General features: G+C 40.2%; 2 protein-coding genes and 1 long non-coding RNA gene across 5 annotated transcripts; 1 reads left to right on the top strand and 2 right to left on the bottom strand.

Annotated features, from left to right (window-relative positions):
• Positions 1-8,140: 8,140 nt before the first annotated feature.
• On the bottom strand, positions 8,141-15,578 carry FAM124B (family with sequence similarity 124 member B). The gene is made up of 2 exons (XM_037139119.2): positions 14,679-15,578; positions 8,141-9,271 (listed from the first exon to the last, which is right to left on the bottom strand). Exons 1-2 carry the CDS (start codon positions 15,408-15,410, stop codon positions 8,654-8,656), a joined length of 1,350 nt encoding a protein of 449 aa, XP_036995014.2. The 5' UTR covers positions 15,411-15,578; the 3' UTR covers positions 8,141-8,653.
• A 36,507-nt stretch (positions 15,579-52,085) lies between these two features.
• On the bottom strand, positions 52,086-138,224 carry CUL3 (cullin 3). Of its 3 annotated transcripts, XM_037139229.2 has the most exons (16): positions 137,680-138,224; positions 115,888-116,085; positions 98,312-98,425; positions 82,625-82,785; positions 81,522-81,636; positions 80,079-80,307; positions 75,665-75,810; positions 74,768-74,944; positions 73,381-73,551; positions 72,698-72,805; positions 69,025-69,149; positions 68,303-68,399; positions 65,825-65,959; positions 59,426-59,612; positions 54,953-55,098; positions 52,086-52,557 (listed from the first exon to the last, which is right to left on the bottom strand). In XM_037139229.2, exons 1-16 carry the CDS (start codon positions 137,743-137,745, stop codon positions 52,426-52,428), a joined length of 2,307 nt encoding a protein of 768 aa, XP_036995124.1. In that variant the 5' UTR covers positions 137,746-138,224; the 3' UTR covers positions 52,086-52,425. The 3 variants fall into 3 exon arrangements, with proteins under 3 accessions (XP_036995124.1, XP_036995125.1, XP_053522299.1); XM_037139230.2 differs by lacking the exon at positions 115,888-116,085; XM_053666324.1 differs by lacking the exons at positions 115,888-116,085; positions 137,680-138,224 and adding an exon at positions 114,639-114,735.
• A 431-nt stretch (positions 138,225-138,655) lies between these two features.
• On the top strand, positions 138,656-142,630 carry LOC128627588 (uncharacterized). Its single transcript, XR_008391840.1, has 4 exons — positions 138,656-138,785; positions 139,211-139,267; positions 139,517-139,626; positions 140,614-142,630. It is a non-coding gene; the product is annotated as an uncharacterized LOC128627588 (long non-coding RNA).
• Positions 142,631-144,179: the final 1,549 nt, after the last annotated feature.

The following is a 144,179-nucleotide window of genomic DNA, read 5'->3' as shown; positions in this document are numbered from 1 at the left end:
ATCACTTGTATTACTGAATCACGTGCTTACGACATGTGTCTATTATGCCTTTCCATCACCAAATGCACGCACACGCACAGACACGCACGATTTAACTTGGTGGGAGCTGAGGGCCCCGCAATGTGCGTGTGCGTGCGGACGCTGGTTCCCCTGGGGCACCATCTCTGTGTGTGTGAGCAAAGTTGAGAACCAGGGCGTATTAGTTACCTATGACTGCTACAACAAATCACCACCAACACGGTGACTTGAAACCACACACATTTATTGCCTTATAGTCCTGGAGGCAGAAGTCCAACATGGGTCTCTGACACGGGGCTGAGATCGAGGTGTCCCAGGGTCAGGGCTGCTGACTCCTCCCTCGAATCAGGTCACCTTTCTTCTCCCTGTTTCCATCCTCACATCGTCTTCTGCCTCTTCTGTGGTCAGATCCCCCTCCACCACCAGATGGTCCAGGACAGTCTCCCCACCTCCCACTTTCAGTCACCTTTGTAGCATCCCCCTCCCCGCATTGGGAAACACTCAGATTGCAGAGGTCGGGCCCAGAGATGTTTGGGGGCCGCTGTTCAGCCGACCACACAGTCAAGGTCAGGAAGAGCCAGGAATTCAGACTGGACAGCCTGCGTTCCGCTTCCTTGTCATACAAGTTACTTCCACTCTGTCTGCCTCTGTGTCCTCATTTGTTAAATGAAGATAATAACAGCACCTCCCTTGGACAGGTATCATGAGGATTAAATGGGTTACCCTACGTAAAAATCTTAGAACTTGAATGTACAAAAAAAAAATCTGAGTGCCTCAGGCATGCTGAGTTCTGAGGATTATTGTTGTCCTACTAAAGACCCATGTGTCCCCTAAACACACACACACACACACACACACACACACACACACACACACTCACGTTCTCTTTTCTTCAAGGGCCTCACCTCTGGGCTCTGGCTCCCCGCCTGTGTTGGCTCAAGCACTGTATCTGAGCTCCCCTCCCATGGCAACCTGTCCTCAGAGAGGCAGGCACTTGGTGTAGCCCTTGTCACACTAAACAAAAGGTCCTGTTGCTGTGGCCATAGGCAACTGAGAGTGAGACCTTGGGCCTGTTCCTGCCCCCACGTCTGCCCCTGTGATTGGCTTTGGCCCTGCAGGCTCACTTCTGCCCTTCCCTGTCTGCATTATCACATCACCCAGAGAGACACAGCTCTCCTCTCTGCATCCAGTCCCTGTCACGGGATGGAACCTGACCGATGGTCACCCAGCTCCCCAAGGGCTCGCTGCACCTGTGGCAGTGACCTGGCTGGCTCTCTGGGCAACTGTGACCTGGGGTTAATTAAGCACACACCCCAGAGTTACTGACTTACAGAGGCAAAACTTTTGCCTTTGTGTGAAAACTGAGGCTCTGGCACCGATTTCCTAATAAATATTTATTACAATGTCTCTACTCATTGCCCTTGCTCTTCACTCCATTTGGAGGGAGGGAACTGGTCACAGCCACCAGTGACAGGCAAGAGGACATTAGTTTCTTTCCTATGTACCTTCCTATTTTCATCCAGTTCTGTAGGCTTTCCAGTTCATCCAGTTCTGTAGCAAAGCGACATAGAAGTAACCTTATAAAACCTAACATAGGCACAGAAATTTATCTTCTTAATTTTAGTCCTATGTAGGACAGAACTATGCCAGTTCGTAGTATAACTCAAATGTGTCCAGCATATTAAATTCAAGAGATGGTAGAAAGTAGAAAACCAATTCTCAGACTTAATAAAGACCTCCCAGGATACAATTACATTTTGATCTCTTTTCTAAACTATGCTCACAACACAAGGGAAAAAGAATTCCTTAAGAAGTGGACTTCAATTGCCTCCTTGGGATACCTCCCTTTTGCATGCAAACTGCAACTATCCCCAAAGTGAAGTCACACGTGAACTTGCTCAGCCTCCCCGAGACTTCCATGGGTGTGACTGAGAGCAAACCCTGACCCCCACCATGTGGCGAGAGCTGGGGAGTAACCGCCCACGGAGGTGCCTCCCTCTCTAATTATATATCTCGCGATCTGTGCCCAGTCTGGTTTTCCTTCCCTAGCAGTCCTGGGCTAGGTTTTATGGGGCAACATCGACAGCAAGGAGGTTTATGCTTTTGCACTTGGGGGACATTTCTGTGGTGTCTGGGGGACCCTTTGGAAGCCTGCTCAAGTAGCAAAGCGATATGCACAGTCATGGAAACCCAAGTCTCTGGCGTGCGAACTGACGACTTTCTGCAACAGTGCGAGAAGGCGGCCCTCATGGGAAAGCTGTGAGAACCGACTTAAACCCCGCTGGTTCCGAGCCAGGCACACAGCTCCTCGGCATCTAGCCCTGTACTCAGGGTGGTCAGGGCTCGAGCAAGACTTCCAGAGGGGCCGTTGGAAACCCTCCGGGCACCCGCGGCTGGCCACACACAGACCCTCAGAGCTGTGGGCGTCACCGTTGTCATTTAATTATCTCCATAGCTGTGAAGTGTCTCAGTGGAAACTGCTCCATTAATACTTCTTCCCAGCAGGTGTTGCAGACTGATGAGGTGGCCGCTCGGGTGGTGGAGCATGTTAATTATGCTTTTTTAAATTAGATCGAAGGCGGTCCACAACAAGCTTTAGCCTGCTACTTATCCACCTGTTGGAACCAGTTTAGTCGGTGGCCCTCTGACGCCTCAGTTATTCGGGGCCGCGTCAAGGAAATAAAAATTGAAGAAGGTGACTGGCCTGAAAAAGGAGAGTTAGACCAAAAAAAAACACCCAACAAACCTTAAAGGCTCTGAACACAGATGGTACAAGGATCGCTAACTGAATCTGTAATTTGAGATGAGAAAAATACTGGGGGGGGCTAAAAGTATTTACAGCTGGACAGGCAATTAAAATAAAACTAAACCTATGCAATATGTATTTATATGTGTCTTTATGTACCATGAATTCCTAGGGCAGCAGCATGTAGCAAGATATTGTGCCACATACATTTTGTTGCTCTGAATTAAAGGATGGAGACAATCTCCCAGGATTATGAAAACCAGGCCTCAGAGGGAGTGTGCATTAAAATGAGGGCCAGGGATACATACAGACCCAGCACTAATACAGTGGGTTAGGGACACTACCAAACGTACGGATAAAATGCTAATGAGATTCGGTCTAAGGAGATCGACTCTTTCATTCTGTTATTCAACAACCAACACTCACCGAGCATCTACCCTGTTTCCGGTTACTGTTTTAGGATGTGTGGATACCGTTATGAAGATGATACGTAGGTACTAGCTCTGATGGGATTTGTATTTGTGCGTGAGTGTGTATGTGGTGGGAAGAGGGTGAATGGAAGATGGTAGGCGATACAAATAAATAACTAAACTAACCAAGAAAAGATTACATAGTTAGAAGAGCTCTGTAGTGGGTTGAATGGTAGCCCCCCAAAAGCTATGTCTAGATACTAACCCCTAGAATCTATGAATAAGACATGATCTGGAAAAGGGGTCTTTGCAGATGTAATTAAGGATCTTGAAACGACATCATCTTGGATTATCCAAGTGACCCCTAAATGCAATGGCAAGTGTCCCTGTGAAACAGAGACCGACATTCAGACGTGAAGACGAGGCAGAGCCTGGAATCTTGCAGCCACAGCCCCGGAAGCTGAAAGAGGAGGGAACGACTCTCTGCCTGGGTCTCCAAAAGGAGTGTGACCCCACCGACGCCTAGATTGTGGACATGTGGCCTCCAGAACTGTCAGAGCACATTCGGTTGTTTCAGGCCGCGACGTTTGTGGACATTTGCTACCAAGGCTCGAGGAAACTAATACAAGCTCTAAACAAAGCAGGCTGAGGGAGGCCACATGCCAAAGGTCTTCCGTTTTCCACAAGCATATTCTCCGCAGGGAAGAAGTGACTGGAGCGAAAGGGCCCCCTTACGGGACCACACAGAGGGGGCTCATCCTCAGTTACCAGCTAGAGTTTGGGCCAGGAGAGGATGCGGGTTCTTGTTGTCTGCCAAGCATCTCACTTCCGATTACTAAAAAAGCCTCTTTCCTGTGCAGGATGCACATGTTATTCAAGTGGGGCTGACTGCCTGCCAGTGATCTCCCGCCCCCTTCTGGTCCCTCAGCTCTCATTCATACAAATGGACACAGCCACAGCTTCACCAGCCAGAGAACGCAGTCATCCGGACACAATGATTGGTCTACGTCACTCAGTGCAAGCCAATCAGCAACTACCTGGGAATTTTCTTCGAGAGCCCTGACAAAAGGCTCCCTCTGTCCACTAGGGGGCCCTGCGGGTGGGATGTGACGCTGGGACTATGGTTCCCTGAAATAGTCTCTTAATTAAAATGACTCAGTTCCTTTCCTTCTTTCCCCTTTTTGTATACATTGGTTCTCAGTCTCTCTTGCTGATAAATGAAAGGGCTCTAACTAATTTGAGGCCCTGTTCCGCTGACCTAGGCCAGACCATGTGTAGCTCACAGGATTCTTTTTGCCTAGCCTGGTCTGAAGTCTAGAGGGGACCTGCTTTTCAAAAACAAACCTCCCCTCCCTGGACGGGTCCCACCTTGCCTCCTTCTTAGCCTGATAAAGGGGAGAGAGCAGGTCTTCTCGTTGTCACAGCCATGAGGGAGAAGCTAAAAGCGACCCAGACAAAAAAGAGTGAAAAGAATCAAAGCCAAGACAACTTCAAAGAGAAACTGAGCCCCCAAAAGAACTGTTTTTTACATCTTTGTTTATCCCTTTGAAAATCCAATTCCCTAATACGGCGCCCCAGTTTTGCTCTTGGCTTTAACGTCTATTAGTGTCTCATTCCCTATCTGTCTCAGCAATTTGGTGCAAGAACAGAACTGATCCTGGCTGACTGGAGCTGGGAATAAATTTATCAGAAGCCCAGAGAAACGGGCTCAGAAAATGTACAAGAACAAAAAAGAAGGGGGATGAACAGGCAGAATCAGAACCAAATCAGGCCCTGGGACCAGTGTGGAATAAGGGCCCCGTGCCCAAAGACGGCCAACCCTCTTTCCGGGGCCAGAGGGCCGCTGCCTGCCTCCGCATCCTAAAGAAGTCTCCCCACCCCTGAGGAGGAGCAGCCACACTCCAGGGAGAAGACACTTAATTGGCTGAGTCTGTGTCTCATGTCCGAGTCAGGGGAGGGGCAGAGGGGACATGTTTCAGGAGGGCTGTGCCTCATACTGGGGCTCCCGGGGGCGAATTTTCTGAATGTACATTCATTTTTTAAATATCTCTTTTGTTCCCCAGATGGCGGTGCAGTTGAGGTGCTGGTCCACCTCCCTCTCAAAGTCAAGGTGTGTGCAGCCCAGACCCCCTGCTCTACTTCCCACAACCAGCAAAGGCCATCTCAAGTTTGCAGATAATACCATTTCTATTAATGTTTAGCAATGTCCAAGTAGCACTTGCAAAAAAGTGTGAAACACTATTAATAAAGTGAAAAATAGCCAAGTGACTGCAATGCAACCCTTATAAAAATGAAATAATATGATCATCAGAAGTCTCTCACTTATTAAAAAAAATTTTTTGGCTACATTGGATGTATCCAAATATAAAATGAGAGACATTTTACAGTTTAGGGAATACACTATCATTATACTTAACAGTCTAAACTAACAGTGTTAAAACTAACTGTTAGTCTAACTGACTAACTTGACAAATTGAATTAGTGTGTAGTTAACCCTTTTCATATAATCTTTTATGAATTTCAGAATCTACTTGAATTCTATCTATAATTTTCCTCTTTGATAAATATAAATAAATGGCGCCCATACTAATAATCTTAGAAAGATTTATTTGTAATCATTATGTCACTGGATTTTGTATTATATCATTGATTTTACTAAAGCTTGTTTCAAAAAAATCTTTTGTTGCCATGACATTTTTAAAATGTGAGTCTGAGGGGCCATGAATGAATATTATCTTGCATATTTATAATGCTTGGCCATATCCAAATACTTTCATATGCATCATCTTGATTCTTCCAATGACTTTTCATTACAGTAGACAAGGCAACAGAGGATCATAGAAGCTGACGGTTCAAGGTCATGTCAACAGTAAATTGTAAAGTTTGGGCCTCTTCCACCTTGTCCACTGGCGTTTCCACCCCATCACGGTGTAAACTGGGTTCCTGTGCTGAATAAGATAGCACAGGTGATATTGTAAGAGTGTGTTATTTTACAAGCCAATTTTGAAAGGTAGCTGTTGAAATTTTTAAATGTTCCTTATGATTTCCATGCACTGCATTCTTACCCATGAATGGTGTTAAAGAAATGTAGGCAACCTCTTAAAGGTGGGAAAGAACGGTCAGCGTGTCCCCCTGCTGTGCTTTTCAAAGCAGTGCAATGGTTTAACTGAAGTAAGATTTTTGTTTTTAAAATGCTATTACAGAAAAAAACATACCAAAGTTAAGTTCTTCATTCCACTTTCTAAGATGGACCTTTAATTTGACAGAGAGAAAGAGAATAAGAGTGAGAATATAACGATATTGTAAAGATCAACAAAAGTCAATTTAGAAATCGTGTTTTTTTAATAAATTTTATTACTGTATCTTTAGAAGGGAAGAGAAGAAGAGAAATATCAATGTATGGTTGCTTCTGGTGCATCCCCTGCTGGGAACTGGCCCCTGCTAGGAACTGGCCTGCAACCTAGGCACGTGCCCTGACGGGGAATCGAACCATGATCTTTTGGTTCGCAGGCCCGTGCTCAATCCACTGAGCTACACCAGCCAGGGCTAGGAGTTGTGTTTTTGTTCACAGCAGCTGCCATCCATTTGTATCCTAAGCGGGGCAGAGAATCCCAAACTCAGCTCAGTCTTGCCGCCGTAAGATTCATCCACAGGCCTGACCCCCGCTGCATGTAGTAAGTAACCAGTTCTCCAAAAGATCTAGCTAAGTCGTCATTTGTAATCTTATGTGTCATCTGCCTTGGAAAGGAAGTTCATAGAGTAGCATAACTTTATCAAACTGTGGTACATAGACACAATGGGATGTTACGTAGCCATCAAAAAGAAAAAAAATCTTATCATTTACGACAGCGTGGATGGACCTAGAGGGTATTATACTGTGTGAAATAAGTCAGTCAGAGAAAGACAAATGTCATATGATTTCACTAATGTGTGGATTCTAAAGGACAATATAAACAAACAAAACAGAAACAGACTCACGGACACAGAAACCAAACTGGTGGTTGCCGGCGGGGAGGGGGTTTGGGGACCTGGGTGAAAAAGGTGGAGGGAGTAAGAAGTACAACTTGGTAGCTACAGAATAGTCATGGCAACATAAAGCACAGCAAGGGAATACAGTCAATAATAATGTAATAACTATGTGTGGCGTTAGGCAGGTACTAGAAATTTAGAGGGGATCACTTTGTAAAGTACATGATTGTCTAACCACGATGCTGCACACCTGAAACTAATACAAAATCATACTGAATGTAAACTGTCATTGAAAAATAAATAGATATATAAAACGAAGGAATAGCCTTAGCAAATAACTAAAACACGTAGGCCTCAGACTTCTTAAAAATGCGGGTATAGACTCAACCATACAATAAAGCAGCATATGAGCAATTGAAAATCTGTGGCGATGACAACTGCACGGCGTAACGTGCTGGGTCTGCATCTGCAGGCTGTGTACGCTCACCACACCCTCCTCCCGCAGCAACTGTTGGGATGAACCGTGCGACTGTCCTGGAGGAATAAATCTGCACTTCACTAGATTCTCGAGTTGATACAATAGATCTATCACACTAGTGAAACCATGAAGACTTTTGATTTGACGGCCGCGGAATGTACGTATACCATATATCAACGTGTTATTCAAACGTAGGTGCCTGATAAATTTTTGTTGAATGAATGGATGCCTGAATATTGCAAAGGAATTTAGGAAGTCGGACATGGCCAGATGGACCCGAGTCCTGCTCTGTAACCCAAACGATGCCACCTTGCTGCCATAAAATCACGCCGTGTTCCCCTCTGGTTGATCACGTGGGCCACCGGTCCCACTGGCGCGGTGCAGAAACCAAGGAGAAATGCAAGAGCAGGGGAACCCTGCAGCCTCGCTTTCATTGTTAACCTGATTTTTGAGCTTCTGGTGTCTTTATTCATTAAACAGGAAAAAAATTAATTATTCCTAAGTTTCAACTCCTTCCAAACAACTTTAAAGGCAAAATCACTTGAGGGTACGTGGTGCCCAGGGCCCAGTTACAAAAGGAGGTCACATGAAAATTAAAAACCAGTAAAGAAGAAATAGTCCGTGCTATCCAGGGGAGGAGCTATGCAACCGCAGTGAAAATTAAAACCAAATTACAAACACTAATCAACATCGCATAACACATCCGACTCATTTGCATACAGTGCAATTATCCTGATTGGGGCTGATCTCCACACTCCCAGCTGGGTTAGTGCGTCTCTCAGGACACTCAGCCTGGGCTTTTTCCCCGTGTGTTTGTGGGTTGGCTGTGTTCCCTTCGGACCATGGCCATGATGCAGGATGGCAAATACACAACTGCTCGCAGTGTTGTTAGACGCTGAACATTTGAAATAAAAGCCTTACAGACATCTTCATGACTAGCATTCAGGCCCCCTCAGATAAACAAGAAACAGTGCTCCATTTCTAGGACACTGTACGTGATCTTGTGTCTTAGAAAACCACATTGGTTTCAACCTATATAAAGAATTCTTCTTCTTTTTCTTCACCCTGAACTGGCAGATGAAGGGGACATTTTGAGATTATCTGCCTTGCACCAAGTTCCCTTTGGCCAGCAAGTGACAAAGGGTGGATGCTCTCCTTCGAGAGTCTGTTGTTTTTGGAGGCGGCCGCCCCCAGGGAGCAGGTGAGCGGTGGCTGGCTGGTGTGCGGATCCCTGGGGAATCTGCTCAGAAGAGATTGCCTGGGTTCAGAGTTGACCACAGTACACCCTGTGTCAACATTGGTCTCTGCCTCCAGCTTCTCAAAGCTGTTTTTCAGACTGAAGACCTTCATTCTGGCCCTGGGTTCGAGGTGGGCAGAATGCAGAGGCAGCTGGGCATCTGTGGCTTGGCTGTTGACCAGGGATGAGCAGCCAGGGCTTTTCCACAACGTGTCACTAGAGCCATGTGACGCCGGGCTCTCTCCGGGCTCAGGGAACTCCAGAGAAGCCACCTGGGACCTCCTGCCCCCGCTCCTTCGCCTCCTCAGCTCTAGGGCCTTCCTTGTGGAGACAGGCGGCACCCTGCAGGCCTGGAGAAGTGTGTCAGCTCCGGAGGTGCCGTTCCTAACACTGAGTCCTGGATTCGATTGGATCTGTCGGACAAACAAAAGACGAACAAACGTAACGAGTGCTTTCTATTTATTAAGCGCTGAGAACAGACTATGTTCTAGTCACCCTCTGCCAAGCTGTACCCATTGCTGATATTCAGTAACTCAGTTGAATTGAACAAAAGCAATAAGCATGGTCCATCGAAGGCCTGAGCTGCCATCTTTGTTTCCTGGAGCACCAGCTGACATTATATGTTACCTCTGAGCCAGTGAAGCCTCTTCTTGTGAAAATGGAAACTGGCATGGTTATTTCTTTTATTATTATTATTTTTGCATTTATTTTGCCATTGATTTTTTAAAAAATTTATTTACTTAATTGTTGTTCAAGTACAGTTTTCTGTCTTTTACTCCCATCCCAGCCCACCCCCCAGTGACATGGTTATTTCCGTATTCAGACATCGTTCAGGGTTGTCACTGGACTGCCCAACCTCATGGAGGAAATCCGTAAGTTTTTTTTGAACTCATTTGGGTGAATACTAACAAGTGCGACTGTTGGATCTTATGGCAAGAGTAGGTCCACTTTGCATAAAAGCAACAAACTATCTTCCGAAGTGACTGTACAATTCTGCATTCCTACCAGCAATGAATGAGGGCTCCTGTTACTTCTCATCTTCAACAGCACCGGGTGTTGACAGTTTATTTGTAGGGTTCATTTTCTAATTGATTATATTTAAAAGTATGGTATGAAACAGTAAAACATGTTCCCTTCCAAGACTTAATTTTCAACAGCAAAACAATAAATGTATCTGTGATATTCAAAGAAACACTACTCAGTTCGCTCATTTTTGTTTGTTTGTTTTTGTTTTCCAGAAGTAAAAATAGGAAAATCTATAAGTTTGCTTCTTTGGGATTTTATTTCATGTCTAACAACCATGAACAGAAGGAGAAGCCTGAGTAAGTCCCCTTAACCCTCGAAATCAATCTCAGACCAAAACGAAACTGGTCCTGAAGCCACAACCGACACCAAGGCATCTCAGGGCCTCCAGGAAGAGCCTGTCTAAGCCAGAGCTGGAATCAGTGGGCCCTGCTGAGAGGGCCCAGTGCCTCCTCCCTCTCAACTCTGCTCACCCAGGCCCATGGCCCCTCCACTGGGCCCTGTCACCTTAAAACGCTCCACCTCTGAAAGACTCAGCTCAGGCCTAGCACGCTCGGGCCACTGCCCACCCTTCAGCTCCAGCACTTCTCTCTCCCATTACATCTGCTCTCGAACATCATCACCACCTTCTCGTTCTCTCCTCGGCCCGGTCTATCTTCACTGCCTTCATTGTCAGTTTGAGTCTGAAGACCATCGCTTGTACCTCCAGTGCCTCCAACTCCTTGCTCCACTCCCTTTCTGTGACAGGTTCCCTCCAAACCTCCCAACCCTGGGTCCATCCACCTGCCCACAACTTCCTGAATGGATACCCAGGCTGCTAAAGAAACACTCAGAGCTGTTCAGATTGGAACCACCATGAAGGCGTGGCTTCCAGCTCCACCCAGGCTACCTGCCAGTCCTGCTGCTTCCTTAGTCACCTTTCTCCATTCACCAGGACAGTAGTTTCAACCTTCTGAACTGTCCTTAAGCAGTGGCATGACCTGCCCCCACCTTTCATCGGGTGGTCTCACCATCTGGATTACAGAGAAAATAAAAGCCATTATTAATGAGCAGCTCTATCCATTTCCCACCATTGCAACTTTCCCATCCTCTCCACATTGAGAGAGAACCTTTGCAGTCATGAACTTTTGCCTTCCTGGGGACCCCACCCTATCAATTAACCCATTTCCCCCCACTTTATTATCTCATTTGTGCAATCAGTCTCTTTCTCTTAGATAGATAGATAAATCTCCTTCTCCTTGCCAACAGTAATGAAATCTGGTTATATCCATCATGACAAATGCATTCCTTCAACCCTCTTCCCCTCGCCAGCTCTCTGTCTTCTCTCCTTCCTAGTCAAACCAGTTGACAAAATTTTGTCCACGTTGACAAAATTTTGTCCACGTTCATTTTTCCTTCTAACCTGCCCTTATGTCTTCTGCCCATGACACTGACTTTCCCTCCTACCACTGAAAGTGCTCTTGCTGAGATTCCCTGTAGTCAGCCTCCTTGTCGTCCATTCTAACTTGAGCTCTGGGAGAATTTTACGAGGCTGACCCTTCCTCCTTCAGATTTGATGTCTTCTTCCCCTTAAGTTTCTTGCCAGCCCAACCCTCTGGATTTCTTCCTTTCTGTCCATCCACCCCTTCTCGTGTCCACTGAAGGAGCCTCTGCTCTCTTCCCTCTGAGCTCTTCAGTGCTAACTGGGCCCTCCTCCCTTCTCACTCTGCCCCCCCCTCCCAGGGCAATCCCATTGACACCCATGCCTTCATTATTATTGCAATGACAAAGGCTCCCCAAGTATAACGACAGCTCAGCTGTCTCTTAAGCTTCATACTTATCTATCCAAGCATCCTCAAGGCCGCAGCTCCTTAAACTCAACATTTCCAAAATTGATCTCATCTCCCTCCTCACACTAAATCTGTTGCACTTACCCCTTTTCTTGTCTTAGAAGATGGCATCGTTAGCCCCACGTGACCCAAGCAAGAGTATCATCTCCCCAGATGTCACCCATGCCCGTGGACTCTGCCTTCCAGGGGTCTCTCAGATCTTCCTCTCTCTCCACGCCCACTGCCGGTGTTAGCCCAGGGGCAGACTGTCACGGTCTCTTGGCTGAATCCCTGCAGCGCCCTCTGCAGGGACTCCCTGGGGACGCTCTCCCCGCCCTCTAATCCAGTCTCCACTCTGCCACCAGAGGAGTGTGGAAGCGGGGGTGCTCGCGTCTCCTTCCTGCTTCAGTGGCTTCCTATTCTTCTCGAGATAAAATCTTACGACACCTGTCACAGTCTGCCCCTCCTTCCAGCCTGAATTCACCACCTTCCAGCCTGAATTCACCACCGCCTCCCTTTCAAGATCCATTTACCAGAATTGAACTTCTTTCGATTCGTTGGACATTGTTTGTCCTTTCCTGATGCCAGTGTTTGTGAATATTTTCTCCTCTGTCTGGGATATGTCCCCTCTAACGTTTTCTGCTAAAGACTCCTACTCATTGTCAACTCCAAGCTTACACATCATTTTCTCCTGAAAGCCTTCTTGATATACCACTGGATCTGAGTTAGATCCTCCTAAATATTGATTCTGCCATTTATTGCTTGTGGGACTTTTAGACAAGTTATCTAATCTTCCTGTGCCTTAGTTTCCTCATCTATAAAGAGAGATAATTAAGTGTCAATGTCACACGGGCTTCTGAGAACATTAAATGATAATAGTGCCTGGGACGTGGTAGTGCTAAATGTAAGTTGGTTATTATCATCATAATTAATGTTATTACTTCCTCTCCTAGCATCCTGTCCTTTCATATCATATACCACACTGTTTTGCACTTGTCTGCTTACTTCTCTGGCTCTTCCTCCAGACGGGAACATCCGGAGGAGAGGGGTTGTATATACCTTCATCACCGTACTTCCAGTACTTGGCACGGTGCCTGATACATGGTAAACAATCGGTAGATATCTGTTGGATAAATAATGAAAGCTTAATCCCTGAAAAATACAATTTTTTGCACATAGAAATAAAGAATCTATAAATTTGGCCTCTAATTACTGACATTAGGTATAAAAAGTCTTATCAAGAAAATTAAAAGTGATCTTCACATGGCTGGCCATTTCTGCAATCTTTTCAAGAGGAGAAAATTTTAACTGGTTTTTTTTTTTTTTTAAAGAAAAGTCTAGCCATTGCCGGTGTGACTGAGTGGATTTAGCACTGGCCTGCAAAGCAAAAGGTCACCAGTTCAAAACCCAGTCAGGGCACATGCCTGGGTGGTGGGCCAGGTCCCCAACTGGGGACTTGCAAGAGGCAACTGACTGATGTTTTTCTCAAAACTGATGTTTCTTTCACACATCGATGTTTATCTCCCTCTGTCTTTCTCCTCCCTTTCCCCTCTCTCTAAAAATAAAGAAATAAACTCTTTAAAAAAACATCTAAAATCCTTGGACCACATGGCAGGAGCGAGTACAACACTATTAACATAGAAATGCAGATGTGTGCAGTTAGAATGGAGAATTTTTAGAAGAAACATAATGCTGAGTGATTGAGACAAATCCCTTGAGGAATAATAAAGCCCCTTCTGCCAAAAAATAAATTGAAATGCTTTTGTAGAAATTCTGATCGTTTAGAGCCCAGCTCTCTAAGAAATCTTGTAAAATGTTACAAATTGAGAGCTAGGATGTTTTTGACTTTCCAGGCGACATTAGCAACTATCTTGATGAACAGGAAGATCATCTGTCACTCAACTGGCTGTCGAAACAAGAAAATAGACATCGCTGAAAAACAATTTAGCTTTTAAGGGGTAGACTGACATCACAAAGGGACAAAATATTGTCTCGTACTGAATGTGATTCCAAAAGATAGCAAAGACAGGATTTCTCCCACATCGAGAAAAAATTCCATGGAAAGGAATTATATATTCAGTAGATAGTAAGCAACCCAAACAGTGGCAGGCTTGCTCACTTAAGAGTTGAAACCAGATTCTTTCAATAAAGTGATCTTTTGAGGGATACTTATTTTAATTAACCAAAACCACTGACATGAACCTGCTATTCTGTAGCATCAGCCTTCTGAGAAATGCCCATAAATGTTCATTCAAGGTAGCACAAACCAAACTACTGAGGGTGAGAGTGTGGGGATGGGGGGGTGTGCGTGTGCATGTGTGTGTTCAGCAGTGTGGGCACTTCAGGGACAGGGATGGAAAATGAGCGAGACAAAGAGGAAGGAGCAGCGTCCCAGTGAGTACAGCTGAGAGGCTCGGAAATGACAGAGGAGACTTCAAGAGATGCTACAGGAGAAGAAGAAAATGACTCACTTACTTCACGAAAGACTGTGCTCTTTTATTTTAAATGGCTAAAACGAACACAAAGATGAATTTAGCTACATGTCTGTCGATAAAATGAACAGAAATGCTTGCTTGTTTGTGCCAAACTAGCTCCTGGAATATATACCTATTCTCGAGAGACAAACTTATTTCCTGAAAACAAGCAGTCAATCGACAATTTTTTTCCCCAGAAGCAGCTGTCTGCCTACAGAGTCTGAACTTCCTTATCTGTTGGATGAAGGGATTTTACTAGATTAGTGGCTCTCGGTGCTGCTACATGCTACATATTAGGATCACCCAAGGAGCTTTTTAAAACAACGCCCAGGCTTGCACGGCCCCAGAGACCCCTCTCTGACTGATCCCTCGACTTCTGAGAGCCCCCCAGGGGTCATGATGCTCAAACAAACCCGAGAACCTCCCCCATTAAATCCTCTCCCAGGCCCCCCTGGAATGTAAAATCACACCGTTCCCTGTGTGTCTACAAGACCATAGAGGTGAAGCACGGGTACCTGAAGCAGAATCTTGTTGCCATCGAAGTCCTGCGTCTGCCACCTGGTGCGGCTGATGGGGACGCACGGGTGGGGCAGGAGGGGCACCAGCTGGCCAATCTCTTGAACCTTGAACTGCAGCACTGAAGACTCCTTTGGGTCCACCGACACGCCCAGGGGCAGCTGCTTCAGGGAGAGCTGCAGGGCCACGCGCTCCGTGGCGTAGAGCACGAAGAAGCAGAAGTTGCTCTTCTGCGAGGTGGCTTCTCTCTGCAGGATCATCTCGTAGAGGCTGATGGCGTCTTCGTAGTTGTCAAAAGTGCAGTAGAGCGTCACTCTGAGGATCTCGGTGCCACAGTGCACCTGCCTCACACCCCAGACAGGCATCTGATTGTCCAGACTGTAGAACTTCTGATGGGCAAGAAGGGAGGGACCCAGGCTTCCCTGAATGTTTGGGGCGGGGTGGCAGTGCCACGGCCACCGCTGTAGGGAGTCAAGGACTCGGAACAGCCGTTCCTCCCCACGGCTTTCATGCAAGAAGAGCAACACAGACATCCCCGGGAACCGGGACCTCTTGGGGTGGCACTTGTCATAGCTTTTCACTGGACTGACCCTCTCTGACACCATAAAGAGACGGACCTCTGGGCAAATGCAGTCCAGCAGCTGGTCCACAGTTTGCTGCAGAAGCGAGCCGTGCCCGGAGCTGGCGAGGAGGTGGACAGTCATGGCCAGGGGCTCCTGAGTTTCCTCCATCCTGGATTGCTTGAGGATGGCAAAGCGTGGAGGCTGTCCCTGCTCCCGGAATGAATGAAGGAGTGGCTGGTCCTCAGCAGAGCCTGCAGCCCACCGGGAAACCGGCAGCTAATTTGGAGCAAAGCTTTCACCTGTGGCCCTGGTTGCCAGAGGTCCCACAGTGAGAGAATCTACACCGACTGGGGCACCACAGCCTCTGCCACTCACAACAGCCGTGGGGTTGATGTCATCCAGCTCCTGCGTCACTTAACTGCCTGTGTTTGGCCTTTTCCGGCACTCCCCAGGGTTTCTGTTTGACCTAAAAACCTGTAATCCTGTGAAACACCCGGCTGGGTGGTTCTTCCAGACACTGAGTAAAGGAAATGATCGGGCAGAAAGGAACCTGAGTCCGCTCTGTGAGGCCGATAGCGATCTGCTGAGTTGAAAAGACATCCATTTTGCGGCCCCACAAAGGGTTCTGATTTCCTCCTTACATCTGTCTCTTGTGTTTACAGCGGCTTTGCTGGGCCACCTGAACACAATGACTGCTTTAAAACAATTTTCACAACTTGTCCCCTCGCCAGGAATTTTTCCCTTTTGTCTTTTTATTTTGCTTTTGAACAATAGGACATTGAAGACAAGATGTTTTTAATCTAAACGATTTTGATTGTTCACTGAAAGTTATTTGCTCTACTGCAAAGCCTGAGTGTGTATACTAACAAGATGTCACAAAACTTGGGCCTCTCTGTATTTGTGCCAATTCTTTAGAATGAATGGAAGCTTTCTAATGTCAATAATAATCATTGTTCATACCTACCGAGGATCTACTAATCACCAGTTTTAACGGTCTTAAAAACACATAAATTGATTTAACCCTCCAGCAAACCTACAAAGAAGAAACTATTGTCCCCAAATTACTGATGAAGAAATTGGGGCACAGAAAAGTTAAATGACTTGCCTGAGGTCTCACAGCTAAAAACTGGCTGAGGGAACCATTGAACCTAGAAAGTGAGAGGTCCCATTGGCAGCCAGAGAGGAGGTAGGTGCCTGTCTGGGACCTGGGAGCTGGAATTTCCCCCTCAGGACAAGGAAAGGACACCCAACCTGGGCTCTGGTTGGGGACAGGCAGAGCCCAGATACTCTGTGTGCTGTCGGACCTTTCAAATGAATCATCTTCCGTAAGAATGTCCCCGCTTTAAACACAACAGCCGCCCTAATGTGTTCTGAAGTCCCATTTGAAAATCAGGTCCTATTCTGACAGCTGCGCTCTAAAAAGGTGTGGACAAACATGTTTCTCAATGCAGTTCCTAAAGCAAGCAATTTATTGACGCTAATAATGGAACACAGTGCGATTTAATGTTTTCTAAAGTCAAAAGTACTTTTGTGATGAACAATGTAACTTACCTTAGTTTTTTATGTAAATTCCTTTAATAGCATAATAACCACACTTAACATCAAATACTGTTATCCATTTAATGGATAACTACTCGGCTTTCTAAATCCAACCTACATTTCTAATCATTTGTTTTATAAGTTCTATCTTTTTTCCATTGGAAAAATCATTAGCGATTTTTGTTATTATTCTCAAACTTTTTTTTTACATCTTAATTTATGTTACACGTTGGCATTTGAAGACAGTAATAACTTTCTCCTCCATCACTGGAGTATGGTCCCTCTTTCCCCTGTCCTTCCGCTCACCCAGCAGACTGTACACATGCGCCTTGAACTTCACACATGGTGTTTGAAGTGGAATTCTGGAAATAACTCTAAAGTTTTGAGGCGTAAAATTATAACCCTAAGACAAAGGTATTAACTCAGGACATTTTGTGCAGGTTTAAGTGTTTAAGCCCTTATATAGAAAAACCATTTGCTTTTCACTATTGTTTTAATCTTTCCTCTGGTGCAAAACATATTTGTTTCCTTATGAGGTTGTCGTTCCTGTCAGCATTGAAAAATGTCATTAATCTGATGGCAGCATGTCAAGAAAGAGGGGCCCAGGGAGACAGGGGTACCACCAGTCTCCTTTCTGATTGGCTCTGCAATGGTGTCTCCAGGAACAACCTGGAACATTGGCCCTCACAGTAACTACTTCCACCCCCTCACCCCATCTGCCTACCCCATGCCTGGACTCTCAGCTGGGCCTCAGAGCCCTCGCGGATCTGTTTGGTTTTGCGAGCCACTTCAGTTGGAAGCACAAACAATTCAAAGGAAGCCCTCGGCTTTGACTCTTGGCACCTGGACAGCTGACACTCGATTCTTTGCCTGACTTCTCTTAAACTTGGCAGTGATGCCCAGGTATCTGTTAGCACCAGGTCCTGGATGGCAGGTGGTGAGTCAACTCCTCAGGCGACATGGAGGAGCTGGTGACAAGCGGTACTAGACAATCTGAGAGATCAGCTAGTGCGAGAGTTTGTGGGGACCCATGGGCGTCCACAGATCTGTTCCTGCTGCGGTTTTCATAAATACAGTGGGGTACGTGGGCACTCTGAGGTCCCGCCACCACCCCAAGACAACTTTGAGAGTTTTTCTCTCTTTATAAAATGTGTTTATTTGTTTCACATCACGAGAGCCAGGCACTATGCCAGGAGACGATAAAAATCACCATGACCTGCTTTGGAGGATAAGCTTAAATGATGCCATCAGTGCCGTGAGAAAGGCCACTGCAGGTTGTCACGAAAGTCCCCAGCAGGAGCCACTAACCTAGATGAGAGGGCCCAGGAAGCCTCCAGGCCAAGGAGAGGTCCTGAAAAGCCAGAAGGAAGGAGGCAGCCGGTGAGGAGCTTGGCTTGGGGAGGAGGGAGGGACTCCACCGAAAGAACCCTGGCGGAGACAGGCCGCAGCCGGTGGGGAGTGGAGGGCCCTGAACCACTGGCCGAACTGCAAGCAGCTCAAGATGTCTGGTGGGTGGGGACAAAGAAGGAGGAAGGTGGTCAGAGGTCGGAAGGTATCCAGCCTCTCTGGTCACCCTAATGAGCAGAGATTTTCTGATGGGAACAGAACCACAGAAGAGCTGGCTTGGAAAAGGGAGTCACCCTCTGAGCAAAACACGAGGAGAGGGATACAGGGAAAGCCAGAGGCCACACATAGCTTCTCGGCTGTTGGACGTGGGAGGAAGCTGCGCTGACCTTCTCGGAGCCTGCCAGGGCGCCCTTCAGGGGCCTGCTAAGGGAGCCCCGGAGAAAGGGCACAGCTGAGAGAGGCTGAGGGGTGTAGCTGGGACACGGTGAGCGTAGTAGGTGCCTATAAGACATCAGACTGGAGATGTCCAATAGCCCAGCGGTCCCCAAGCCTTTTGGCACCAGGGACCAGTTTTGTGGAAGACAATTCTCCTACAGACCAGGGTGGGGGGATGGTTTTGTGGTGATTCAAGCACATTCCATTCAAGCTCACGTTTGCTTTGTGGCCCAGTTCCTAACAGGCCGGGACTAGTATCTGTCCATGGTCCGGAGGTCGGGGACCCTTGCAATAGCCATTTAACACGAAACACAGAGGGGAACATCAGAACGTGGGCTGGAGATTCACCAGTCTTTAGGTCACCATGGGAATGCACATGATGACCCAGGTGGGAAATATAGGATAAGGATGAAAAGGTAAGAGAAGGGGACCCTGGAACACCCAGTTTCAAGGTCAAGTGGTATGCAAGTGGCATCCGGGGAAAATCAGAGAGCAAGTGTGTCATTCTAACCCTGTACCGGTGTCTGTGCGTTAGGTCACAGGGGCTCGGGGAAGTGGCTCTTGGCTGAGTGTTTCGGAACATGTGTGGCTCGCTCTACCTTCTCCACGAAGCAAACTCAGAGGAAGCCTCAGAACCATTCGAACCCACTTTCCCTGTTTCCAAAGCAACCTTGTCTCTGCTGCTTTGAACTCACTTGCTCACCAGGGACCAGGCAGAGCAGAACCAACGGCCATAACTAGAGAAAAGGTGCTGGGAAAGAATGCATAATTTGCACTTGTTTTTCAACCCCCGACAGCAAGCAGCCTGCAACCCTGCAGAGGAGGTGCTCTCGGCAGACTTGTAGCGAAGGAGGAACCTTGGCATCTCCTGGGGTGTAAGGATCTCAGGCGGTTACGGGACTCGCCCAGCACTACATAGCTGCTTAGTGGCAGAGCCTGGGATTCCGGTTTGAAACGTGTCCCCACCACTCCCTGGGGAAGCCACGCACAGCAGCGCCGGCGACTCAGGTAAGAGCGGTTCAGGCTGAGGACGCAGAAAGGAAAAGGAAGATGTGAGGAGCGTCCTGGGCCCTGGACACCACCTGTCACCGTGTTCCCCCACCCTCGTCGTTCCTGCTCCAAGGTCATTTCTGTCCTCAGCTTTCTCCCCTCATGAGTTCCCTGGAGTCATCGCTCCTGGCTCCTTGGGGGAGTTCTGGCAGAAACAGCAGCAGGCAGACAATGGGAGCCTGTTCACCCCACCCTCTCTGGGCCCCTGCTCCCGGGAGGAAGTGGCCACAGCCAAGCTGCTTCTCCACACTGTGTGGCTCTCGGCTGACAGCTTCTGTCCTGGCCCCCCTGCCCCCGCCCCCACCAGGATACTCCTGCCCAGCCCCACACAATGCTATCGGGTTCCTCGAAATGGCCATCTGTTTCCCCCTTTTCCAGGACAATGCAGCCTGTGAGCTGAGACCCTGCCTTTTCACAGGTGCGACAAATAAAGGCATGTTTCCTCCTGTTCTTTGTTGTGGTCTTCTGCTGTGACATGGTTTCCCAGGCTCTGACGGGCTACAGTTCTCAGCAACGGTGAAAGGAGGCAGAGACGCGGAGGCAACGATCCCAGCAGGAGACTTGCTCACCCAGACCTGGGATGGCCAATCCCTGGGGCTGAGTTTCACCATCTTCACGGAAGATAAAAGGCAGCAGTGCTAGGAGCCGACCTGACTCTCTCCACGGATCAAATGGGCTAAAGTGCCCCAGAGGGCCGCCTTCCAGGCTCCGGAGTGCTCTGCTAGCCTGATCACCTCAACATGAAAGATTTTATATCTAACATTGTTTTAACACTCACTTCAGCATTTTCCCTCCCAGGTCAATTCTCTGGAGAAATTCTCTCACATACCCATACACACAAAAAGGCAGATTTAAGAATGTTTTATAGCTAGTTATTGAAATAGCAAAAAAAATGGAGGAGAAGGAGGGAAACACCTAAATACATATCATTAGAAGAATGGATAACTAGACCTGGCTGGTGTAGCTCAGTGGATTGAGTGCAGGCCTGCGAACCAAACAACCGTGATTCGAATCCCAGTCAGGGCACATGCCTGGGTTGCAGGCCAGTTCCCAGCAGGGGGACCATGAGAGGGAACCATACATTGATATTTCTCTCCCTCTCTCCTTCCCTTCCCCTCTAAAGATATCTTTTAAAAAAAAGGATGGATAACTAATTGTATCTTCTTGCAGAATATGCTACACCTATGAAAATGAATGAAACTGAACTACCAATTTCAGTTTGAATGACCCTCATACAAACATAAAGCTGAGTGGAGAAAAAATCAAGTTGCAGAAAATGCACACAGAATCATACCATTTATATAAAACTTGGACGTATGCAAAGACTATGGTTATAGATAGAGACGAGAGAGTCCAAGGACCAAGAAATGTATGGGAAGGAGAAACGCCCAATTCGAGATGGTGGATACCTCGGCTGTGGGGGGGACTGCGACCTATGTACTCATTGCCTTTATGTAACAAGCCGGGCAGTGCGTACGTGAGTGCTCATTGTATTGTTTTTCAGACCTTTCTGAAGTATTTCATAGTCATTTTAATGAGGGAGATTGATTATGTACCAAGAAATACGGCTCCAGTGTAGAGTTAAACAAAAGCATATGTAGCTTACGATTCTATTTTCCTAAAAGAACTACATATGTGCACCTGTTCATTTATTTGCATGTGGTCAGTAAAATCGAAAGCAAAGTCCGGAAGGACATAACCCAAGCTTGTACCGATAGCGTGACCATAGTGGATACCTCTGGGGGATGGGATTATAAAGTATAGGAGCAATTTCATTTCCTATGTCAGATATTTCTGCACTGTTTGTATTTATTACAAATACTATATATTACTTCTGTAATATTATTATTAATAGAATCACAAAAAACACACGAACCAATTCCAATAATACATGAACTACAGCCTTCCAACCCATTCTTTTAACAGACATTTATTGAACACCTACTATGTAATTAAGGCTCTGGGCTGGCGTTGTGGATGCCACGATTAAGAGAACCTAGGGCTGCCCCGGTTCTTGTGGTGCTCATGTTCCAGTGGGAGAGGCGGGCAGCGGTGAAGCAATCACCCAACGGTATGTGGACTGGCACCTGTGTGAAGATGACAGGTGCATGGTGCATGGCGTTGACTTGTTCAGAGAGGTCAAGCAGCACATCTCAGTGGAAGGACACTGCGACCTTTGAGAACGAGCGGGAGGCACCTGGCAGAAGTGGTGCACATCCCAGGACAAGGGGCAGAGATGCAAAGACCCCACGGCAGGCCCGGGCCTTGGTGGTGGGAAAGCCTGGCTTCTGTAGCTGCTGGTACCATGCTAAGACAGAAAATTCTACACACGCACAAAAAAAAAACAGGTTCAGATGGGAGGTTTTTGATATGTGAGTTCTGGGAAAATGTCGTAAAATGCAGAATGCTCCTGGCAACGCAGAGAAGAAGCAAATCCAGTCACTGTTCAGATGGTAATAATTGCTAGTGCTTACAGAGCACTCACTGTGCCAGGCACTGTTTTATGCGTAGATGTACATTAGCTAATTATACATTACTAACTGACCGTCATGACGACATTGTGAGGTAGGGGCTATGCTTGTGCCCGTTTTACAGATGAGAAAACTGAGTAGCAGATGGAGAAAAAATGAAAGTATAGAAGTTCTGGTCATCTGGCATCTATGATAGGTAAAGCCACAACAACCGTTCCTTTTTTGGCATCTTTGTTTTTATGTTACAATATTTTTTATAAACTATATACACACATTTATATATAATTATATATTAATTTGTAATTATAATAATTTATTAATATAAACATATAAGCTTATATTTTGTACATTAATAAATGTAACACAGTTCACCCTGGCCAGTGTAGCTCAGTGGATTGAGTACTGGCCTGTGAACCAAAAGGTCATGGGTTCAATTCCCCATTAGGGCACAGGCTGGGGTTGCAGGCCATCCCCAGCTGAGGTGTGAAAGAGGCAACTGATTGATGTGTCTCTCACACATCGATGTTTCTCTCCCTCTAACTCCCTCCCTTCTCTCTCTCTAATAATGAATGAATAAAATCTTTTAAAAAATAAAAATAAATGTAAACATTTACATTCATTAAACTTTTTCTTAAAAAGATTTTATTTATTTATTTTTAGACAGAGGGGAAGGAGGAAGAGTTAGAGAAACATCAATATGTGGTTGCCTTTCACATGGCCCCCACTGGGGACCTGGCCTGCAACCTAGGCATGTGCCCTGACTGGGAATCGAACCAGTAACCCTTTGGTTTGCAGCCCGCGCTCAATCCACTGAGCTACACCAGCCAGGGCCATTCATTAAACTTTAAAATAATTTAACAAATTACATTAATACATTAAAGATAGAATAAATTAATGAACATAGTTTACATTTTAGAAATATAATATAAAATATAAAAATAAGAATATATCATTATATTTACAATAATTTACATTTATATATTTATATTTTTGTAAAATATGAAACTAAAATATGTAATTATATTTACAATAATTTACACTGATAGATGTTTATATTTTACAACATTTGCCATCCACCAAACTGGGGAAAATAGCTGTGTGCCCCCAGAGGACTGAGGTCATAACAAACACCCTTAGAAGGTGCCACTGGCACCCAGTGGCCCCCCACGAATGTTGGCCACAGCTAACTGGCAGCTCAACATATATGACAAACTTCCCATTGCATAGACACACACGTTTTCTATTCCCCTGGTAGGAAGATGTTAGTTATTTGTCATTAATTGGAGTTGTAGGTCAACTCTAATTAATAAGCAATAGAGATATTTTGTCATTAGAAGTTTAAGATGTGACCCAAAAGGAAACCAAACGAAATAACAAACAAATCAAAATAACAGAAACAGAGACCCTGCCAGGGCTTGCAAAAGACCACAGACGCTATGGCAAACTCTCACCTGTGCATGAACCAGCACTTTCCCAGCGCTGGGACTCGTGTCCGTGCTGGGACACGTCTGGAACTGGGAAGGAGGGCGCCAACTGGCTGGGAACCGCACACAAGTTTTAAATATTTTACTCATGTATATAATGTGCACCTTTAAAAATAAGCTAGAAATGGGCAGATACTATAATACCACACCTCAAGTTCTGCAAGATTGAGGCTCCATCAAAAAGTCTGGCCTTAATTACCACATAGCTTACAAACAGAGATGGATATTCTCAGGGCGAGAAACACTGCTTCCCATGCCAACCTTTAAATCATTAAAGCTCACTCAGCATCGAGCCGACAAGCCAATCAGACCGAAACCAACATGCCCGGGCAAGCCGGTCGGCCCTGCAGCGCCGGGGCCGAGCTTGCTCAGCTGTTCTTCCGCGGCTAATGGGCCTCAATTCCCACTTGGTGCTTACATACCAGCTGCTATAAGAGGCAGGCTAAGCTGACCAGACTAAAAATAGAAGATATAACCATGCACATTAATAACCGCCCAGTTTTTAAAACACAAAGCCGGGATTGGGTCGATTGGACTTCATAAAAGAACTTTTTGATGAGACACCAACTGAGGTTGCAGTTTCTATGGCTACCTCGTAAACACTAGCATCTTGTGGCTGAATTTTTCTCCCAATATGAATCATTCTGAAAAGCTTTGAAACTTGCCTGTGGTATCTATTCTGCAAGATAACATGAGAAAAAGGGAACAGCTCCTGAATCACATATAACTGTAAGCAATAATATAGCTCAAATATACGACTGTAAAAAGTTGAGTTCCAGCGTCAGGAGAACATTGGTCTAAGGAAGGAGACCAGGTTGGAATCATGCACAAGGTTGTCTCTTTGCTCGTTTCCAAAATGGGCTGGTTCCATCCATAGTCACTGTGGGAAAAGGAGGCTCATTAGTGAGAAAATAAGCCTGTGTATGCCTTGCACAAGGTACACGCCCAACAATGCACTTTTTTTTTGGTGTGGTATGCACTGCGTTTTCTGCTTTTCTACTCAGTACTAGCATATTTGCTTTCTTTTTTTTTAACCCAACCAGTTCCACACAACCTTATGACAGTGCCCATTTAAACATAAATGAGTTTGGAGTCACTGGTCCTAATTAAAAAGGTGAGTAGTTTCTGTTTGTGGGAAATCTACCGTGTGTAAACCTAGACCTGAAATTACCTGTTGGGCAGAGTTGTACTTGAAGATTAAGAACAAGGATCTCTTGACTCATGGCTCCCAAACCATCATGGAGGCTTGCAACACATACAAAGGCAAGTGCTTGTTGGAAGAGGTGATTTATGGGATGAGACGTGAGCCAAATAGGAAAATTGGAGTTGCTATTGACAGGATTAAGTCATCGAGCTTAAGAGCTAGATTGGGCCTTAGACATCTAGTCCCATCAGACTTTTTAGATTGAGAATATGAGGCTCGGGAAGAGTCTCAGGTCTCCCAGTTTAATATGGTTCCACTAGAACTAGAACATGGTCTGAGGAATACACTTTGCTCCACAGGTGCAAGGAAAGATAAGCTCTAACTCATACCAGCCATGGGTACTGTTTCCCAAACACTTGTTGCAGGAGTCACATCTTTTATGTGGCAGCTCTCCATCATTATGACTAAAGGACCCCTTCCCCACAGCTCCAATATGTGTGCACTATGAAAGTCACGTAACTAGTCCCTAGAGCGAATATTAGAACTAACTGCCGTTCTGTCGTGGGGGGATTTCTTTTCTGTATGAGAAAAGGGTAGCAGGAGGTGGGTTTGGACAGGCATAGCCAGGCCTTCACACAGGCACTGGGACCCCTTGCCCTTCCCCCTTCCTACGGGCTCAGCCAACATCCTACCCTCTCCACGCCCCATTCAAGTATTAGCTTTGGCAGTTCCCCCCACTCTTGCAAAGTAAAGCCAGGAATGAATCAGGAAGCATATTTTCAAGAAGAAAGTAATCACATTCGAGGATGGCAGTGATGACTGTCCCTCACCAAGAGGGGAAGCATAGGCGGCCCAAGTTTACCCTGAACATCTTGCCCCGTGGTTGACCCAGTCCTTCCTCATGATAAATGGCCTCCAGTTTGGATGGCTGGTGAAGGTGAGAATTCTCTGTTGGAGTCAATGGAACTGTTTTTCTGGTCTTCGGGGGATCCTGCCCTCATTTGCTCCCCATTCTTACCACCAGAGGTAACATCACTGCACCCCGCTGTGCCATCTCTATTAATTTTATGTTTGCTTTTACTGAGAGACTCTGAGACTGCTTGAAAAGAACACTGTAAGTAGCCTAATCATGGTATCAACAAACACGCTGAAAAATCTCTTAGAAATAATTGTCCATTAGCCTCTTCACTAGTTAACACCCTAGCGTAACTTCAAAGGAGAGTGTGACAGACACAGTGATCCCTATCTCTGCCAGCAACCTGAGCTCCAGAACAACAGGAAATGCAGAGTTAAAGGAATTCGGCTGCACCAGACCGGCTTCTCCGCATAGGAATAGCCAAGCCAAGCTCTATTGTCCTGGAGTCCCTGGGACATAGTGGATCCTGTGACCTACAGAATGTACACTTCTGTTGTACATTAGTGTGCTCTCTCTGCACACACACGTGCGTGCACAAAACACGTCCTTGACCTGTTGTTAATCTCCGCGATCAGAACTATGAAAAAATCCCCACTGTGTTCTGTCCACACAATTTTGAAACTAAATACTGAAGAAGCGTATGGAAGAGCCAAAAATACTCATTATGTCCTACCTCATAAAGAATAAAATGTAACTATTTTGCAGAGAACTTGTCAGCCTATTGTAATTGCAATTGTTCATGTTCCTTCAACTTCAAAAACATTTCTACGGTAAGTGTCAAAGGCTCTTTTTCAACGCTGTTTACCCAGTGGCCTGAATCTGACAGGATGCGTGGCTGGGAATGAGGTGGTGGAATTCAAAGGCTTGAAATCTTGTTTTCAGTCTCGACACACTAGATTTTCTAGGTCTTTTGACACTGCTTCCTTTCAACTCTTTTAATCGTGCCCTAAATTCTTCAGGCACCATGGGACCAGCTGGAATACAGGTATCTATTCAAAAATTGTAACTTTTCACTGATGCAAAGGAATTTAAACTAACCCACTTCCTCCCATTTCTGTCCAACTTCAAGCTCAGGAAACCAGACCTGCATACTAATATTTCCCCTTTAGAATAATGAGGAAGCTAATGTGCAGGATGCTTGGAATAATGCTGTCGTTGGGTCTCCGGGCACTGAGATGATTTTTAATGCAAGACCACCCCAGAGGGAGGCCATTCTGGCCAGTCAGTAAGACAGCACTTGGAAGAGATCCAACGCAGGCCTGAGTGATGCCAATTCCTGTAAAGCGAAATGCCAAAGTGGCTTGGGAATAAAGAAACAGCCACGGGAAGGCATGTTTTCTGGAAAACAATTGGGCCATAGATTACCAAAGAGTTTAAAAAATGTGAATACCTTTTGACTCAGTAATTCTGCTCTGAAAAGCTGTTCTAAGCAAATATTAGAAACTTGGGCAGACATTCGTGGACAAAGAGATTCATCACTTTGCAAATTTGTGAAAGTGGAAAAAATAGCCTAGGTTTCAAATAAGACAAAAATACAGTGCATCTAGGCAGTAGAGCATGGGGAAATAAATCATGACCCTAGAATTTGAAGCCTTCTTTCAAATAATACCCACTGATGTAAAACTGCTTGTGTTAATATTAAATGGCAAAAGCGAGGGTATAATATATCATATCTAGTATGTTTCTAATCTTGAGGGGAAATATGCCTAAAAAGAGCAGTAAGAAAATACAAGTGTGAACAGTGACCTCTGGACCATGGGGTAACTGTGGTCTTTTTTTCCATTTTTATCTCTCTGTACTTTTCAAATTACTTAATTACAACTGTAGAAGAAAACAATACATAGTATATACTTTTTAACACGTAACTGAAATGCAGAACCTCTCTCCTTTACCTGCATAAAAATGGTAGGTAGAATGAGTCCAAATAAATTCCAAGATTACTGGGGGAAACTTAAAATATTAGACCTTCCAGTAGTTCCCGCTATTGGTTTTAAAATAGATTATAAAATCTCAAAGTTAATAAAAACATAAAATGGAATTGTGCATAGCCATGATATAAATTTATATTTTGGAAGCAGAATCTTAGTTGTGCACACACACAAAACAGCTTTTACCAAACCGGACACCCTTTGTTAATTCACATTTTTAGCAAGTTCTTTTGTGAAACTTCTCTTCAAGCTCCTGTTGATACTGACATCCCCTTTCCTGCGATCCAAAAGCATGTTTCTTTGCTCTTTCTTTTTATCAGTAAACATTCATCGAACACTGAGTACAAGCCAAGCACTGTGCTGGAGACCAAGGATACAGCAGTAAGTAAAACAGACAGGATTGGTTCGTGTTCTCTCATTAGACCGCATGTTCCAATGAATACTACACATGCATTCATTAAAATAATGAATAGCTCACAAATAGTTCTATTAAGGAAAAGGACCAAGCAGGGCCCAAAATAGGTGTCAAGTGTGTCAGAAAAGGCTTCTGCAACAAGTGACGACGAACACCATGGGAATAACATTCTAGGCAGGTGGGACAGCACGTGCAAATGTCCTGCTGCAGACAGGTGTTGGCTGTGTTTTGAGATCCGCAGGGAATCCAGTGTAGCTGAGGAAGTGTAACTGAAGGGAGAGTGACGTGGGAGGGGCTGGGAAGTGGCGGGGCAAGAACCACAGCAGGCGAGGAGATCCGCCGCCCGGCTGTGGGGAGGGTTGGATTGGCTGCGGTGGAAAACAATGGTTTGCTTTATTCTTGAGCAAGCTTTCTGAACTTTATGTTAAACTAATTATAAACTCCCAGTGAGTTGCAGAAATAGTACGTAGATCCCCGTGTCCCTTTAGCCTAACTCCCAACAGTGGTGGCATCTTGTAGGAACGCACTGTGATGTCAAGATCAAGAGAGACCACCATTGGTTACAGCACCGGTAACCAGGCCACAGCCCTCGCTCAGCTGTATCAGATTTCACACGCCTCCCTTCCGTTTGTATGCATGTGCCGTTCTATTAATTTTTTCCCATGTAGAGATGCCGGTGTTAAATGAGTGACATAATCTGACTGACGTTTTTGACACCAACTTCTATGAGAAGAATGGATGGGTTGGGGTCAGAGATGGTAAAAATTAAAGGAAATTATTTGGGAGGTATAAGGTCACTAAGGTTTGGGGTGAACCGGATGTCGGGGGTGAAGGCAGGGAGAAATGAAAATGCTCCAGGTTTCTGTCTTGAAAAGCCCAGGGGGCAGTGATGCCATTTACCTGGTCCAGGAGCAGGTTGGGTCAGGGCTGCTGGGAACCCGTGCATTTGACAGGAAGGGGGAGGATTTTGGGTGGAAGACACAGCTTTGAGGGGCTGTAGCATAGAGACAGAATTTAAAGCCAAGAAAAGCCCTGAGTGAACTTGGACTAGTATGTTTTTCTTTAACCACAACCACGTACCACAGAATCTTACTTATTATAATAAAATAAAATAATTTTATTTAAAAGAAGCCCAGAGTGAGAGCACCAGGAGGAATAGCGTAGAGAGGAGATGGCCTTGAGCAGAGTTCTGAGCAACTCAAAACCACGGTCAGCACGGGCTCCGTCCAGGTTCCCATCATTCATTGGTCCTACCAGCTCCTTAGAGAGGCTGTCAGCCTACCATGCGCAGAGATCCGGCCTCACAGCCCAGCTCTGCTCCCGACGATGCCTGCCAGAGCTGTGAGCACAGGAATGCTTCATAAGTTTGATCGTGTTCAGTGAACATTCAAATCACGACCTGTTTTATGACGAGCCCTGGGAGACCGAGCAGTGCTTCACTGACTCAACAGCATCACTCTCAAGTTGCGTTCAGATAACGGAATGAATGGAGGTGGCATAAGCACTTCCTTTCAGGTAGTAAAACCCACAAACTCTGGTGCTGATTTGACTGTACAGAAAAGATGCCAATTTAAAATGACTGGGTTCATGGTTTTCTTCTCAATATTGGCACCAGCCACCTCTAACAATGTCTAACAAAAAAGATATTAATTCCTTGAATTATCATGGGACAAAATCATAATTGTCGGTGAAATACTTTTGACAGATTTTGCAAGCTATGCACTAGAGGCTGTTGGAACTGCCACACTCAATTTCAAAATAATAACGGAAGAGCAGCTTATAAATTCATCAAATATTCCTATTTCCAGAGAAATAATTTCTAGTGCATAGGGTTCAATACCACCATGGGGAGAGACCATCTAACATGTCAGAAACGAGAGAAAGGTATTTTCTGTTCCTCACGACGCCCTCCGACACTTTCATCCGACACGGAGGGGGTGGGGGGCCTTGTGCGCAGCGGGCAGCTCACTTGGAACCCGATGCACAGTATGGAGGACCGAATGGCAGCTGTTGTCTACAAACCTGCAAAACCCATTGCTGCCATCATGCAGAAAATGCTCACTTTTCAGAAATTTCTGAAGCTTTTCCCCTGTCAAAATACCTGGATGTACATTTGCCTCTTCTTTCTCAACTTAAAAATCTGTACCGTTATTCATTCACCCAGTGGCTATTCATTGGGCACCTACTATGTGTCCGGCATTGCTCTAGGTGGTGAGGGGAGAGTTGTGAATAAAACAGAGAGAAATTCTTGTGCCCCTCCTCCCACCCCATTCTAGCGAAGTGCTCAGAAAATGAGCACAGCACATCTTATGAAGAAATTCAGGGATGAAATCTGAATGCTACAAAGAAATACACAGTCACGAGGGCGCTGGAGACCAAAGCGGAAGCACCTCTCTTGCCGGGCAGCTAGAGCCAGGCCCGTGGCTTGCTCCAATAATCCTTCCTAAATACTCTCTGTAGTTTAGGTTTTTTTACTTTATTTGACAGGTAACATTAGAGCAACCAAGGCTGATTTGAAAAAAAAATCAGTATGTTACTTACTTCTCAGATTAAATGCTCTGTCCTATTCTATTTACATTTGTTTATCCTCCATCGACAGAAGTTTTAAATGCCCTTACTATAAAAGACATAAAGTGAAATAATGACAACATTGGAGTAAAAGGAGAAACCAAAACTCTGAAAAGGAAGAAACGTATTCCAGGAGGAAGAACTAACATGGGGATGGGTGTGGAGTCTCCTCGTGGCCAGAGCAAAACTCAAGGACACTGGAAGCCCGGTTGCCATCCTGGATCCAGCTGGGGGTGCAGGCACCATGTGGCCCCTGATCACAGCAGGCCAGCAAGGACACAAACGGTGCTCAGCAAATAAAAAAGATCCACCACTGATCCCACCAAAAAAAGAGCCTGTAGTGATTTCTACTTCTGTCTAATCTAGCTTCGTGTTCATTGTAAGATACACATTAATACTCATCTCATGCCAATTTCCACAAATAAATGGATGGAATTTCAGAGACACCCACATCGAAAGTCAAAACTACCACTTCTCCAGGTGCAGGCGCAGCAGGTGGCAGGCATAACAAAACAGAACAGCGGGCACCAAAAAAATGGCTGCCACCCAAAGATTGCCAGCATCACTGTCTTGCGAGTCCTTGGGAAATCTGGAATCCCAGTGACAACTCCACGGTCTGGTTCCGCAGCACGCCCACCACCACTGCTGTGCTCACGCTCACTCAGCCTGTGTCTGGGGAGGGACAAGGTGCTGACGAGAAACATGCCATGTGGGCGCTTTGTTCAGGATCGTAGTCCAGCTCTGACCGTGGTTTTATCCCACCTCACTTCCAGCCCCTTCATTCATTCTCTCTCTTCTCCCTCATTCTCCCTCCCTGCTTCTGTACCCCTCTCTTCTCTCTCTTTCCACTCCCCTTACCCCCAGTCTCTCTCTCTCCATACACACAGACACGTACACACACCGAAACAATCTCTCTTTACCTGAAGGAAGGATACAGGGCCCTTTCTAAATGGTCTCCAGGCCATAAGCCAATCACCTTGCAGCATGCATGTGACAGCTGGGAAGAGTGGAAAAATCTGACGATTTCTTGACTGAGTGACAGGAAGTACCAGGTGGGGCTGGCTGAGGTTCTGTGACAGGGGAGCCCTGTTGACCCGCCAAGCGCGGGGCTCATTTCACTGTCTGTCCTCTGAGTCGTAAACCTCAGGGGAGGAGACGAAGGGATGAGTGGTGCCCAAAAGGGGCCGCAGATATGCCCTGGGCTGGATTTCCTGGGACAGCCCCCGTGTCACCTGCTCCAGTTCTCCGCTTGCTGCCCCCCAAGCCAAGCCTGACCTTGCTGTTCAGCTTCTCTCCGCCCGGCTCCCTTGGCTGAGCCACGCTGGAAGCTCCCATTTGTTCTTCTGAGCCCCCATCCTTCTCCACCTGCTCTGTGTCCCAGGACTGACCACCTGCCCTCTGGCACCTGGCTGCTGAGCCGGAGAGGGGGCCTGCACACTGCAGGGAGGTAAAGGCAGGATATTATTCCTCTCACTGTCCCTCCCAGGGTCAGCTCAGGCTGGCCACCTCTGCAGGTCATAGGGACCAGTCCCACTGCTCTTCGTCACCATCTGTCCCACACTAATGGTCAGTTATGATCTTGCCACAGTCCCCTCCAGCCCAGGAACGTGTCTGCACAGGTCCCCGTGATAATTCCTCACCCTGATGTTCAGCCTGAGCACCCTCAGCAGAGCTATGGGTGGGGGGGGGTGCACAAAGGATTTCTACTCTGTGGAAACCGTGCTCGGTTGGCAGACAGTGTCACTGTGTTGGGAGGGGTTTCTTTTTAAAATACAAATCAAATAACTCCTCTTCAAAGTTAAACCTCACCCGGCCAAATACAGATATCATCCAGCCCGAGTACTACTTTTATCGTTATTTATGCAAATCTTATCTTTCAGGGAGCATCAGGAATCTGGTGGGGAAATGTGCCAGAGATAAAATGTCTAACAGAAATGGAAGCTCAGAGAAGAATGTGTCTAGAGAGACACGCCTACTTATTATAATAACAGTCCAGTAAAAGTTCACATCCACTATTGTTCAGGCCTTCCTTTTAGGAAGAAGTGGGATTCCATGCCCATGCAGACCGATCCCCTACTAATTACTGATTTCCTCCTGAAGAGTCAGATAAAACAAGGGTGAACTTCTCTGTGATTAGGTGGCAAACTGGTTTCCCTTCATTTGGTTGAAAGTATTTAAGTTTATAATAAAATCTCCAAGTCCATAGTATGTTTTTTTTTTTTTTAAAGAGGAGCTGCCTTTAATTCTGCCAGAAAAAAAGAAAAAGTTGTAGCAAAACCATCAAACTTCGTCAACAAAGGCACTCCCTGGGGACTCCATATTTAGCTCAGGCGCTTGGTCCTGCCGTAGCTACCTCAGAAAATAATGTCCAGGAAGCTGACATGGGGCCTGAACGTTTTCACGTACCGGCCCAACATCCAGTGCTTCATATACTGCGATTACAAAAGCAGGAAATTAAATGAATGCATTTTCTAGGGTTTTTCACCGGGAGCAGACATGACCAAAGCTACATATTTGGTCAATAAGAAACCACCAGATCCAAGGCCTAGCGCTCAGTATTCTGATGGTGCAAGCCTTCCTGCTGTTCAGTAACTGGTCTGCATCCCATAAAAATGAGGAAGGCATAGCTCTGTACAATTTCTTTCTTGGATGAGAGTTCATCCACTGAATCCAGGTAGAAAAAAGGCAAAGAGTAGGATTGAGGCACATTTGAAAGGATGAGCGAGAAGAAGAAAAATAATTGCTTGCTACTATAAGTATCACCATTTTATGTGAGACAGGTTAACGGAGAGAGGATATTCTAAAGATTTTCCCCGTGAATCTTTGTGACATTCTCCACTGTCCTGTGACCACTCAGAACTGGTGGACTGCTTTACAGCAGAAAGTGTGTATATCCTTCACTATGGGAACTCTGAGGGAAAAAAACAAAGAGAGACACCTGCTGAGAAGGACTCCTGGTGACTAACTGAGCTTTTTGAAAAAAGGCAGAAACTAGCAGGCATTTCTGCACAGAGGTGCCTCACAAGAACTGCCCTTCAGGGAGAAGCCCGCACTGAACTGCCTGCCTGCACTGTATTTCTGCCATCTGAGCCGGCCCTTTAAAGGTTTCCTGAACTCCTTTTACAACCGGTAGCACCGAGGCCTTTCTCATCAATCAGAACTGCACAGCTCTGACCAATCACAGAGGCGCTATTCTGACCTATTAGCACAGTACCTTTTGCACCAATCAAACTTTGATGATTAGGTGGTCCTCATTTGCATGAAGATGGGCAAAGCAGGAACCAGAGGCAGGGACTTCTGTGCGCAGAAGCCGGCTTAGAAAGTGCACTTCCCACCAAAGACCGAAGAGTGCGTTTCTCCAGGGGCTGAAACACGGAAGCTGTGTCCCTGACACAGAGTGGAGCGGACCCTAGTGGAGCAGAGCTGCCCAGGCCTGGGGGTCCCGGGGCCACCTCACAGCCCTGCTGTGTCACTACTGAGTTGTTTGCACTGAATGAAGTTCCTACTTCAGTGCACCCCAGACTGGGGATCCCTGTTGGTGCTGAATTGGCGCCAATGGCCATCAGTGGACAGCCACAGAATTCTGAACCATTATCGGTAATTGTTGAAAAGGACAAATAGTGAATTTCATAGCAGTAGGAAGGTTTAAAGAGTCCAAGCTCAGATAGCCACTCTGCAAGAGGGAGTTTTCAGTTACATAGAAAATATTTCTAATAAATACAAAAGTCCAATGCTGACTGGGCCGTTCTCAGAAATCTGAGGTAGTTTCAAGCATGGACTTGCCGGCCAGTTGCAATTAAAGAGCTGCCATTCTCGTTGAGCTCACAGCCCACGGCAGACGGCCTGCAAAGAGCGCAGCCAGCATTCCTCCCTCCATCCCCCTGTGTGCACAGGGCTCTGCCTCCCTCTGTCTCCTGCAGTCCGGGCTCACTCCGAGACGCGCTTTGCCCCAGAGTAAGTGACTGAGTGATGCTATGTGACTTCACACCTTTTTCTTAGGAGCCTTTTGCGGCTTCCTCACTTGCCCTTTTGGAAGTCCTCTGTGATATAAAGAAGGTCATCTTACCTAAGGGTGAGAGACCATGGAGACAGAGAAGCTGACCACCCAGGGGAAACTCCCAGTCCCCTGAGCCAGCAGCCAGACGAAGGCCCCAGACATGTGAGTGAGGCCATCGTGGGTTATCTGGCCCCAAGGAAGTGAACCCAACATCTCATGAGAGAGCCAGCCAGGCCCAGCCAGCTTAGGGGAGGCCCCTAACCTCTAGAGCAAAGAGATGCTGACCTGCTGAGCCCCACCTGAATCTCTGATTACCAGATCTGAGCAGATAAAATGGTGGTTAAGTCCACCAGGTTTTGGGGTGGTCTGTGGACTAGAAATAGATGCTTCATCAGCACAATGTGGCCAGTTCCATCCAGAATGCTTACCATGCCTTACCGCACTGGTGAGGGGCCGTGAGTGTGCGTGATTCTTAGGGCAGAACAGGTGCTTAGCACTGCACCTGTTCCTGCCAGGCTGTAAACACCCCATCCAAGGGGCCTGTTACTGTACTGTCATTGTCAAAGCCGAGGCTAAATGACTTGCTCAAAATGCTGTAAGGGGAGATCTTTGTTTGTTTGTTTGTTTGTTTGTTTGTTTGTTTGTTTTTAAAACCCTCTGTGGCCCTTTTCCCACCCACACAGTCAATAGGCACTGAGACAAAGGTGACCTGAGCACCTGCCCTAGACTTCACGCTCCCGTAGAGCATAAAACAGTCTGTGTCGGGACAAGTCATAGCCCCTTTGATGGAGGTGCCCCCTACAGACCCGGCTTTCAGAGCAGCCCAGGCAGTTCCTGAAGCTCAGTCTTCTGGGGTAACTCTCTCCCTGCCACTTCAGGCGGCAGAGCCCTGCTCCTGGCCTCATGGAGGCGAAGGTGGGTCAGTTGGGTTTTCTTTCCAGGGAGGTGGGAATGGGTTACTCAGAGACCAGCAGCCGGTGGACGTCAAGGAGACCCCAGAGGAGGGCAGATAGCCTTGGTGAGCAGCAGCAACTGGGGGCAGAGCAAAAAGACAAGTTGCCACAAGGGACCATGCTCGGGGATTCGTGCAGGAACCTGGTTCCAGGATTCTGTTATGGTCTCTGTGAAGGCTGCCGGGTTTCTGTGGAAGGTAATCAAGGCCCTAATTTCCCTAATACCTTTAACACTTGTACTTAACCTCTTTTTATTTTTTGCAGTTATCACTTTTTGCCATCAGGACAATATGAATAAAACAAGAGGTGGTTGCCTTGGCCCATGTGGTTCAGTTGGTCGGAGCAGCATCCTGTAAACCCAAAGGTCGTGGGTTCGATTCCCAGTCAGGGCTCATGCCTAGGTGGCAGGTTCGGTCCCGGTCAGGCATAGGAGAGACAACCATTGATGTTTTTCTCCCTCCAGCTCTCCCTTCCTTCCCCTCTCTCTAAAATCAATAAGCACGCCCTCAGGTGAGGCTTTAAAGAAAAAGAGGTGGTTGGGAGGGGCATCGCTTTAGCAGCTCTGTAGCTCTTGCGCCTTGAAGAGCCACTCCAAATGCACCTGCAGCCTCAGGACCGGCAGCATGTCTGCCCCCCCCCCCGCCCCCGAGCTTCCAACAAACACTCAGGTGTCCCAAAGGAGACGGTTGCCTCCTACACTGGGAATTCTGGAGCTTCCACTGAAGATGACACACTGACACACTTTGGAACCTTGTCATTCTCTCTCCCATTTGCTCCTCACATCATGAGAAAATTCGTGCCCAGGACTTTCAGGCTTTTTCAAAGCAGCCCACTCCTCCCCGCCCCCTAACCCCCACTCCACCCTTCTTTGCTCTGTGAGCTAATTCCTGCCCCCTGCACAGACTGGCCACTGTCCCACCCTGCATCAGCACTAGGACCCCCCAGTCACCCAGACACAGAAGTCCTTTACTGCTGACCACAGCACCTCTTTCCAATTTCACCCCCTCCCCACTGCATCAGCATTTGTCCCTGTGTCCCCCCCCCGTGGTCCCTCTGCCACCAGCAGGCCCCCCCACCTACCATGTCCTCTCAGACTTACTCCCAGTAGCGTTCCTCATGCACCTGTTTGCTCGGTTTTTGTGGAACTGGGATGTTTTATCAAGTTCGTCCGGGCAAGTCTTTACAAGCCTTTGTCTAAGAGGACTTATTTGTAAAATACTTAAAGGACTTTATAATGTAAATCCAACCCTTGTAATGTAAATCCAGTTGTAAACTCCTCCCCCCCAACAGAATGAGATGCACATTGATGTACTTACTGTTCAGTTATTCTTCCTTCTCCCCGACACCCTGGGAATGTGAGGATTCCTGGGGGGCAGGAAGAACATCTTTCACTTTTTGCTCACATTTCAAAGCATCCTTGCAACCTGGGAAGACTAGATGTTGACCTTGAGAATGACAAAAACTGGGAAACCCCACATCAAAAGGGGTGTTGCGGCCCCGTGAGGTCCCAACTAAGCTCCCCTTTTTGATCCTTCTGCTTCATAAATTAGATTCCGAGTTTTACCAGCTGCTTTAGGCTACAGTCTGCAGACTTTTCTAGCATTCGTAAACAAAACAAAACTAAGAAACTGTCAACATTTTCGTTTGCGTAATCTTGTCTTTGGGATAAAATGGGAAGTCTGTGACTAAACGCCAGACCTAGGCAGTATTACTGATGGCATGGGGTCATTCGTTTATTTAAGAAAATATTTATTTAATGCCTATTAAAACCATAGGGTAATTTCTACAAACATAGTTTATTATTTTTAATAATGACAATGACACTAGTTAATAGTGACTACCAGGTGTACACAGGAACTGTACTTCACTTAATTCTCTCCTTTGTCACAGGTGACCGACCAGAGACCCTGAGGTGTCACCAGCCTCCCCACCACCGCCACCCCTGGACTCTCGCCGCCTGGAAAGGCCTGAGTTAGGATTTGCATTGGCGTCTCCTCATCCTGACTGCCCTGTTCTGCTGCAAGGCCGCACTGCAAAGAGAGAGGAGATTAAAAATATCCTCCGTCAAGTAGAAAACATCTTATTCGTCACTAATGCCATGAACATCCCCCACCTTTGGTTTGCCAGTACCATCCAGTCCATTCAAGTAATAATTCTTGAACTGGGTTTACCCATAATTGCCTTTTTCACTCCTCAGTTCAGACCGATGCTTTTGGTTTTCTCCCTTTATTTTTCTTTTTCTTGTGCCTGACACTGGCCAGCTTAAAGCTGTGACACAGGACTCTTCCGCCTCCTTTGCTCTTTGGGGTCCGTTCCATTTAACGTTCCCGAGCTCCCTGGCTGCTCATTGGAACCCTGCTGATTCATGGAGCCGGTTCTCGCTCCTGCTGTTTATTTCCTACTCCCCGAGGTCAGCGAGGTTATCTGGTGGCAGGTCCCCTCTCACCTGAGCCATCTTGGCTAAGGTACACATTTGTCAAGCAAATGGCAAAGCCACCGTTTGATGTTTTCTTTTCATTGGGTCAGTATTACAGAAGTAAGCTGTCGTTAAGTGTGGCCTTTATAAAAATAAAGCATCGCCTGACCAGGCCAAGTCCTGACCCTAAGACGGGCAGGAGAAACGTCACCCTGGATACTGCAGTTACTTGAGTGGCCGGGTCTCTCTTCCAGCTTAGGCAACACGCCCTGCCCCGGCCCCCCCCGCCCCCCCCCGGGCGCCGGCACGAGCCTTTCACTCAAGGATCCCCGCAGCCCTGCGTCCCGAACTCGAATTTACCCTCCAACACGGTGCCGGTGTCACCCCCCACCTGTGAGGACCTAGAAACGAGGGAGCCAGCCTTCCAGTAACCTGGCGCCTAGGCCTGCTCTTGGATCTTTGCAGAATGAGCGCGGAGGGGTCGGGTGGGGTTAGGGCAGGACTCCGAGTGTGCAGGGTCGTTTTCTTTTGTGTGTGTGTGTAAACTGCAAATTGGCCGCTGTGTGCTGTGAACGACGCGGGAGGGGCGAGATAGGGAGCTCTGAGCTCCGGGGAGATGGGAAATGGGAAGCCAAGGAGACTCAGGGCGTCAAGACTCAGAAACCTGAATAACTCGGGCGACGAGACAAAGCCGAAACCGCCGCCCCAGAGCCAGGGAGAAAGGGGAGCAGCAGACGCCGATTCCCCATCAACCCTCCCATCCCGCAGGCAGGGGTCTGAGACAAAGCCAGGCCCGGCCCCCCCACCCCCCACCATCACGGCGGGGAGGGGGTGGTCCGCGGACCTGGTCCGGGGACCTGCGTCCACCCAGCCCGACCCGGGCGCAGAGCGCGAGGGGTACGGTGCCTCCGGGCCCCGCCCAGGTGCCGAAGCCCCGCCGCGCCCTCCGCGCCCTCCGCGCCCCGCCCCGGCCACGTGCAGCGCGGCTGGGGAACAAAAGGGCTGGCGGGACGCGCTCCTCCGCCGACCCGCAGGGCAGTCACAGCGGCTGCGGTGCGCTCTCCGTGGCCTCGCTGGAGCTGTTCCGGGCCGCTCCGGACGGGAGTCCGCGCCGCCCGGTCCTGGCGCACGGCCGCAGTCACCTGCCGAGGCAGCCGGGCGTGGGGGGGCCCTGGCCTGGCCGCGGGCACCGTGTCCCCCGGGCGTGCGCCCCGGCCCCGAGCAGTGCCGAGAGCCAGGGCCGCTCCGAGTCCAGTGGCGGCCGCCGGGGTCTGGTCCACCCAGTCCCGGCTTTGGTCTGCGGGGCGGGGGCGCGATCCCGGAAGGCGTCCTGGAGGCGCGGAGCCGGAAGGGTGAATCCAGTGCTCCCTCTGGGTCGAGCCTAGTGGTGTCATTGGGACCGCTTTTCTCCTTTTCAAACTGATTTGTCCTCTGACGAAGCGCATGCAGCACCTCTTGCCTCATCTCCCATCACTTTGGCGGGGACCCTGCTCGGTGCGCCTTTCAGGCTACACACACACACACACACACACACACACACACACACTACACACACACACACACACACACACACTTTTTCTCTCACACCACACGGACAGCACACACACACACACCCTCCACCTGCGTGGAATGTGAGACTTGCACGGGGTAGCATCCGGATCGCCTGGGGTCCTGGCCCCTCCGGCGGCAAACCCACACCTCGACCTGTCCTGCAGTTCGCAGCTCCGACCTCCTCTCTGGAAACACAAAACCCAGCGCGACCGCAGGGCCTCCATCCAGATCTCGATCTGCAGCTGTCCGTTCTGCCTTACGTCCCGAGCATCAACAACCCGCAAGGGCCTCGGCCGCTCGCCCGCGTAAATGCACGCGGCCCGAGCTCTCAGGCACAGCAGGGCCCGCCCAGGGGCGCGAACGAAGCCCGCCAGGCTGGTCTCGGCTCTTTTTCGGGCGCCCTCGCCCTCTCCCCTGGACTCTGCTTCAGCAGAGGACCGCACTCCAGGGCTCCTGCCGCCCCACCCTCCCGCCTACCCCCACTCCCCTAGCACTTGGGGCAGCCCAGGGTTCTCCTAAAGAAAAATTATTCCAGAATTTTTAAAATTCTGAAACTTTAAGAGACTATTTTAGAAATTTAGGTTTTCAGCCCTTTCTTCCATTTGCTTTCGAGGGTTTGACCTAAAGGTATCCCCTTATTCTTCAACTGCCCCCGCTCCCCCATCGGGGAAGTCTTTTGGGTGGGGCAGGGGTCTCAAGGAGAGCCCCAAAGCTGTCATCCCTGAGATGATGATCACAAGTCAAATGGGCACCGAACTGGAGACAGCTAGTTTGTGGGTTACCTGTTTGGTGAGGGTAAGTCTTGGGTGTCTCGGCCTATAAAAGGAACCACTGGGCTCAGCGGGGTTATCAGTTTTCTCAGAGTGACAGCAAGTGGCATAGGAAGGACCCCCCAGTTTGCCTTGGAAAGCGCTGGTTCATTCTAAAGGCTGTCCAAGAGGCAGGGGTGGGAAGGCAGAGCCCAAAGGCACCAGGTGGAGCTGCAATCATGGGACCTTAATGGTGGACACGGATTCAGGAGTTTCCAACTCCACCTTCCGCCCAGGTCCAGAAGGCCCTGGTAAGGCTTCCTGCCCCTGGCAATTTCTCCAGGCACGTGGCAAGACATGGGGGCTGGAAAAAGTACACAGCCCTGACTTTCAAAGACGTGAGCCTGACATCTGAACAGAAAGGGAAGCCGGACCACTTTCACTGCTGAGCCTCTAGAAAGCAGTGTGATGTTCCATTACACTTCCAACACTCTGGAAGTTCAAAGGGAAGGTGATTTCACAAAGGGGCATCTTATTTCTAAGGGGCTTTGAACGCCGGGGTCTTCAATGCTCTCTTCAGCTATACAGCATTTTCCAAAGTGCATCATGGAGGAATCAGTAAGAGTCAGGAGAATAAAAGAGTTTCATGGTCAAACAGATATGGATTCAATACCTACAGGAGCTTAAAAAAATAAACACTTTACAGTAACACTTCTTAGAGAAGCTTATATGCTATGTAGTTCTTTAATTTCCGGAGGGTTAACTAATGGGGTCATCTTGACTGGAAATGAGAGTTAATGGCTGCTGAGGTCCTGGGCCTCGGAGGGAAGGATCAAAAAGCAGGCATGTACAGCAACTTGCCGGGAAGGAAAAAAAATTAATTATGAACATATCCAGGTTTCAAAAGACATTTTCCGTTTGTAAGCTTTCTCATTTCTTTTCATTTTTCTTTTTGGTTCAAAAGATATTGCTATCCAAGTAGTAATGCCTGGTGTGCTGACCCCTGGTGGATCCCACAAGTGCCTCTTTTCTATAATTTTTGGAGTTGGAAGAGATCTTATTCCCCGAGTCACAGAGTCAAATGGCTTCAGAAGCCAGACAGGTTATGTAAATGTGTCAGAATGCTGAATGTGACAACAGATATGGTGTCGGTTGGGACAAAACTGGAGGGTGCAGGCTCCAGCAAAGACACGTGAACTCGATATCTTAAAACAAAATGTTGGCAAACACAAACAGGTGAAACCAAGGCTGGGTGCTGGGCTGGGCCGATCCTTCCGGCCTGACCTTCCACGCTTAAGTCACACAGAAAGGTTCGGCCTCGGTCTGTCCCGAGGTCACACCCAAAGCTTGTTTTGTAGGTTAATTGTAAGTGTTCTTCCCATGATTCACTCTTACTTTCCAAAAAACGCAGCAAAAACTCATGGGCTACTTTTGTAAATTAAAGGGACATATTTGTTGACAAAGCCCAATGCAGGGAAAATATTAATCTTCAAGTGAATTCATATATGAATTGTGTTTTAAGTTAAAAAAAAAGGAAGTTTTTTTTTGTCCTAGATGTTATTCGAAGCGTTTTACAGAGTTAAAACATTAAATGTTATACAAGTTTAATTGCTTTCTAGGCTTTTTAATGCAGTCATCTTAGAGTTTAAGAGTTTAAAATCAGAAACTAACCTGGACACGCTGTCTCCTTAACCGCAGAGCAGAATGAGAGCGTGAGAGTGAACCACTGAGTAGAAGGCAAGGTGCCCTAGGACCATGGACTCTGTCCGAATTCCTTGGGAAAAAATCCAGGTTGCGTTTCTACTAAGGATATTTTCACTACTTGTAATCATAACTGTTAAAGGGCAGTCAATCTTATTCTGCTTGATTAGAAATTTCTTGTTTAATTTTTTTCTGGAATCTGTTGGAGGTCTCCATTTGAAATGTCAGTGGCTTCTCATCTCCCAAGTTCACCCACATGTTTTTGGTTCCCGCCACTTCCTCTATTTTATCCGCCATATTTCTGATACCATTGTGTCATTGGAGAAAGTCTGCCAGCTTCTCTCACGCGCCTGGGTGTATATTCTCCACTGATCCAGTAGGACTCGGCTCTCTAGGGTCTGCTAAGTCAGCTGCCATCACCCACCTGCCTTGCAGGTCCTAACGTTCTCCTGCCCTCTGGCCTTGAGGATTCATGCAAAATCCAAACAAAGAAAAATAGCCTTACTCTCCTTTCTGTAGGATTTCAGGAGAGGGGGGATTAAATGCACGTCCAATCTGGTATCTTTAATGAGCAGTCTATTTTTTTCAGATGAACTTGAGAAGCAATTTATTTTGCTAAAAATGTACCTGTGCCCTGGCTGGTGTGGCTCAGTGGACTGAGTGTTGTCAGCCCACAAAGTGACGGGTCGAAAGTTTGACTCTGGGTCAGGGCACATGCCTGGGTCACAGGCCAGTCCTCAGTTGGCCACGTGCAAAAAACCACCAGTTGATGTTCCTCTTCCTCTCTTTGTCTTTCCCTACCCACTCTCTAAAAATAAACAAAAAATTTAAAAACGTATCTGTAATTAATTCACTCACTCCTACCCAGGGTCAAACTCTTGGTTTTATCTGTGACTTCTATATTCTCTTGCTTGTCAATTAATTTCTAGTCTTGTATTTATTATACAAACTTCTCCTTTCTTTTGCTGTGTGGTTATTTGTATTACATGCTTAAATGTTCAGTCTTTTGTTAATAAAAGTATTGAATCCTGAATTGTCTTTAGTGTATGACTGTGGCCAAATCCAGTTATTGATATCTAACATTCCCAATGTCATTCAGTTCTAAGGAGCTCGTAATTTGTTTTGATTCCCTTTGTGATATGAGTTATTTAGAAGAGCAGACTTAAGGTTTCCCAATAGGATTTTAAAACTCTTTTTATTAACATCTTCTCTTCCCTTACTGACCAACAGTGACAGTAAACTAAAAATTTTACTAGAATTATTTTTTATATTATGCTACTCCTATTTAAAAATTACTTTTTACCACCTGTACACTTAGTAACTACCTTATGAGAACTATCTAGATGTAACCATAAAGTTTCTGTCGAAGATGGAGATAACGTTTTTAAAGAAATGTATATGCTTTCCTCTTCCGCCTTTCCAAATTCGAGTCCAAGATGTTCATCTGCCATCAAGAGATGTTGGAAAATGAGAATTAACAAAATTCATTTGTAGAGAGAAAATGTGATGAACAGAGTTTGCAATTTCTGACATGACATTTAAATGACATTTTGCAGGAAGACAATAGGCAAATATGCTTGACAGCCGGTTGAAAACAAAGAAAGGAATGTCTCAATTCCTTTGCTTCTACTTAATATATCAAATGCTAGGCAAAAAAAAAAAAAAAAGAAAGAAAGAAAACAAGAAAGCACTAATGTTCTTGAAGTTTATTTAAAAAACAATCTTATCTGTTGGTGGAGGTATTTAGCCAAGAAGGTGGGACCAGTGGCAGGGGAGATACTAACCAGAAGGAGGAAGAGGAGTTTGTCCGTCTGGTCCTGGGGGCTGATGGCTGGAAGGACCAGACGAAGAGGCCAGCAGGGACGGGAACACGCAGGAGGGACTCAGAGTGTCCGTTTTCCTGGGAGCCTCGGCTCGGCGAGGGAGGCCTCAGCTGCCCGCTGGGGCCGTGGCAGGTGCGGAGGTGCAGGGCAGCCCCACTCTACCAAGGGAGGGCAGTGTGGCTTCACACAGCAGGGTCTCAGTCTGTGCCGCCACCAGTCATCCTTGCTCAGGTCCTGGGAGGTGGGCGATGCTAAGCTGACGGCCAGGAAAGGCACAGGCTCTGGGTGGGCTGTGGAGCTGAAGCTGGCAGGGAGCACCAGAGTAAGGGGCTCAGCTTTGGTGACAATCACAGGGAGGGCGATGGGGCCAGAGGGGGGGGGGCTGGGCCCCAGTGCAGCCTGAAGGAATCGACTATGAAGTCATCACTCCCCAGGCTGGACCAGAAAGATGTCCACAATAGGATGGGACCGCCACCTCTCAGCAGGCCAAGTGCACATCCGAGGACCAGCTCGAGAGGTCGGGGGCTCCTTTTACCCCCCAATGCCACGCGACTGCTGTTCCCACCCTGTGTTCCAGAGACCATGTTAGAAAGGAACAAGGGGGCTAGAAACCACAAGGGTGCAGCTAGCTCCTCACGAACTGATTTAAGCCAAGAGACTGCATTTATTATTGCTTTAAATGAAATTGGAATCAATCTCAACTGGACCAGAATTTAACAATTTTCCCACCACTCAGCAGGTGGCGGGTATAAAGGAGTTGAGAATCGTTTTAAGAGCAGAGCCTCTCACCTGGGAATCTTGTTTAAAGATCTGTGCACTGTGGGTGGGCATGCAGACTGGTGCAGCCACTGTGGAAAGCAGTATGGAGATACCTCAAAAAATTAAAAGTGCAACTGCCTTATGACCCAGCATTTCTACTTACAGAAAATTTATCTGAAGAAACCCAAAACACTAATTGGAAAAAATATATGTACTCCTATATTCATTGCAGTGTTATTTAAAATTGCTAAGATTTGGAAGCAGCCCAAGTACCCATCAGTTGATGAGTGGATACAAAAAGCTGTGGTACAGTTACACAATGGAATACTACGTGGCCATGAAAAGGGAAACCTTACCATTTATGACAGCGTGGATGGACCTGGAGAGTATTATGCTAAATGAAATAAACCGGTCAGAGAAAGACAAGTATTAAGTATTGTATGTTTTCACTTACATGTGGAATATATGGAACAAAATTAACTAACAGGCAAAAAAGAAACAGACTCATAGAGAGAAAAGACTGATGGCTGTCAGAGGGGAAGGGTTTGGCGGACTGGGTGATAAAGCTGAAGGGCTGAAGCCAAGGGAGAAACACTCAGACGCAGACAACAGTACAGTGACTACGAGAGGGAAGGAGGGCGGGGGCAGGCAGAAGAGGTTATGCAGGGATACAGGGTGACGGAAGGAGCCTTGACTTGGGGTGGTGAACACAGTACAGTGCACAGATGATGTGTGATAGAACTGTACACCTGAAACCTATATGATTTCATTAACCAAGGTCACCCCAGTAAGTTCAATAAAAAGAAGTCAGTACTGAGAGGCAACTTTACACTATGCGGGTTCACGTCACCCTGGAGGCTGGCTTTCCCCTACACTTCAGAATCCACGCCCACGCTGCCTAACAAATAACGAACGCCCACACGAAGCGGGGCGGTTATTCTGTTTCCCTCTCTCTAGAAGAGAAGCAGGGTGGCAGTTAGCAGCGCGCACACCAGGATGGAGGCTCACTCCACTGGACTGGGCGGGAGGCCGCGGACCCTTTAGCAGGCACAGAAAGAACTCTGACAACTGCATTTGATGGTCATCTGTCCGGTCTCAGAGACTGATTCGGGCGCATACCTACCACCTCTTTTCGAAATGGTGCTGACTGGTGTGGCTCAGTGGACTGAGTGCAGGCGTGGGAACCAAAAGGTCACTGATTCAAGTCCCAGGCAGGGCACGTGTCCGGGCTGCAGGCCGACCGGGAGTCTGCAAGAGGCAACATCTCTCACGCACCGATGTTTCTCTCCATCTCTCCCTCCCTCCGCCCCTCTCTAAAAATGGAAGGAAAAAAAGGTGCCAACACATGTTAACACATTTGCAGAAATGACATCAGAAGTTGTGAAAATAATATAAATTGTGTAAATACTTGACTGCTTTAGATGTACCATTTTTATATATGTAGACATCTTTATGTTTATGCATTTCTAGGACTTATTTTTGTTATTTACATCTTATCTGATAACACATGTAGCCATGAGAAATCAACTTATAAACACTTGTTTCTTAGCAAACACATTTCCCAGCGTCCTATGTAAGGCCTGCATGTACCAGTACGAGTGCAATTTTCCCTATTATAGAACTTTATTGATACTTAATAACAGCTTCTTAGTGAAGGTAGTAAAATAAAATGGATTTACTTTTACTGTGTAGTTTCTCACTTAATGAACTATCTACCTAGGCGTAATTTATAGTGGAGATTACCAATCTAGCCAGCTGGCCAGTATTTTTAAAGAATGTCATTCATTATACTTATTAAATTTGCACACATGTATATACATATATGCATACACATTTTTCTGTGCAAAACACACAAGTGATTTCGGCATTGTGATTTATTGTAACTTTTAATAACTTGCTTTTTGGTCATATTGATGGCAAAAACTAAGTTTTAAACATGGACCCTTTCAGCAAGAACTGCAGAAAGTTCATAACAGAAACTAAGCATTATATTTCAAGAAGTTAAACCAGCTCAAGGAAGAGAGGAGAGACTATGAACTGGTGTAGTGTATCAGTCTTCAGGCAGTAAGTTGGGCAGATGAGAGTGCGTTGTGATAAGGCTAACGCAACGGCTCCGGGCTGTCAGTTGTACAGAAGGGGGACCCCACATTGTTCCACAGGCGAACGCTGTTGTGAGTTGGCGTGAAGTCAGCACTGCTCCAGGACTTGCAGGCAGGTCATGTGATGCTAGGAGCTAGCACAGTGAGAGCATGCCGCCTGCTGCTCCCTCGGTGAACCCAAGACCCAGGTTTTTCTAGGAGCTACACGGAGAAGCGTCTCCCTCAGAAGCAGGAATGGCATTTGTCACCCAGACCTACCACTGGATTCACAGGTGAGGCCCGTGGAGTAGAAAAAGAAGTCAACATTCAACAGAAGTCTACTGGGCTTGAAGCAGCAGTTCCCACAGCCAGGCTCACAAGAACAGCAATGCCTAGTGAGGAATCTCCAAAGCGCACCATCGAGGCCGAAGCACCGGCTGGAAGGGGCTCTCCCTGCCTCACCAAGCTCGGTGTGAACCACCGCGGTTCCCCGAGAAGGAGCTTACGGGTTTCCTTATGCACTTAGACTTTACTCTATGCACCGATCTGCAGGAGCCATCTTTAGGACTCTCAATTTTTGTTTTCAAAAGAAAAAAACCAAAAAACATGTGCTTTGCTGAACTACTGCTAAGAAAATGTGGGTGGTTTTATGAATTTTCATTACTGACAATAATCCAGTCCGGTGTGTTAGGACGTGGTATCATGGTGGTAACGGGATCCCTTCTGGCCCAGCTAAGTGGGTGGTGGTGACACCGGAGCCTGAGCGCCACTCGAGGCCTCACTCCTGGAGTACACGTGTGGCCCCTGCTGTAATTTGCATTGCTCACGACCCTACAAAGTTGGCCCCACTAACAGACCAGTTCTCGTCACCCAGGACTCAATAAATTGCTTCGCAGTGGTTCCCAGGGGAAGAAAGTCCCAGTCTGTTCAGGAGACACCTGCCTTGTTCTTAGAACCACTCTTAGTGTTGTTGGCTTAACTCATACTAACAGGACACTTCGCTTCTAAACCCGGTTTCTCCCAGCAGCAGGCCTCAGGGCTGCCCTGTGGCTACGGGGGCGCGATTACTGCTGCTCCCCAACGAAGAGGAGGTGGGTTGTGAGGATCACAGTGATCTGTGGCCATGAATGGCAGGAAATTGAACTGTCCCACTTTTAGTCAGGCCTCTGGCCTTGACCTGTAACACGCTGCCTCACCCAGTGGAGGCACAGCTCCCACAACTTGCATCACCTCCAATGAATGTTCCTTTCTCATCGGTCCAGGTGGGAGCTTAGATGCTTTATTATAACTTACAAGCTAAATCAGCGGTTCCGAAATCCAGCTGCACAAGAACTTACCACAGACCCACAAAATCATTCTACAAGAGGCATCAGTTTTGTTTTGAGGCTTCCTAGGAAATTGTTTTAAAACACCAAAGCACTGGTGACTCCTTTCGAATAGCTTTTCAGTCTGTAGCAGTCAGTCTGTGCCTCATTAGTGAGTTCAACTTTTCATTTCTTCAACAGATCGCAGTATTTTTTAACCAGTTCAAGTCAGTTGGGTAAATATAAATAAATGCCTTGTTAGAAATTTGGAAAATGCTAATTCTGGTTTAAAAAAAAAGGTAGTAAGAACACTTTCCTTAGTATTGCAATGGCTTTGCAGGCAAACTCTGGAGGGCAGTCTTTAGAAGGTGATGAATGCACTACCTTATAGGCTTTGCTCATGTTGGAAAGCCGCTCCTTTTCCTTCCCCTCCACTCAGAGGTGGAAGTTACAATGGGATTTTGATAGCATCTCAGTTTTATACTTACACGAGCTGGTTGCCTATTGCTAAGGCCACAGTGGAGCAAAATGCAGATGATGTCCTCCCCCAACTGACGCCAGGCCCTCTGGGTAAGTTTTCTGTCTCTTCTGACCTCCATCTCCATTCCATTTAAAACACTGAGTCTAGTGGTTCCTTTTTAATACAGCAAACAGCATCATTTGGAAACAAATGTTAAAACTGTATCTACATCAGTTCTGTAAACAAGGTAATTCACATATAACATACACACTAATATGCACAGCTAGTATCACAAAATTTTCTCCTGTTCACGATCTATGAAAGTTCCACAGTATCAAGTTCTCCAAAGAAACTTTCTAGTTATCAAAATCAACTTTCACCAAAACACTCACCAAGAAAATTTACACTCAGATTCAAATTCAACTGATAAGCTCTGTCCAGAATCTGCCAAAACTGGGGACACATTAACACTCATTAAAAATACAGGTTTCAAAATCAGAATGAATTGGACCCAAATTCCTGTACCCCACTATGTGTGGGGTGTTGAATGAATTTTTATGGCAGTTAAGTCTGAATGTTTTCCACAGGATGCCTGACCCGAGTGCTTTAAAATCAGCATTTAATACCCTTTAAAATCAGCACTTAATACCGTCTGCAACATCGTGGTTGGTCTGCATTTTCTACTTTTCAACCAGAGATCAAATGGTTCCCACTTATGAAAGTAAAAATATAATCCTTATAGCATGAATATTACTTGTCATACCCCCAATAATGCGGTACAAATTTTAATTGACCAAGTTCCATTAAGATTTTCTTCCAAGACATTTAGTGATCGTTTGGCACATTCTTCTGAGATTTGCTGAGCGCCTACACCCGCCACACACCAGACACTGTGCTGAGGCATTTAAGTATCTCAACTGCAGAAAGAGTTTTCAGAATTTTAATTTAACCCCACGCTGCAAGAACTCTTACATAAAGTTTTAGGTATTATTTGGACAGTATGTTCTTATCTGAGTACTGAAATTTGACCATTTCATTAAGTTACGAGGGAACAGAACATCAACAGCACTTTACCACGACATGGAGTCTTACTCAGAAGGCACATCAGCATCTAGGGGGACTGGGAGTGGAACATGTCTGTTATATGAAGCTACACAGGCAATTCTAATAGATCCTTTAGAGAGACACACCCTCTTCCCCCACCCCCTTTTAAAATTCACTGACATAAAGAATCCTTGTAATCACATTTTATTTTGTGAGGCTGTGTTCCCTAATTGCAATGAATTTTCAATCTTTAAATAATATAACTATGTAACAATTCAAAGTAAACACTGTCCTGGACTTAATGATATCAGAGCATTACAATTTAACAAGTGAACAAAGGTTACATCATTTTTGCAGTTGGAAAACTACGTATCCACCCTCCTTAAATTTCTTCAAGTATAAGCCACCAAAATTTATTCACATCAACAGGATTAAATAAATGTTTAAAATGCATTATTCTTTGAAATTAAGACATTAAAAAGCAGGAAAAAAATGCCCTGACCGGTGTGGCTCAGTGGGGTTGGGCACCATCCCACAAAGCACAAGGCTGCTGTTCAATTTCCGATACTCTTTGGGCACATGTCTGGGTTGCGCCAGGTCCCTGGGTTGGGAGCATGTGAACGGCAACTGATAGATGTTTCTATCCCCTTTGTCCTCCCTTCTTCCCCTCCCCTCTGAAAATATTTAACCCCCCCCCGAAAATAGCATGAATGACTTCTTGCTAAAAAGAAAGCAATGTCAAAACATATTGCAAGCCTAAATAATACTTATGAGCTAAAAACATGTAAGCATGTTAGGTGACCCCACTGTTTCTCAACGCAAATGGTTGTGTTCTCCAACCAGTCCACTCAGCTGCAATTCAGAAATGTGTTTTCATTTACACAGAAGCATTTTGAAGCGTAAATATCAAACTTGTGCTCCAAAACTGATTTAAGTATGCCTGTAAACTCTCGATTTGATTTGTATGTCCACGTTTGAGGCAATGACATTAATTTAAACTTACCAATTTTTAATACTTTAAACTAGCACTTAACCTTTTCTTTTAATGTCTTATTTAGATTTCAAGTGAGGTTTTTACATTCTTCATATTTATTCATGTGATAATCTGAGTTATTCTAATTCCCAAGGTGTTAGTTAGCACTTAAGTGGTAACTGAGAGTAATAAAATTCTGAAAGCCAAAATACCAGTATCTTCCTGTAGATTTCTATTACAGAAATTTCAATCATGTAAAAATAAGGAAGTGAAACCCTTCAGCTTTCACGTCACACCTGACCTCTTATCGCTTAAGTCTGATGAAAATAACCTGAGACTGATGTTCACGAGTTTTCATTTGTATCTTAATCGCATCATGTCCAAGTGGAAAATGCAGATGGAGAGCATCAACTTTATAATTCTACAGTACAAATGAAGACAAAATTAAATGCAGTAAGAGCATTATCTGCAAGTCTAAAAGGAAAATTATAACCCAAGACGCATGGGGAGAAAGATTTATATGGAGTTTTTAATCCATATTAGAATTCAATTGTTGTAACTTGACCATAAACTTAAACAGAAACCATCTTCTGAGACATACATTCTAATAAAGGTATCAACAGTATTGATAGTCAATGAAGGGCTGGTTATTTGAACTTCTTAGTAACATTTCATTTCTCTATCCAATAGAAATCTATAGTGGTTTGCCCCAATTACATATCTGAAACAATGTCTTATGAAAACAAATGAAACAAAATTAAATAAAGATGAAGATAAAAATACTCTGAAGGTATTAAAAATAAAGCAAACTATAATCCTTGGCAGATCAACCAGGTAAAAAACATTGGTGAGAGTTGGAAGCACAGGATAACCGAGACAATCTTCAGCACAAAGCACATCTTTAAAAACATGAAACGATACTCTTTGGAGGACAATAGTTAAATATCCAAGAATCATCAGGTTTGAAAAATATTGCTTAATCACTTTCCAAAACACGTTAGCTGCAAGAACTGAAGATCTTGTTAAAAAATATCAAGGTAATCATATTTATTGCATCTTTAAAATGCATTTCCAAACAGAAAATTAACATGCACCCTAGCTTCACCAAAATATATATATTTAAGAGAGGGGGAACCTACAATATTTTATAAACAAAGTGTAGACCCGATGTGCTTTTCAAAGGGGCTGAATTAAATATAACCAGCTGCCAATGTTGTGCTCTGACATACTTGAATTAGTGGGTATGTGTATGCTAAATTCATTTTGTCAACAATAAATGAAATAAAAACACTGCCCTATACAATTCACTATTAGCAGTGAGTACAACAGCAAAAAATTATTGTACAATTTATACATACTAAAATATTTTCTTTCTCTAGTGATAATACAGAACAAAACCTAATTATTGTATGAGTTAATTTGGGAAATCTCAAATTACAATAGGGAAAAACCAAATCAGGGTGTGTACTGAGCCCAAAACAAAGGTTCCTGGTCATAAGGCTGTAAGATTATTAAGTGCAAGTGGTAGAATAAAGCATGCTCAAATTGTATGCTTGGGTCTTTGTCTATTTATCGAACCTTTAAATTAAACAAGCCTAGCTAAAGAAATGCCTTAAGCAGAGCAAGATAACTGGGAATCCTATCATTTCTTTTACCATTTTTGTTACCCAACTTATACAATGCGCAAAGTGCTAAGCAACACTACAAAACACATTTACGTCAACACTGAAGACCTGGGGAAATGAAATCCAACAGTTTTATTTTAATGAGCTGCATTTTCTAAATTTCTGTTTTATTTTTCCTGTTTTCATACAGTATTGAAAACAAAACGCGGCACATTCACATTTTCCCGAGGAGATGTACAGATGATCTCTACAGGGGTAAACGTCGTAAAGCCTGAAGCTCAATCAATTGATGTTGAAAACTCTCAAAGGGAGTAAAGGCTTGATCTGAATAGTCTAGAACATGTAATTTAATAGAAGAGATGGTCGTCTTAATATTTAATGATTTAAAAGAACTTCCCAGTCCATGCGAAGGGTACAGTCAGTCCAAGAATAAATCAAATTTCTGAATGCATTTTATGCTACATATGTGTATACTTTGCGATCCTCAGGTGTTCGTGCCAAATATTCTCTCTCAATAAGTCCTTCAATACGTTTCTTAATAACAACTGGACTTGGTAAGAATCGAGCCTTTAACTGCTGAGTTACCTAAAACAGAAGGTTGAAAAAAAAAACAAAACCTATTATTCACCAGCAAATTTTAAAAGTATGCAACATTTCCATATCAACACACAGAACTGATGTGCCATTTTAAGACTCAGATGAAACTTTACCCAAGTTCAAAGTGCCCGTAGTTTAAAAAGGTTTTACTTGAAGATGTAATGCACAGTTAAAACGTGCCTCCTCCCAGCAGAATGGGAACACCAGAGTGGATTAGATCGTTTGGAATGTGTCAGCATGAATGCAGACCACTAGCGATTTAGCCATTTTGACTTGGGGTGCCCCCCACTCCACAGAATCTGGGTGGCACAGCATGGTATGTGTCAGAGCAAAGTCAGGATGTCTCTGCGTGGATTCAAAACCCTGCTCTCTCACTTCCTGGCTGCTCTGGGACTCTGGGGAAATTGTACAGCCTCATCAAGCTGCTGTGTACATTAAATGAGTTAACAAACGGGATGCCTTTCAACAATGCCCAGTGCATAGTGAGTGCTACTGCTGCCATTCTTTCCTCCAGCTGCTGTCGGGATTCTAAGTACTGGGACATCAGTTATAATAAGACAGTAACTATAGCAGCAGCCAAAGCCTGACTGTGCACTATGTACTGGTCATTGTATGTATTAATTTATTTAATACTCTTAGCCCCATGAAGTAGGCTAACTTTTTCAAATGAGGATAAGCCAGAGCAGAAAACTGACATCAACATAGTGAAGGGAGCCAGTAGTTAGAGATGAGACTCCACACCCTGCTGCCCCAAGTCCCTGCTTCCCCCAGGAGTCCACTGCCTCTCCCGCGGAGCATCCATCCACAAGCCTGCTTTTCCTTTCCTTTTCTTTAGTTCACTTCCCAAGGCCACAACAAATTTAAATTCTTTGAAATCTGAAACTCCAGCACTTCACCCTCCAATTAAAATCTGCCATCCTTCTAATATTATCATTCCAGTGTCAACAAACTTGTTCTCAACCCACCTGAGACCTCTAATCCTCTGACCCTTTCTTCCAAGCCAGGAGTAACTTCCTTCAATGACAGCAGGCCTACACAAGGATCGGCACACCCTCAACAGCGCCCACAACTCCCAGATTCCTTTGTTTCTATCCCATTAAACACCCTGTCAACATTCCTGACATCACTCAAAATCTTCTACTGAGCTCCCTATGAGTAAAGTTGTAGTTTGTCACACCTTGCGTGCAGACCAGGGGTCAGCAAACTGTAGTCCACAGGCCCAATATACACCACTGCCCGTTTTCTTAATTCTTACTAGAACACACTGCCAACTCGCTTGTTACTTATGGCTACTTCCATGCTACAAATGGTTATAAAAACAACACCCCCCACCCCCGCACCTGCCAATCTCTGAAAGAGACTGTTAACACAAATTAAATTACGCTCAATCTTAGCCAAAATGCCCAGAAGCGATACAGAAATTTATAGTACTCAAGTTCAGCAAGTTTCTGAAAACAGTTACTTCGCATCCTGTTTTGCATAGGGAGAAAAAGGCCATTTCAGTTTGCAATTCCTCCGACTCCCACCACCTGACACAGTCAGCCACACCCGTGTCCATCCTTTGCTAACACGCACCCCTGCCCCATGCCCTGGATTCTCTGGAAGAACATTCAGTAACATCCCGTTAACACACCTACCAAACACCTACCACCCTCCGGTGCTCTGTACAACCCTCTCGCCATTCCCTTGACTTTGGTACATCAATTACCCTCATTTCATCTTCTCCCCTTTTGTTTCTAAGCATTCCTTTTTTACCCTCAGTATATAAACATGCTCAGTATCTATCCTTCTAGAAAAATGAAACCCAGAACCCCTCAACTCGACCCTCAGTCCTGCAGCACCGCTCTCTGCCCTTTCCCAGGAGCTGACATTACAAAGGACAAGCCACTCTCCCGCTGCACCTCCGTTTACTTCCCAGGGCACTGCCCTCAAACACCCACTCTAAGCAGCCCAGGCAAAGTGCCTGGGAAAACTAACCAGTCACCTAACTGTCTGTATGTCTTAATGCTTTATTTGATTTGGTTTTTCCATGATTTCTGAATTTGTAATATGTAAACACTCAATAAATGTTAACAATGATCTTTAGACATAAAGGTAGTTTTACACAAAAGTACTAAATAGAACTGAAAATTTTGTTTATTCTCCCTGTGACCATATTCTAGGATTTTCATTACAAACCTGGTTTCAGAGTATGCACCTATTCTGATGTACTGCTATGTCTAAATTGTCAAGTGTCATGCTTTTAATCAGTACCACCCGCCTGCGGGTTCCTAATGTTAAGGCTGCACCTTCATCAGTGGACCTCGGCACATGTCCCTAAATCCCCACCGCCTGACTGCGGGGCCGTCACCGTCCCATGCTCACGCATGGCCAGTGTCCTCACCTCCGCCACCAGCACGTTGTGCTGCATCTTCTTTCTGGACTTCATTATCCGCACGATGGCAGCTTCTATCTCATGCTTTCTGTCGTCATCTACTTTCTGCCTTGTTTCTTTCCTTTCTGGGTCAGATTCACCTTGTTTGGCAGCAACTAAAAGAGAAAGACCCTTATATGATTACCATGTAATTTCAAATGTAATGAGAAAAAAAAAAACGTGATTTATAAACAAACAGTACAAATTAGTAACGTCCACTGGGAAAAGCCAATTTCAACCTAAGTCTACATATATATTCATTCCAAGTAAACATCCAATAAGTGCCTCATTCAGTGTTTAATAAATATTTAAGTAGCAAGCAGTGATATAAAAATTCTGCAATTCTAAATTATTCCTTTTAAATATTAGAAATTTATTTTTACAGAGATTATAATAAAACCCCTTTTATTTTTATAGAATACAATGACTCTTTTCCTAAAAAGAAAGGTAGCTAAATATATCAGTATTTATTAGTCCCTTTTGTTGCTTGTGAGTTCAGCAGGCCAAGCACTATTTCCACCACCCAATACTCAGTCGAACTGCAGCACAAGTATCTCAGGTAAGGGAATGCCTGATGTCTTCCCAACTCCAAACGTGGCTCTACAATCCGCCTAAGGCTTAAAGAGGAGGGTAGAGCATGTACAGCTGAGATTCAGTTAGGCCAATAAATACCTAAAGAGTATCGCTAGAAAGTCAATTAAGCAAACTCCATAACAATTAATTTATTTGTACCTCTCACCAGTTATCTAACAATTTCTTGTCATGTATCTTATTACCTTTTTAATTTCACAATCTCGCTGTCACTAAGCACACTATATTCCAGTCTTTAGGAGAAGTCTTACTGTTATTCTTTACAGACTTCAAGTCAATTGCTAAGGAATTAAAGAGCAATAGAAGGTTCTTTCTCTTACAACTCTGCTCTAATTGAAGAGGAAGAGAAAGAAAAGTGGTAACTAAATTTTGGTTTACTGGTCAGCAGAAACTGGAAAATTACAAAGAGCCGCGTGGCGCACTGCTGACTCAGGCATGGGCACCCTGAGAGACGGCACACTGCACCCTTTAGAAGACCTTCCCAGGGAACTGATCCACTTAGCGGTTTCTCACTTGGCTGAGGATCCTGCTTTCAGCGTCTTCCCAATTTAATCCATCTTAAAAAAGATTAGATTTAAATGGTCTGCAGAGACAGAATAATGCTTTTGCTCAAAAAACTCAATGTCATTAAAAACGACAGGCATTGCTTTAAATCAATTTAATGTGAAAAACTTGATTGAATCCTGGATCCAAACAGTAAGGTGTGAAAGGCATTTCTGATACAACTGCAGACATACAAACACAGGCAGTACGTAGTTGTATGACATTATTAATTTTATCAGGTTTGAACTATTATGACAATTACGGGGGAATATAGCTTGTTCTAAGAATACATGTATGCTGAAATATTATTTGGAGAGAAGTGTTACAATGTCTGCAAATTAACTGTAAAATGCTGTAGCAAATATACACCAGTGTGGGGGAGAGGGAAGGGCAGAGGGAAGAGTGCCTGAGCAAGAGGGGTAGATCTTCGATGACCTGGAAATACATGTGATGACAATGTCCACTGTGTCTACACCTTCTCTGTAGATCTGAAAGTATTAAAAAAAAAGATGGAGGGAAAAAGAAGGATTTTAAACAATCCATTTGAATCATCTGAATTGGTCACCTAAATAGGTATACTCCAAAATAAAAGTGAAGACTGTGGTGATACAAACTAAATTATGATTTTTTAAAACCACGAGGGCAGGGCTAACTCCCAGAGCCTAGTGCAGTGCTCTGCACTTAAAAAGCACAACAAAGGTGTCTGCCTGTGTAACTGGGTGCCCATGTACACGGACGTACTCGGGGAATGGAGGGAGAAGGCGAGTGGCGGTAGGGGGAGAATCCACCAACTATGGAAGTCACTGCAAATCACAACAGATCTAGTTCTTTCCAAAGGCTGTATTAGGTAGTATTTTTAACTCCTTTGCCTGAATTTCTTAAAAGCAGCATAAATAGGTATGGTCAGAATTTCTGAGTGCATATCTGATTATGATTCTAAGTATTTTCTCCAAAAGGCAAGTATCAATAGGTATTCTGACAACTTAAGAAAACGTATCTGGTCAAAATACTTGTAACTAGAGAGAAAATTCTAACTTACACAACATACTAGTAGGAGCCAAGCTAATCTAAGTACCATTCCAAAATGAAAAACGGTAGTTCTTTACAGAATTTATAGCTTAAAAGACATCCAGGAGATCATCATACCAAATTGTTCACCACATGTAACTATATTCCTGTTTTAATAAGATCTAAAACATTACACACTTATGACACCAACAATTAAATCCATCTATAGGACTACTTTTTAAAACTTTTTCAAAAAAAGATTTTATTTATTTGTTTCTAGAGAGAGGGGGAGGAAGAAAGAGAGGGAGACAAACACTGATGTGAGAGAAACATCTACCGGTTGCCTCTTGCGCGCCCCCCAACTAGGGACCTGGCCCACAACCCAGGCATGTGCCTTGACTTAAGTTCGCAAGATGGCTCTCAATCCACGGGGCCACACCAGCTACAGCTGTTTTTTGATAATAATAATATTGCACAATTTTACTGCTGAGCATGATGGAATCTGTGATTACAAAGATACTTATTTAGGGTAAAGCAGCATGAGACTAAGAAATCCAGGTTTGTGTCGTCAGATTTTTTTCTTCCACATCTAGGATACGAACACCATAGTTTGCCATGTATAATGCACACTTTTCCACCCAAATTTTTGAAGGAAAAAATAAGAATGTACATTACACATTGGTAGTGCTTGTATCTGTTCTTGTGTTTTGTAATGATTTGTTACAGAAAATTTCTTGTACTATAGTATGTTAAAAAATAAATGCTAAAATTCCCTTATGATACAGAAAACAAGTATCTAAATATAAATAAATAAATAACTGAATTAAAAATTGAAAGAAAAGATTGTTTTTCCTGGAACAGTGACCCCAAAATGTGGCTGCACATCATACACGGCAAAATACAGTAAGTCCTGAAACCCAACAACTGGAGTATCTGTCCAAAACTACAAATTATTATGTCTTACACCAGGGGAAAAAAAACATCGTATTCCAGGACTCACTGGAACAGCTCTGTTTTATTTTTATTCTACATCTGTGTCCCAAAGACACGGGGTCAACTTTGATGATGAAGATACAATGGTGTGGTTTTCAACTATGGAACAGCGCAGTCAGGGCTTTAGCAGAGATCCGCCACCCGGCTTCACAAAGCACATGGACCCAAATCAGGGCCAGAAAGGGAAACGCAAGTGTGTCTACTGTGTTCTTGAATCAATGTGCTCTGGCAACTGATTGTATATTTAGCATTAAAATAATTTTTAAAACACTATCTTTTACTAACATATAACATAAATACAATTTTTTAAGTAAAAAAAAACTTTAGTCACTAAAAGGGGAGGGATTTAGAGAAACTAGTATAAAAGACACATGGACAACAGCTAAGGAGGGTGGAAATGAGAGGGAGGTGGGGGCACGAGGAGTTGGACTGGGAAGGGAGTAAAAGAAAACTGTACTTGAACAATAATTAAAAAAAAAAGAACGAGTAACTAGGGGGAAAGCAAACAAAAAAATTAATTATCTTGGAATTAATAATGTTCTATCATAAAATAAAAAATAAACTGGAAAAAACTGTAGTCACTACCTTATCTTATTTTAAAAAGTTTTACCACTAGACATATTTGCTCTAATAAATAAATTGGTACTGAAAAAACTTTCTAATACCAGTTTTAAAACCAAGTTTAAAACTACTTTAGAGTTTAAGTGTCAACAAAGGTGGAGTACCTTTTTTCTCTTTAAATGCACAGAAAACACACATATTAGATTATATTAAATATACAATAAATTGAATGTTTATTAACTTTAAGGTTGTACTAAAAGTTGCTCACAACAGGCTTACTTACATGTTTTAAAGAAAATATGAGTTTTTAAGATATTCAAACTTAAAAATATTCATCAAAATATAAATAATTGCATCTAAGATCAAACTTTAAATAGGTAACTCCCAATTTTGAGAAATGTCTAAATCAGTTTTAAAGGCAAACACCCACTATCATTAGTTAAGCAGATAAAAACAGTCACTTTAGAAATGGCAGCATGTTTATGAAACTGTACTCCATGCATTAAAATCTATGGACATAAGTAACACACTCGCCACGCCGCATCGCTTTTTAAAGTGTTCACTGTGCTTGGACTCAACTGCATTGTGACAGGAACACATATCAATACAAGCCGTTTTAGTTCTCAAGCCAATGTCTCATGCAGCACCTGAAAAGAATTATTTTTTTAAAGATAAAAATCAAACTGATAAGAATTTTTAGAGAAAAAAAATTACAATTTGTTTTAAGAGAAAAACTCTAGTACCCACCTGTCTGAATCTTGACTCTGTGCAGCTTGGACGTGAACTGATCGTTGACGGTGAAGATGTGGCCGTTTTCTATTTCCTTGGACTTGGGTTCCTTGGTGAGAACCCGCTGTGTGGGTTTACCGCAGGCGAGGGACTGTAGGGCTCTAACAAGCTCCCTTTCGGGGATATCTGTTTCTTGTTGAATTTCCTGAAATTTCATCAGATGGACATAATTATAAATAGACTTGGTGAAAAATTAAAGCATATTAATTAGTAAATAAAACTGACCAGACAGTGGTTAGAGAAGTAATCTCCTTAAAGTAATAACTTACAACCGAGAATTCCACGACTCATGATACTTCACTAAAATCTCACTTATTTGAATAAACCAGAGAAAAACAGTGACTCAAATGACAAAGTACTGAACATATATGTACTTTTTTGTTTCAGGAAATATAAGGCCTAATCTAAAAACGTCACCCAGCAGAGAATATTAGGGACCTGTTTTAATATTTAAGTGAAAAAAAAAAATGTGTTAACCAGCATGTAATTGCTACTTTTAGACACACCCTACAATCTTCCTTCCAAGTTGACCCGCACTACTCTTTTGCTTAGCAATTTCTTTTGCAGAGAGAGGCAATGTAAGCTTGAACTAAGGCCTTCTATCACACAATCAAAATTTATAGTCCAAGGTGAGCATATGTATTGTTTGTATGACTAAATAAAAAAATTAAATGCTTGGTGATTAATATGAAAAGCAGTAAATCTGTTTTCAAGGGCAGGTGATAATTGTTGCTACATGAGATAAATAAAATACAATAAAAGCAGCTCAGGGAAAAATGAATGTGTTGTTAACTCTTGAACAACATGGGTTTGAACTACATGGTGTGTACAGTGTGCACGTTTTTCAGTAAAAACAGTTGACCCTTCACATCTGTGGCTTTCCCATCTACAGACTCGACCAACCTTGGATGGGAAAGAGTATTTCTGCATTCGCAATGACCATTTTATAATCATGGTTGAATCGAGGGATGGATGCAAGGGGCCAATGACTGCAGAGTTAAGAGTTCTATGTGGATTTTCAACTGAGTATGTGTAGGTACTGAACTCTATGTTCCACCTCATTCAAGGGTCAACTGGGTAACTTTTAAATTTATTATAATCCTACGTCAGTGGGACAATTAAGAGAACTGTACACAAATATGGTTTAGTCCCTACACAACTAGACAGATGTATGATGCAACACGTCTGCACACTGGGTTCCATCATTTTGATTCACTGTATACAGCTGTTTCTTTCTCAAAAGTAGCACAGCAAGGTGGGCATGAAGATGGGTATGCTCCGATTATGTAACCAATATGAGTTAGCCGGGTTTCCGCAAGAGTCTGTGAGCAAGTGTAGATTCTTCTAAATGACTGTCTGGTTAAGGGAGGATTCAGAGAAACGTGAATTTTAGTGATGATGTAAATTCCTTTGCATAAAATGATCTTTGGTTATGTCCACCTATTTTAGACATTGTAAATATACATGTTAACCCCAGTGAATTAAAAAGGTGTTAGTATTAGAATGTTGATCATAACTGTTATGTAGAGACACTAAAATGGACTTATTTATGTATTTTATTGTTTAATTACATTCAAAGAACTGGAAATACAGTCTTAGGTGCTAATATCAGAATTGCAGATCATTCCCAGAGGCAACCACTGCAATCCAGTATGTATTCTTCTATGTCTTTTTTCTGTACAGCCACATACACACACATGACTAAAAATACACATATACATGTATAGCACATGAACATGCCATTTGTATAAATATTACTGTTAAATATAAGTGGGATCACACCATATGAATTCTCCTACTAATTTCCTGGAGACTTTCCATGTCGGCAGAGAGTTTAAAGCTACAGGGAATTCCACAGTACTGCCCTAACACGATATAAATGAAGACTGAGATTGTACCCAACTTTGTGACACACCACGCATTTAATACAAAAGCCAGGTTCTCTGAAGCAGATTTCCAGATGTGTACTTGGTTTCTCTAAGTTATAATTATATCTGACCAAGTACCTTTCAAGTTGCTTAACTATTTATCTTTACAACAGTCTAAGAGTAACCATTCTTTCTACCCTCAATTTTCTTTTTGTCTTGTTCATCTGTTGGGCTAAAAATTGGGAGCAGTAGTAAAGGTAGGTATCCTAACTTGTTCCTGACTTTAATGGGAAGATAGCTAATATTTTAATACTAACTACTGAATGCTTAGGTCTCTCACTGGATATATCCTTAAGACATTAAGGACAGGTATTTCATTCCATTCTTAGGTGGCCAAGAGTCCCTTCATCCTGGATGTCAGGGATAGGGACTGACTTTTATCAAATGTTTTCTGTACACCCACAGAAACCATTCACTGATTTTCTCCTTGAAGTGGTATCCGGTAATAACGACAAGTGGTCAGTCAATTATTGTTGTTGTTGTTATTTTATTACTATTACAAAATCTAGTAACTATTTGTTAATAAATTCTTTGTATTCCAGGAATAAGGCTTATTTGGAAACAGTCAGTTGCTTTTTCAATACACTGCTGAATCTGAGTGTTCATTTAGGTTGAATAACATAGCTGTCTCTTTCTGTTGCTATGGCCTCTGGGTTCAATTCTGCACTAAGGTTGTGCTGGCCTCGGATACTTCCCAGGATGTGTATTTTGCTTTTGGGGTTCAAAGTTCCCTCTGTACAGCTTTCATTTTCATTTGCTAATCATGTTCTTCAGTTGTGTTATTGCCTGTCAGTCAGTACATGTGAGGAATTTTTATGATGGTGGAATTTCTGCTTGTAGTTCCAACCATTTTCTTTTATATATTGTGGTTATATCACTAATTATTAGTAGCTTCTTGATAAAATATTATCACTGCTGTTTAATAGCTTGCTATTAAATTCTACTGACATTAATTTTGCTATTGTCCACAATTAGCTTTTATTATTTCAGACTTACTCTCAGAAAAATTTACAGGTATAATAAAAAACATTTAGGAAATTTGTATTAACACCCATAATTCTTTCAAAAACCAAATGCTAATTACCAAAGCCCACGGTATAGAATACCATTGTATAGATTTCCTTATTCTAGCTGTTCTAAACCACAATACAGACTTCTATTCAAAAGTATATACACACACACACACACACACAAGAAGAGGAAAAGGCCACAGTAGCCTGACTTCTATGAATTAAATGTGAAACCACAAATAAATGCCATCTTTTTGTAGGTAGTTTCCAAGATGACTTGTAATAATTCTGGTATGTTTTAACCACGTGTGGTTCCCTCACTGTATCAGGGCTGACTGGGGAGACCAAGAAAACAAGAAGTGACAGTATGTGGTTCCAAGACTAGGTCATCAAGGCACTACAGGTCCTGCTTGGGTTGCTTGGATTGCCTGCTCTAGGGAGTTAGCCACCATAACTCAAGGACAACCAAACAGCCATGTGGTAAGGCCCATGTGGACACCTCTTATCAAAAGCCAAAAGAGCCTGCCAGCCACATGGAAGGAAGTATATACCAGTAGCTTAGAAGTGTATTTTCTAGCCCCAAACAACCAAGATGACTGAAGCCCCAGCGTCAGCTTCAGGAAGCTGATGCATGTTAACGCAACTTCATGCGGTCGAGCCAGAAACCACCCAAACAAGCCTTTCCTGAATCCATAACTCACTAAAACCACGGAAGATAGTAAATTATTAGTGGTTAAGTTTTAAGATTTGTCATGTAGCATTACATAACTAATACACCATCTTACTGAACTCATGAAGAACATTCAAAACTGAAAGATCAACTTCTTTTAAAGTTATTAACTACCTCTTCTAATCTGTAGAGGTGATTTCTGTGAGAGCTGGCAGTAAAACGTGTGCAGCAGACTATGCAGAAACACCTGGTATATACTGTGAATAAGGGCAAGTTCCACGTGCCCCCAGCAGTGCCTCAGATCAAGATGTGTCCAGTCAGAAGGTGCTGGGGTCACAGGAACAGCATTCCACATATGCCATTTGCACTAAGGCTTCTGGTCTGTAACTTAGCTAAAATTTAAAGTATGAGAGGAAATGTCTACTTTATTTTACTTTCTACCTCCTGCTCATTAGCATCAATGACCCCAAACTGGTTTTGAAAGGCAAAAGTTAGCTTGGACCATTAAAATTACTAGCAATTCCGATAACAGCTACAAAAAATGAGTGTATGTTTTTGTTTATCTAATTCTTTTGTCAGTTCTTTATAAATGAGAACTCAGAAAACCAACTCTAGCATTTTCCAAGTAGCTTATTTTGCTTAAAATATATTACTCATGACAGGTGCAGATTAAAACATCCAAGCTATTAAAGACAATTTAATTCTAACTCTGTTTGAATAGGTTTACAATGTCTGAGTAAGGTACTCAATATTTGCTCAATCAACATTCTTGGGACCTGATCATTTATAACTTGTGCATGAAAATTAAGGTTATTCCCTAGGTGAGACACTCCTGGAAATATGTAGTAAAACCAATGACTGAGAAAACTCAGGTTTCAAAACATTTCCTGGAAGAATATCACATGAAAATGGTCATCTCTTAATTATACCCTTCACATAAAGAGAAGTATGGACATGAGTATTAATATTAAAACAGGCCTAAAATTTAATCTTGCTCTTAATTTCAAACTTAATCTATTTCATATGTTCACCTATATCTAGAAACTGGCTCTCCATTAGTATAAATATGGAGTAACTTTAAAGCTTTTAGAAAATATTCTTTAAGCTTACTAAGAATCATATGATCTTTATTTTAACTCCAATACATCTATTTGTAGGTATATGGAGAAAAAAAAGGGTAATAAAAAAGCCAGCATATTAAAAAGTACTTTAAAAATACTTAAAAAGAAAAGACGGGGAAGAAAAAATCTGATATATCAAGACAGGGTAAAATCAGCATAAGGACAAACACTGAAACCAACCAAACAAGTAAGAGAAACAGACTCACGAATATATAGTCAATTGCTTTCTAAAATAAAAGTACCAAGATGATCTAAAAGGAAAAATACTACTGCTTTAGACAAATGATGCTAGAATGAATAACTAAGTATTGGTGTTTATCATTCACTGAAATGTCAAGGTGGTCAATAATTTCTTAGATAGGATATTGAAAGCAAGAACCATAAAAGGGAAAAACCTGAACTTTTGTCAATATTAAAACATTCTGCTCTTTAAAACACACCACTAAAAAACTGAAAAGGCAAGCGACAGATTGAGCAAATATTCACAAGAGACAGCTCTGACAAAGAACTTGTATGCAGAATTTATTAAGAGCTTTCAGAAACTCAGCAGAGATATGGAAACCCCCCTAACAAGACACATCAGCGGCACACAGACACATAGAAGACGCTCAACATCATCAGTCATCAAGGAAACGCAAATTAAATCCACAACAAGATACAATTACATATCTGTTAAAATGGCTAATATTAAAGACTGCTAATTACAAATTCTGAAGAGGATGTGAGGAACTGGACTCTTACACTGTGAGCAGGAATGAAAAGTGGTACAATCACTTTGGAACACAGTTTGGTAGTTTCTTTAAAAAGTTAACATATATCCCTGTCTTTAACTGCCTCAATCTGGTAACTCAAATGCCCATCAACAGAAAAGGCAGTACATCCACAGAGTATCACTCAGCAATAAAAAGAAATGAAGTACCGCAGCTATACTTGCGATAACATGAATAAATCTCAAAAACAATGTACTATGTAAAAGCACCCACAAAGCAGTATGTACTTGTATTCCATTTATGGAAAATACTATGAAGGCAAAACTAGCCCATGGGGATATAAAGCAAATCACTGGCCGCTTGGGTGTGGGTACAAAGGGAGGGAACTGACTGCAAAGGAGCACAAAAAGTTTGGAGGGTGATACTCTATAGACTGTGATGGCAGTTACACAGGCATGTATAGCTGTTAAAATTCCATCAAGACATGCACTTAAATGGGGTATGTCTGACCACTTAAAACTCGTACTTCAATAAAGTTGATTTTAAAAAGCCAAGTGAAATGTTACCCAACAAGTATATGATTAGTCCCGTAAATCTAATTTTATGCTGTATGCTCTAATGGTACTCAAAGGTTACACAAATAGTAGAAATAATAATAATCCTCAAGTAATAGTGACTCTAAGGGTTACTCAAGTAAGACAGGCTCAGGCAACATGTGAGAACTAGAAACACAACTGGTTCAAGTTTATCAACCCATGGTTGGCTGGATAAATACCTCACCCAAGGACCTCACCCAAGGATTTTGGAGGGGGAGGGGGTAGGGAGGAGGGCAAGGGGAAGGGCAAGGGAAGAGGAAGGAAAGAGGGAAGGGGAGGGAAAGAGGGAAGGGGAGGGAAAGAGGGAAGGGGAGAAACGTACCTCAAACGTGTATTTCTCTCTATTATTGAAGAGCATCAATATGGTCATCTGGAAAGTGGAGACTTGCAGTATGTGCTTCCGTGTATTAGAGCCAGTGACTTGTGCCCCTCCAACACCAACTTCAGATCCATCTTCCTGTTCCATGGTTTTAAAAAACATAAAGTAGATATAATTATCTCCTGGTAACTTTCACAGTATGCTTGAGAAATTATCCTTTACAAAACTACAAAATTTATTCCTATGTAAAAAGAAAATGTTATTTAAAAATGTATATGCCTGTATATATGTGTGTATGTTCACACACTCAAAGTATTTAGGAATTTTTTTTTTACTATGAACACTTTAATTTTACAACAAAAAATTATGTTGTCAGTACACAGTAAAATGATAATGAACTTGTAAGACATCAAACCATTATAACACCACCAAAAGTAGTAGGTTAGGTTTCTGTCTGTGTAGACTGATCACAGTAAGAGAGCAAACAATAGCACAAGGTTGGGGGGAGTCCTCCGCTACCTTTATAGCTTGTTTTTGTTCTGTGATTTAAGTACAAAGTAGAAATTTAAGTCTTCAATAATTAACACATAAAGTGTCTTAAAAACCTGCTGATCTGTTTAATAGAGCTTCAAAGATAACATGATTATTTAGGGGCAAAAAATCCTTTAAAATAAAAAAAAACCCACCACGATAATTAAAGCTGAGTTCTTCAGGGTCCTTGACCTTCCTTCCCATTTACACTTAAATATGGGGTGGAGCAAAAATAGGTACACAGGTATGAGTATGTGAAACACAAAGTTTATTCTTGGATTATTATTTATCAGTTATTGTGCTATTTTCTGTATAAAACACTGTAAACCTGCTTTTGCCCCACCCTGTATACAATAGTGTCCAACATTGTTCAATTTATGATTTGTAAGGAATATTTCCTATTTCAATTAAATATAAAAATTAGAATACATGTAGCCATTTTCAACAATATAAAAAAAACTTTGGTGTTACAATGGTATCTTATAAAACCATCTAATTGTAATTTAGAATAAAACAGTTATTTGCTGCCTACATGACAACTTACATATTATTTTTTAAATATTTTGATAGAAGCTTTTTATTACTTTTCTAATTTAAGGCTAATGACCCTGATTTGAGTTATACCAAGCAATGAAGGTACTCTAAATCTCACAATTTTAGATACAAAAAGGTGACTTTTTCCTTTCTTAAAAAAACAAACAAACAAAAAACACCTCACCCAAGGATTTTGGAGGGGGAGGGGGTAGGGAGGAGGGGAAGGGGAGGGGCAAGGGAAGAGGAAGGAGGGAAGGGGAGGGAAAGAGGGAGGGAGAGGGAAAGAGGGAAGGGGAGGGGGAGGGAGGGGGAGGGAAAGGGGAGGGGAGGGAAGAGGGAGGGGGAGGGGGGGGGGGGAGGGAGGGGGAGGGAAAGAGGGAGGGGGAGGGGAAGAGGGAGGGGGAGGGAGGGGGAGGGAAAGAGGGAGAAGGGAGGGAGGGGGAGGGAAAGAAGGAGAGGGAGGGAGGGGGAGGGGAAGAGGGAAGGGGAGGGGGAGGGAAAGAGGGAGGGGGGGGGGGAGGGAGGGAAAGAGGGAGGGAGGGGGAGGGAGGGGGAGGGAAAGAGGGAGGAGGAGGGGAAGAGGGAGCGAAAGAGGGAGGGGGAGGGGGGAGGGAAAGAGGGAGGGGGAGGGAAAGAAGGAGGGGGAGAAACAGGTACTAGGTGCCTCCCATATGCACCTTTGGTGTATGGGACGATGCTCCGACCAACTAAGCCATCCAGCCAGGCTGCGACTGCATTTTTTTTTAAAGGCAATTCACTAGCATAGTGATCATTTTATTTTTATTTTTTGCTGAAGAAATGTTTGACTATCATTTTTAATTAAATATTTATTGGCATTCTGTTACGTTGTCCCAGTTTTCCCCCACTGCCCTCCTCCTCCCAGCCCACCCCTGCTCCCAGGCGTCACCACCCCTGTTGCCCGTGCCCGGGAGGTTCCTTCAAACGTGTTCCTTGCCTAGTCCAGTGCATGTTTTAAATAATCACTTAACTAACATTTTGTACATCTCAACAATCTAAAGTGATGATGGTTTCAGTTCTGACTACTGAAAATAATAAGGATCACAGGAGACTGAGAATTTTGAAAAGGAACTCATAGCTTTGCATGCCCTCAAATCAACTGAAATTTTATTATTTTATGCAATACAGTCTCAAGACTGCTCTTATAAAGCATGTAATTGTTATTACTTACTCCTTAAGAAAGGATACCAAATAATCTTCATACTGTCAAATGAAGGTACTCAGCAACTGAGAGTGTAAAGGTAAATAAAGCCAAATCCTCTCTTTTCTAAATGTATGAAACAGGTAGGGAACTAAGAGAAATAAATCATTCACCCAAGTCAACAGAAATCACGAATGAACTCTATAGACTAATTTTAAGTTACTTAATATATATGTGCTCAAACTATCAGTATTCACCTTTTTCACTGGGCCGTAGAAGGTGGCATTGAGATCTGCAGAGCCCATATGATGCTGGAGTGTGAGCTGTCGACCACTGTGTTTCGCTAAGTAAAACCTTCGGCAAATCAAACCACATCATAGAGAATTACACGATTTACATATTTGAAATTATACACTACAGGATAACAACCCTTAACAAATACATATATAAAAGAGAGTTTAAAAGATTAAGAGTTAAACCTTAGAAATCAAGTCCATTTCTAATTTTTTACGTAAAGAGGAAAAAAAAAAAGAGAGAAAGAAAAGGAGGGGCAGAGAGTAGGACAAACAGAGAAAAATACAGACCTAAGTTAGCTAGGTATCACAGATAAAGGCAGCGCACTAAATCATTTCTGCTGGTACCCTTGGCCCCTGGCCTGCTGCTCAGCCACTGTGGTCAGAAGACCACCTTTCTCCATAGTAACCCAACAATCATTTAGTCCTAAGTCACTGGCAGACACCAACAATACAAACTACACCCTTAACCATGCACTAATGCTGAAGGACATCAATAAAATAGTCCTCTGAAAAGAGTTTATGCAATGCATATTAAAACCATAAAGGATAAATTCTCCTTTTGAACAAAAGGTAAAAAATGGAGTATACTCATCTTCAATCAGGGATACTACAAATGCTCCTATTTATTTCAATTTTGGAACAGTTATTTCTATTAAGAAATACAAAGTTTGATCTGTGTTTACCTTCTAAATATCTCAAAAGCATGTCTTGGTGCTGGTGGGATGTTGCACTTCGGTGTGGCTGACTGAGTGGGCCAGTATCCTGTTGTGAGCACCCGCACTGTGAGATCGACACCGCCCAAAGATACCTGCAGGAAGGAGAAAGAGATGTCACCAACAATTTTCTAGGACTTGGTATCTGTTCTGTACAGACACTGTGTTCATTATCAGAGTAGTCAGGGCCATGCTCAATATCAAGCAAATAAAACATTTATCTTCTTAAACATCAGACCGACCAGTGTTTTCACATTTTAACTCTCCTGGTGAATATTTATAATTATTGCTTAAGATGTTGACTTTAAAATACTGACCAAAGGATAGTTGTTAACATGCGAACAAAAGGTGACTTGGTGTCATTGAGAAATGTAAAGTTTGGCGTTGAAGCTTTTTTAGATAAAATGTTAAGGGGTCATATCTGTGCCATTTTTAAAGGAAATTCTAGGGCAATATCTCTCATCTCAGCTTTTAAGTATTTTTATCATCTTAACACACACGCAAAATATTCCAATCCCATTCACATCTGAAGTACACTGAGAAACACTGCTTTGGCATGGAGTTCACATTCTAACGACCTCTACATACGACACTAGACCCAGTTCTACATGGTAGGTGCTCTATGAGTATCTGAATAATGGATGACCACCCCTGCAAAATATATGCCAGAATTACTCATGTTAGATATTTTCTTCTTAAACAAATTAAATTTTTAAGAAAATAAAAATAAAGCCTACTAAAAAACTTCTGAAATATGAATTTATTCACAGCTTGTTCTAAACCATTACTGCATTTTTATCCAACTTGAATGATTTAGTGATAGATTTCCAAAAGGAAGAGATGAGTTTATAAAGAATATTGGAAAGTATTCCATACTCCTATTTCTTCACAAATATCTACTAAATGATTACTCCATTTTATAGAAACTAAAACTAGAATCCTGGACGACACACAGATGAGATGATCATAGCCGAGACTATTGAGATAGTGAACAGAAGAGGGCTGAGAACTGCTGGTGCATCTGCAAGTATGTGAGGGAGAGGGCAGGTGCCAGGGCTCAGCCCACCCAAGTCTGCCCTCTCTCCTTTCATATACCCACACAGACTTAACCTTTGAACCTTTTTTTTAATGCCACTTTTAAAAGAGGCCTTCTTTGACCACTCTATCTCCGCCCCCGCCCCCCACATATTTCCTCTATATCTTCTATCACCAGCTAAGGTGCTATGAGTTTTCTTATCTTGCTTATCATCTATTTCCCAGATTAGAAAGTAAACTCCCTGATGGCGGAGGACTTTGTTCAACTCTCTGTGGTGTATCCTGTGCTGAGGACAATCCTCGGCACAGACGGCACATAATCAATGATCTGTTAAATGGAAAAGAAAAGAAAGGGCCTCAAAGAACTATTATAGTTGTATCTTCTTTTTTTTTAAAAGATTTTATTTATTTATCTTTAGAGGGGAAGGGAAGGAGAGAGGGAGAGAGAGATATCAATGTACGGTTGCATCTTGTGTGTCCCCTGCTGGGAACTGGCCTGCAACCCAGGCATGTGCCCTGACTGGGAATCAAACCACGGTTGCTTGATTCCCAGGCCCACACTCAATCCACTGAGCTACACCAGCCAGGGCTAGTTGTATCTTCTTTTTCTCATACTTGAAGGCACTAAGCTTACATCTGAAGACAGCATATGACAGAGTCACGTACAGAGAGGCAGAGGTGCCAGGAAAGTCCATAAAGAAACAGAAATATGATAGCAAGGTGGTTTTCCTGCCCCATTCACATTTTAAAACTAAAAACAGGAAAAAATAAATACTTAAATTCCTTTCAGTATAATACAGAAGATTTATCTAAAACTAAATGGAAGAGCCACTCTCTTGATATATTCCAACAGGTCAAGAAAGTTACAGAGACTCACCTGCTTGAGGATTAGTGACATTTTAAAAGTGCTCAAAAATTTCACAAAGCTTAAGATTTATTTGATCACTTTGTCACTTTTCATCAAATCTTTCTAAGTAGGTTAAGGATTAGGAGACTTATGGCTTAAAGTCCTTTGCAGAAACAATTATAAAAAAGTCAGTAACTGCATGCAAATAATGCCCATTCAGTAAATGGAAGCTGCAACTGAATTAGCAGATCCGTAACTCTGAGCATCTTGGTAAGTACTCTACTTACTGTAGTTAACTAATACTCTGTTACAAAATGAAGGATAGATCTGAATAATCAAAACGAAAGACTAGAAAATTCACAAACTTTGTAACAAAATAACAGGCAAACAACCTGATGAAATCATCCTGTTGAACAGTTACCCCACCCCTTAAATGAAACAACTGCAGCAGATGATCAAGAGTCGAGACTGTAACTGTCCTATCAAAAGGCCTTCAACTATCAGACAAGGTAATAAGACACTTAAAAGAAACAGTAAGGGTGCTGTACCCATCAGGAACAGTCCCTTACAAATGGTTTCCATAGTTTTTGTTTAGACCAGGTTATTTTCCCAAACCTCTCAATATGTGTAAAATTAGCAGAAGGAAAAAATAAACAGAAAAAAAACTGATCACATGAAAATGTAATCATATCGATATATTAGAATTAAGTACTAATTCCTAAACAAAAACAAACACCCCCCCAAGAAAACAAAAAACCTAAGATAATCACATTATTCAGTTCTCACCCATGCAGATTTCAATACATCACACACTAGTGATAGAATTGCTCTCAGCAATTCTCCACTGTAGGTATTGTGAGGGAAATCATTATATAATTACTTAATGAAGAGGGACCACAAATCCCTTTGGGTGAAAATGCCTTAACATGTACTTGTCCGTTTCTACAGAATCAGCTGTTCTCACATATTTTGTTTGTTATGATACTTCAGGACCACAGAAGTGATAATCTAGTATTTAAATATAAAAAAATAGCTCTAATTTTTTTGAAATGATTGTGACATGTCTTAATTACCAAGTGGTATAAAATATAAAGTCACTAGAGAGAGAAAACTGTTAAAGAAAAACTGTGGAGTTCTCTAAACTTAAGGGAAAGTTGAAAAAACAAGTTAAAAAATTCAGAACTTCATTAAATCCTCACAAAACCCCACTGGACTCCAAAGCCATACAGGTCGCTGCTCATCCCTAGTCTGGAGTCAGAGTACAAACCACACTCACAACACACTAGTGTCAGCGTTTTTCTATTCAGCTTATCCCCCACTGATCCTGGGGATGTCGGGCCCATTTAATATCAACTAAATAGGAAGTGACAGAGCCACAGCACAATGCTGGTGTCAAGTGAAAGGACAAGAACTGTGACTCAGTAAACTTGCCCAAGCTCAGTATTCTTTCCACAATCTATAATAACTATAGTAGCAGAATCATGCTATTTCTTACATTTTCAGCACATTCCTTTAAGTGGGGAGGATAAACTAAGTTTTAGAAGAATAAAAGAAAAATAGTTTAACATTAATAGTTAGAAAAAGAGGTTATATAGGGAAAAATAATTTTTAGACAATACATGCTGTTTCAGACAACACATGTTGACAATGATATTTTAAAAAATGACACCAGTTCAGTTATTTGATTTATAGATAAAAGTGCCTGTTACAAAAACCTGTATATAAAAACATATACATGTAAGTAGAAATAAAGAATTTTACCCCAGTTGCCTGTAGATGTTGCCTGAATTCATCCATAGTTGTGTTTGAGATGCTCATATCCCTAAACATTCCTTCCAGTTTTGATGTGAACTGACATCCGCATTCAGTCTGGGGAAGAAAACCACAGACAGACACAAATAAATGATGGGTTTTTAATGAGAACACAAGCAATGAAATAAACCAGTCCATGTTACTGACACCATTTCTAAATCTCCCCAATAGTTGCTCTATGACTACAGGTACTAAACTTTAGTGTGTTTAAAAATAACCAAAGATTTCATTTTAAAATGCAGACTTCAAGTCTTGTTCAGAGATTCCAATCCCCTCACTGAAGCCAGGCCCAGGGCTCTGTGTTTCTGACGAGCACCCCGAGCGCCGCAGGGACAGGCGGTCTGCGGACCACGCCTCTGTGACAGAAGGCTACCGCAACATTCCCTTCACTGTGTCCTTTGTACTCTTCCCACCCGATCTCCATAACTGTACCCTGCCACACCGAAATAACTCCCAATAAACTCTGAATGTCTGAGAACTTGGACAAATGTAAGAATAGCCTGCTCAAAAAAATTCTTGCTTTATTAATTTATAAAGTATTTTAAATTAAATATTTTCTAATCAGATGTTGGCATTTAGTCACGTGACAAACAAGAGTTAAGTACACACCTTCCGCCTTATATGCACCTTACCTTTAACTTAGATATCATATTTTTTTCAGAGTCATCAGAAACACTTTTATTTGTGAGAAGTCTCCTTGCCAAGTGTTGTTTATAATAGCGTTCGAATACATCTTTTTCTTGCATAAACCTAAAAAGGACCATTGCTTTATCCAGTATCGTTTCTACTTCTTGTTCTGTTAGCTGAAAAATCAATTAAAAGGCTATTTAATAATTCTAAAATTTTAGCTATACAAAAACAGCACTACAGTTTAACAGTTTAAAAACAACACTGTGACAAAAAAAACATGAATATCGAGTTGAGCCACGTCAGGAGGAGTGATGTCATTAGAGACAGTCCCTCCGACTTCACGGAGCAGCAGCAAACCACAACCCTTACATCCTGTTCTAGTGCAGCATTAAGCAGGTGCAGAGGTGCAGTTCCACTCCCTAGAGGGCTGCTACCATTGAAATGATACACGGCTAGATTACAGGATGACAAAGAACAGATGAAATAAAATTGTAATGGCGAAAAAGAATATTTTATGACGCCTTTCTGTAACTTAGGCAGGAATACACATAGCCCAAAGACAGGTATTTTCATACTAGTTCATTTAAAATATAAGTCATGCAAACAGAAGTGTAATAATTTGTTAGAATTTAAGGAACAAAAAGGCCCCATGCCTTTATATTTTAAGTAAGGGAAAAATGATACTGTGGCAGATTGTATTAAGCTTGTATTTAAAAATATGGAAGATTAAACAAATGTGTCTTCTTTATTCTGTGTTCTTGATCTTCCTTTTGCTTGTTTCTGTTACAGGAGCCTGTAAAACCTGTGGCCGTTTGTTGCTTTCCCTTTTGTCACACAAATTCCAAGATGAAGTAAAAAAAACCAATGTATGTGTGATCACAATATGTTTAATTTGATTTTCTATGCTATAGTTAGCTTCCAAGACCCCAGATATAAAATAAAGGATTGAAACTGAATCTCAGTATATGTTTTCAAACTATTTTCTGATAGTTACTGTATCTACACCTTCAAATTCTTGGCATCCAAGCATTATTTGATTCATAAACCCCCAAACCAGATGACAGCAACATTTTGTGGTGTGGATAACTGTTTTCTAGTTTATTATCTCTAGAGCTGATCTAACCCTCACAGTCTAAAGACTTTAAGAACCAAGGCTGTGTAGCTGTTGGTTTTTACACATTAAGTGAAATGTCAAAGTACCTCTGACCATTGCAAATACCTTAAACAATTCTTTACAAAAACCACAACACTCATCAAAACACAGCAAAGGACTATGCTTATTTTTATACCTACAAAGTTTTCTAATTTTACACTCAATTTCTTAAGTGTACACACAATCTTCTACCTACAAGTAAAATTTAATGTATTTTTCAAATACATTATACTTACCCCTTTGACTCCCTTTTTCAGCTTATCATCAATAAATAATGAGAGGTATTCAGGGGACCTGGAGTTGAGGTTGAGAAAGTACTCAAAGTCACCAGCAATAGTTTGTTTAAAGAGCCGGTCATTATTAAATGATTCCTGGAGGAAGCGATCAAACCTACTCTTCAGATCCAATAAGCCCTTCCAAATAAAAACACAGAAAGTCAAGATACATTATTTTTCTAGAAATAATACACATATGAACATGTACGCTAGTTTTAACTTCACTGGTAATATATGTGTGTATTCAGTATTAAATTTATAGATACTTTATTGTTTTTAGGCCTATGTCTAAGTCTGTATTAGAAATGTCAGTGATGAGAGAAGTATTCTATCTTCCACTTATGTATTACAGCCAACGAATCCAAGAACCTCCTCACTTGTTACTCCTGATCATTTGTCTGTCTTTACTATTTAAATGGGCAAGCCTGAGAAAATTAGCTTTAAAAATTATCTCAAAAGCCCATTATTTATATTAAAACACAAAAAACTTGGAGCATAATTTATTCATACTATTGCTTGAAAGCAGAACATTTTGAAACAAAAAGTATTTAACACTTTTTTTTTTTTAAACACACTAAGGTATATGAACAGTTAGGCATCTAGAAAAATGAAACAATAGCTTCCATTCTTAAGACTCTTTAAACAAGGTCTTTACCAGACAGAATATAAATGAAAAGCAGCAGCTTAGTCTGGCTCCCAGATATATACATATTTTGCAAAATTCTAAAATATTTAAGTCTACCACTAGGAAAATTAAGTAAAAAATACACAATATATGACATAGTAAAAGTGACTTTTTTTGCACTTGCCAATATGCCTTTATCATAAACTTAAAGAGAATCTTCTCTATTTACCCACCTGGATATAGTCAACGGGATTCTTTCCTTCGCCCTCCTCAGAAACTAGGGCTTTACCTTGCTCCCTCAAATAGGAACTCATACACTCACACATTGTTTTCAAACCATTTGGCACACGACTAAATAACTTGTACATGCAAGCAAGGTCTGCAATCAGAAAGAACACACAAATCGGCTACATTAAAGATTAAGAAAAAATATGAATCTGTTCATGCTCATTTGTAATACTTAAAACTTAATTCTCCATTAGAATCATTTGCTGACATGAAAAACTACTAAAAAACCCCTAAGCAAAATGGCAAAAAGGAAAAAAACTAGGATACTTAATGGTTATTATTGCAATTTATAAAATACATGTTTTAGATGAAACACTCTGAAAGCATCAATAAAATGTCTCAGCAATTTTAGTTTACATGAAGAGATGCCCCAAAAGTGTAACAAAGCCAGAAAAACAGAAATTTTGAGTTTCTGCATAACTGATCCTATATAATTCCAGATTTATAAGTTATATATCAAAAGGATAACTTTAATTATGGTGTAATTGGTAGACAATGTTAATTAAAACCAATGAAAAAATATTTGGTCCTATGGATACTTAAAAAACATCTGGTCTTATAAAAACTTTAGACTCTATCCACTTTTTATATAATTTTCACAAGATTAAAATGTGGAGCTGAAACAATGCTTTTCCATGTCTAGTGTTTCTTTGAAATAAGAACTTACAGGAAGACTATAATGTCAGCACTTTACAATGATGTTAAAAAGTTTTACAATCAAGAACTTGAAAAATGGAGTTGAAACGAGTTTCTAGATCAGAAGCTGCTAAATCTTTTCTGTGAAGCACCGGATAACAAATACTGCAGATCTAGGGACCACACACGGTCTCTGCTGCTATTCGATTTTGCCCGTGTGCAAGTGAGAAGCCATAGGTAATACAAAAGTAAATGGGCACGACTGTTTCCATAAAGCTTTATTAAATCTAAAATGCATATAATTTTATATATAATAAAGTTATTCTTCAAAAAATGTTTTTCCCAACCAAACTGGTGGTGGATCATATCTGGCCAACAGGCTGTAACGTACCAGTCTGGTATATCTTTACAAGAGCAATTTAGATCCTAAAACTGACGTTGTGTGTGTTTTAAAAATACTTAAAAGTTTTACAGAAAGGGCTCCTAAAATTATTCAGTAACTCACAGAAGCAAATTTTATTTCAAAATAAGTTTCCATCAATAATGCATGTCCATAGTAATCTACATACAACAAAGCTTATAGTTTTCTCAAATTTAATATAAAACCAAATTTCCCATGTTAAAAAGAGGTATTACAAATTCAAAAATATGGACATACAAGGTCTGTCCAGAAAGCATCCAGCAATGTAGTATGAAAATTAGAGACATTTATTGAAGGTACAAGAAGCACTGTACATAGGACAATGATGCCTCAGTACCCTTCAAAGTAGGCTCCTTGGGACCTCACACAGTTCTCCCAATTGCTATCAGATGCTTTGTCATGTTTTCCTGAATCTTGATAGTTTGAAATCTCTTCCTTTTTTAAAAGTGATTTTAGTTTTGGAAAAAGCCAAAAGTCACAGGGCACCAAATCTGGGCTGGAGGGAGGATGAGTCACCTGGGTAATTTGATGTTTCGCCAAAAAACTCTGCACAAGATGTGATGCAAAAGCAGGAACGCTGTCATGATGAAGCTGCCAATCACCAGCTGCCCATAGCTGTGGCCTTCTGAATCATCCGAACAGTTTCCGCAGAGGAATGTTCAAGCTTAATGCAGATTTGTTGATCTACTCAGTCAGTCATTTTGAATGCAATGGCCACACAGTACACATGCTCACTCCATGGTGTCTACCGCCTCCACTGACTAGCACAGTGAAGTCATCATTGTTCATGCATGTGCATTCCAATCCACTCTCCTTGGCTGCCAGGTTACATCCACGTCCCGCAAACCATTCTAGTTACATTAACAGTGGTTGGACTTTTTCCGGACAGACCTCGTATACCACAGTAAATCTGGCATATCAAATACCTCTTAACAAAATGCTTTTCAACGTACCTATTTGGTTCCTACTTCGTTACAGTTTTGCTTAATTATATGCTATACATTAAACTGTAGGTAAATTAATACAATTTCATTGGCTTTCACTATATATAAATGTATGGTATAGCAGAAGGTATGAATGAGAAAATAAAAGATACTTGGCATTCCAAAATTAAATATCATTATTTCTGTATACAATAAAACAACAAAATGAGATACCATTTCAACTTAACTTCACAGTACTATCTGCATCTGATAATCAATCCAGTTCATTCTCCATTCATGGTGGGAAAACTGTTTTCACTTTGATTTATGAGACATTTGGCTTCATTATGGTGAAGCTGTGCCCCTGACCTATTCTTGACATAATGCTCAAGAGCAGAGCCTAGCAAAATTAAGACATTTCACAATTAGTTTTCTAGTAGAAAGTCAGGAAATTGAAGCCAGGATTTTACAATTTAATTTTGAATCACAGAAGTTGCTTACTTGCTGAAAACATTAAGTGCTAAATAGAGAACTTATGGTAAGTAGCTATTGTGGTATTTCTTCATTTATGTACTTACTGAGCACTCGCCATGTGTCAGACATAGTTAATGTCATTAACCCAAGTCTCCATGCAGGTTACAGAAATAATGTAATTCAGGCACCACTAATACTCTCTCCATCAAACATTTTATAGCCCCTAACCTTCAGCCCATTTAATCTTCCCTCTCTCACACCATCAAGGTAGGTAAGAAAGAATTAACTCAATGGCTAAACAGTACCTTAGAAAACTGACTGATTCTCATTCTTAAATATTTAAGTAAAGGAAAATACTTTTTAATGTCCAAATCTGCCAGGGGCCCTTTAGATCAGGGGCCAAACTGTAGTCTATGGACCAAATACAAATATAGCCACTGTCTTTTTTGTACATCGTAGGGACTAAAAATGGTTTTCACATTTTTAAATGGTTGAAAAAAAAAAAACCAAATGAAGGTTTACAGAAATATAGTCAAGCTTATTCTTTTGTGTTACTGTCTACTTTCTCAACACAGAGCATAGATGAGTACTTTACTACTATCCATGGCTCACACACCTAAAATACTTACTATTTGCCCCTTTACAAGAAAAAGTGTGCTAATCCCTGACTAAGACCTTCAGGTGCAGCTTATTTTAGAAAACATGGCAAAAATACTTAAAAAATGCTTTTGTTTCTACAAAACAAGAATCATTTTAAGTATTTCTGCTTTTACAAAAATGGTTTACCAGAAAGGCCTTTTAAAAAGTTAACTTTTGGGGGCTTAAGAGAAACAATAAAGTTATGTAGAACTGTTCAGGAACTTATCACATGTGTAGAAATATACAACCATTTCAGAACACAAAGCAAGGGTTCCAGGAGAGGAAGCATGGAACAACCTCTCTCCTCATCATCTTCCTTTTCCATTCTTCTATATTCTCCTTTCTTGAAAATTATTCACTTAAATTTTCTTCTTTTCATTCCCTTCCTAGGTCATTACCCCAAACAGACAATATGTATTTCTTCTATAAGAAATAAGTGGCTAAAATATCAATAAGACTTCATCCAACAAGCAGGAAAAAAGAGTAAGTACCATGTTTATTTTTAATATCATGCCAGCGATTTATTTATAAACTCACAGTTTTAAAGCAAAGCTTCAGACATTAAGAGTAAGAATAACATGACTGTTTGCTTATTTCTTCTAGGGTACTTGCCACAAAACGTTTTTAGAAAAATAAAGGTAAATAGCCAAAAGAAGTAAATGTTACAGTTATCGCAAAATGTTTACTTTTATGCAATTCTCTTTTCTCTGTTTTCAGTCTGTAACTTCAAAGTCCTCAAAACTAGTTTACTAATTTATCTAAATACATCAATATGAAAGACATCCATTTTTGCATTTTTGGAAGCTTTATCAAAACTGACTCCAACAACAGAGCCTACAAAAATTGTAAGTTTGGAATTTCAGATTTTAAAAGGATCACAAAAACTACAGGACACCATATGGGAACAGAGTCCAAATCCTTTCGCATATATAACACCAAAGTTCAGGAGTAGGTGAGAAGCTCGCTGGCCTCACCAATATTAGATTTAGCTTCTGGGTTAAGAAAAACACAAATTGAGGAGACTTAAGATGAAAGACAGAAAAAAAAAGCCATTTGCTTCACCAGAAACATTTAAAATCCTCCTCATTATTATGAAGCTTTACTATTAAATCCTATCAAAGTAACAAATAACAAATTAACACTATACATACACAACTTCTTGAAAACTGACATCATAACCAATTTTAATTATAGAGAAATAAAAAAATTACTGAGTAATTGGTAGAACTCTAAGAATTTAATTGTTTTTCAACTGCTACGCCTTACCTTCTGTCTTTCCATTTTTTAACATATGTACTAGCCCAGAATTCTCCATTTCCACTATAGTTTTCATGTGCTTGGAAATGAGTTCCCTCTCAACCACCTTTACAATCGGCTCTTCAGTTGATTTGTCAAGGCAGTGCATCACTCGTTCTATTTCTTCATTAATTCTAGCTTCCACTTTCTTTATATATACCGAAGCACTGTTTTCTGCTAAAAATTTCTGGCTTTCCATCTGCAAATAGGAAGCACGATTCTTTAAAAACATACAATCAAAATGTGTTTCTGCTTTTAACTAGGTCTCTATAGTGTTTATCGCAAACCAAATTAAGTATCATAAGCATTATTAACATTTTACACAGTTTATTACACATGTTCATAGTCTGAATTATGTCCTTTAAAAAGCATTCCTTACCCAAGACCAAACTAACACACCATCCTTAAGCAGCGTTTTTAAATACTGCCAATGTACTCCTCACAGCAGCAGTAAACACATGCCAGAATACAGCATCTGACTCCACGTGAGAGTGGCAACTTCTCTGATCTGTTGTAAAATTATGCCTAGAAAGATCCATCATGTTTATCACCTAGTTTTGCTGGAATACCCCTACATACTAAAGTCCTCCTGCCACCCCACTCCCCAGTCTCAAAGGAGTATACATACTGAAGTTGGAGAAATAGAGGTTTTAAGTAACTATTCATCTTGTCAGCTAACACCAGCCTTACAGAACTTCCACTAATTACCAATGTTAACCCAAATAAATTAAACCTATTTGAAAGTAGGATTAATGAACATATCTAAGAATTACCTAATAAAAGATATGCTGATATGAACTATGTACAAATTTAGCTAACACTTCTGACTTTAACAAAAAGTAGTTTTAATTCTTGAAAACACCAAGTTTCTAAGAACATTAACAAACTAAACAAAAATCTTGGTGAGACCATCCTGATAAACCCTGGTTACCATTATTCTATAAATATTGTCTTTTCAGTTGGTGTTTGGGTTGTATATACTGCCACAAAAGTGTATCAGTTGTACTTACTGACCTATAATTTCCCAATAAATAGTCTTTAAGACATATGCACTATGGGATCATGGGTATTTCTATATTTATTTTACTAGTTATTGAATAGTGAGATTTCAATGGTGATGCACTTGCCTATTAACTGGTAGTAAATAATTTGCAACATAAATATATTAAAAAGTTATTTCTAAGTTTATATGTTTTATAAGATAAAAACAATGTGTGGTAAGTCCAAACTCTTCCATTTGTTTTCAATGAGTTCCTTCACTGAAATGTGAGCATGCAGGTAGGTATGCTGAAGGGTATTTTTTACATGCTCTTCTCCTCAGTAAAAAGAGGTCAAGATATTCAAATTAGAAACCACATTCAGCAACCTTAAGAACATCTTAAAAGATCAATTATTTATATCTTCACTGATTACCTGAAAAAATTCTGCAGACATTTCCAAAAAAGGAGCCTCAAAATCTTCTTCATAGACGGATCGTCCTTCAAGACCTAAAATCATTAACATCTGGCAAGCATTTCTTATTGCGCCTCTGTCAAAAGAAGTTAAAATCATTTGGAACTCAAATAATATCAAAGATTCATGTAAAAAACAAAATAAAACACAACAACAGTGGCTAGAGTTTCAGAACTTTTTAAAAATCAAAGTGACCAATCTCCCAGAAGCAGCTTCTTTACAACATAAGGCTCTAAAGTAATTTTATTTGGAAAGCGTATCTTGACTGCACAAGTATTTAACTAAAGTTGTTCTCATGCAGTGATTACTTAAGCGTTTTACAGAAATATGTTTAAGATGTGTAAATATTTCTGTGTATTTAAAAACAGAGAATAAAAATGCTGTTTATTAGGAAGCAGGGAAGGAGGCTGTGTTGCTAGACACAGAAATTTTTGTAGCAAGTGGCTTTTAAGCAATCCTGACCAAGCAGCAAAGCTGAATTAAGACGACTAGCACAAGTCTTCTTTTAATAGCTGCTTTGAACAGAGAAGCAGAGAAAGCAGTTTTGTGTGTTTAAGCCACTCTAGCTGGTGTCGCAAAAATGGCACTCGCAAAAATGATCACATTAGAAAGGGAGAAGGGATATGAGACAGAACGGTACAGTGGTTCTTAGTCATGTTAGACTATGCTCAGCATTTTTATTCAATATGGTCAGAATGAAGGCTAGTTAAAAGCCCTTAAAGAAAAAGACAAAAGAAAAACAATGTTATCAAGCAGCCAAAAAAGAAAAAAAGAAAGACAGAAAAGAACATAAAAAATACATGAAAAATCAAATGGGGAGACTAATGGCTAATTTGCTTTAAAAAAAGTATACCAAATAAAAGCTTAGGGTGGCCTCTTCTAACAAAAGAAGTATGCTTTTAAGTCAACATCTATGTAATTTTGTTAACTGTGATATGGGTTTTCAAGAATTTTCATAACATGCTAGGCAAACTTTTATTTATTTTAATAAAATTTTGACAGTGAATCCATTCTCAGGATATAACTGCTAAAAACCAAAACTCAAGTGCAAAGATGATCAATACCGGTCTACAACTTCTCCTTTCCGCTCTCTTGCAATCATATCCAGTAACGTTTGTCGTAGATGATCCCTAATACACCCATAACGTACAACTTGATCTCGAAAAATAATTAATCCTAGATTGTAGACATTCTCCACATTATTTTGTTGTACATATACACGGTCCTGCAGGGAAGAGAAAATCATATAAGCATGAGCACAACTCCTGAAGACATAATAAGCATTGTGAGCTACAAAAGTAAAGGCAATACAATTCCAAAAGCAGTCATCTCAGGTAAGAAACACTTCAAGCTATCTTAAGCAACTTGGAATTTTCTACTACCTCCTAAATTACATAAAAGTAGGACTTCACAATTTACAATTGTTATTGAAATAAACAATGGCTGTAGGTAATTGCCCATTTACCCTAAGAAAAAAGGAGAAAAAAAAGCAAGCACACACCCAGAGAGGGGCAGAGGAGAGTAAGCACAGAGCAGGGGAGAAAGGTAGACAGCAACGCAGGCAGATCTTACTTCCTCCCAAAGTCACACCATGCCCCAACATGGTTCTTACTTTGTGAAATACTCTACTTGAAAATCATTTTCTATGAAGTAAAATTAAGACCCAAATGATTTAAGTTGATCGCATACTGGTAAATATTAAAAGGCTTTCAGGCTTATAGCAGAGCAGCATTAAAACACTTCCAGTTACTGTCATTTAAACGGATTACTTACTACTACTACTAGCCATCTTATTTTCAAGTTCTTACCAACGTGATACAGATGTCTCACTTTATAAAGCACAGGTAATCCAGGACTGGCTATTAAAGTCCCATTTTGGGCATTATTTGAAAATACATATTTATACCAAAATACACTGAAATAAAACTACTGATCTAAACTCAAAAAAGGATTAGTAATAGAATTCCTTTCTGTTTTTAACCAGGAGCTCTCTGGTCTGTGAACTTGCTAAAATTGTAAAACTGTGTTTGTTCAAAAGTAAGTACTTTGGCAACAGCTTTCACTAGATTCTTAAAGGCATCTGTAATCCCCAACAGTTACGAACCACTTCAAACTGTGGTCTTTGAACTTTGAAAAGGAACACTGGCATTATGAGCAATATCAAACAAAGCTACAAGATGCACACGAACAGAAGTTCTACCATATTAGCAATGCAACTAAACTGATATTGATCAACCTTCCAATCAATTCTGACTAAATTCTCTACGAGTAACACTCTCTTCACGGGACATCCTTCTCCCAATCTTCTATTTATCTCACATAATAGTACATAACAAATGGATACAAGGAAACTCGCTTTTATTAGCTCACATTTTTCAAGTCCTGATACCAACTTTAGGGAATTCAAAATTTTCACTGATGATTTTTCTGACAAGTTCTTGGGCTTCACAAGATACTAAGTCCCAAGATTTACACTGAGCAACTCTCTCCTCCTTTTTGATGGGTCTCAGTGTTTTCCGTATACTGAAGCTACTCTTTCTACTCATGATCTTCAGGCCCTAGCCTATACTATAAAATTCATCTATTTTAAGAGGACAGTTCAACAATTTACAGTGAATTTCTATAGATGCATAACAAATGCCACAATCCAATCCTAGACTATTTCTGTCACCCCCCAATCTTCCAAGCCATTTTCAGTCACTCCTCATTCCAGCACCCTTATTTTCTCTTTCTGTAAGTTTTCCTTTCTAGGCATTTCATAATTGGAATCATGTCATCTTCCATATCTGATTTTTTACTAAGCACAATGTTAAGGTTCAATAATGTAATACATATTTCATTTCCTTGTTAGTGCTGAATAGTATTCCACTGTATGGATATACCCCCATAGTTTATTCGTTCATCAGCTGAAGGCTTTTCTGAGCTGTTTTCAGTTTTTGTCTATGAGTAATGTTATTATGAAAATTTAGATACAATCTATTTGTGTTCATATGCTTTCAATTTTTCTTGGATAAGATTTTTCGGAGTAAAAGTACTGAGAGGAACGTAAAAAGTACCTATTTTCTCTAAAGTGAAAATATCAATTATTAAAACTTTTTGAATACGAAGAAAGAAGAGACATGGAGTTAGGAATTCTTCATGTGATCTCCACCTCTACCATTAGCTGTCTGTGTGACAGCTGGAGAGCTGGAGCTGAGTGTCGAACACTTAGGTCCGTGAGAGACAACTGTGTGTAAGGGAAATACGGATATGGCATAAAAGCTAAACCTTTGTCTTTTAATGTAAGATTCTCAAGGTGTAGGTAATGATTATAGTTAAATGGCATATAATACTAACTCTGAAATTTGATTACAGATCTCAGCGAGATATAAATGGAGAAGGGGAAATCCACAAACTTGAGTGTGTCTACTTAAATTAGTAATACTAAAGAGTCATTTATATTAAATGTCTAGTATGTATGATTACCATCAAGCAAAATAAAAGCTGTACATGCATATACCCACACATTTATGTACACATACTTCGAACAGATGTGCATGCACACATTCACGATAAGCTTGTGATGTGCACATGAAGTATGAAAATATTTGCTAAATGAAAATGCTAAATATCTGTTTATTGCTCATTAACACAATCAGCCTATGGGTAACACAACAGTATTTTTGTAATACTAGTTTCTAATAGAAACCTCTCTTTGTTAAAATACAATCTCAAAGTACAGATAAGAAAAAATCATCACAAGGAAAAAATATTAAACATAACATAAAAATAATATTTTAACCTCAGGCTTTTTAACCAAAATGTAGTTTGTACGACTCTAACATTAGTCATTTATCTGTTGAAGAGAGCTCAGCAAAGACAGAAAGTTGGTGGCGGCTTCTATCTGCCTTTTGAAGCCCAAATGCAGAAATTTTAAATATATAATGTTCTGAAAAACATGTTTGAAAGCCTAATGTCTGAGTCAAGCATCAGATTTACTAAAGAGATGTGACTTCATCTCCACAGAGATAAGCTACATTTTAAATCGCTCAATTTATTATTCTCTCTCAGGAGTTGCTAACCTGCAGTGTGGAAGAACCTTCACAAGCTAGATGAACCAGGGGCGGGAGTCAATGACAGAATCACTTCATCGCTCCTGTTTTCAGAACTGGGAAGCAGACTGCTTTTGCATCTAACTCCATCTGTGCAATTAACCTGATAAACCAACCCCAAAGCACTGCATCTATAATGCAACATCAGCCTCACAATCTTATTCTACTTTTTTCCACTGCTATCCTTGATAGAATAACTTTTATTAAGACCACTTCCATGCTAAGAACAACTATAAAAGTTAGATAAAAAATAAAAATAAAAAAGTACCACCTGTTTAAACATATGGACTAGGGCAGGCAGATCTTTAGACCCTGAGCAGAGAGAGTTGCAGTCTTTCTTGCTCCTACTACAAAAAAAGTGGACCTAAAGCAGCTGATGTCCACGTAAAACCTCTCTGGCAAATACCTACTTGTAACCTAGGACTCTCACAGTCTCAGCTGACAAGAAGTTATCCATCTATAAGACCACAGGTATTATTACCACTACCATCTGAAAAGGATTTGTCTGTCCCCCTTAAGTAATGGCTTCTCCAAGATACCCAACCCCCCAAGACACCTAAATATTTAATGTATGACAGATTAAACTCAGCATGCTAAAAGTATTCTTTGGGGTGTCAAGATGTGCTAGGTAAAAATATAAATTTTATGAAACCTAAACCTGTGCAAAGTCAACAAGTGACTGTGAAAGTGGCTATGCAGCTTCACCATTCAGAAACTGGTATTAAAAACAAATCAAAATAAAAATAAATTGGATAATGTTTTCTTATGAAGCTAAACAGGTATTTGGGAGGCAAATTCTAAAACTAACCTTTTAGAATCGGTCACATTCAATTACGAAACTTACTAGTACAAACATAAATAAAATAGTCCTTTGTTTTTTAATAAAATCTGAAGGAGTTCTTTATAAAATATGTGCCTCAAATACAAGAAGTTCAGTACTTTCAATAATACCACTCATGAAACAAAGGCAGTTATGAATTACTACACATTCGTCTACACTTCCCTGCCTGGTCCTACCAGTCAGTGGTCCCTGGTAGCTATTTATTTAGGCAAAGACCCACAAAAAATAACAAATGCTGTGGAGAATATAGAGAAATTGAAGCTTCTGAGAAAAGCAAGGTCTGACAGAACTATCTGTATACCTGCATACACAGTAGCATTATGCAAACTAACCAAAGGGTAAAGACTACTCAAGTGTCCACTGACAGATGAATGCATAAGCAAAATGTGGTACATACATACAACGGAATACTATTAGCCTTAAAAAGCAAGGGAATTCTGACACATGCTGTAACACAGATTAACTCTGAGTCATACTGGAGGTCAAATTCAGAGACAGGAAGCACACTGGTAGTGTCCAGGAGCTAAGGGGAAGGGGCAATGGGGAGTTATTGTTTAATGGGTACAGAGTTTTAGTTTGGCAGGATCAAAGTTCTGGTGATGTTTGCACGACAGTATGAATGTAGTTAATATCACTGACCTGTACACTTAAAAATAAATAGTTAAGATAAATTTTGTTATATGTATTGTACAATTTTTTTAAGCCAACTATTTAAAAGCATCAAAGAGCAACAAAGGCAACCTGGACTTGAGGAGTCAAGATTCTGGAGAAAAGCCAAGTGTACCTTTTGTTCCCCTGGCTCATTTGCTGTATTTGGAGAACTGGAAATAGGGGACCAAACAGAAAGTATCAAGCAGCTAAGACTTATAAGGGGCCAAAGACTGAAAAGAAGAGAAATCAAAAGAACCAGAAATTCTGCAAACAATTTTAATCAAAATGTTCACTGACACATTACCTAAGCGTGGCTGAGATACCAAACCACCCAACAGCAGCACTGGGAAAAGAGCTGAACAGAGACTGCTGGCTGACTTGCAGTGGTAAGGAGAGAAAAGCTGGAGGAATTCAAGGCGGAGTAATGTGTAGAGCAAACTGGTAAATACCTCAGGCTTTTAGCTGAGACCCCAGAAGGTAGGTCTATTCCCGGTGAGTAAAGACATGCCTTGGAAATAGAGGCAAACTAAAAACAGCCCAATCTTAATTAACAAAGCCTAAAGGCCAATTTCAACTAAATTACAGTGATCTGCCCATACTGTGCTTGCCTGCAAAAGAAAACTGCATTTCCTTTAAAGATAGTATCATCCAAGGTCCCCTCATTTTTCATTTACCGTATTGGTAAAATTACCAGGTTTGTTCCCCCACCAGAATAAAACACCCCAGGATCAAACGTCTGAAAATCAAGAGGAAAAAAACACAGGAAGTCTAAAGTATTCTAAAATTCATACTATCTGGGAAGTAGTTGCAATGAAAACTAATATAAAGTAAACCATAAGTCAATCTATGTTGTAATCACCAAGATAACCACTAAAAGTAATTTCAGAGTAATATATAAAAAACAACTAATGGGGAAGGATAATGAGATAATAAAATATACTTGATGCACCTAAAGAAGGGAAGAAAGCTAGGAAAGTAAATAAGGACAGGTGAGACTAAAATAAAAAAAATAGTGGGATGGCAAATTTAAATCAAATGTACAAATAATTACATTAAATATAAATGAAAATTACTGTAAATGATGGGGTTAAAAGTCATATTATTGTTTGGTGCTTACAAGTTACACACCTTAAATATAAGGACACAGAAAGGTGAAAAACATGGGAAGAAATTTGCCACAAAAACATTAATCAAAAGAAAGCTCATATAGTTAATACTATACAAAGCAGACTTAATTAAGGCAAGAAGTATTTACTAGAGATAAAGATATTTCATAAAAATAAGAGTCAATTCAACAGAAAGATAAAACTATTCCAAATTTATATTCACTCCAAATATGTAAACTAAAATGAATAAATCCAAATTTATAATAAATGATATTATAAATCTAAAGATTTTAACATTTCTTAGTAGCTGATAGGACAAGCAGACAAAAATATTTTTAGTTAAGAAGTGAAAGATTTGAACATGATTAATATATTCAAACAAATGCACGCAACACTATGCAACAACTGCAGACTGAAACACTGGAATAGAAATTTAAAACTTTTCTTCAAAGACACCATTGAGAGAGAAGGACAAGCCCAGAATGGAAGACAGTATTTCATAATACATCTATCTGAAAAATAACATCTACCCAGAATATATAACAAACTTGCACAAATTACAAAAAAAAAAGGGTGAAAAAGTTTGTGTACGTTAAGTTATATATCAATATGTTTTCAAAAATTAGAAGAGGACTTTCAAATCGATATAGAGCTAGTGTAGAGCATCTGTTTTTTTGGTGAGTTTCAAAGTATTACAATAATAGTTTTAAATAACTTCTGATGACAACTGGGAACCTAAGTCCTAGCCATTTTTTCAATAAGTATTTTAATATCAGATTCAAAATTATTGATAAAAAACACAGAATACAAAAGATTCCAATGTGCTGTGATAACTCAGAACAGCGGTTTTGCACCAGGATGCCACACCACACTGCTGTGCCGCAGGGATTTTTAAAACGTGCAATACCTGAGGGGCACTGACCTCTTATCCCTTAGATTGTCATATAAAAAGTGACAACAGCCAATACAACAATCATCGTCCAGTGTGAAGGAATCAGGATTATATCTATTTTTTGGTCACAATGGCAAAATCTTTTTTTGTGGTTTGCCACAGAATTTCAGTAATTAGTTTATGTGTGCCATGAACTGAAAAAGGCTGACAATCTCTGGTTAGCTCAGAGATAAAGTCACTGTTCTTCAATCAGGCTCTGAAACCAGGGTTATCTGCCCAAACAGATGTCCACATCATAACATTTCCCAATGATAGAAGAACATGGAAAAAGAAAACACAGCTTTTTAGAACAAGGGCTTGATACATAATACACACTTGTGTACTTTCTGAATGAATGACTTTACCCTCATAAGCACAAAAAGTTAATCAATGTAAATTGATTCACTCAGTGTAAATTACCATATGTAATTTATCAGGGTAAATGATCATACCCATAAGTTCTGTTAAAGCAGAGTCAATATACATTTAAGTTTTCTGCACTGAGGTGAAGACCATGAGCTTTGGAATAAAAAAAATTCACTACTCCAGTTATGTAGTAACTGTGTGATCACGGCAAGTTCATCTCTCTAATCCCAGGTGTTAATATAGCTTCAGTTTATTAATTCACAAAATGGAGAATACTCACCTGCAAGTTCAAGTATTTAAAACATCTTGCACAGGGATACAGTCATGTGATAAATGATATGTCTTGTTATGTATTCAGAAAAGTATTTTTACTTTTTCAAATAAATAAAAAATTTTATTACTTTACCAAATTATAATAAAAAAACTCTGTGAGGATTAAGTAAATTAATATGGTTAGGATGTGAAACTACTATCTGCTATTATAAGGAATAGTAGAACTCGGTAGACTCATAGGCAACCAAGGCTCTATAAACCCACCTTAAGAGTTGCTTAAGACATTTCATCAACTTAATAGTAACCAACACACAGCTCCTGTTTTCCCCTTCACTTTCAGTTTTAAACGGTATAAAATTTCAGAGCTGAAAGAGCTCTCAATTTAAAATGATCTAACCAATGCAACTTCCAACCATATCCCGTAGGTAGGTTTGAAGAAACCAACTCATTAGCCCTTGAAACTGCACTAAAAAGGGTGTGTGTGGTGCATATATACACACATTATCTTCCAGGAGAGGACCCATGATTTTTGACCATTTTTCCAAGAGGTGTGTAACTCCCAAAAGAACCAAAGCTCTTACCCAATAAATTTAATTTATTTTCCCTGTAGATAAGGAAACAGGTGTCTTAACTCAAAGGGTTAAATGACTTTAGCAAATTAATACTAAGTATGAACTAATGCTTACTGTCTCTTAATTCATCATTAAGCATTTTCCTCACTAGTCCAAATTTCCTATGTATATAGTATTGGGAGTGTCCCCTTTATGTACAAAAGTTTCACTTCCTTTATTACGTCAAGAAATATATGCTCTCTGACTGTACCATGGGTCCTACTTTGTGCTTAGTATATACTGCCTCCCTAAACTCAATGTCATGGACTGTTTGCTATACCATCACTACACACACACACAAACAGTTCACAGGTCATAGTAACTACGGTTTTTGTGGTTCTATTAGTTTGAAACAAACAGAGATGGAAGGCAATAAATTCCTAATTATCAAGTACAACACTCAACCTTTAAAGTATTTATGATAATGCCCTGATTTTATTTTACATTAAGGTCTAGTGCTTGGCTTTTGACCTAACCATAAAGATGTCAAGGTCTTACACTGTCAGTCACAAACTAGAGAACATATGGAGAAAGCCTGTCTTAAACAAACCACTCTTGCAAAAACAGCCATTAGAAATACTAAACAGGTATGATGCTTAACAGCCCAAAAGCCACTGGATCCATTTTCTAAGATACCATTTTGAAAGCAGAGAAAGTGACAAGAAGATTTTTAAGCAAACTATCTGTGCTCATCCAGAATACAGCTATTTTCAAACTTCCCTAAATGTGTAACCTAGAACATTAAAAAAAAAGTATTTATTGAACCTAAAAGTGTCAAAATCTATAGAAAAAATTCAGATTTGCAAATTCTACCACCTCTATATTCTCATCCTATTTTTGACTTCCAGGGACATTCAAATCCTTAGTAGCTTCAACAAATAACTTACGTTTCTCACAACTCTACTCCTTGACATTTATTACCTTTGGTAACTTTAACATTCCTAATAGTGGCCAATCTGACATGCATACTTACAGATGCCTTAATTTTCATCTCCCATCTTACTAGGATTCCCTGCCCACCCCCACCCCCCCGCCGATATTGCTACAGGCAAATCCCGAAAGTCATCATTAGAAAACATCAAACATTTCTAGCACTGAAGATATTTTCCTCCCACCTTCCCTTACTTTATTATACGTTGACAAACCTGCTCCTCATGCTCACTGGATCTTCAGATCTACTGATCCCTAAATACCTAATACTTCTATTTCCTGGAACCTTAGGATTCACCTGCCTACTTATTAAAACAGTCCACAATCATTTTATTAACGCCACTGTCAACCAGAATTCTCCCCCACACCCTTAGGCAACATCTATCAGTGGCTTTCCTTTATTTTGAATATTCTTCTCTGAGATGTCTAAGTACCTTTAGAAAAAGTATAAACTCTGCTGACTGTCTCTACTACACAAAATTTGTGCCACCTCACCTGAATCATCCTCTTATAACCACAGATAATCCATTTGTTTATAGATAGCTGACCCCAGCAGAGGAGTTATCTCTCCAAACTTCTCTCTTGCATTAATTTCTTGCTGTTGCTAAACAAATTACCAAAAATTTAATAGCTCTTATATTTTCTCAAGTGTTCTAGACTAAAATCAGTTTCACTAGGCTAAGGTCAGCATGACTGCAGAGCTGGTTCCTTGTGGATGTTCTGAGGGGGGGGAATCCACTCCCTTGCCGTTCTCAGCTTCTGATGACCACCCGTGTTCCTTGGCTGAAGCCTCCTCCATCTTCAAAACGTATCACTCCCATCTCTGCCTCTGTCCGCACACTGCCTTCTCTTCTGACTCCAATCTCCTGCAACCCTTTGCTAAGAACACTGTGTGATCCCTTTGGGCCTACTAGAATAACCTAGGACAGTCTCATTTCAAGGCCCTTAACCTAATCACATCTGCAAAGTTCCCTTTTAAGGTAACAATCATTAGGTTCCAAAAATCAGTCATGGTCATATCTGGAGGATCATTATTTAGTCTCCCACATTCCTCGACACCTCACATGCTGTCACCCTAAACTGATTGGTCCCACCTTCTACTTTCCTCGGAAGAGCATCAGAACGGACTCTCCTCTTCACAAAGCTGTTGCTACGTTCCACGTCACCTCTTTACCCATCCTTGATGACTTTCCCAATACTTCAGAAGAAGTACTGACCCTCCTTTCCTGGATTATCTTTCTCCTATGATTTTGAGTTTACAATCTCTAATCTTTAACCTGAAATACTACTCTATCTATCCTTGCTGCTCATAAAAATGACCAGAAACACAAAATCAAGTAAAAACATGAAAATCTTTGAAATTAACCATAATTTTAGGGAGAAAATTCCTCTACTAACCATCCATTAACACCCAGATCACAACAGAAAATGCTGTTTTTCCTCTTTCCTTTGATATGAATTCTAATTGCTCAAAAGTAGCTTAGAGAATACCACCCCAAATTTAATTTCATCCTGATGTTGTATAATGTGTAATAGGAAAAAAACCCTGATAATCTAAATGTATCGATTATACCAATAATTAAAGTTACTATATAACCTATAACAAACTTTCTCCATAAAATATTTAATTTACCCCAATCATTAATCTTTTTAAATAATTAAAGCTGAAAATAAAGGTTATACTGAGCAAACCCAAACCAATCTTAAAAGTTCAACATGTTAACTGTTCTTTAAGAACAGAATGAATTTAAAATAACCAATTTAAGTAAAGCAGAGATCACAAACTCTATTGCCTCCACAGTCTAAACAGGTAATATAAGTCTCAAACATCAGGAAAAGGTGGAGTGGCAGAAACTAGAGGTCACATGTTTCATCTAGAGGCATAAACACTTTCTTTATTTTGAAACACCGAACCTGCCAAACAAGCAAGTTATGTGGGACATATTTTGACCAATGGCTGCCTCCATGTAACCTGTGAATACATTTTCATTTTCAGGAGTTAGTGCATCCCATGGTACCCACACAATGAGGCTCAGGTATGGCATTTTGGACACAGATACCCCCTCTTAAAGAAAGTCAGCTGGCTGAGCAGGTGGTAGGTGGGTAGCCAGTGAAGCATCTTCTCTCCTTCTCTGAGCCTGAGATCTAAAATTCCAACAGTTATTCCAACTAGCGTTCACTAGACGAAGAGATCTGTTTTGTCTCCATGAAGGTATAACCAGCACACCTCAAGTATATGTTCTATCTAAGCAGGCAATGTGACCAAAAATAATGCAGACATCAACTACTTTTTGATTTTTAGACAACTAAAATCATTTATTTACTTTGACTAAAATACTGGTTACATGGATTGATACACTTATCAAAAATAATTTATATATTTTATTTCTGTACATTTCAATGTATATAAATTATACCCTAGTTTTAAAAAGCCCTCATTTAATTAAGACCAGGAAACCTCAGAAAAAAAGGCAAATGAAAGAATTCTACTTTGTGAAACATGAAGAGACCTCATCAACTCTTTAATTTCTGAATCTAAAAGAACATATTTTTAATAAGCATTATGAAAAAGCATAAGCTATTCTGAAATCTGTATATTAACTCATTTGAGATATGTAGTGCTTGGTTTGCTCAAGGAATTCTGCTGGGTGTGGGAGACACAGTGTGGTGACAGACCTTATAAAGTTCAGTCTAGATGGGAAACAAGCCACTAAACAGTGGTTAATGAATAGGATAAATGCTGCAAAGGAACAGTACTGGGCACGATCGGAGCAGCTGTGGCCAGCAGGCAGTACATGGAGCATGGGTCAGGGAAAGCTTACCAGATATTAAGCTAAGTTCTAGAGGGTAAGGAGCAATAAATCACATAAAGAGAGGAAACATTCTAGAAACATTTCCAGACAGAAGACATGTATGAAGATTCGAAGATGAGAGAGAAGGATCTCTGCCGGGAAATAACATCACCTGCTTTAAAACAGTAACTCTAGAAGCAACATGGAAAAGAGAATAGAGAGGAGAACAATGCTGTAAGGATAGTTATTGTATGAAGAGGAATGAAAGAAATGAAGGTGATCTGATCTTAGGTAGTAGACATAAAAACAGAAATTGCCAATTATCAAAATATATGATATGGAAAGAGGGAGAAGAAACTGACAAGAATAAATCCCATAAACAAATGAAATGAACTGACACTGATTATGAGCTCACTTGGAAATGCCAAGTTTGAGATACCTCTCACACAATGCAAGAAGCTGTCAACTAGACAAATGAATATGAGTCTGAATCTCAGAGAATGAGACTGCAGACATAATTTGGGAATCAACTACACAGAGGCACTAAATGACGCCATGGTACTTAATGAGGTATACCAGGAGAAGGAAAACTAGGTCAAAGCCCCAAGAATGCCTCTAGTTAAAAGGCAGGGAAGGAGAGGCTAAGAAGAGAAAGTCAGAAAGGGAAGAGGCACAGCAAGGAAGTGCTTTGTCACAGAAATTAAGAACCCAACATGTTAGAAGAAAAGACTGCCCAACTGTGCAAATACTGCTGAAAAAAAAAAAAGCGTGAGAATTAGCAGTGATCTTTGCCTTCAGATGTGCGAACATGGTGATCCTGATAAGGGTAAGACTGAACAGAATAGTTGAGACAGAAGCTTAACTGGAACATACCCAAACTGAATGAAAGATGAGACAAGGGAGATAACAAGTGTCAACATTTCTTATGAGATGTTTAGTAACCCAAGGACCCAAAACAAAATTCAGCAGAATTTCCTTTTGAGGATGTGTGTGGCCCAAACATACTACAGCTGATGAGTAAGACCCAGTATAAAGGCAGAACCTGAGAATACTTTTGGTTTTTGACAAGGTAAGAAGAGATGTAATCCTTACAAGAGGTAGAGTATTATTGGCTTTTGCCAGAGAGACACTACCCTCCATTAAAAAAGGAAGGAAAAAGAAAAACGCAAAAGGGGGGAAAATACAGGTAAAACTATAGATTCAGTGGCAAGACACTCAGTTTCCACTAGATGCTCTCTCTTTTCTCTGAAAGGCAAAAGGCAAGATCAATTTCTAACAGCAAGGGGACCAACAGGACAGCTGGAGATTTGAAGAGAAACAACAATTTCAAAGTGCTGGAATGAGCTGACTAGAGAAAGAGTGAGAATCCTGGGCAGTGTAGGGGGCTGACTGGAGGTTCATGACAAAGAACAAACAGTGGCTCTGACCTGCCAACAGAGGCCCAGGAAAGGTTTAAGTTGCTGGGTTTATCCAGGGTTGCAGCACTACCAGATGGGTTTGATGAAAGGTTGAAGGGACAAGAAATATTAATATTAGTTCAATTTTGCTGGGCACATCATAGTTTGGGGCCCTGAAAAAACTTTATACGAATGGATCCTTTAAACCTCATGGCTACTCTACCTCGTTGGTACCATATTTCATTTTATAAATGAGGAAGTTGAGGAATGAACTTGACTATGGCCACATAACAGCTAGCATTTCATGCGACAATAAATAAATAGATAGATAAACAAACTAAAATAAAACAAATTTTAAAAAATAACATAAGCCCTGGCTGGTGTGGTCAGTGGGTTGAGTGCCAGCCCGCTAACTGAAAGGTGGCTGGTTTGATTCCTGGGTTGCAGGCTAGGGCCCCAGCTAGGGGTGTGCGAGGGGCAGTTTGATGTTTCTCTCCTCCTTTCTCTCTCCCTTCCCCCCCTCTCTAAAAATAAATAAAGTCTTTAAAAAAGTAACATGATATAAGATTGTGTGTGTATATAATTTTAAAATACTTGTGTTAGTAGAGCAATGGACCTGAAATTACAAGTGGACTTCTACCTTAGTGTTAGAATATAAAGACTCACCAAATCCAGAAGTTAAAGAGAACAGCAATAAGCTAACTTGTTTCACATTTATATCCCAAACACTGCATGTTTTTATAAACTATCTCATTTCCCCCAAATGTCAGCACAACATGAATCTTTATTCCGAAAAGGAAAACGAGGCTCAGAAACACTAAACAACTTATTGCACCTTTTACCAAACCCTTGAGAAATGAAGCAGCCTCTTCCTGACCCCTTGCCACCATGCCCTGTAAGACCAGGGGTCACAGGTTTGACTGAATTTACCAGCAGAACGTGCTTGCTCTCACTGAACACTCGGTCCACACATTACCTTACTGTGTCAAGTAAAAGACACTAGGAAAGCTCTACAGGGGGGTGGAAATGGGAGGGAGGTGGGGAGCACTGTGGCGGGGGGGGGGGCTGGGATGGGAATAAAAGACAGAAAACTGTACTTGAGCAATTAAATTAAAAAATGCAAAAAAAAAAGTAAAAGAAACTCTCACTACTACATTACAACTAAAGAAAATAAAATAAAATTTTGAAAAGCAAAAAGTAAAAACTTAGAAGAAAATCATTATTTCCATTTCCCAAATATGAGCACTGATATAATAAAATGTTATTAGACTTGGTCATTTTGTAGTGACAGAATAATTTAGCAGCTTGATGGGTTTAGTTTCATTCTATAATCATACTGAAGTTAAAAAAAAAACCCTGATAGTTTATCACCTTTAAAATAATTAAACACCTTAGCTCAAGTCAATGTTTTTCAAATTGTTGTGGTGAACAAGGTATTTCTCTTAACTGAAAGAAATAACAGTAACAATAGGTGAAAAAAAGAAATGTACAAAGGGGACCCTCCCAAAAATCAGCATTATCTTCTGGAGGGCGGGTCCCTTTGTAGTACAGGCCTCCCCCAAGAGATGAGTGTTCTAGGAACCCATGTGTATCAGTGTACACACTGGCATTGTTGTGAGAGGCTGTGTTCAGCTTCAGTGATTTTGTTTTGAAGACTCTTTCAATGTGTTTGCCCATTTCATGATGGGTGAGTTACGAGTGCACCTGCCCACTCCACACGGGGTGTTCAGCAGTTTTTAACCAAAAACTGCATGACCCCTGCCTACCCCATCCTCCCTATTCACCCGATCTTGCCCGATGAGACTTTTTAAATTTTCCTGGATGAAAAAAGTCCCCAAAGAGAAATGTTTTACCGATGCATAAGAGGTGAAACAAGAAAGGGCAGAATCACTAAAAGGCATACAAATCGATGAGTTCAAAAACTGTTTTGAGCAGTGGAAAAACGGTCTTCATAGGTGTATTGCATCAAATGGAGAGGACTTTGAAGGTGACTGAAGTTTAAACATGTAAGAATACATACACAATTTTTTATAAGTAAATTCTGGGATTTTTTTGGTCACCCCTTGTATATCTGAAGGATATACAGCAAGGATTTACTATAGGATAAACAGATGGCAGCTATTAGAATACAGTTATTACAAAAATATTTGAATTAATGACATCCCCTTTCACTGAATATATAACGACATTAGGTTTTAAAAACATGTAATAGAGCCCTGGCTGGTGTAGCTCGGTGGACCAAGCGCAGGCTGTGAACCAAAGGATAACCAGTTCAATTCCCAGTCAGGGCACATGCCTGGGTTGTGGTCCAGGTCCCCAGTGGGGGCCACGTGAGAGGCAACCACACACTGACGTTTCTGTCTCTCTTTCTCCTTCCCTTTCCCTCTGTCTAAAAATAAAAATAAATAAAATCTTTAAAAAACATGTAATAGAATAATTATCTCCCATCTATCATGTTGCCATTTAACCTTACACTCAAGCAATGGTAATCAAGTTTTTCAGTATTTCCCACTTTGAAGCAAAAATGCTACAGATTGAGGAAAAAAATAACATCTTATGCTCCAAGTCTTTCATTCCAATCATTAAATATATGAAACACTAAATCTTTTACTCATAAGCTAAGGTGGCCCCTGCAATAATAAAAAAAAAAAAAAAAGCACACCTTCCACACTGACATATACTATTCAACTACATGTAACACAAAAAAAACATTTTGAAGTATCTGACTTCTTAAAGGAGAAACAAGTAAAAACTCTACTTACCATATACATTAGTATGTCTCTGATCATCACCATAGCTGTCTGATGATCATTCCAAGCTTGATTTAGCGTTTGAAGAAAGTTGTTATTCAATGAATTAAGTACATCCTCTCGCACCTATTAACAGAAGAGTTCATTACAGTTTGTTTATACACACACATATGCACACGCTCATATGTTTACATGCACTTATCTGTTCAATAAAATAATGAAGTGGAATCTTCAACTTTAAAGAAATGTTACAGACCAGTAGAAATATTTTAAGCTATGATATAACCTATGTACGGACAACTAACGAATGTGCTTTGTATAGTCCAGGCCCTTCCCTTGACCTCGGAAATCATAAAGCAACCTCCTGGGCATTTCTTAACATCACAGTCAGAATAAAGTCCTGAACACTTGTAAGGAAATACAAGCCTCTACAGAACCGGCCCCAGGCCATTGCTCCAACTCCACCTTCCCTCTCTCATCTTTGAAGAATGGTGAGACCACTTATTCTGGAGCAAAATTACCTGGGCTCGAATCCCAGCTCCCTGACTAGGTGTGTGACTTTGGGTAAATTATTTAATCCCTATGCTTCAGTTTCCTTACATGTGAAATAGTGTCCACTGTGTAGGATTGTTGTAAGGACTGAATTAACACTCCTAACACACTTAGAACAGTGCCTGGCACTCACTAAACACTCAGGGAACATTAACTATTAATTTAGTACACTCTACAACGGAGCTGCATATAGCAAATGTGCTCTGACATTTCTTCTGCCTTGATTCACAGCTCACTCCCTCATTTTTTCCTACTCAAGTTTCACCTCCACAAACCGGTTTCCCCTGACCACCTATTTTAAACAACCACGTCTATCTACTCCTTTACCCTACAATTAATTTTTCTGCACAGCACTCATAACTACTCACTATATTACTAGTTTATTGCTTTTCCCACCAAAATCAAGTTCCACAGCAGCAGGGATTCTGTCTTTTCAATGTCTGGTGCATGTATATTAAGAACCTGTAGCTCATCCCCACTCTCTAATCCCTGATACACTTCCAACATGGTAAGCTCTTTCAGGACATCTGCCTTTTCCCATTAAATCCCCCTAGTCTGAAATGCCTTTCTAATGCAATCCTGATAAGACTAGTAGATTTCCAGAATTTCTTTGCAAAATCCACAAGCATACTTCCACTTTCTTCAGTAAGAGGTTACTGACCACTTCTTCCTGCTATGCTGTTAGTCCAGCAGAAAGTATTTAACTAGAGAACAGAATCTAGACTCTGGTTCAAGCGCTTTATTGTGAAGAAGTAGTGTGTTTGTCCTCTAAGTTCCCTGTAACTCTGGGACTATACTGCCAACCTCTGCCAGTTGTTCAAATCCAACTAATCTTCCATGGAATGGTATAGCTCCGTTCTGAGTAACTCCAGCCTTACCAGACATCTGTATCTACAAATAGCCTTTACCACAAATAATCTGCAATAGTAAATTTTTTTCAGGTTGGGGAGAATCTGAAGTCATGATGTTTTTTTGAAAAACAAATTAATACATGAATTGAAGTATATAAATATCTATAAATCTGAATTCTGAATACATGAAATAAAATGTCATTGTGTATTCTAACTAGTGTAAACAACTGGTTGGAAGTGCCAAACACCGAAAGAAAACACATGTAATACACTATTCTCAACACATGGGAGAATAAGTTCAAATTGAGAAAACTGTAATTTATTTTTTTACATATTAGAGGAAATAAGGTCTTCAAAAGATATTAGAAATGGGGATAATACATCTCTTTTAAAACCACTAGCCTATACTTAATCTTTTGTTCACAACTGTATTTTGTCTTATACACAGATGTATTTTGAAGCATCTGAACTTCAAAATACATCTCCCAGAAATTCTCTCATAAATGTTGACTATATCAAAACTGATAAACATCCATGTTGGTTAGTTTACAGTACTGTGTTTAACAAATACTATTATGCAAAGTGGAAAAAGTACCATCTACTTAAACCTATTAATTCTAGCACTTGTCAGATACGAATTCCCAAGAAAGCTAAGAACACAAGTTGAGAATGTAGCTATTTACAAAATTCTTCACTAAACTTCATATTTTCACTGAACCACTAAATTTTGAGCATCAATTAAAATCATGACAATACTAGAGATACTCTACCACATAACAAAAATGGTATCTTCCAAACACGAGAATATTTTGCAATTAATTACTTTTAAGGACTTAAGTAAACCTCTGTATACTGCTTTGTTGTAAAAATTAAGTTATGTATTATCTATAATAAAGTACTCTGATTTTGGAAAACAAAAACGTGCTTGGTGTATTTATTTGAATGACTGAAAAAGTGATAAAATATAGTATGTTTTTCAAAATAATACTCTTTAAAGTAAAATATATCAACGAGTGTTTACAGAATATTTATACCTGACTTTCAACAAAATGTGATTAACTAGCACAAGCTGTCATAAATAAAGCTTTATTTCCATCATACTTCAAAAAATTATCCTTAGAAATCAGTAACAGAATATTACTAAGCAAAAAGTAGCTATTGAGAGTTAATTTAATTTTATTTAATTTTGAGTGACTATACACACATATGCCTAAGATGTAAAATAAATGCCTTAAATACCCTTGCTGTAACCGCCTCTTGATTATTCAAATCAGTCTATGAGCAAAAATTGTTTCTTTAATATCATCCCAGGAAAATATGTTTCTACTCTGATACATTACAAGTAAATGGATATCTGTTCAACTAGATACAATAAAATGGTAAGAATCAGATGAAAATCGAACTTTTATGAAAATTAAACAGCTTGAAAAGAAAAAGTGGCATATAAATAAAAAATATACATTAAGTAGAAAAAATTAACCTCATTTTATCGGTTATTTACGTAACAATACAGAAATTTTGAAAAAGATTAAAAGGGGGCAGTGTGGAGGGTTGCAACATCATTAGTCTCACTCTCCAAGACAACCAAACCATCCGTTTTTACACCATCAAAGGCAAGTGGGAAGGAATCCTGCTGCAGAGGTGATACCAGAATCCAAAGGGGCCTGCCTGCAGATATGCACAAGGTTATCCATATGAAGAGATGGAATTTGAAGGGTGAGACAAGAACCAGAAAAGCCATGGAAGCTGAGAGCAGGATGGAGTTTGCTATGACACAGAGACTAAAATGAGTAGTTGGAAACTGAGGGCTGTGCATGGCAGTGAGCCTTGCAAAGATAAAGCAATATACAGAAAACAGTACTAAAACAGATCACGAGCCTGGTGAATAATTACAATAATTTGAAAAGCAATAGATTTTAATCAAGGGAACAAGAAGACAAGACACGGACTTGGAGAAAATACTTGCACAAGCTGCATCTAATAAAGGACTGTTCAATCTTGTTTCCTGGCCATGGGAAAATTATGTCATCACACTTGAAGTCACAGAGCCTAACAATGATGTGGAGAAAGAACTGTATACAAAGAATTCATAAAACTCAGCAGTAAGAAAACAAATAACTAAATTTAAAAAACTGACAAAACCCCTGGCTCGTGTAGCTCAGTGGATTGAGCACGGGCATGGGAACCAGAGGATTGTGGTTCGATTCCCAGTCAGGGCACATGCCTGGGCTGCAGGCCAGTTCCCAGAAGGGGATGCATGAGACGCAACCATGCATTGATGTTTCTCTCCCTCTCTCCTTCCCTCCCCCACTAAAGATAAATAAATAAAATCTTTTAAAAAAGTGATAATTAAAAAAAAAAAACTGGCTAAACACCTGGACACCTCAACAAAAAATTTAGTTGCTAAATAAGCATATAAAAAGATATTCAATATCTGATCACCAAAAAATGCAAATTAAAAATATTATGGGATACCACTACATGTGAATTAGAGTGGGCGAAATCCCAAATGCTGACAACACCAAATGCTGGTGAGGATGTATATTAACAAGCATGCTCATTCATTGCTGGTGGAAACACAAAATGGCACCAGCCACTTGGAAGACAGTTCGGCAGTTTCTTACACAACTAGATATATTCTTACCATAATGGTCCTGCAATTATGTTCCCTGGTATAAATACCAAAGGAATTGATAACTGATGTCCACACAAAATCCCCCACACAGATGTTTGTAATTGCAGTTTTGGTCATAATTGCCAAAACTTGGAAGCAACCAAGATGTTCTTTAGTAGATGAACAGATACGTCCAGACAACAGAATACAGCTATGAAAAGACACGGAGGAACCTTAAGTGCATACTACCAAGTGAAAGAAGACAATCTGAAAAAGCTATATATCATATGATTCCAAGTGCTATATGACACTCTAAAAAAAAAGTAACTAAGGAAACTGTAAAACCACAGGTTGCCAGGGATTAGGGTGGAAGGAGCTATGAAAAGGCAGTGAAACTATTCTCTTTGGTTTTAACAAAGAGAAGCAGAGGATACATTCCCTAATGTATTCATCAAAACCCACAGAATGTACACCAAGAGCAAGCTCTATTGTAAACTACAGACTGGGTGGTGACAAAGATACATCAGTGTAGGTTAATCCTTTGTAACAAATGTGCTACTCCAGCGTGAGATGCAGAAAGCAGGGGAGGCTGTGTGTGTGTGTGTGTGTGTGTGTGTGTGTGTGTGTGTGAAAAGGTATATGAAACATCTCTGTACCTTCTGCTCAATTTTGCCGTGAACCTAAAACTGCTCAAAAATAAGTCTATAAAAAAAAATGGGGCCTACCCAAGATCCAAAGAAAAAATGTTTTGTTTTTCTCATAAAAAAGAAAAAAAACAAATGTATCCACTGGCATAAAAGAACCACACTAGCCATTTATGTACACAAATCTTTTTAAGTAGTTGGAATAATTATTACTGATGGAGTCCTGACTTTTTTTAAACCACTGATTAACATTCAACATTAACCTTTGGTTTAGGAAAAAAATATCTAGTTATATGTGGCACATCATTTCCAAAGCATCTAGTAATTAAAAGAAAAAGGTCTATTCGAATAAAACAAAGAAAAAAATGTCATCTGAGGTTTTAAGCAACTTCTTACATCATACTAAAAGCATGATGGATAAATAAAAAATATATAAATTCTGCTCCATCAAAAAACTTGTTCTGCTCTGGCTCAGTGGATTGAGCGCTGGCCTGCAAACCACAAGGTTGCCAGTTGGATTCCCAGTCAGGCACATGCCTGGGTTGCAGTCCAGGTCCCCAACAAAGGGCACATGAGAGGCAACTGTACATTGATGTTTCTCTCGTGCTCTTTTTCTCCCTTCCTTCCCCTCTGTAAAATAAATAAATAAAATCTTAAAAAACAACAAAAAACCCCACCTTGTTCTGCAGATAGTTAAAACAATAAAAAGACAAGCTATAGATGAAAACATCAAATGACCTGTATCCAGAATATTGACATATATATGCATACATATATACACATATTTTTTAAACTCTCATGCAAGAAAGTAAACAATTAAAAAATGGAGGAAGGACTTGAATTCACACTTCACCAAAGATGACAAGTAAAGGTAATTTTTGCACGTGAAAAGATTTCAACAACATCAGCCATTAAGGAAATGCAAATTAAACCATGAGATAACACTACATATCCATTAGAATGGCTAAAGTAAAGTCAACTGACAGAACAAAATGCTGATGATGATTCCCAGCAACTAAAACTCTCATATGTCACCAAAAGGGTAAAGGCACACAAAAATGGTACAGCCCTTAAGAAAAACAGTTTGGCAGTATCGCAGTATCTCATGAAGTTAAATATATGCTTACCATATTACCCAGCAATCCCACTCCTAGAGAAAATGAGAATGTATATGTACACAAAACCTGTACATAAATGTTCCAAGCAGCTCTATTCAAAATCACAAGAAACCGCATACAACGCAAACAAATGTCTTAAATGTCTTAAGACAAGTAAATAGGTAAATGGATAAGCAAACTATGGTACATTCATACAAAAGAATATTACTCAGCAATAAAAAAACACTATTGATCCATACAATAGCTTGGATCAATCTCAAAATAATTATGCTGAATGAAGAAATTAGTCTCAAAGGGTTACAAACATTCCGTTTATATAACATTCTTGAGAAAACAAGACTACAGTGACAAGAGGACAGATCAGTGGTTGCTACATATTAGGAGTGAAAGAAAGGTGCGACTATAAAGGAAAAGCAGAGGGAGTTTTCTGGTGTAAGGGAATGTTCTATATTGTGAGGTATTATGGAAATCTACACATGGGATAAAAACCAAAGAAAGTGCATGATAATAAAAGGCTAATTTTATTATATAACTTGCAATTATGATTCCCAAGATGGGTACTGCTTTATTACTATACCATAAAGGTAAGCTATGATACCACAATTTTTACCCATAAAAGCAATTTGAATGCCAAATCATAAAAAAGCTGTGAATTATTTTGAGTATATCGACCTTATGAATGATCATGCAATAAATCAAACTGGCATACTAGATTCTTTATTTCTGTGAATATGGCTTTTCCTGACCTTTTTCTTACACACTTAGCAAAGATTAAAGTGGAATTACTAAGTCAAAAGAAAACCCTTGTTTTCCAACATCATAATAAAACATGTTCACTGATAAATTAATGCCCAAGTTGCAAAAGATACACCTTCAAACCAAACAAATTCCTGGCCAAGGGAAGAGGAGGAGGATGGAAAAGAGCATGAAAGGACAGCAGGCATGAGCTTGCCCTTGACTCTTCACATCCAAGTATCTTCCTGGAATGACAAGGTGGTTTACTCTGGGCCAGCAGCTCTTGGCTGGTTGGAAATTTGAAGGACAGTAATAACCTGCACAGTACCCCCACCCTCTAACGTGTGCGTGCACGTGCACACACACAAAATTACTTTTAATCAATTAAAAAATTTCACCGTCTAAGTTTCAATGCCTGAGGAAAAACCCCAGGCAGCCAATTCTAACAAGACTGTCTAGGTAATACAAAGAAATTCATCAGCTAAAACTAAGTATAAAGATTTTAGTTCTAGACTTCACTGAAATTAAAACTGATCCATATAATTAATGATGGTCAGGATTAATGGAAGTTCAGTCTCAAAACCTGGGACAATATTTAATTCAAACATTAATTAAATCTCTGAGTACAGAAATTTGTATTTAGCATTATTTTGCATTAAAATAGACATCATCTATTAAGAACATAAAATGAAGCATGAATAACAGGAGCACATGCTAACTGTACAAAGACTAAAAAAAAAAAAAAATCACAGGGATACTATAATTTTAAGAGATAAGACCTCCTAGAAGTCTGTAGTATTACAACATTCAACCGGGCGCTAAAACAATCAAATTAGTATTTGCAATTTTAGGACAGGTACTAACTAGTTACTTAGCCTATCTGGTCTGTAGCTCCTCTGACCTGTAATATGACTGGGCTTAATTTGATCAATGACATTTATAACACACTCCACTAAGATGCTTTCATACCATTGCAGGGCAGGCTCCAATTCCTCTCATTAAACATTATTTCTATTGGTTTTGTACGGTTTTAAAAGTGGGTTTGATTTTCTACTGTTTTAAAATAACTGAGAGCCACTGGATGTCTGCTATGCATCTTTTTTACTTAAAATTCTGAAATATTTTGCTTGTTTCATTGGTGAAACCAGAATATTTGCATAAGTATGCAACATTTACCATAACTTAAAAAAATTTAAGTTCTCATTTATAACACTTGAATTTTTCCAGAGTCTTGCCTATATGATCTGGGGGCTTGTCACTTTATAAATTATACCAGCTATGTAAACTGTGTTTTTTCCAGAAATGCCATTAAGAAATTGTTGAAAATCTCAAAAAATTTTTTACTTCATCACACCAGAGTAATATGACTAAACCTATCAATAAAAGCAGTGTAGAAATGAATCTCAATGGCAGCTAAGTCTTGGAATATAGAAAATATTTCTCCTAATCTAACACAAATAGTTAGAAAAGAGTTCTACAGCTCTTTGCATTACCCTGGGAATTCTTGATTTTAAAGGTTAAAAAGAGATAATGCAATGTTTTGCTATTTTTATGTAACAGCCATAGACAATGAATAGTGGCCACACAGGAGTATGGATGCCGAAAAGCCCGTCTTATTTTATTTTATTTTTTAAATTTAGAGAGGGGAGGGGAGGGAGAAAGAGAGGGGAAGGAGAAAGAGAGAGGGAAAGAAACATCAATGTGTAGATGCCTCTCTCCCGATTAGGGACCTGGCTTGCAACCCAGGCCTGTGCCCTGACTGGGAGTCAAACCAGTGACCCTTTGGTTTGCAGGCTGGCACTCAATCTACTGAACCACACCAACCAGGGGCTGTGCCTGATTTAAATCACAGATTCAACACTCAGTGGATGTGTGACCTAGAGAGACTTAATTACTTTGTATATCAGTTTTTATAAAATAAGAATAATAGCACCTACTTTAAGAAGGTGTTTTGTGGACAAAATGAGTTAACATACACAAAATACTTAAAACAGTGCCTAGCCTACAGTAAACGCCATATAAACATTTTCTACTACTATAATATTTTCTGTATTAAATATTCATAATATTACTATGTATTTGAATCTTGTCACTCAAAGCATGTTCCAAAGAGCAATATCATGGTCAAGATCCTCATCATCATTACTTGGAATCTTGTTAGAAATGCACAAACACAATCTACATTTTATCAAGATTATCAGAAAATTCATTAAAAGTTCCTTAAATTCTGAGAAACAAGTGACATTAAACATATACATACCTGTTCACATATTTTACACAGCCATTTTCCAAACCCTCAATTTCCACTCAATTCTTGCTTTCCTGTCCTCTACACAACATTTCTCCATTAGAAGGAATTCTTTTACTCCATACTTTGAGGAGCTTGTAATGTAGCCAATTTCCTATGATTTGTATATTCATTGTAAGTTAGGTGAATACATGTTGTTACCTCTCCTAATACATATTAACACCTCGAGATTTCTATATTTCAAAGCAAGCTTCTCCTAAAGTTAGGAGAATTAATCTTAACTGTTACAGATATTTAAAACTTTCTAAGAATTCACTAATGACAAATGATTCTTGAATAAAATTCACTGTCCTCTTGACATTTTCTACGCTGACAGATCTGTTCTCATTTTCACTGAATTTTTAGAATAAAGGTGGAAATCTAGATCAGAGGAATCAAAACAGTATCATTAACAAAACAAGATAGCCAATGCAGGGCAAACTTTTTTCCTGATGCTGAAGGAAGATTCTGCTCTAAGTAATTTACTAATGCATATAACGGTAGTATCAACTTAAGCATTTTGCAAAGAACAAGCTACTTTAAGTGTCCAAAGTGAAGCTCTTAATTCAAAACAATACATAAAATCTCTACCCAAAATAACACTTCAAATATTAAATTATTACTTCCAGCAAACAAAATCAGGATGCTAGGCACTGGGGGATACAAAATGCATCACCAAGCCACTTTAAAATCTCTATGGGGAAAGGGAGGAAAGAGGAGCCTAACACTAGCAACCATATGATATTAATACAATGACTAGTGATAAGAGAAGCCATAAAGTTAAAGGGAGGGGCACGCAGGAGGAATTAATACAACACACTTTCAAAATTTCATACATAAAGAAAATTGGGTACATGTTCAAGCAAATAATCATCTAAATTAGACAGTTCTGTAACGATTTTACTTATTTTTAGACAAAGGGGAAGGGAAGGAGAAAGAAAGGGAGAGAAACATCAATGTGTGGTTGCCTTTCACCCACCACCTACTAGGGACCTGGCCTGCAACCCAGGCATGTGCCCTGACTTGGAATCAAACCAGCGACCCTTTGCTTCGAGGTAAGGTGACCAGAGACCAAATGCTTAGGAGACCAGTGCCTGGCACTAGTAAGACCTCAACAGGCAGTTTTCTGAATGAATGAAAAGTGAGCAGGATGAAGCCCTCTTATTTTGTCTTCTTCCCATCCAAAGTAAGGTATTATTTGAAAAATAAGATACATGAATAGAAAGTTTGAAAGCCACTGGAATAAATGTTTCTTTTAGCAGTAAGAACTTGCTTCTAGTAGAGTTAAAAAATCAACATCTTTTCTGTTCAGCTGCTTTTTAAAGAGGAAAACACATCTTCAAAGTATAAGAATTAGGTTTTACTTATAAGGCTGCATTATTAATAAATTACTATATTATTGAGTAATAATTTCAAAGAGAATGGAAAATGAAACATAAAACAAGCGTAAGAAACCTGTTAAGTACCACAAAATTAAAATTCTTGACATGTAAAAACAAAAGAAAGTTTCTCCCCTGACTTTAAGAAATAATTTAAAATGGAAATGATTCCATTCTGATTTTATTCTGTGTCACATATTATGATGAGGAAACAAACTACAAAAACTATGAACCTCGTAAGTCTTAAAAACCCCAAATTTCAAGACACATAATCATTTTAAAGCTCTGGCTAACAAAAACAATCCCAATCTCACTTTATAATTTAATAATCTAAAGTTCAGAAAAGTCTAGTAATTTGTTCAAGACTGTTGGTGGTGGAATTAGCCCTAAAGTCCACATCTTCCTATTTTCCACCCAGTACTCTTCTGTTGCAGCTGCGTATTTTTTCTTATTAAATACGAAGTGTTCAACACTCAGTAAAAGAAAAGGAACAGTCCTAGGTTAATGTACTGTGACCTTACAGACGATCAAGCCTGAACCCCAAGTAGGAATCTTCTAAAAGTAAGCAATCTCCCCCAAACCAAATACTTTAAATATCATAATTTTATCAATTATACCTCAATAAGCCTGTATAAAACTTTTTAAAAAAGGCAACTCAAGGCTTATAGAACCCTGACCACTAGTAACTAGTAATTATCTTTACTTTTGAATTTAAAATTGTCTTTTAATGTTACAAATATACAGAAACAACTCAGTTAATATTGCAATTATTATATAGTTTAAGGTGCCACTAACACTACGCTCATTTTTCAGTCTCCGCCTCAATCCCCAAACCACTTGAAATGTTTAAATTCAGAGTTCAATCTGGATCCCTTATTTCTTTTCTGTGATTTAAAGCCCTAGGAGTAGAAGTGATTTCTTCTACTTCTAGGGCTTTAAATATCATCTGTATGTTCAAAACCCCCAAATTTACATGTTCAGTCCACACTTCTCAAAGAACTGGATTTGCATACCCAATTTCACTGGCATCTTAAAAGTAACCTGTTTAAATAGAGTCCCCCCCACCTTCCAAATCTATATCAAGAAATGGAATCACTGGCCCTGGCTGAATGGGTCAGTTGGTTGGAGCATCATCCTGTATACCAAAAGGCTACAGGTTTGATTCCTGGTCAGGGCACATGCCTGGGTTTCGGGTTCAATTCCTGATCAGGGTGCACAGGGAAGGAAACCAACAGATGTTTCCATAAACAAACAAACAAACAGACAGACAGATAGTAAATAACCATATCCTCTGGTGAGGATTAAAAAAAGTAAGAAAAAAGAAATGTATTCACTGAGTTGTCCAAGAACCCCAAACCTGGAAATCACTCTTCCCTCTTCTTCAATCTGATGGCAACAATTTTTTTACATCCAAAATACATATACACATCTTAAAACTGAACATTTTTCTCTAACCCCATTGTCACTAGACTGGTGCAAATCACCAGTATCACTCACCTGAAGCTAGTGAATTACTCCTTTCTGTCCCCCTCACTTCAACTCTCGAGCCCTCCAACTGATGTACCACACAGCAGCCAGAGTAAAGTTTTAAAACCCTAATCAGATCACATCACTTGTCTTGCTTACATGGCTTGCATGTAATCCTTACATAGGATAAATCCTTGCATGGCTTCCTACTGTATACATAAATCAGTATGAAGTCCTTATACCCAGGCTTCAAGGCCTGCCATGATCTGGCTTCTGCTTCTCTCTCTAAACTCACCTGGACCCATTCTTCCTCATTATCAATTCTTAACTTCCCACTCACAACAGGCCTTTTCTTTCTCCCCTTTACTTTCTCTAGTTCAGAAATGTGCAAAAGATGGCTTGCTATCTTTCTAAAATACCATACATTTTTCTTGAAATACCACCCGCCACTCATTATATGTGGTCTATTAATTATATGTGGTTCTGTGCTACAACAGGAGCGTCAAGAAGCCTGGACAAAGAACGTATAGCTTGCTCGCTTGGAAAGTTGAAAACACTACCTGGTCCTTCACAGGGGGGAAAAAAAAGTCTTAAAAGCACTCCCTTAGCTTGGAATGCTCTTCAACCCATTTGTCTCATGAACATCTTTTTCATCCTTCAAGTCTTAGGTTAAAAATCACCACTTACTCAAAGAGCCATTTCTTGGCCTATATAGTAGTTGCCCTCATCAATTTTCTTTATCACTGTATCCTGTTTTCTTCATTGTATTTTATAACTAAACATTTGTTTATCTGTTCCAGGGACCAGATGCAGTCTATTCATCAACAAAGTTCTTACACTTAAGTCAGAGCCTGGCAAATAATAAATACCTGTGAATGCTGAATTCTGCAATGTCTCACAAGGATACATTTGAGGCTTTAACAAAATAATCTACAATTTAAAAATACTCAAAACTGGAAAATAGAACTTGTTCCCTCCAATGTAACTATGCTTTTAAAATTATTTCATTCAGAAAAAAATGTTAAAAAATAATTCCTGCGAAATCTGAAATGTTTTTCATATTTACTAAAATATGACAAGATTCTTCTCAAGGCCAAGCACAAAAGCCACATCACACCCTCATTTTTGTTTTGTGGTCTTGTGAAATTCACTGAATTCCTTTGGGTCTCAGTTTCCTCAAAGGGAACATTCTTCTAGAGATAGAAAGAAAATACTACCAAGAAACAGAAACTGGCATTTGGATTTTCTATGCCTGCTTCAATTTTGTGAATTCATTTCCAAACTCAATAGTTGACACTTTCATCCCAAAGATGTGTTCTCTCTTCACATGCCCTCTGACAGTTTGTACCATTCTGCTTTACCAAAAAGGTTCCTCAAAATGTTCACTATTCTCATCTTGAAATCAGGGAACTGACAAACTATAGTGAAGCGGCACTGACTCTATTGATCCTAAGTAAAAATTGTGTTTCCTTTGAGTTCTTCAATGTGAAGAGATAGGCTCTGGCCATCAGCACTAAAACACTAGAAAGGTTCACTTCAGTATGAGAACCTTTAAGTGAAGGTTGGTTCACTTTGCTCTAAAAAAATTATAGATATGTATATATGCCAGTTCAGTTAAATATTACAAGCACAATGAACAAAAAAACTGATGAACAGACCATGCAGTAACGCTTTCAAAACACAAAGGGAATATATATTCCTTGGAACTGACGACAGTTACATCAACAGAATCTTAAACCATTTCTTCATCTTCCAGTTGGAAGGTGGAATGTTGAGACCTGTGATACTGATTTTCATGCCAACTGCACTCAGCACATTTTATCAGAAACATCTCTAAATGTCCTGTTTGGTAGAACAAGTATGAAACTTCCTGCATCAGAGGACAAACGGTTTAAGCTACGGTATGATGGCCCTAACCTGCCAGTTAATAGACTCGTATCAGCAGTGTCTCCACACAGTAGTATTTACAGTCAAATTTTCATAAAAGTAAAAATCAAGCAAGAAAAATGGAAAACACAAAAATGAAAGCACAGATACAGCAGAGTTTCAAAAAGTAGTTCAATTGAGATAAAGAATTAGATATACTGAAATTGGCACATCTCCTAGTCAGAAACCGATAGTTTAAGCTGAGCGAATGAGTGTTTGTGAAAGAAAAAAGTTAAAGAACATTTTCAGATGTTGAAGATATATCATTAAGGTCTATGTAAAAACAATTAAGAATTTAGCATATATTTTTAATTTCTTTAGCACACTCAACAAAAATACATGTTTCTCTGGGATAAATTGGGGGAACTGCTATATTTTGAAATGACAGTTAACCTTATATATAGGACCACTTTAAGCAACTGAAAATATGCTAAACCTCTCACAGTTACCATGGAGTTATTTGTTCACATGACTTCAATTTCTACCTAACCATACTGCAGAGTCCAAAAACCAATCACTTAAACATTGACCTCACACTCTGGCCTCCTCTCCTCACTTTTTGGATAAGCCAATTCTCACTACAGCACAATAACTACAATTGTTTTTCTACATCTGTGCCCAAGCTGCAAAGCATTGATTAAAAAACACAAAACAAAAACCCAAATACACATTTGGGCCATTTTCTACTGAGCTATTGTTTTCCTTACTTAACAATTCCTAAGTACATTCTCCACAAAGGCTATTTCAAGCCTCTTCATCTTATTTTCAGAAGTCACGTGGTTTAATGATCCGATTTGTAATAGTTTTAGAACTAAAGAATCTTGGAGATATTATTGCCAATTTCTTCATTTTAATTATATAAACTAAGACTTAGAATTTAAAGGACAAAATTTAAAGGACTACAGCTTTCCAAACATTGTGTCAGTCCCCCAAGGGACTCCAACATTGCTGAAGACCCCCAAGCTCCCTTAAGGCCAGCATATTTACTGCATGTTGATCCATTCACTACGTATGTATGCTTCAGGAGCCAATCTACAGAGAGGTCAAGGACTCAGGCTGAATATCTAGGATACTGACTGAGTATCTAGGCCATTTACTAGCTATGTGTGTCTGGACAAATTACCACTTCTCTGTGCCTCAGTTTCTTTACTTACAAAATAGAGATAATAGCAGCATCTGACTCACTGGATTGTGACCATTAACTAATACTTGTAAAAAGCATTAGAACTGGATCTGGCACATAATAATTAATAGTAATTAAGAGCCAGCTGTGACTGTTATCATTCCCAACAGAACTCTGGCAAATGAGAACATGCCCCTCTTTTACCTTTACTCTCCCCATTGTTGCCAACTCTCTCCACGTGCAAAAACTCAGTTGTTCCAATCTTCTCCCCTTTCAAGAGTTTTAAGCAAAATTCTTCCACTCTATTCCTCTTCTTTCTTTTGATGCCAAGCTTTGTAAATTAGTTTTCTTTCCCCTCCCCCATCCCTATTTGATCAGTTTGCTCTTAAAGATTCATCCCTTGACTCTGGGATTTTCGTTTTCGGAACTCCAATAACTCGTTCCTTCGTACAGGCTACCGAATGCCAAACTGATTGTCAGTGCTGAGCTCCTGCCCAAGCTCTAATCCTGTGTATCTCCAAACACCCATTTCTACTTGAGCATCTTATTACAATCTCACACTCGATTTTCTCTGACCGTAAAATAATTTCTAAGGTGTCTGCCAACTATAAAAATTTCCAATATAATCTAAAACAACATTTTTCATTTCCTCTACTCCTTCCACATCAGTTTCCCACTCCAACTTTACAATAATTCTATTGGTAGGACCATAATTCTCGCAGTAACCAAAGCCTATCTAGTCATTCTTCAGAAGTTCTGGCATCATCACTTCATTTCTAGCCTATCACTATACTCTGATTTTTCTGGGTTTCCTCTTGCTTCTATCAAATCACCTCTCAATTCTACATGTCTATTATTTCCATCCTAATCTTCCTAAAATACTGTCACATTATCATCTACTTAAAAATATCTAATAAACCTCAACTATTAGTCCAAATCCCTTAACTTGGCAATCAGGTTGTTCTCCAATTTGTTCCCAGACCATTTTTGCTGCACTATAGTTCAATAATCCCAATAAATTATTATATATATATAATTATATATATACACCTCAAACTCTACTATCTGAGCGTACATTTCTATATAATCATGTGACAATCTGCAATCCTTGGAATGCCTTCCACACTGTGAACTTATATCCCACACTTGTCACAGCTCAGTTCAAATTGATCCTTTTGCATGAAATCTTACAGCCCAGGGTAACTTAATTACCACCTATTAATATAATGCTTCACGCTGTTATCTAAATGTGTATAATGTCTCTCACATCACAGTAAAAACAAACCTAGGAAGGGATAGTAGTATATATCTCTTTATATATCATATAGCCACTGTATTTTCTTAGAAGGCTGTGCATAGTAGGCACTTAACAGAAAACTGCTGATTTGTTTGGAGAACGCAATCACCTGCTTAATGATACTACCTTCTGCCATATAATTCCACTTAAGGGAAAAGACTTGCAGAAAGAACAGTAGAAATAAAAAGTGACTATTTTGTAACCACTAGAGTAATAATGATTCATGCAAGAATCATCAATGGATGCTAAAACCATTACATCAAAATTTCTTGGGGAACAGGATATTTACACAATCTCAAAATATATCTGAACAAATTACTTATGAATTACAAAGGGAAAAAAGTACCTTTACAGTGGAGAAATCTGGCGAACACCAAGTGATCAAAGTTAACATCACCAATAATGGGACAAACTGACATCATGTGCCTCCTGATGTGATGCACTGAGGACACAACATCACTTATGTATTATTCCTGCCAAAAATGCATAACCTGAAACTGGTCATGAGGAAACAATCAGACAAACCAAAAACTGGGGGACAACCTGCAAAGCAACTGACCTATACTCTTCAAAAAATGTCAATGTGTTACAAGGCAAAGAAAGGCTGAGGAATTGTGTGTGTGATCCTGGACTGGATCCTGGATCAGAAACAAACAGCTATAAAGGACATCTCTGCTGCACAGCACAAGGGTGAATTTACATGTGGACTGTATCAGATAACAGTATCACAGCAATATTAAACTCCCTGGTTTTGAACACCATTCTTTAGTTAAGTGAGAGAATTCCCTTGTTCTCAGGAGTAACACTCCACAGTATTTGAGGGTAAATAAATCTAAAACTCATTCTCTAATTGTTCAGCAATAATAACATCAATAATAGTAATAATAGGTATCAATAAAAAGATGGCAAAAATGTGGTAAAATGTTAACAAGTGAATCTATAATAAAACAGACCATTATACTATTGGTGCAACTTTTCCATTCTTTCAAAATAAAATTAAAAAAATTAACACTCTAATACCACACAAAAACTCTGAGAAGTTTTTATTTATCTGTGGCATTTACATTTTACCTGACAATCTTAAAGAAAGACATACTTGCACTGGAGAAGTTTGCTCTATAAAACAAATGTTCTAAAAAAAACTTTTTGGAAGCAAAGAACCATTTTATAATGTTAACAGCCCATCACTACATTTTTTAAATTTACATTTGTATAGTAAAACTCAGGTAAAATCAATAAAGTCAATTTCGAATGGTGAAAAAATCTTAGACAGTATTTTTTTTAAATGTGGTTTTATGTTTTCAACTATACAGAGAAAGTGGAGAAAACTAATATTGGCTGATTATGCATTGTAAGGAAAAAAGATCTATAATTAACATATTCATAAGCATTTGTAAATTACTGAAAGTTTGCTTCCTTAAAATCTGATTACCTGATTACAAGTTTGAGTAACGTTTTGTAATACAACCAATTAATTTTTATTTCTATAAGCTTCCTGGAGCCTTTAAAAACAATACTTCTAGTCAAAGTAAAATATGGTATAAAGGATTTTCTAGAATCAATATAATTAGCAACAGTCCTTTAAAGTTGGATACCTTATTTATGAGATGTTCGGTAACAACTTCTCTTAGTCCAGTGTAGAGCTTTTCTCCATGTTTATGCAAAACCATTGTATATGCATTTCTATAGAGCTCCTCAAAACTAAGACCACTGTTATTCTTACGCTGGATTTCTTGAATTGCATTTTTCAGAAGGTCCCAAATGCTGTTTACATATTTTTCATCCATGGTCATCTGTAATATCCAAGAGAGAAAAAGAGACAAAAAAAAAAAAAAAAGAAAGAAAGAAAGAAAAGAAACACCAATGGTTGAAATTTGTCTGTATTTGTCCATATAGTAAATTATCTAATAATGATAAAGCTGTATGATTTATAAGGATATTAATAACCTGTTTTAACAGAAATAAAGAAATACATTTAAAATAGTTTTCAGATAGAAACATTTTTTAAAATCCTTTAAGATCTCCCTCCCTTATCTACAGAACCCTCTACTTTAAATAAAATTATAATCCCTAATGTTAATACTTGCTTTAGGTGAAAACGTAACATGTCTTTCCCCTAAGTTTATTTAATACAACACAAGTTCAGAGATTTCCTTTCTTGAAGATTTACAGAGTTCCTAAGCAAATTCAAGATTGGGAGAAGATCTGTGATTACAAACAAAACAAAACAAAACCAAAACACCCCTCCACATGTTCTCTAAGCTAGCATTCTCACCTTTCCCTCCTTTCCCAGTTTAGATAGCATAATCCATGAATTGTAACTACCTTTTATACACTAAATCACTTTCCCTTCTGTTCCTCCCTCCAAAATATCTGCCATCCTAAGCCTCCACTGCCTGCCTACAGTTCACCTGCACCCATGTAGTTGAAACTAAATGAACATACACCCATATTTAATCCATCTCAGTTTAAATTCATGGCCTCTAATCACAAGTGGGCTCTTAGTGCAACTCCACAATTCTACTTTTCTAGTCCAGACTCAACTCTCCTAGATGATTCTACACCATCTCCTCCATCCTAACTCTAGGATGATAACGTGCTTCCTGTTCCACCGAGAAGACAGGAACAACCTGAAAAGAAACTGCACAAACTCACCATATCCACTAACCTAGCTGATTGCATACCAATGTAATCTGCTGGTTCTTGTGCTCAAAATGCTAAGTTTTTATACTCAAATTATAGCACAGGCACCAAAACCACAGGCAAAATCTGGGAACTTGTTAGAAATGGAGAATTTCAGACCCCTACCCAGACCTATGAAAAGAACCCCAGGTGGTATGCATACGAATGATGTTTAACAAGTACTGCTTTAGTTCCATCACAACTCACCTATTCAAGGACCCCCTTTCTTCCCAGCACCCAAAATTTTTTCTTCCCTGCTATTTAATTTTTACCTGCATTCAAAATCATCAATTACCCATCTTAAAAACAAATCTTCACAACCCCACATATTTCTCCATAACCACCTAACTTCTCTTTCCCATTTACAGCAAAATCATGGGACAAGAGAGGAGAATACCTCTATGTTCACTGTCTCTAAGTCCTATTTTTCCCATCATATCCTGAAGCCACTTAGTAAGGCTTCCATCTCTACCGTTTCACTGAAAGTAGTCAAGATCACCAGTAACTTCCACATTGTTAAATTTAATGGGCAAAGTCTCAGTTCTTATTGTACTTGACCTATCTGGCAGCAATTGAAACAGATGATCATTCCTAGTGGGAAACACATTTCTCACTTACCTTCGAAGCACTATAATTTTTCTTCTTTCTATTCCACTGGCTCCTATTTGGCACTCTGCTTACTAGTTTGTACTGATCACAATCTCCAGCCCTAAGGTTCAGGTTTCTAAACCTTTTGTCTATCCACATTGTTTTAAAAAGGTGAAGCTGACCTCATAGATGAGTCTATACTCATGGCTTTAAATTAACCTCAAAATGTATGCAGCCTACTTGGCCCTCTACCCGAATACCTGAGTCATATATTCAGCTTCCTACTCAATGTTTCCAGTTGAATGCTTAGTATCAAGTCTAAAACAGAAACCCTAATCTTTTCCCCCAAATCTGCTTCTCATGCATTCTTCTCCAACTGAACAAATGTCCAATCCATTCCTACATCTAATGCCAAAAAGTTTGTAATCCTCTTTATACCCTTACCTCACTTATAATCCAACAGGAAATTCTGCTGTCTCTACCTTCACAATGCACCCAGAATCTAACTCCTCCTCACTAATTCCATTGATACTAGCCTAGTCCAAAGCACCAACATCTCTCAGATTATTGCCAACAGCCTTCTAACTGCTCTGTTTCTGTTCCTGGCCTATTATCACGTAGCAACCAAACTGACCTGAAAACATAAATCCAATTATGTCACTCATCTGTTCACAACCCACAAGGTACTTCTCATTTCCCTGTAAGTCCTTAAACTATCTTACAAAGTCTTTATTAGATTTGATCATCTCTGTGACTTCAGCTAGCCCTCCTCCTCGCTCACTCTGCTCCAGCCATGCCAGCTTCTTTGCTATTCCCTGGAATACAACCAGCAAGTTCACTTTAAGGTATCTGTATCTGCTACTCTGTCTGAAATGTTCTCCCCCCAGATACCTGCATGGCTCATTCACTTATGAACCTCAACTCCGCTCAACTGTCACCTTAAAATGAAGTTTTAACTGCCCAGTCTTTTAAAAATAGCAGCAGCCGCCTACCAGTGACCCTCAAATTCCAACCCCACATTCTTTCTTTCTTTTCCTGGACTCCCTCCTGCCAGTCAAATGCCAGCTCCATGAAGGCAAGGATTTTTTCACTGCTGAATCCTCAGCCACTAAAATCATACCTGACATATAACAGGTACTTAGACTGTGGCGATGGTTTTGCAGGTGAATACTTACCTCCAAACTCATCAAGTTGTATATATTAAATATGTACAGTTTTTTGTATGTCAATCATACCTCCACGAAGTGGTTTAAAAAAAAAGTCTTCTCTGAGCCATGTCCAATGAGTATGAATGTGAAAGAAAAAGGGGTAGGTAGGCAAAACAGTTCTTTCAATCATCCTAGCAATAAAATACCAGCTCAACTATCAATCAAGAAGATTCTTAAAGCAGATGACTCAAACTAAGTCTTATTACTCATCTTTCTGGAGGGCTTATAAAAAGAAACTCTTTAGAGAACAACTTCTTTTCTGTTACTCTAATCTTATTCAATCCCGGGTCCACTGAACTTTTCTGAAATGGCGTTATGTGAATTTACCCCTATACCTAAACCACTATTTTTTGTTCAGATACATAGGGTGCCATTCATATCAAATATAAATAAAATGTAGCTATTTATAATTTTTCATAAATAAAAATACAAACCCGTAAGATCATAATGGGCTCAAAACTCCACATACAGTAGGTCCTCCTTATGCACAATTTTGCCTTCTGTGGTTTCAGTTACCCACAGTCAACTACGGTCTGAAAATACTAAATTAAAAATTTCAGATATAAACAATTCATAGTGTTTAAATTATGCACCATCTAAGCAGCATGATAAAATCTTGTACCATCCTGCTCTGTCCAGCCCAGGACACAAATCATCCCTCTATCCACTATATCCATGCTATATATATATATATATATATATATATATATATATATATATATATGCTGCCTGCCCATCAATCACTTGGCAGTGATTAGACTAACTGTTACTGGTTCACAGTGCTTGTGTTCAAGTAACCCTTATTTTACTGAAGAATGGCCCCAAAGCTTAAAAGCAGTGATGCTGTTAATTTGGATATGCCAAAGAGAAGATGTAAAGTTCTTCCTTTAAGTGAAAAGATTAAAGTTCTTAACTTGAAAAAAAATCATATGCTGAGGTTGTGAAGATAGATCTACAGTAAGAATGATTCTTCTACCCATGACATTATGAGGAAGGAAAAAGAAATTTGTGCTAGTTTAGCTGTCATACCTCAAACAGCCACAGTGCAAGACAAGCCCTTTGTCAAGATGGAAAGGCATTAAATTTGTGGGTAGAAGACATGAACAAAAAACAGGTTCTGAACGACAGCAGCAAGAAAGCACTGAGCCTGTATGAAAACTTTCAGCACAAGTGATTCCCTCCAACAAACGACCATATTCACATAATTTTATTTCATTATATTGTTATAACTGTTCCATTTTATTACTGTTGTTTGGTACTACCGCAATTTCAGGTACCCACTGGGGATATTGGAATCTACGCCATGTATAAGGGGGACTACTATACGTGCAATGTGGCTTTAGTTTGCTGACAGAATATGCAGAGGTTGTAATAAACCAGGCTAAGACACCATCCCTTAGTATTCAATAATAAATATCTAAAGCAGAATATTCAGAACAATTTCAGAGGAAGAGGAGTGTGTGTGGACTATAAACTCCAGAAATAACTATACTGCTAATAGTTGAGCGAAACTTCAAATGACTTTTTCAAGCTCTGTAACGTAAATTTCCACGTACATTTTCAAGCTAGAAAATGTACAAAAATGTCTCCACCCAGCACAAATTACTAAGTTTTTTATTAGAGACTAAAGAATTGAAAAAATATATACCAAGGGGCTTCAGATATTGTACAAGTACTCTCATATTAAGATAAAATCATTTCTCACATAAAAGTTGTGGGGTTTTAAATTTATTTTTAATTTATTTAATTGTTGTTCAAGTACAGTTTTCTTTTACTCCCATCCCAGCCCCCCTGTGCTCCCCCCTCCCTCCCATCCCCCTCCCTTAGTTGTTGTCCATGTGAAAAGCTGTTTTTTAATCCAGTGCTGCATTAATGTTTTCCTCAGCATTCACAACTTATAGAGCAGAGCTGGAGCAAGAGGATGACAGTGTTTCTTCTCATGATTGCTCAGGTATAAAAAATTTCAAACAAAGGAAAAGGGAGATTAAATGATTTACTCATATCACAGAGGCTAGAGGGTTAGAACTTATACATCCCCAAGATAGACAGTCCACAATCTTGGACTCACTCACATTCCATTTTGCTATCATGGTGAAGAATATCCCACTGCCGGTCACTGATTATCTTGGTGAACACAGAATGGCACACTAGCAGAGAACACGGGTTTTGCTGTCTGAATGGCCTGAATTTGTGTCATGGCTGTTTTAAATTCACAAGCCATGTGGCCTTGGGCAAATTACTTAACTCCTCTGAGGCTTTATTTTCTTCCATGTAAAGGGGATTTAATAACGGTGTCTATCTCAAAGAACTATCATTAAGATTAAATGAGAATGTCAATATAGGTAAGCCTAGCCCAGGACACAGACTAACTCTTCTCACGTTGACTAACGAAAGAACCCAATGATAGAATCTCTTGAACTCCCATCTATGGGCATCAAATGTCAGGAAAAATACAGCTTTTCAAACTTAGCAAATAAACAAACATGTCCCAAAACAAAAATACCTAAGAGTACAACTATGCTAAATAAACGTAAATCACTATAATGTAGCCTTCTTTCAGAAAACAGTATTCCCCTACTTTATGTCTCCTATTCATCCACTGCTATTTAAATCACTTTAATCCTGAGAGTTCTGTGCTGGGCTCTTTTTGCTTTACAATGGGTCCCCATTAGGCATCTTCATTCACGGTTACAACTATTACTCAAATATCTAGGATTCTAAAATTCACGAGACTGGACTGGCAAGGGATTCTGGAGCTTCCTAACAAAATTTTGCAAATATATGTACCCTTTTCTGGGTAGTAGATTCCCAGCTCAGATTTCTCAAGAAGTCTGGCTCACATCTGAAATAAGATAAATTACTGGCTTATAAGTTAATTGCTCCCAAATCTATACTGCCAGTCCAGATGCTCCCCTAAAGCCTAACACTACCTTATTCAACTATCTGCTAGACATCTGCAATCAAATAAATGTTCCAGACCAAGGATCAAACTTAGCCAGTCCAAAATCCCTAGTAAATTCTCTCTCCATACCCACCCAAATCTTCCTCCTGTATTCTCAGATTCAGTAGAGGCAACACAACCACATAGTTGTAACAAGAAAGAAGCATAACCCTTAACTTTTCTTTTTCCTCTCTCTCAACCCCTTCTTATCCACTTATCAAGTGCTATCAACATTAGGCCAAATATGTCCCCATTCTTTCAACCCTGAATATTATTGCCTTAAAACTTTCATTTAGATCACTGCAAGAGTGTTTCAAACATCATAAACTCTAATATTCTCATGGAATCTACCTTCCTCAAAATCACCACTGAAATAAACATGAGCATCACGCTCATGTTCAATTTCTTTTCATCTTTTAAAAATATATTTTATTGATTATGCCATTACAGTTGTTTTATTTCCCCCCTTCATTCTCCTCCACCCTGCACATCCATCCCCCACCATTCCCCCCCTTTAGTTTATGACCACGTGTCTCGAGTTCTTTAGATTCTGTATTTCCCATACTATTCTTGCCCTCCCCCATATCTATTTTCTACCTACCGTCTATGCTACTTATTTTCTGTACCTTCTCCCCCCTTCTTCTCCCATTCCCGTTGCTTTGAAACCAGTTCTCATCAACGGCAGGGCTGTGGAAGGTATATGTTAAAAGGGAACATAACACTCTTTAAGATCTAGTCTATGCCTACTTCGACTTCATTTTTTCACTCATTGCTACCTATTTTCCACTTATTCCCTAACAACATTAAACCAATGGTAAATGCACACCGCTGTTACTCCTTCCACCTACTTGCTGCCCTCCCATGTCTCTCTTATGCTTCCCCCCACTTCATTGGATTCTTCACACAGACTCTGAACACAGCTCAGGTGTCATATTCACCAGGGATCCTTCTCTGGCCTCAAGCAAAGCCAATGACTTTCTTAGCTGTTTCAATTACTCAGCTTTTATCTAACATTACATTCCCATACGCTTCATAATATGTTCGTGCATCTTTTTTGACTAGAGTATGAGATACTTAAAGGAATATATGTTTTTCTTCAATGCCATTTAGAAGACCACAAGCAAATGTCGGGTGAATGAGTATCATTTCACCTGTGTTATGCCAATGCAATTTTAAAAACAAGAACATTTGAACTACTAAGCACAGTAACATGGGAAGATATTTTAATGTGCTTATCTATAGCAATTAATGTAATTTTTAGATAATCAAATGTACTTTTTGAAATGAAGTACAATAATGTGCAAGCAATGAACTCAAATTTTGGATATGGAGTAGTATTTTCACATTTTCCATTCATGTAACTAAATACCTCGTAAGTCTGCTTAATCATGAATTTTATTAATAAGTTTTAACTGGGAGGAAACCAGTGAACAGAAAAGGCCATTAAAGAGAATATCCATAAGCTACAATGTTTCCTGATATTAAACAAGTCCAAAAACAAAGGAAACTAGCTTCAGTGCAAATTCCTACATATACATGGTTTTGCCTTGGCATTACTGAACATGCCAACAACTGTGGCAAAATAATTATGCTAATAATAAGCTTTAATTTCTCACTCACCCATCCTTGAAACAGAACCCATTAGCTGTCACAAAATTTAAAGGCCCTAGATTTATGTACATTTTTTTAAAAAGAGTTATAATATGCTTATTTTAAATTACATGAAGAAGATTTTAATTCCATTTGATGAAACTAAGTTATACTGCAATAACTGCAGACATACTCAGGAAGAGACCTGGTAACAATACTTCGGCAAAACAATAAAATCATAAAATAAAGTGCATACACATAAACAAACACTTAATATTTGTTAATTGTTAGGCGTATACAGTATCTGTCCTTAGAAAGCTCAAGTTACAAAGTGATCAGCAAGCAAAGTACATTCATTTAGCAGGAAAAGTAGTAAAAGCCCCTTAGAAATCTATATTTAAGTATTCTTAAATTCTTAAGATTTAGTAAGCCTTTTAAAAAAACAAATCAAGACTTTAATTTTTAAAAGGGGCCTTCTCCCCCTTACCTTTCCCCAAACCAAGATTAAAACTGCCTCATTAGAAAGTACCAACAATAAAAATAATGCTAATCATCTTTTTCTTTCATGAACATCTCTGATTTTTCATCTACATTACTTCAAATGGTATAAAAACATAACCTTCAAAATGCCAGAATTTGAAAGGATCTAAGTCTCTTATCTACTTACACATCTTGAAGTTGAGGTAATTTATTTCTAAGAGTTGGAGAGAATTACAGCATGAGCCAATTAAAACTATAATGAAAGGAACTGTATTCTTCACATTCACTATATACAAAAGACAAGAAGTCTTTAGTCCCCTGTGAATAATTTTCTACAAGAAATTCAGAACAGGGTGGGTGGGGGAAAGGGTGAGAATTTGAAATTCCAAGCAATTCAGAATGACACAGCTAGCAAAAAAACAAGGAAAAATGCTTAATCTTAATTTTAAGCTTCAGCCTCAGAAAAAGTTGCTTTGGTACAAATATCTGAGGAATGACAGTGTTTTAGTCAGACACAACTAAGTAATAAATTATGAAAAGGAAGCTCCCTCCCAATGTTGTGAGCACCTCAGGGTGATGATATAAAGTCTCTCTTCCTGTATTTTATTGTATCCTTTATACTACATGGCACAAGGACTAGATAATATTTAAAAATATGGCTTAAATGCATTCTAGTTATTGTTAGTGATGATTAATCTTACTAGATGACCAATGACTGTAATAATTTATGACATCTGCAATAATGCTATTTACCCATCTGTTAATCTTTAAGCAACCTCAACCAACAAAAATATAGCCAAAGATGCAAGTTTTAAGGATAACAGCCCAGTGGAAAACATTCAGACTTTGGACAAGACTTCACTTTTCTCATCTGTTTAGGGAAGATGGAATGGGAGAAGATGGTGTACTGTGTGGCAATTGAGTTTGTGGAAACTTAACATTTGGCACACAGCACTGGCTCAATAAATCTGTTTCTTTACTACACAGAAGAGACATATATGGCTTTAAAGATTAACCCTAAATGTAAGTAGTTAAGACTACTGATGTTTGGTTGACTGATTTCTCTTTAGTTCCACTGCAGACCTGATGGGAGTAGAACTGGGCTGCCGAAAGTAGTAACTGATGTTAAGGAAAGAGAGAAAAAGTTAATCAATTAGAAAAGCACAGTAGTCTGAGACAATAATTCTGTGAACCCACAAACTAAGTCTGATCTACACTTAGATGGCCTCCAAAATTATTAAATTATATAAGAGTAACGTGATGAGAAAGCCGAATCATCAACAGAAGGTTCAATTACAACCTACATTTCACATCTCAACGTGAGTAAGCTGTTCAAAAATCAATTTGAAAACTTGGAACAATTTTTTTCAAGGACACAAGTAAAGCTTCCAGATTAGCCTATTAAAATCCAAGTGATTTAATCCTATTAAAATCAATCACAAGTGATTTAAGTTCAAACAATACAGTATTATTTCAACTATCTCTGTGAATTACTTTTGCATTTATTAAAAAATGAGTAATATTTCAGTCTGATTATGACCATCACAAATAAGACGCAATCCTAAGTGGTATTCTCACTGAGGCAACAAGCTAGTCACTATCCTCTACTGGCGTTAAAGACATGTCACTTGGCACCCTGAAACACATTTTATCCAGAGACAACACTGTATTCACCTTGACCGAAACTCTTCAAACATTATAATTAGAGATCCTCTCTATTAAGACAAATTACTACATCTATAAGATCAACAGTTTAAAATAATACAAACATTTGCTATTTTTCCAACACGCTATTAAATACCAACACTATTAAGGATCCTCTGTATAAAATTGCTTTTTTAAACATTCACCTGGAAAACAAATAATAAAAAAGCAGAACTCGAATTCTGAATGAAATTTCAAACTAGTAGTAATGTTACACGGAAAAATACTTTGACTTTAATCAAAAATGAAAATCTGTCTTCTCTCTAGCTTAAGTCACTAATTTTTTTAAAGCTAATTTTTTTAAACCAGTTTTTCTAAAACTATGATAATGTGTTAAAGATCTATAAACTGTAAGGCACCTAATAATAAATTAGTTTACACTAGAACCAACTACACACAATACAAAGGGAGAGATAAAAACATGTGAAACAGTATAAACTGCAAGTTAGCTTTGTCTTTTAATTGAAAGAATATACCTGTAACCAATGTGGAAAGACAGCAAAAAGCCTGTAATAGAAAATCATTACTAATATACAAGGTCTGTCTAGAAAAAGTCCAGCCACTGTTAATATAACCAAAATGGTTTGTGCGACATCAGTGTAACCTGGCAGCCAAGGAGACTGGGCTGGAATGCACATGCGTGAACAGTGACTTCACTGTACCAGCCAGTGGGGGTGGTAGACACCTTTGAGTGAGCATGTGTACTGTGTGGCCATCACATTCAAAATGAGGGAGTAGAATGATTCTGCATCTGATTTTGTGTTCAACTTGAACATTCCTCTGCAGAAACTATTCAGATGATTCAAAAGGCTTTCCCGGAAAATGCAATGAGTGGAGCGCAAATAAAAGTGTGGCACAAACACTTTAAAGATGATCAAGAATCTGTTGAAAACGAACCACATTCTGGAAGGCCGGCAACAAGCAGAATGTGTACAGGGTGCAATCAAAAAAGATTGGTGACTGACAGTATGAGAACTACAAGCTGATCTGGAGATTCCAAAAACTACTGTGTCGGAGATTTTGACACAGGATCTTGGCATGAAATGTGTCCTGACAAAATTCATTTCTCAGTTTCTTGTACCTGAGCAGAAGGAACATTGTGCTGCAGTTGCTAATGAATTAATTCAAACTGCTACCAATGAACATGGTTTCCTCAAGAAAGTCAAAACCAGAGATGAATCATCTACTGCTATGATCAGGAAACAAAGGCCCAGTTGTCCCAATGGAAGTTGCCTGGTTCTCCAAGCCTGAAGAAGGTGCCACAAAGTCGCGGGAAGATCAAAACCACATTAACTGTGTTTTTTTATTGGGAAGGTATGGTCCATCATGAGTACACTCCTTCAGGCCAAAAAATAAGGAGTACTATACCTCGGTGTTCTTGTCAGTTGAGAGACGCAACACGATGAAATGGCCACAGCTATGGGCAACTGGTAATTGGCAACTTCATCACAACATGTCCACTCATGCATCATGTCTCATGCAGACTTTTTTTTACAAAACATCAAATCACCCAGGTGACTCATAGCCCCCACTAAGCTCAGACTTGGTGCCCTTCAACTCCTGGCTTATCCCAAACCTATGAGTAAAATCAAAATCACTCTTGAAAGGGAAGGTATTTCAGACTATTAATGAGATTCAGGAAAATACGATGGGGCATCTGATGGCATTCCAACAAAGGAATTTGCAGAGTGTTTTGAAAGTGGAAGAGACGCTTGAAGAACTGTGTGTGAGTACCCCAGGTACCCGCTTTGAAGGGGGCTGAGGCGTCCTTGTCCTATGTACAAGGTTTTTTGTATCTTCCCCAATAAATGTCTCTTCCTCATAGTGCATGACTGGATACATTTTAGACAAACCTCACGCTACCAAATCTGCTCAAAACTTCTCTAAACCTGTCAACTCACACAGAAAGATGTAGAACACATAGCTAACTTTCCCACTGCTTCATACTAGGATTTAAACATCATCACTAAAATACACCATTTTTATTTTAAAGGAAATTGTAAGGATGAAACAGGTAAGTGACTTTTGCAACACCACAGAAAATGTTTTAGGCCATAGATCACACCAGCATTCAATTACTAGACTTATGTATAAGTACAAGGCCTTAACTAAAATTTTTCCAGTTCAAAATGAGCCTCAAACAACCCCAGTGTAAAATCTCTCCATCTTACAAATGAGGAAAACTGTGGCTAAGAGACTTATCCAAGATCACACAGCTGGTTAGAGTAACGAAGGAATCCAAGTGTTCTAAGCTAAGAGTGTGTCCCTTATACTATGTCAACTCAAGTCACTTGGGTGTTCAATGTTAAAACACTAAATGGCTATAGCCAAATGTTTATTTCAGTCCAGTCTAGAGAAAAAAGCTTTCAACTGGAAACCATGTTTCTAAATCATGGCTCCTCCATAAAGTCCTCTCTAATTCTCTGCTGCTGATCTACTAAATAAAATTAGAACAGATTCTCTCTAAAGTCCTGTACAGATTTTAAAAATTAATATACAAATACAAACAGCAAGTAAGTCACTTGTTTATTTGGCTAATGATAGCATTCATCCAAAAAAATACCTTTTTCATATCTTCTTTGCATACACCAAGAGGAAAAGTGAATTAGTTTAAAATATCTGATCTTTGTGCTCCAAAATTCATTTTACTGTTTCAATTCAATTCTTAGTACATTCTCAAAGACAAAAAATATTAAAGATTATATTAAAGTATTTATACATACTAATAACTTCAAGGAGCCACTTTTTTCTAAATATATACTTAACAAGATAAATTTATATTAGCTGAAAAAAGGAAGTTAAAAATATGTACTATCAGCCTTATAATTTGAAAAGGAAAATGTTAACTCATAAATATGACTAGTGTGTCTTTCTTCTGGGTTCTAATTTTGTCTGAGGTCAATACACACTAGGGTCCCTTTAAGCAATTTATATATTCTAACTTCACTGTATATTTTGACTGATTCAAAGTTTTTATAATATTTATTCTTATAAGTGGTATATTTACCTTGACTCTAGTGAAGCTTAAGCTTGCAAAGAAAGAAAGAGCTCCTCCACCCAGAACTTAATTTTGAATTCTTTTCATAAAGAGTACTACATTGTACAAGCTTTAGGGCACCCCAAATCTGCCCCTGGCTAATAATTTAAATGAAAACCTTAGAATTAGTTTCCTAATACATTCCTTCTAAGAAAGAAAATATTTGAGAATCTAGCAAATTCTTAACAAAATGTAATTAGGTAGTGTGGTTTAATGGAAAGAACACAAACTTTTTAGTCATACCTGGGTCTGAATCCCAGCTCTGCTCTTTCCTGGGTGTAAATGTATTAGACTATACTAGGTCTCTGAGTCCCAGATAGATTTAAAACAGAATAACATCTAAAGATTGTTGTGAAGTTTTGAGATAATTATAGTTCAAAGTACCTTAAAACAAAGCCTAACACAAAGCAGACATTCAACACACTGTGGCTACTCATCTTATAAAGAAACTTCTCATATACTATTAATAAGTTGGAAATAAATAAGGAAAGCGAATTTTTCATGATTACTTTCAAGAGGACAGGGCAAATAGAAGAGGCTAAGTGCTGCTCAGTTAAGGGCTGCTTTAGATAAAAATGAGTAACAATCAGTATGTTGAAGTATTCCTTTTAGCAATGATGGTTTGCTTTTAGAAAAAAAAGTACCGCTAAAGAATGTTGTATTTTTTTAAAGTGGGTAAAGATGTCCTTTGAAGTCTATTCTTTTGCTTACCAGTAGGCCTTTCTCATTTAAAAAGCAAATTTGGATCCATTCCTTTTTCAATGATTACAAGCACTAAATGAATGAAAAGTCACATGAGGAAGTTTTACTCAATTACATTCTCAACTTTAAAACTGACTTAAGAAAAAGACGTAATGCTTTCTAGTAGTAAAAGGGCCTGGATTAGGGGTTAAGGCAACTATCAACCTGTGCAAGGAGGACTCTCCTCAACTTTAAAAAGACTGAACTAATTAATAACTGATGGTTTTAAAGCAATGGTTCAACTTATACAAATGGCAACACAGGACCTGCTCTAAATATCGGAGAGGGAGATTTGTGAAGATATTTAACTCTTCCTGGGTCTGTCCCAAATGAAGCACACTACTTTTTCAATACTGTGAGAGTATTGTTTATACTCTCACAGATGTGCCCCTGTCCACCCCCCGACCCCATCCATCATTGGTGTCTGTGTCTATGAGTTATGCATCTATGTTATTTGGTTACACATTAATTTTAGTAAAAAATTCTGACTTTTTATGATTGGAAAATTCTTGTAAATGTCTCAGTGATGCCACTGTTTATTAGAAAGCACTTTCTGACATTATTTCTGACACTCCTTTAATTGTCACAATTAATCCATAAGGAAGATTATAGTTCCCACCTTAAAGATAAGAAACAAACTAAAGAGTCTATTAGTTCATTCATTTGGCATTGTTGGCATACTACTGTGCCACACTGACAAAGATCAATACAGAGACTTGATGCCTCCCCTAAAGAAAACTGTGTTCTAGTAAAGGACAGACTATTTCTCTGAAGGCTCTTGGCTATAAAGCAGGTAATATGGCAGTCACAAGAAGACAGGAAAAAACATCTTCCTCCTCTGAGACCTGAGAGGAGGTGTTGAGAATGAGCAAAGATAGTAGTTAAAGGACACAAATTTGAAAGGGAAAAAAAGCTGAAGAACTTACACAAGCTAACATTAGTTTTCACAATGAAGCAGTAATTAAATTTTCTAAAGAACAGTGAGAGAATTTTCAATAAAGAACTTAAGGGCAATGGTTACAGTATGAAATAGTTCATGCAGCAAAGGGGAGAATGAGCTTATAAGGACAAAAAAACAAAAACAAAAACAAAACCTGCCCAAAGGCACTGAGAGTACAACTAAATTAGAGACCACTGAATCTTGCAATTTTCAAGAGGAGTATAAACAGCCTAAAAAACATAAGCAGTGAAGGCAGACAGGTGGAATGATCCAAGATGCTTTTTGCTGGTAGTTCTGACCTTGCTGTGAGAAGGCAGCAGGAAATAAGGGGCAACTAGAAACATTCAATGGGAGAAGGGAAAGGAATCTTCTTGAGATCCAAAAGGACACTAATGTGAGAAGGAAATGACACAGAAGAATAATTAAATAATAATCACAGCATGTATTTATTTATAACACTTGCTATATGCCAGGCATTACTGTAAGAGGTTTACATGTATCAATTAACTATTTTTACAGCAACCTTATGAGGTAGGTACTATTATTTTTCCTTTTTACAAAAGAGGAAACTGGCAGAGGTTAAATGATTTGCTTAAATTCTACATCTAATAAACAGAAGAGCCAGAATACAAGGCAATATTGAAGTTTAAGATCTCTAAAGTAGTGGGATGACAACCTCCAAGACAACATGGAGATCACAAACATAGAAGAGGCCAAGTCTATTTGATCATCACTGTATATCTAGTGCCTGATCCCTAGTAGAAAACACAATAAATGTATTTTAAATCAAATAAATGAACAACTGTGCCCACATGCACTGGATAAAGTCGAGATTTAAACTTGAAAGAATGTCCATAAAGAAGGTATTAAAGTCTTCAATGACTGAGGGAGCACAGGTAAGAAGTGAGAACAGGGTTATAAGAAGGATTCAAAAGAATGGTTCACAGGGCCTGAGCCACAAAGGAAAATGATGGATGTGGCAGTAAATGGCACCTGGGCCCAGTGATTCAAGGATTATAAAGAAAAGCAGCCCCTCAATTCAGGAAAATAAGCCTGTATCCTCAGGGCAAACCAAGGTTTCAGATGAAAAGGCTAACAATTCCAAGAACGGGATGCGGATATGGGCGAGTTGAGTAGGGGATCAGAGTGTACAGGGGAACAGGCTGGGAGGAAGCAGTCAAGGAGTGAAATGTAAGGTACCACTACTACACAGAAAAGACTGACTGGAGACTAGGTCTTCTGACACTTACTCCAATGCTGCCAAGGCATCATACCACCTTTACTTCGTCATTATTGTTTCAGGAGTCTAGGATGCTTGCACTGAATTACCAAATTAATTGATTATTATGGTTTGGCTTAAAGAACTAGTTTCTCATTTAATTAATCGCTAGTAACCACCCACACTGTGTCTAACATCATGCTAAGTGCTCTGTGGTTCAAAAGGGTGCCTGGTATAAGCTCTAGGCAGGGACAGCAGCCTACTTCGTAAGTGAAACAAAAAAGGGGAGTAGGGGAGAAAAGGAGGTAAAACTGGAAGGAAATTTTTTAAAGTATATACACACTTAATGTAAACATTAGAATGTATGTACCAAATGAGTGTTTACTGCTCCAATAAAGTTATGCCCTTACTCCAACGATTATGTGAGACTTATTATCTGAACTTCTGTTTTGAATCTATCCCCCAAGAGCCAGCAGCATTCTTCTGAAGCGCCCCAGGGGTACCTAACCTATACCCTCTGAGACTAATTTCTTAGTGTCGTTCACAAATTGTGAAGGCTTTTCAAAATGCAAGTTCTAAAAACTATACCAAAAAATGACAGCATCATTAAAATAAATGTTTAGTATACTCATATAACTAATTGCAAAAATAACATTCAATTTTAGTATTTAAACCGTGGCATAATCATGGCTACATGCTGATAGAGCAATAGCTAACTGTTCTAGGTACTGTTCTAATGCTTCATTTTCTTTACCTCACAACAACCCTGTAAGGTAGGTACTACTAGTGTTTACATTTTGCAGAGGAGAAAACCCAGGCTAGAAGAAGCGGTTAAGTAACTTGTTAAATATAACACAGCGAGCAAGACATGGAGCTGACATTCAAACCCTGGCAGCCCAGAGCCCACACTCATCTGCTCAGTCTCTGGACTTTTTAGGCATATTCCTTTGCTGTGTATAACGCACACCCATGGCTTTGGTGCCGCCCATGTGTTAACGTGCATCCTTTTATACCACCCATGTACAAGTGCATCCTTATTTTTCCCTCAAAAGTTTGGGCAAAAAAGTGTATATTATATTCAGTAAAATATGGTACATATGTTGAATACATTAGTGCAAAAATAAATGAAAACTCCCTACAGACTCTCCACAGTTTTATTCTTACAAGTAGAGAAATTAAAACATTAACTATTTTTTCACCTATGACATTAAAGATATATGTTGACTAAGACACTGCTACACAAAATGACACAACCTTGAGAGGTATAATTAATTCTAAAGAGCATCACTTTAGAGCCAGACAGTCTGGGTTAGAATCCCAGTTCTGCCACTTACAATTACAGTTGTCTTAAGCAAATTACTTAACCTCTCAAGGCCTCGTTTGTAAAACAGATGAGAACAGTAGTCTTCTATAGAGTTGTGCAAATTAAATGACTTTATATGTGCAAAGCACAGAGAACAATGTAAGCACATGGCAGCATTCAGTGAGTGTTAGCTATTATTATTACTACCTTTCTGTCAATTTGGTAATACATATCAATTATGGTGAGCCCAGTGATTCCATAATCATAAATGAGTTCAAATATTTAAATGCCTAGTCACAGCTACATTATTTATAACAGAGTAAATGTGGATTCACTGGAATGAATCAAAATACCTGGCAGTAAGGAAATAATTAAGCAAAATGAGGTGCTATAGAGTATTGCAGTCATCAAAAATCATGCTTTCAATATATTTAACATGAAAATATATGTATGATAAGATATAGTTGTTAAAGGCAGAAAGTAAAATGATATTGTACCTCACTTTTACTGTGTGCTTACATGTGTATGACAGATTAAAAGGAAACACATCAAAATGTTACAATTCCTATAGTGTTACAGGTAATTTTTATTTCCCTATTTATAATTTAGATATTTATTAAGTTTTCTATTATGAATATGCATCACTTTTATAATTAGAAAATAACTAAAATGAATTCATTCTTTTGACAAATTATGATTGAACAGTTTTCACAATATACTGATAGGCACTAACTGTAATTCATATTTCATCTCAGTGATTTGTTCTTACTAGTAGTAGCACCTTTACTTTTTAAATTGATTTTACAATGGACAAACTATTCTGAGTTGCATTATTTAAAACTACAAATTGTCCAGCAAGTTTTATAAAAATCTAACAAAACTGCGAAAGAACATTAAGATAATCTTGAATGGCAATAAGAGCAAAAAACTATCTCTAAGGTCTCCCAATTTATAATACAAAGGGAAGCCATACTACTTGTTCTAGTCTTAATTATAAAATCTTCCTGAACTAGACAAAAGGCTGTTACTTAATGAATGAATGGTGTATGTACAAGCAAATGAAGCCTTCTTATTTTGTTTGAATGAATTAACCTTGTGGCTAATCCAGAATTTAAAAGAACAAGTTCTCACCATTATATTCTATACTACCAAAAATAATTTCAAATTCAATAGTGGTACTAATAATTTTCCAGGTTCCTCTGAACTGCTATCTACAATAGTGCAAAATAAGCGGTAATATAAAATAAGCACTTTTACTTTTCAACTTCTTACAGCTACACCACAGCTGGCTGTCCTAAAACTATTAAAAAGAATCAGTCTAAGCATAAGCAACCCTTTAATGAATCTGCTACACTTTTACTCCAGAATTTCTCTATAAGGACATAGTAGAATATGAAAAACAAACTTACAGTTAATTCCCCACCTTGTGTGATTTGCAAAAACTATTATTATTCAGGTTTCCTGTATGTAGAGCCCAGGTAGTTCTAGACAACGATTACTTCCCCTAAGAGAAACCCAGTATGAAGATCAAAACTGTTCCCCCAAATCTGGCAAGTGTTAGGTACCTAGAACAAACAAAAACATTAACTGTCCCCATTTGTTGTAAGTTCTTATGCCCTTAAATATATCAAAAATAGCGCTAAAACTTAATCTCTTACTAATGTCAGCTACTTTGTGGGTTCCACCTAACAGTAACCTCCACATCATGCCCTGTCCAAGCCACACAGGTAGAGCGCTGGTAAACGCATCTGGAACGATGGAGTGGACATCACAATCAGAGATTCTTTATCATGACTGGCATGCTTCTATAGACTAGCACCTGAAGCCATTTCCAGATAACACTCTAAAGACAAATCACTTTCAAAACGTCTTAAACTCTGATGGCTAAGCCAATTAAGGCAAACTGAAGGACAGGCCAGCACTTTGATTCAAATATATCCCTTCCAATCCAACCAACTTCTCAAGTCATGTGGACAAAACCCTAGACAGTACAGATGATGAGGAATGGCTTTTCAGAGATAAGAACAGAAGGTTCATCTGACAGCAAATAATCCTACATAGTGGAACATAAGCTCAGGAGTGAGACACATGGTAACAGCAAGGAAAGAAGAACAGGAACTTCTGGGGGGCAGCATTTTTTTGGTCCAAATCCATAGTTTCCAGGAGTTTGGCAACTACAACTTCCTTCCTTCCTTGAAAGTTTTGTAGCCTTTGCTGCCACTGTGGGTACCCCCAAAACAAAAAAGATGTTAAATGACATAGCTTGAACACTGCAGGAAAGCTTAAAAACTGGAATAAACGTTTCCTCTATCAACAATTTATAAATACAGAAAGTTCCTTATTGTTACCTACCTTAAAAAGAACCAACTTCCCTTCAAATCTTATAAAAAGGTCTAGTCAAAATGTAAATTGTACATAAAACTGGTATGGCGTAACTTCTATTTTTGTGAACAATGATGAAAGCACATTTAAAATATGCATTAAGAATACTAAAAAGAACCTGATTCTACTGATAGGACTCAATCTGGAAGAGGCTTACACAACTATAAAGGATCTTGTTAGTTCACTTACCACTCCTTTGCAATGAAAACAAAACATCCTCTAACGTATTTTTATACATTTTACTCATCAATTTTATAAAACAGAATCTGAAATGACTACTTCAGACCTCTGGTTAAACTATAATTTCCCTTAAATTATACTAACGATACCAAATGGTAATGTAAAATACAGCATTTGTGTGTACATACGTACACACATAAACAGTATTTTTTTCTTTATGGAACACTACACATTTACCACTTCTAACCAGCAATCCATGCAGACTACAGTTAAGCAAAAGATTACTAACCTGGATGAAAAATTTTAAATGCCTATAAGTACTCATTTACCAATGAGAAATACTGTACCAGTGAGGCATATCTCTATCTTAATAAAGGCTCAAGGAACTGTGACTAAATTCTATGGTTTTTAAAAACTAGCAGATATTAACTATTGAATATTGAACACTAGTCATAAATTTCATTATAAGGATTTTAGAACACTTAGAGGACAACAAATTAGAGATAGAAAGGATCCAAATTAGCTCATAACCATAATGCTACTTATAAAAATCAGTTTCAGTACTATCGCATATTATACTCTCCAACTCAAGGAATAATGAAATTTTCTCCCAACAATACAACATCCAGAAGCAGCAATCCTGGTCTTTCAAACTATATTGATGTATCCCAAGTCCTTAGAACAGTGCCCGAAACACAGCACTCAGCATCTCTTGAATGCATGAAAAAATGGGAGAACAGGCAGGAACAAGCAAAGCTATAGATCAGAGAGTTGACGCTGCACAGGTTAATCAGAATTTTGAATGAGTTGATGTCAAATGTGCGCTAGCCCACATTTCAGCAATAATCTGAGGTAACGGCACACTTTCCTAGAAAACCTGTATATTACTTAAAATACTAAATAATTCTAAACTCTGCTAAAAAATGGTCAGCACTGCTTTAGTAGGAAAACATTACTCACAAATTCATCAACACAGTTCACTGTTCAATCCCATGCTTTTTGGTCAACATTTCTCACTTTGTAGTTTCTCACATTTACTTAGAAAAAAACTTCAAAGATTCAAAAATTCCTTCAAAATACTTAATTCCCCTGAGTATATCCCACATATATATAGAGAGAGAGAGAGCAGTCTCCACACACTGACATTAGTACATATTTTTATTACAATTTCTTTTAAATTTTAAGAATTTAGAGAGGTCAAGTTCTTTGGGTGAGTTTCTTACTTAACTACAATTATATTAATAAAAATCTTTCTCAGCTGAAAAATTCCACTTTAGAAAACTCATGCTTTAAAAAGTAAGTACAAACCCCTTTTCCTCCTCATAGGATGTCTATGATTCTAAGGAAGGAAACCCCAAGAGCTTTCTCTAGTTTTACTATTTTAAAATCTTCTGTTCAATTGTTAGTTTGTCTATCTTGATATATGTTACTGTAGCGATATGAGCAAGTATGTCCATTTCTCGGTTACAACAGAACATTTTAAGTGCTTGCCATTGACTACCTGAATCAGATGGAGCATCCAATGTTATTACCCTATATACTGAACACCGCAATCGGACGACTCAACGTAAGGCTAGAAGGAGAAAGTTTCTGAACAGAGTATGTTTGCTGTCTGTCACTAAACCCTACAGAGTAAAGCAACCCAGGGTAGTGACTCCTCATTCTTTTGGGCTTCCAGGGCTAAGAAATGGAGTATTGTCCAATTTGCTCCTGCTTGCTTCTCCCGACCCTCCTACGGGGAGAGGAGGCAATTCCTGCACAAGAGTTTGTAAAGTGCTTTGGAAGCTTGTGGGCAAAAGACGCTTTAAATACACCTGAGGTTATTAGTGTATTACTACTGAGCATTACGTGGAACCACTGTCCCTGCGTCGGGGGTAGACTGATAGCATAACGCCTCCTGAGGACTGGGGGAGAGAGAAAAAGGACAGTCCCCTTCATCACCGTAAAGGTTCGGGTGGCCGTCTTTCAGGGTGGGTTATTTTGTAAATCCACACGTGAAAAGTTACACGCAGGCCCCATACAAGGAAACTTCAACTGTCCCCGTCCACGCAGGTCTGAGAGTCCCGGGAACCGAAAGGGGAGAAGAGGACTAGAGGTTAGGGCTACACCCCAGTAACGTGGGGAAGGTGCAGGGACCGGCAAAGGGGTCCCAGGCACAACTGACGCCCGCGGGGCGGCTGAAACAGTTCCGGGCGGGGGCGCGGCGCCGGGCACGGGGAACGGCCAAGCCCCGCGCCGCCCCGTTGCCGGGAAGGCTCGCGCCCCGCGGCCGGCGGCTTGGGGGAGGGGAGACAGGGCCTGCGGCCTGTTAGGGGAGTTCAGCCCGGGCCTCGCGTGCGGCTCTCAGCCGGGCCCCCGGCCCCGGGATCCCGGGTGCCAAGTGGAGACTCACCGGAAAGGCCCGGATCCGCATTTTGGTGTCCTTCCGGCTGCCCGTGCCTTTGCTCAGATTCGACATGGTGCCCGCACCCTCCCGGCCGCGGCTGTGGGTCGCTCTCCGAGGCGCCGGTGTCACATTTAAGGCGGGCGGGCAGGCGAGGGGCAACGCTGGGGGCGGCGGCGCGGCCCCTGGGCTAGGCTGGGGAGCTGGCCGGCCCCTGGGCGGCCGCGGTGGTGGCGGCAGCTGAAGCTTCGGCGTCTGAGGCTCGGTTGGGGGTACTGCGCTGGCGCGGCTGCTCCGCGGGGTCCCCCTCACGTCCGACTCAGCTCCTTTTATCGCGCTTCTCCGCGATGGCGGCGGCGGCGGCGACGGACAAACATCTCACTGCGCAAGCCGAACGTCCTCCTCCTCCTTCTCCTCCTCCGCCTCAGCGAGACGAGATCCGGCCCAGAGGGTGGAGGGGGTGGAGGGAGGGAGGAGAGCCGGAGAGCGGAGAGACTGGGGGGGAGGGAGGTGGGAGGACGGGAGGAGGCAGCGGACGGCCGCCGCGTTCGGAAAAGGGACGTTCAAATCTCGCGAGAAGAGGACTAGCGCGCTACCCCAGAGGAGGCGGGGCGAAGGCCGGGAGCTGGGGCGGGAGGGGGGCGTGGGGAGTTGGGAAAGTGGGAGGGATCAGAGGGGCGGGGAAGTGGAAAAGGGGCGGGGCTGAGGGCGGGAGGAGTAAATCGCCTCTTTGAAAGGGGAGCACGGCGAAGAGGGGGTACTGGGCAGAGGTAATTGCTGATTGGTGGAGCGCGGAGCGGGTTTTGGTCACGTGGACTCAGTGGGCGGGTAAAGTTTGGGGAGCCCCGGACGGATTGTAGTGGGCCGGGTCCCGCTGAGCTGGGCCTGGGCGGGGGCTGGGGTTGGGGGTGGGATTGGGGCGGGGATTGGGCGGGTGGATAGTCTCTGGAGGAGCGTAGGGTGCAAGGTAGGTAACTACGTCCTAGAACAGGTTCCTATGTTTTTCTAGGGCATGAGGACTAGGGATGAATATTGAGCAGAAGCCATCAAGTTGAAAAGAAGAGTTTGCAGGAGCCACCTGCAGTTTCACATTAGGGTCCTGTATGCTTAACAAGGTATTCAGATTGGATGTGCATACCCCAACTCTAGGACTGAGGGGCGGAGACATTAATCCGCGAAATTTCCTTAAACTGCAGAAGCTCCAGGGCCTCTTCAATCACTGATACTCTCTGAGGGGCCCAGGACTTTTTAGTTTTAAAATTTCTTTTCCTTATCATTGAAATAAAATGACAACTCCCTTAATGTAGTGCAGTGTTTTGGTAAATGGTGTTAAACGGAAGGTATGATAGGAAACCTAACAATCAAGAGTATTGTTAACCACTACCAAGAGTATTTTGAAAGACAGAATTATTGTCTTTGATTCAATTTACTGCAAATTTGGAAGTTTTTTCCATTGTAGTCAAAACACCTAGTTTGATTCATCAGTGATGAATTTTACTTTCTAATTTGCTTCTTTGCCCCAATGATGTTATATTTGCAGGTCTGACACTGCAGAGAAATATATGAGTTCCCACTAAAGTTTGTGATCTCATTTTAAGTAAGAAGCTACTTTGGGATGGGTATCTACATTTGGAAGTTGGGGTTTTATATGTGTGTGTGTGTGTGTGTGTGTGTGTGTGCCATATATATTTTAATAGGTAAACCGAAATATACTTTTCTATATGTTTACTTGTTGAATTTGCCCTAAATTAACTTAATCTTAATGACTGTATTTGATTGTATGCTTCATCTCCTACTTGGTTGAAATGCCCCATTTGAAAATATATTTTCTTGTTTTGTTTTTCAGTATTTGTTAATCAAAACATGAGCTTAAGAAATGAGGATGTTGCTTGAAGATTATAATGTCTGTGTAAACACTGAAGCTAAAAATAGGTCATCACGAACTGGGTTGATAAGGTAAGATTGGGAGGGACTCCAATTTAAATATAAGATAATATGAGTCTTGGATAGGAGTTTACAATCTGTATGGTGATTGAACCTTCATTTGTATGGTCATTAGAATACAAGAACCAATGTTTTTTTAATTGATTGTAATGTCATATGGCCCAGTTTCTTAATATAAGAATGTACAAGTATGTTCTGGAGCCATGGGTTTGATTCCTAGCTCTATCAGCTTACTAGCTAGCTATATTTTGTGCCTTCTGGGGCAAAGACTTGATTTTTGTGCTTGGCACTTCTCACCTGTAAAATAAGGATAATAATACTTTCTTCTTGCGCTGCCATGAAATTTAAATGAATGAATATATTTCAAAAAGCCTGAGAACAGTGCTCAACATAGAGGAGCCAAGCAACACCTGTTGGCTATTATTAGCATACATAATTTTGGCCAAGTTTATACTCTCTTCCTTTATTCAATATATATGTTTCTAAAAAGAAATATTTCTATGCTTTTAGAAAAATGAATTTTATTTTAAAATGGAGCCAGTCTCCAACACTTGGATTTCACGGACCAATAAAATACTTTCAAAAACCTGGAGAACAAATATAGATTCCCCAACTTTATGTTGGCAAATAAGGGCATTAAAAAGGAATAACTAGCATAAACTAGGTCCAATATGGTTTGTTTGTTTTTTAGTATTTTAACCACATAAATGGGGAAAGGTTAATTTTTGAATAGAGGACGGTATCTTAAGTTGATTAATTTAGCCTTATGAAGTACAATCCACTGAGCTGATATTTCTTATTTCACTGCGAACCTGAGAAGCTGTCACGGGCCCACATTTAGTAATCCTGTACAGTAAGGAATAGTTCCATGTAACTGTGATGCTATAATCACCCTTCAGTTTATTTGTTTTGTGAACACATATTTTTCATATGTTGATTTTGTTTAAGCAAACTTTGACTGCATTTAAAAGAATCACTCTCAGCTATGTCTTCTATTAGGCTTTTAATCACAAAGACCCAGAAAAAGTCTTTAAAATGAATTCATCTGCCACTGCCATCAAGAAATTTACTGCTCATTTGTTTGTCCAGTTATCTCTTCATTTATTCAAGAAATATGTATTCAATGGCTGCTATATATCAGGCACTAAGGAGAATAAGACAGCTGAGACCTTCCATCACAGACTCCATAGCTCTTTCCCACATCTCAAATTTGGAAACCACAGACCCACGTTGGATTTGGCAACAACTGCTCATACACTCCAGTCTAGAAATCAGACACTTTTTTCTTCCTAAGAAACAAGCATCCTCCAAATGTATGTGCAATACTCTCTAAAGCAGCAGCAGACTGTTCTATACTCAATGATATCCTGGACTTGCAACTAGCAAATTAACTTTCAGGAGATTAATTTTTTCTGTCAACTGCCACCTGATATAGCAGAGAAAGCAGTGTTGGAATTGGAACTCACTGGATGTTGCATGCCTGTGGGCTGGTATTCCCACTTTTGCTGACGGTGTCCTGACACAGGAAAACAGTGGCCCCACTTCCATTTATTCACGGGGCGCACATGCTGTCAAAGCTGGAAAGCTGAGTGGGCCAGCCCCTGTTCTACATCTCAGTCTAGAATCGGCAAGTATGCATTGTGAGAAGCCAGTGATAGGGGATAGCCTCTTCTTGGCCATGAGTTTCTAGGCATCCAGGATACTAAGCCACTTTAATCACTGTATCAGACCTGCTGATTTGGCTGTGCTAATATTGGTTATTAAAAGAGCTGAGGGCCTACCAATTCACTTAGAAAAACGTGTTCAAAGGTTTTGAATAGAAAAAGACTGGGTTCGGGAAAGATGTATGTTTTTCAAATTGGAAGGGGAAGATTTACAGATCTTCCTGTACACCTGTCCCACGTTCTGTGAACAGGAGGGCTAGATTTTCTACTTTTTTACTTGTCTCCACCAGGCAACCAATAAGTATTGTAGGCCATTAGATTTATATACATTTAACGCAGTAACATTCATATGTGCTTTCTGAGATGACGTGTTGAGGAGTGTCCCATTGAAACATAACCACAGATACTTATTCTTTTCCTTACATATATCATCAAAACAAGGAGCGTATGAGACATAAAGAATTAAAGAAAAAAATCTCAAAAAGCCATAAAAATCCATCTCCATTTTTCACCACATTGTCATGCTGCATAAAATCAACTCACTTGCAGCTCTAGAAACTTTCTAGTTGACCTGGACAGTGCTCTGTTTGTTGCCCATTTTTCTAGTAAATGACTATTTTTGAAATAAAAATATTTATATGTACCACCACAGAACGTAAATCCTCAGTTGAAAATTAGATGCACTGCGTCCATGTCATTTTGCTTTGAAGACAAAGAATTTCCTTTTATTGATAATAGTAACTGTATCAAGAAATCTCCAAGGAACAATCACAAATCTGTATTGCTTTCATTCATGATGAGGAAAGAGTGTGGTGACATAAGTCAGCAGTGAAGCTTTGTGAAGTCAGCATCTGTCTTTGTGAAGTCAGTTAATTTTGGACCTGGGAGAAAGCATGGCCCCAAAGAACTGTAAAAATCAACCGAAATTTTGTGTTAGATTTTTAGTGAGCATATGAATTATGAATACAGCAGTCAACACCTGTAATAAAATAGTGTTATATTTAAATTTCAATAAGCTATGCATCTTTAGTTCATGGTAAAACTGTATTCTTTCGTATATCTGTAACTAGTAAAAGTCAAAATCTGCTTAAAACAAGGGATTGCTGGTAGAGATTCAAAATAAGCTTTAAGAGACTAACAAATAAGGAAAAAAATGGGCCAATTTCTAGCCCAAAAGTGATATAATGAATGATTGTCTAGAGATAAGTTTATTTGTGGTTATGGTTTCTGAATCTTCTAATTCTTGGGGGAGCGTGTTATTGGGCAGAAGACCCCTTCAAGGTGCAGTCCTGAGGGAGGGACGCCATGGACACCTTGTGAGGATGAAGCTGGCAACTTTGTATGTAACCCAATTAAAACACCTTTTAAAGAATTTTCGTGTCTGAGGCCTTTTGAACTGGTCCTTCTCTGCTACTGCAGTCCCTGTGGACCAGTGCCTATCCTTACATGGACCTACGTCTTTTGAGAAAGATGCTTGTTAAGGCAGTTTCACATTCTTTTACTAATTATTATAGCAACAGCTGTCCTTTGGCAGAGTATTGCTCCCTTTTAGCCCCCTGATTTCTCATTTTAAAGGGTTTTCCCATTGGTTGGTGTTGGTGGGTAGTGGTATCTGCTTCCGATCACAATAGTCAAAAAGGCCTGGTGCCCCCCCCCCCATTCCTTAGATCAGTCTGGGGATGTATAATGCAGACTCAGACAATCAGACCCTCTCCCAGAAACTCTTGAGTAGGCGAATGAAGGACACAGCACCAGTTGGTGAGCACACAGGCATTGGCCATGGGTGGCCTCAGCTCTTCCCACTGAATGACTTTAGCTGTGATTCCTGTTCCTCCACTTCCCAGCAGTCCTTTGATTCCTGCTTGTTCTGCTTCCCTGGTCCCCCCACCTCCCCTGATTTCTGTGACTCCAAACATGCCTTCCCCAAATTGCATTTTTTTGCTTAAAATAGTCAAAGTTCGTTTCTGCTGTGTATCAATCAGGGTCCTGGCAGGAAACAGATGGCTCACTCGAAGAGGGACTTGGAAGCGACTTTAGTGCAGGGACTGTTTACAGAAGTGTGGGCAGAGTTAGGGAGTGATCAGGGACAGTGAAGCATCTCAGGGACTGGCCACAGCAGGGAGCCTTGCAGCACTTCTTAGGCTAGAAGGGCCAAGAGTAGAAGTGGCGGCCAGAACCCAGAGAGAAGATTCTCTCCATAGCTATGGGAAAGATCTGCCTGAGAAGCTGAAGCCTTGAGAAAGGACCCAGGCTACTGGTTCTCTATGGAGGCAGCCAGGGGACAAAAATACCTTGGTCTCACTCTCCTCCTATCTTCAGACTTTTGGCTGATACCTCTCAATGGATGAAACTAGCTGAAAACCAGGAAGCAAAGGAGCCCTTGGTGGAGCTCATGAAGGTCAGCCTTCCAAGACCCAGAGCGGAGTGAAGGGTGGATAATAGATCTAAAGAGGCATGTAAGGACTATCCATGTAGTGCTTGTGAAAAGACTTGGGCTGATGAAGGGAAGAGATACTTACACATTATCTTTTTAAAGCCCCTCATAATTGTTAGAGTCTTTGCATGGCAGAAAGGTGGCTTGCTGAGTAGGTAAATGGAGAGTGATACTCAAACCATGTGTTCGACAAGTGCTATCAATACTTGAAGGATGGAACACCTGTTTGCTTCCTTGATCAAAGATGCCAACGGCCTTTGACCCTGTGAAGCTATGAGGCTGAATTTCTCTGGGTGGTAGACAGGGCCCTCTGGCTGTTTTTACTCGCATGAGAACCATCGTATAGGGTAGCAGCGGCTGGCTGTGCTTTGCCAGTACACTAACATTTTCAACTATGAAATAATACAGTACCGTGGCCAAGAGGGCCAGCTCTGGAATGAGATGACCTGGATCCTAATCTGAGTCCT

Source organism: Artibeus jamaicensis, unplaced genomic scaffold, assembly GCF_021234435.1.
Source record: "Artibeus jamaicensis isolate MK-2021 breed Jamaican fruit bat unplaced genomic scaffold, CSHL_Jam_final contig_1015, whole genome shotgun sequence".
NCBI classification, from domain to species: domain Eukaryota; kingdom Metazoa; phylum Chordata; class Mammalia; order Chiroptera; family Phyllostomidae; genus Artibeus; species Artibeus jamaicensis.
This window is presented reverse-complemented; position numbering and strand designations above follow the sequence as displayed.

What these genes read in the sequence shown, in the direction of transcription:
- FAM124B (XM_037139119.2), bottom strand. Translation starts at nt 15,410, where the DNA reads ATGGAGGAAACTCAGGAGCCCCTGGCCATGACTGTCCACCTCCTCGCC. An exon ending in GCAACAAGATTCTGCTTCAG is followed by an intron (nt 9,272 to 14,678) that starts GTACCCGTGCTT and finishes TTTGTCCGACAG; the next exon opens with ATCCAATCGAATCCAGGACT.
- CUL3 (XM_037139229.2), bottom strand. Translation starts at nt 137,745, where the DNA reads ATGTCGAATCTGAGCAAAGGCACGGGCAGCCGGAAGGACACCAAAATG. An exon ending in GAGACATACTAATGTATATG is followed by an intron (nt 82,786 to 98,311) that starts GTAAGTAGAGTT and finishes TCTTCCCTGCAG; the next exon opens with GACCGTGTATATGTACAACA. An exon ending in TGAAAAAGGGAGTCAAAGGG is followed by an intron (nt 73,552 to 74,767) that starts GTAAGTATAATG and finishes TTGATTTTTCAG; the next exon opens with CTAACAGAACAAGAAGTAGA.